At 40.4% G+C, this 121,406-nt stretch overlaps 5 protein-coding genes across 6 annotated transcripts; 2 read left to right on the top strand and 3 right to left on the bottom strand.

Annotated features, from left to right (window-relative positions):
• Positions 1–29,058: 29,058 nt before the first annotated feature.
• Positions 29,059–34,712, bottom strand: avpi1 (arginine vasopressin induced 1). 2 transcript variants are annotated; one of them, XM_061690180.1, is made up of 3 exons: positions 34,583–34,712; positions 32,380–32,740; positions 29,059–31,674 (listed from the first exon to the last, which is right to left on the bottom strand). In XM_061690180.1, exons 2-3 carry the CDS (start codon positions 32,700–32,702, stop codon positions 31,416–31,418), a joined length of 582 nt encoding a protein of 193 aa, XP_061546164.1. In that variant the 5' UTR covers positions 32,703–32,740; positions 34,583–34,712; the 3' UTR covers positions 29,059–31,415. The 2 variants fall into 2 exon arrangements, with proteins under 2 accessions (XP_061546164.1, XP_061546163.1); XM_061690179.1 differs by having other exon boundaries at positions 29,060–31,674; positions 32,380–32,743.
• Positions 34,713–37,177: 2,465 nt separating this feature from the next.
• On the top strand, positions 37,178–43,685 carry plek (pleckstrin). The gene is made up of 9 exons (XM_061690252.1): positions 37,178–37,349; positions 38,358–38,513; positions 38,582–38,763; positions 39,361–39,452; positions 39,549–39,733; positions 41,217–41,321; positions 41,421–41,504; positions 42,811–42,880; positions 42,960–43,685. Exons 1-9 carry the CDS (start codon positions 37,308–37,310, stop codon positions 43,097–43,099), a joined length of 1,056 nt encoding a protein of 351 aa, XP_061546236.1. The 5' UTR covers positions 37,178–37,307; the 3' UTR covers positions 43,100–43,685.
• Positions 43,686–54,367: 10,682 nt separating this feature from the next.
• On the bottom strand, positions 54,368–62,174 carry prokr1b (prokineticin receptor 1b). The gene is made up of 3 exons (XM_061690832.1): positions 62,150–62,174; positions 58,049–58,526; positions 54,368–55,073 (listed from the first exon to the last, which is right to left on the bottom strand). The coding sequence occupies exons 1-3, from the start codon at positions 62,172–62,174 to the stop codon at positions 54,368–54,370; spliced, it is 1,209 nt and encodes a 402-aa protein (XP_061546816.1).
• A 7,150-nt stretch (positions 62,175–69,324) lies between these two features.
• Positions 69,325–78,518, top strand: LOC133409849 (filensin). The gene is made up of 8 exons (XM_061690377.1): positions 69,325–69,776; positions 71,464–71,524; positions 72,235–72,330; positions 72,987–73,079; positions 74,073–74,186; positions 75,642–75,862; positions 77,055–77,146; positions 77,248–78,518. The coding sequence occupies exons 1-8, from the start codon at positions 69,409–69,411 to the stop codon at positions 78,219–78,221; spliced, it is 2,019 nt and encodes a 672-aa protein (XP_061546361.1). The 5' UTR covers positions 69,325–69,408; the 3' UTR covers positions 78,222–78,518.
• A 4,340-nt stretch (positions 78,519–82,858) lies between these two features.
• Positions 82,859–118,347, bottom strand: pcsk2 (proprotein convertase subtilisin/kexin type 2). Its single transcript, XM_061689869.1, has 12 exons — positions 117,950–118,347; positions 116,029–116,136; positions 106,563–106,676; positions 106,103–106,211; positions 104,294–104,331; positions 98,835–98,911; positions 96,471–96,559; positions 94,996–95,171; positions 93,450–93,665; positions 91,157–91,257; positions 87,859–88,086; positions 82,859–83,810 (listed from the first exon to the last, which is right to left on the bottom strand). The coding sequence occupies exons 1-12, from the start codon at positions 118,148–118,150 to the stop codon at positions 83,321–83,323; spliced, it is 1,947 nt and encodes a 648-aa protein (XP_061545853.1). The 5' UTR covers positions 118,151–118,347; the 3' UTR covers positions 82,859–83,320.
• Positions 118,348–121,406: the final 3,059 nt, after the last annotated feature.

Here is a 121,406-nt window from a genome sequence, read left to right as displayed (position 1 = left end):
TATTTCAATAAAACCTTGTTTGTTTGCACATATTTGTGGTTCTCTGCTTTGGAGGCCAATATTCAGCGTGCCCGTTCACAAAACTGCATTTGAAGAGACAGTTCAGGTCATCCATCTATCGATTTTCTATACCATTTACGCTGTTCAGAATTGTCAAGCGCCAGAACTAGCCCAGCTGACTTTGGACGAAAGGCGAACTAGACCCTGGACTGGTTGCCAGCCAATTACAGGCCACATACAGAGAGAGACAACCGTTCGCACTCACATTCACACCATCACTGAGTTAGAATTGAGTCAGGTGATAAGCCCCTATACCACCAGTGACTCATAATCAAGGCCAAATAAACAATATTTTATTAATTCCTCATGTCTGATGTTGATGCGGTTGTTTACCTGTATTTTGGGAGTGTTGCGGCTGTTTCATCTGTTCAATAAATGTAGTAAACATGTTGGTATGGGGGTCAAAAATCGAAATTGGCAATACATCCAAATTATTCATTTAGCTACATGATGGAGCCATTTGGATCTCATGAGAAGCAGGTTTATGTACAGTACACAGATAAAAGGATTTACCAAGGACTATAATGTACACCCATCCATAACCCTCCTCTAATGAGTGTGCTTTGACAACACATTTACACCATCCAGTCTCTCCATCCTTGCCCAGTTTTAGGAGCCTTTGGGGGGCTCAGAGAGGGGATGGTATTCAGCTGCAGAGGATTAATGCAACTCTCATTGCTCATCTAATCCTCATGTCAAGCGCCTGTCAAAACAAGAGCTTTCACATGAACTTGCGAAAAGCGCCACTTCAATCCTACACGCGTGCACATGTACACAGGAGGCACATGAAGGTCGTGGCATACTTATTGAAGCGAGGCCCCGTGCTGACTCCTCCCGTAAGATGCTGGCCCTCGATTGAAGGCTTTGTAGTACAGCGAGAGAGAACATGGCTTGCCAGATGAGAGCAACAGTTCAAATCCACATTCCAAATTCACCCTTTTCTCCACTGACTCTTCCAGCCAATCACATTTACTTTCCCTTCCCTTTAGCAAGTAATGCCTCCTCTCTATTGACAGTTTTTTCCCCAGTTGCCAGTCTTTAGCAATCATGTCAAGAAACCATATTTTCTCACTCGTGTGGTGAAAAAACAACAATGCTCGCACCACTTTAATGAAATACGGTATAATCTGATGTACCTTTTGAATATAATTAAATTATGATTATTTAAAGTCAAAACAGTAAAAATATTTTCTATCCCAATAATTGTCCAGAACAAAAAAATTGTATTGAAGTGATTCATTGAAAAACATTTTTCCACGCCATTTGGCTGTATGTGTGACATCACAATAAACACTGTTTTCCTGAGTTGTTTGTGTTAATTGTATCCTCAAGTTAATAAACAGTTTGCCAAGTGGTTCACATGTAACATACCCTTGTTTACATGTGGTCTGCTATTGCTGCTTTTTCCAGAAATACAATTTCTGATTACCTCACAGTGACGGCCTTAAAGACCTGTTAAGAAAAGCATTTTTTTTTTTTTTTTGTCTCAAACCTTATTAACAAAAAAATGCGGTCTGGACCAACCAGAAAATAAAATCCATTTGGCAACAGAAATTGCTTGGAAAATGGCATTCACATTCAAATAGAATTAGATGCATTTTTTTCCTTCGTCACATCACTCAGCTGTTAGGGTGTGTCACTCAGCTAGGAGTCGCAAAAAAAAAGGTGCATATTTTTATGAATGTCCTTCTTTGGCAAGGGGGAGGCGTGACCGACAAAGAAGTAACGATTATTGGCTAAAGGTATGAAGAAATTTGTGGTAAGCCAATCAGTGTTCAGTGTTAATGTCACAAACCTCAACGTGCGACAGACAGCCACACGAGAACACACAAGAGAACGATGACGAATCTGAGAAAGAGTGAAATGAATGCCGTGATAGGCAGGAATGCTTTTGAAGACTTGTCTATGTTGTTCTATGCTTTTGTGATCTATGCAACCGGCCTGTGAAACCCGTTCAAAAATTCTAATTCTTTTACGTATTTTAAGTAATAATAATTACAACAATAACAATAATTACATTCCCTGGTAACCACGAAACACATCTATGAAGGTGTACTTCAGTAACTAATTCAACTACTTTTGGGGAAAAGTAATTAAGTATATCTTATTGCTTTCATAATTTGCCCAACACTGGACATAATTGACATGCAATTGGCTGGCGACCAGTCCAGGGGGTACCTGCATACCTGATGCCCAAGGTCATCTGGTATAGGCTCCAGCTCAAAAGTAGCCTTAATGAGGACAAGGGCGAAAGAAACTGGATGAATGGGATAAGAGACAATTATGAGTGAAATTATCCACAAATTAGATTCATTGAAAAATTGTGACATTTCAACTCCAAGTGTTTTGTTTGTCAATAGATTTGGAGCTTCCAGGATGAATGCCTAAAGCCAGTGATGTGTTTTTAGGACGTGGGGGTGAGAGAAGGAAAAGGGGGCTGATTTCATGACTAAAACAAGCCCTCTGGGCTCCTCCAGATGTCTCATTTGAATAAATGAGTCCTTTTAATCAATAAGTCATCTGCCCCCTGTGCAGAATTAACGAGAGGCTACGCGAGCATCCGTGATACCGACAGTGCTAAATACAAGCTCATACACGCATGCTAACAATAGAAGCTAGCACTTAAAAAATATTTTAAAATGTAATGAACTTTATATAATGGAAACTCAAACATTCATAAAAATATTATGTTGGAAAACATAATATACAGTTATTTTTTAACCAGATTTTCCACATAGTCTACTTTTAGATTAACTCAAGTCGGTCTGTTCAAACAACCTAAAAAGTATTAGTTGCATTTTAATAAATATTTGCATAGGTAAAGCAACTTCCCATGTTCACTAAATTGACACCAACATGCTGTTGAAGTAATAGCAAGACTCGCATACACAAAAAGCAAATAAAATTTTCATGACAGTAGACAGGATGATGAGAACAAAAACCTACAGAAGTCAAGTAGAATATTCAGCGTGGCACTAATCAAATGTGCATCGACATGCCTTGGCTCCCTTACAATACTTGCAGGGGGAAGGTGCAGGCGAAATCCAGATAAATCGACAGGAGCATAAATCACTCAGAAATGTGGAAAACAAAGAGCATGAAAGCAGGAGTAAGATAAATGAGACACAGAAGTTGAGCATCGCACCATCACGATAACAAAATGAGACGTGTGAATGCAAGAAATTCTTGGTTTAGTGTTTGTGCGCACCCGTGTTTTTGTGATTTAAACATTGCTCGAAGCGTGCATTGCATTTAAATAGCTCAATCATGTGTGAGAGAGAATGGATGGATGGATAGGTCAATTAGGACACGGGTTTGGATTTAAAAAAATAATTTAAAAAATGTTTAAAAACATTTTTTAAAAAATCATGAAACATGTTATTGATTAATATTTAACAATCATTAATATTTAGTGATTGTTTCTTACTGTATGCTGTTTTTCATTGTTTTTTGTTTTGTTTTTAACCTGCTCAAGGAAAGGACCTGACTATTCAATAGCACAGGAGTGGAATCGCTTAACCTATATGAAAATGTTTGCACCAAACATTTTCATAGCAGTGGCAATAGCAAACAGCAACACACAGGACATCATCTCACCAATAAATGCAAATCTTGCCCAAACTTAATGTCTGTCATATTACGGTATATAATATGAGCGGTATTTTCCGTACCGCTTATTCTCACGAGGGTCACGGGTGTGTTGGCGCCTATCTCAGCTGACTCTGGGCGAGAGGCAGGGTACACTCTGAGCCGGTCGCTAGCCAATCGCAGTCAAAGTACCAATATATGAGATTTTGACGTTCTGTAATCAAAAATATCTGTGTCTGTGGAGACATCCAATAATAGGACAATTGCTGACTTTGATCAGAACGAGTGAAAAAGTTTCAAATCTAGACCAATTATCTGTATGTGTATAAGCAAGAGAGAGTGACAAAGAGGCCTGTCATGATAAAAAAAAAAAAAACATTTAAGATATATTTTACCAAAAACTATCACAATAGACGATAATATTGTTTTGTAAATGCCAATGAAATCATGAAAAAATAATGCCCACCCTTATTACTTGTTATTATTTATTTTTATTTATTTTTTGCTTTTAAATCAGTATTGTTCTTATTATAATTTCTCTCTTGTTTCTCAATTACATAGTTATTCTTTATTGTGTGATACGGATCAATTTATTTTCGGGCATGCTAATAAAGACTAAGAAGACTAAGGGACCTCAAACCGCTGTGTTCAGGCCTGAAGAATAATTATTGTTTTCCATAATTTTCCCAATTATTGATCAAGGAAACATTTCATTACATTTCAGTTACATTACATACATACATACAGTTACATTTCATCCCTAAATATTTATATATGTTGTTACTTAAATAAAGCCAATGTATGCAGACAGGAAATGTTCAATTCGCATTCTTTTGCCATCAGGTTGCAGTGACTCAGTGAAGACTTGCATAAAATCAACTGAGCAAATGTGAGACAAAAGGTGAAACAGTTTTTCCCACATAGCAGTTGTCAACCTCGACACTAATGCTCTGGTTAAAGTGCTTAAAGATCTTTGAAAGGTAACCTTGTAGCTTTCGCTGATACATAGCCACCATGCATTTTATTCACCTTCACTTTGTCAGCAGGGATACTTCCAAATCCTTTTTACGTTTTTAAATTTTTTATTTTGCGCGTCACCGTGAAGAAAGCGCCTGTGGGGTTTTCGTGGCGGCTGCCAGAGGAACAAAGTTGAGGAAAGAAACAACGCAAGACAGTTTGACGATTCAGTGAACCTCCCTTCATCGCGAGGATACATTCCAGAACTGCCTGCAATAGGTGCAAGACCGAGATATTATTTAAAAAAAACATGATTTTATAGTTTAACTCCTCACACTTTAAACACACTTGAACTTATTAAAGCACACAAACTGTAAACAAATTTGAAAACAAGAAAAAATAGCAGGCATAAAATACCTAGAAAATACTTTAAATACTGGAGTATCCTTAGATCTGTGCCTCCAGGCATCTTTTATCAGGGACAGAAAGTTGGTCAAAGAAAAAGTAACACACAAAGAAAAAAGAACTAAATGATACGCGGTACTCAGAAAGTAGCTGTAATTTCATTTTAAATGAGGCAACACAAATGATGCTAGATGTGAAGCCACCCAGGAAAAATGTCAGAATTTGATACAGTTGACCAAAAAAACTGTAGAGAAAACAATTCAGCAGCTGAAACCATCAATGAGCTGTTTTGACGCAATACCATTGGGTTTTTTCAAAACAATTGCAAAGTCTGTCCTTGCTGATTTGCAGCAAATAATCAATTGCTCACTTCAGTCAATCAAAGTTTCCTAAAGCTCTTAAAGTAGCTGCCATGAAGCCTCTTCTAAAAAATAGAACGCTGGACGCTTCCATTTTAGCAGGCTCTAGACCCATCTCAAATCTCCCTTTCATAGCCAAGGTTGAGAAAGTTATTTTTAATCAACTCAGCAATTTCTTTAACTTAAATGGACTTTTTGACACATTTCAATCAGGTTTCAGAACTCATCACAGTACAGAATCTGCTCTTATCAACGTGCTAAATGATACAATACTGACTCAGGAAAGGTATCAATTGTTGCATCTCAGTGCGACTTTTGATACAGTAGATCATAATATACTGCTGAACAGGTTGGAAACGTGGATATGACTAAATGGAACAGTCCTTAAATGGTTCAGGTCCTACCTGGAGGAAAGGAGTTATTTTGTTGGGTTAAAAACGCTTCTTTTTTCACATGCTTTTTAGAGCTGTGGCTGACAGCAGCTCCTGCGTAAGTGTGCTTCTCCGGGGTTCAATAAGTAGCTACACAAAGTGTATCAGTTCCTGTGGTAAATATACTGTAAAAACCCATACAAAAAGATTGCTATAACTGCGCCTTTCTGAGTAGATAAGATTCACTGCGATGTAGCACTACTGTACTCTGTGTTTAAGTTAGAAAAGCCAGCAGGTGCAAAAAGCGTAGGGTGGGGGTCGTTCCCAGACGAGGGTGGAAATGGGTAGAAAAAGTGGCCCCTGTTCCCTACCATCCTCATTTCCCAAACTCACAGCCTCCCTCTCAAAACGATTGCTCTCTCATGTCATGAATATTTAATTTTCATATTACTGAAGAGAAGTATGCAGTTTGTACTTGCGCTCCTTTGCATACTAATGACGCTGCCTTTTCTCAGGCTGGGGAGATGGATGTGATGTGGAATAAAGACGTTGGGGATGAAGGCTGGGGTAGCCTATTCGGCAAAATCTCACTCAGTAGCCTAACACGTCTGACAGTTTCATAGTAAAGAAAGCTTAGAGTAAGGTTTTCACCGAAAGAAGCATGTTTCATTCATGTCACATGCTAGGAGCTGACACAAGAACAAGCACAAATGCAAATGTCACTTCACTGCTATTCACTAATCTTGACATTTAGTACGATTTGTCAACTTGAAAAAATGACCAACCTTGTAACTCAGCAAGTAGTCTGCTAACGAACAAATCAACATTCTACTTTTTTTATGCTTTAGAGAAGTGTCTTTTCACAATTGAAGTCAACATGGAAGTGTAGTCCTGCCTCAGGGTTAAAATTCATACGAGTCAGCCTCCTAACCCAGAAAGTAGTCACAAACAAATACGGGATTGTAGGTTTTTTTTTTTTTTTTTTTTACTTTTTTTGAGAGACTTCATATCTCAATTCACCATTTCAGTCACGTTGAAAGTGTCGCCCTGCCCCAGAATAAAAAATGTCACAATCCTGTCATCTTTGTGACCCAGGAAATAGCCTGCCAGCAAACAAACTTCACATTTCAACCACTGCAAGTGTTTACACTCTACTTATTGTCAATGCAGTTGTTTAATGTTGAGCAACATAGAATAATGCTTGAATTAAATTATTGTGTGCGTGTGCGTGCGTGCGCGTGTGTGTGTGTGTGTGTGTGCGTGCGCGTGCCCTGTAAAGGCCGAGTGTGGTGTGCTGCCAAGGCCTAAATCTGTCTTGAACACTTAATTAAACCCAGGGCTCCAGTGGCCCGAACTTATTAAAGACCCACAACACATTAAGTAACATACACACACGCACAGACACGCACACACACACACACACACACACACACACTTCTATTATGCACGCAACACCTTACCTTTAAGCTACCAATGATTAAATGCATCTCAATTGTTGACCTTGTGCTGCTGCCGCTAAGTGACCCACTTGTGGAGGGGAATTATTTCCAAGGTGCTTTAGCAAGGTTGCTACTGATTGGGGTTTAAAATAGTACAGCTGAAATGAATGTTGTTTTTTTTTTTTTTTCAACCAAAAGAGAAAGAAAGTATCAAACAAAGTGAAAGCTAATTTTAACTACAAACTTTTGAGCCTTTCGTGGATCACTACGTTTAGTTCAGACGAGGGTCAACTGTCAAGATAATACCATCAGCAACTCTCATTGTATAAACAGCTTACTCGTCATACTTCAATATTGTGGATTTCTTTTCACTTTTTGACCCTTTTGATGCATTTAATTGATTTTTTCTTTTACACGGCAGCCGTTGGAGAAGGGCTAATATCTTTGGCATTTTCCATCCAAACTCTGCCTCATTTTATTTAATAATTTTCAGCAAATGTTGGAAATGAATTAGTTGTTTGCTATAAATGTAATACAAAAGTGTCTTAAACAGGAGAAAGTATTTACAGAAAGACCATGATGTGGTTATCAATTGTTGGCTATCTTAACAATGCTAATCAACTACATGTACTACTCACTCGTTTGCTATTTTTTTATTTATTTATTTATTTAATTTTTTAAAAAAGGTTTTTGTAGTTTCACTTTTTAAACTTGTGTTTCCATGAGTACCAAGTAAAGAAGGGGGGATTGGTTTACAAAGGTACTGACGTACGATGTTTTAACGTCACAAACGGCATGCAATGAATAGCTTTCACAGTGGTGTAAGAATACATTGTCACATGGCACAGGAAGTCACGCTCAGACAGCACGTTACCAACTAATTTTCATTAGATTGTGTGAGGCATAGTGACAGACAGAACAAATGGTCACTGGTTTAGAGACCACGATGGGTTTCATGTCTGTCGCGGGGTGTTTTTTTTTTTTTTCGTCAAATGGGTGGTCGTACAGCACCCTCTGTTTTTTTACCACACCATTCAGAAATTAAGGCGCATATGCGGCCAAATTACACGCACTCTCGAGCCCTGTCTCGTCAAAATAAATAAATAAATACATTTAAAAAATTAATACGCCAGATTTCCAGCAACAGGCCGGAGAACCTAAAGCCATTGCGCTGCGTCCTAAAATGCAGATAATTTTACTTTATGCGTGCGTCCCTGCTAAATTTTGTGCGTCTCAGACGCGGGACGTACATCAAATGAGATCCTTGCTGTTGTTGTTTTTCTCTGTGGAACCTATCCCCAGCTATTTGCTGAAAAACTTACCCTCTTTGTGTTTTTTGTGGTCTCTGAAACATTGTGTCTAGTAAGATCATCAAAGCGAGAGAAGAGAATCTTTGTGAAATAACAAATTAAGGCAAATTCAGCTCCAAGAAATTGTCTTATGCTATATTGTTTCCACTTGTTAAACAGCACAACACCACAGGCTCACCAGGCAGATTACAAAAAACAGGAACACGTTTGCAGTGGATATAAAAAGTATACATAACCCTGTTCAAATGTTTTTGGGGGGGATGTAAAATAATTTTGCCCAAGATAAAACATTTTAAAACTTTTTCCACCATTAATGTGACCTAGAATTTGTACAAGTCAACTGAATTATTTTTGTATTTCTTTTGGGAGGGGAGGTGAAAATAAAAAAACTGAAATAAACTTGAATGTGATTGACTTGGACTTGACATTTAACTTGCTGCCTTCTTGGCCAGGTCGCCATTGCAAAATAGATGTTTTGTTTTAAATGGTCTTTTACCTGGTTAAATAAATGAAATAAAAATAAATGTTGTTGCACAAGAATGCACTCCCACTTAGAACAGGCATGTGGCTGTGCTCAGAAGTACCAGATCACATTCAAACTCATGTTCAATGGATGTCCACACACACCTGCCACCATTTCAGTTTTGAAGTGGAAAAAAAAAAAATACTTGCATGGGGACTTCAGAAACGTCATTTGCTTCAGCCGCTAAAATGACTCAATGAAGAAACTGTTTGCTCACCAGACTTATGGATAGTGTGTGTGTGTGTGTGTGTGTGTGTGTGTGAGAGAGAGAGAGAGAGAGAGAGAGAGAGAGAGAGAAAGAGAGAGAGAACAAAGCATACCCCAGAAGATCCATGTTTTACAGTTAATTGTGACCATAAAATAGGGCTAATGTTGCCATATGCGCAGCCAAAACAACAGCAAAAACATCAGTAACTTGCCGCAAGGTGTTTTCTCAAATTAGACGTGGGTTAAAATATCCAAGTTTGGTCAGTGACAAAACTACGCTGCATCTTAAAGCTGTTGTTTTTCGTAGTCTGTAATGTAAACACCAGTTTTGCACGGCTGTCACGATACGCTTTGACTGTCTCGCAAAAGCCCAATAGAAGACAGGTGTGGACATGTGACTTTCTTGTGTCATTTGATTGGTGAACTTTAGTCAACCATCACTGTGGATTGAAGGAACTGCGCCTGATGCAGAAGTCGAAAATGAAAGTCTAAAAATAGATCGCACACACAATTATTGATAAATGAAAGTAGCGAGCGGCATGCAGATTATTGTAACGGAGTAAAAGTCGGATTTCTTCTTAACATAAGTAATCAAATAAAAGTAAAATGTATGATGCAGTAAAACTACTTTGTAGTAGTTTTACTGCATTTTGTAGTAGTTTTACTGCATAGTACATTTATCCAAAAATGTTACTTGAGTAAATGTAACGCATTCCTACCCACCTCGGGGTATTATGTACAGTTTAACCTATTAATATAGCTAAAACATTTTTAGGGGGGAGTCAGTTACTTGCGGTTCTTCGCTATTCGCAGCAGGTAACGATCCCTGTTACTGTTCTCAAATTATGGCCCATACTCCAACAGTCGCTGTCTCAATTAGTCGCCGCGTGCCTTGTTGACTTGAACAAATAAACGCCTCTACAACACCTCGCTTTTCCCCTCCAGGAAGAAAAACAGGAAGTAACTGTATTTGTCAGTTCAAATATGTTACGTTTACCACAGGAGTTAACTGCTGAGCCCATTTGAACGCTGTTGCTAACCACAACAACAGCAATGAGGCTTTAGCAACGATTAGCTTTCCAGCTCCATCAATAATAGCTTCAGTTCATTCTGCAAACAAAAGTTCCTTTCTGAAATACCACAAACATATTGCAAGTGCATCAGTCAGCTCCCTGTTGAATTTGACTTCCTCAATTAAAGCTGGAATAAATCTGAGTGCCAAGGAAACTATGAATGGATAAGCTCCATGTGTGTAGTTAATGTGTCATTGCTGCAGGAGACATTTGCCCCGCGAGGAGGTCACGCAGATTGGTGTGAAACGAGGAGCCAGTTCAGATCTGCTTAGCATCGCCGCGCGTGTCATATCGCGTCGGATGGCGACACAGTTACATGTGGGAAAGCAACATGGCCGTCACGTTGCACAACAACCCCGTGACAAATGCAGACGCTCCCCTTCTGTCAGCCAGGCCTGATGAGCCACCTCTGCTGTTGCATGCTGACACAGACACTGTAAAATATTGCACTGTTTGCACCGACACATTTTCTCAAACAACTTTAATTTTAGGATACACTAGGCACTTTTAGACTATAAATATGTTTTAAATCGATCAAATAAAGGATGGATTGATAAATGCACAGGCGTGCATGACATTTTGGATAAACTTGACAATTGTAATTTTTTTTTTTGACCTGACTCCAGTAATTACTTTCTCTCTGTCTTTTAGTTGTTGTGTTTGATGACAAAATAACCAACTTGAAGTCAGGCTAGTTGGTTTTTTAGATTCTTTATTACCACATTTTATTTATTTTGAACAGCATCAATTCTGCACTGACACGTTATAGTACATGAACCAACATTAATTTGTGTGACAGATTATTAAACCGGCTTCAAGGTTTGCGATGACTGCTGTTATTTATACACGTACTGACTGCAGTTTAGCAGTCGCTCCCCCCCCCCCCCCCCCCCCCCACTCATAAAAAAATGAATTCAAGCTTGAGAAATTATCACCCAATGATGTGAAGTCAGGGGCCGTCGATGTCAGCTGGAACATTTTGGAGAGAAGGCTGTTGTGGCGACAGAGGTGACTGTAGAATGGTGTAAAAGAAATAATATTGGAGGAAAAGAGAAGGCGGGCAGGCTGTCATTCTGTCTCACAAGTCAAACAATTTGGAGTCGTTACAAACCATCAGCTCAGTGAGCATCAAAGGATAAAATACTGTACATTAAATTTTTTCTTTTTCTTTGAATTTGTTGTGTTATTTTCATGTCACTACAAAAGATGGCAAAGATGAAATGTTTGATGATAGCCAAGAACTATAAATGGAAATTATCTTGGCATAGGAAAGGGCCAGGCTGTTCAGTCCAATACGAGTAATACAATTAAATATCAATAATGGCTAACAACTAGCATGAAAATGACCAGAAAAGCTTGCCAACAAACTGTTCTTTTAATCCCTCTGCATTACATATCAGGCTTTTCCAAAGGGCAAGTTTTTTTAGTGTAGCTTTATTTAGATATGAACTCACAACTTATACCTATGGTAAGGAATGTTAAAATGTTATTCAAAGGCTTTGCCAGTACAGTTAACAAAGGTTTTATGATGGTGATAGTTCAAGTTTGGAACAAAACTAATTCACTTTATTTGTAATCAGATTTTTTTATTAAATCATACCAACTTGGAAGTCAACCAGTGTCACCGAACAGATTGTGTTCTACTTCTGAATTTAGGGTAAAGGTCATTTCAATTCAATTCTTCCACACCAAACTCGTCCAACGATGCTTTTATGGACTTTGCGTTGTGGACTGTGTGACTGTCATGCCTTCCTCAAGTCGTTCCTACATTTGGAAGCATAAACTTGTACATAACACCTAATATTCAGAGGAACTAAGGGGTCTAGTAAAAACCCTAATTGGGTAATTAATTAAATGATTAGAGGAGTGACAAGACAAGACATTTTAGATTTTAGATTTCCTAGGGAGATGCCTTTTTTCCGTGTCTGCTATTTTCCATCTCAGGACGTAGTAACAGAGCCTAAAAAAAGCCCCCACAAATAGCAAAGGTTTACTGCACACAGAGACGTGTTTATGAAGCTTAATTATTTGCACATGCACTTTGATCTGCAAAGTCCCTCGTTGCTTTTCTGTGAATTCAGCCATGTATGTTGTCTCATGGTTATTTCTGATGCCCTATACAATTTTCTCTCCAATTTAAAAATGGTACAGAAAGAGCATTGGCACTAATGAGGGGAAAGGAAAAAGGTGGCGTGAAGACCTGTGCTTGCTTCCATTTACCAACATCAGAGCCACAGCACAGATGAAGGGAGAGTATGTTTTCACTAAACTCCCAAGAAACCCTGGAGATTTAATTAATCTTCATTCCCCTCCCGCTGATTTGGGCTGCAGTGCACCTCCAGACAGCTTCAGTTTCACTAAAATGCTAAATCCCCGGCAGTCAGGTGCATGCCAATGGATTGTCACCACTGTCATGGCTACCTACAACCGCGTTAACACCAATGAGAGAAATCAGGACATGATATTAATCGCCACCAGAGAGATAAAAACCCATGTGGTGTGATTAATCCGAAACCAGGATCTTCTTCCTCTGCATCTGCTTCCACCAGTGAAAGCCAGGTTGAATAATTGAACAGCGAACAGAAGATTCATGAAAAGCTCAGCTTGCCAGAGCACTCGAGGGGGGCTTGGGTGAGGGGGGGGGGGGAGCCAAAATGCTCTATGATGTTATTCTCCAGAAGCTGCAAGAGGGAGCAACAGACTCATCCATATTTTCAATTTTACCATATTTGCTTCTTAGTGTGCACAGCAGAGCAGCATTGGAAGGTGGGGTGGAATGGAGACGTTGAAGGGAGCCTAGGCCTCCAAGTTCTCCATTTTTAATAGGCAAAATCTATAGAAACCAATTTGAAAACTGTTTGTTGCATCTGAATGACATTGTGTAATGTGTCATATTGACTCTTTAATAATGATTTTAGTGGGAATATAGGCGAAAAGTACCAAAAAAGCACTTTAAAATTATTTTGTAGATTTATTTGGTAGCACTTTCCTTCTTAATAAACATGACTATTAATGTCAAGATGGATGGTGATCAAAGTGTCTCATCTCTTCCCCAATCACACACAACACAAATCATTTTTCTAAAGAGTCAATAATTTATGAGCTGCAGTCAGAGTATGAGCAAATACTCATATTCACATCCACTATTTTATACATCGGTATATGTCACCGCAATTTGAGCAGATGTGGTGGCCAGTGAAATGGGAGTGGTGCTAAAAGCAGATAACTCTGCTTTGAAGTCACTTCCAATTTCCATCAAGCTTTTCTTGTCAATATTTGAAACACACAGCACGTGAACACATTTGATCCAGCCTACCAAGCAATTTTAAAAACAAATAAAAACTCAGACAAACCATTATAAAAAGCCCAAAACATTTAGCCCACAAATGGTCAGAAAGATCACACACAGGTAGTTGCTAGACATTTAAAGGTCCTGTATTTTTCCATACTAACTTTTTCTAGTATTTGGGATGCAATATTGTGTCTAAGGTGCCTCAGTCAACGTGAAATAAGAATTTAAATCATCCACACATTCCTGAGTTCCAGACACTTTTCTGCCGAGGCATGGAATCAGGTCATTCGAATTTCTCAATCTTATCTACGTCACGGGTGAATATCTCCGCCTACCTCTCCGCTCCCAAGCCATAGCTGTAAACATAACAAACCCGTGTACGCTCAGAAGTGGGTCTTCTACACAGAGGTAACCAATCAGAGCAAAGGGGGCAGTCTTAGCCAAATATGGACAAAGCGGGTATAAAACTGGGTCAAACAGAAGCTGTCAGATGGGGCCTTTTCTGGACACTCGTATGACAAAACCAATGTGTTTTTTAAAATGAAATTGACACTTTTATACTAAGTCCATGTTAGAGAGTCACTCTATGGAGATCTAAATAGCCAAAATAGCCATGGGTGGCAACAAGTAGATAAAAATGGAATTAGATAGCGACAAACATGATACAAGGCCAAATTGGAACCTGTGCAACGGAACAGAATGGCATCTATTTTTTTTAGCATTTGATACATGACCACTTGTGTTCTTTTGAGTGTGTGGTTTTTGTCCACTGTGGCTTTCATTGAAGGACACTCAAATGCAATTATAGTAAACAGTGACTGGCATTGAGCTTTTTGATATTTGAGTCATCCAAATCCTTTTTTAATCACAATTATTTTATATTACAATTATAATGTCAAATCTCAAGGTTGTTATATGTAGTTAGGTGGGCAAATGTGAAAAAAGTAGTACAGATTCAATAAGGCCCAAATGAAAAATGAAAATGGATTTAGAACCAAATCTTGGGGATACCTGGGGTGACGGGACAGTTGGTGATTTGTATTTATTGATGATGATGACAAAGTGTATTGATGATGACATTTACGCAAGTCTGCATTACATGTAAAGAACTATATCAGAACCATATAGTGGAAAAACTTCAAGTGGGGTGGTTGGGAAAGGCAAAAAACAATTATGTTCATTCATTGCTTATTCCGTTTCATAGCACATCCCCTTCATACATACCATTCTCTATCGACCTCCTTTACACTTGTATTACAAGAAGTGAAATACGCTCGCTATTACTTGATCAATGCACCGTGTCATTTCAGTAATTGTATTGTGCTCATCAGGTGCCCTCTTGTTACTGCATGAAAGCGACAGTTTGCCACAAAGCGCAGACAATTGAGACAGAGTGTTTTGTTGCTAAAACATCAGTATTTTCCTGCGGAATATTTTCCTCGTTTGGATGCTAGGCGGGGTAAAAATCTGTTTTTGATTGAAATGGTCTCAACACAATACAGCCCCCCTTTTCCTGCACAAAAAATGAATAGAAACAATAGTAGCTGGTAATCAGCGTTGCAAAATACTCGCAATTCGGCACCTGCGGATTCACCTATTCGTAGATTTTTTTTTCTTCCACTTTTCGTTTTTCTTGTTTGGGGGGAACCAAGCCCAAAAAACACTTATTCAAGAATTATTTTTTTTGGGGGGTTTAAAAAAAATTTTTTTTTCTCCAATGCAATTAACGTTGCAATTATCCGCTGATTTTTGCTATTCTTGTTCCGGCTCGGTGCCTATCCCCCGCAAATAGCGATGGTCCACTGTAGTCTAATTTTTTGCAGGAAAAAAAAGTCAGTCAAAGTCACAGAATAGTCGTAATATTACAAAAAAAAAATGTTTTTTAATTCAATAGGTGTAATCTACTGGGGGGCGGGGGGGAATAATAATTTTAAGAATATTCGTAATATGAGAATAATCTTATTCTTATGATTATTTTCAATTCAATTCGGCCCTAATACAGTACTCCTTCATACTCACTATTGTAAAAAAAAAAAAAATTGCAAATAATCCAAAGAATTCTCATATACAGTATTCCCATCACATGCTCCCTGGAATGTTGTAACCTTTAATGGTGACTATACTGTAAATAAACATATACTGTATCCCATGAGAGCCCCCTCTCACATTATATACAGTATACTGTACATGCTCCTGCTAATTTAGCCATGGCTGAGTCTAAATATTGATGCATGTCTCTAAGAGCTATACGCTGATAAAGTGAGTCATAATTGATGCACATGCCATTAAGGTCATCTTGAAGTGTCCAAACACACCAACATGGAGATGTGACGGACTCAGTCTATCTGGTCCAATCAAAGGTGACCTTTGTTGTCACTTCCTGTGATCGTCTTTCATTCCTTTAACAACAAATACACATACACTATACATGACTTGGTCTTTTTTACTGTTTCGAGATTCCCCCATGACTTTTCAAAGAACAACAGGAGCATATTTCCGCGCACACCTATGTAAATGTGCTGGAGACAGTTCTCTGGACTGTTCCAAACTCCCTCTTGAACCCTGTCACCACCATTCTTGATTTAACACATACTGGTGAATCTAAAATCCGTTGTAGTCGACGAGAGTACAATTGTACTTGAAACAGCTACATTGTATGCAAACTTTGTAGCATCTGCACAAAATAATGACATTTTTAAATATTTTCATTTTGTGCATTTTGGGTTACTTTTGGAAAAGTAATCACATTTCATGGCGAAAGAACGACATTTAGGCTATTTTCATTGCCGTCAAATGTCAAAATAGGTCATGCCGTGGGCTTGCCCATGCTTGAGTCGTGCTAAGCTAACACAGGTGCTAGGCTACAGCATGTGCTAAGCTAAAGAATGTAAGCAGTTAAAGTGGTGCTAACAGGAATTTCTAAGATTATAGTCAGCAATGTCACCATGCGGTCGAAGCAAATAATAATAATAATAATATGAAGTGGGGTTACCAGATAGTGAGGTTTGTTGGCCTCAGAAGGGCAGGAATGTTCCATGGTCAACTGGCAAACCAGCAAAGGACTAAACCAAGGTTTTTTATAGAAAAGGTCACTAGGGTCAGGGTTGTACCATGTTTGTACAAGGAAAAGGGGGGTTTGCTTAGCTTGCAATTAAATGAGTTTTTAAAGGCTACAGCCATCTAAATTTATCATGGCCAATATCATAGTGGTTTAACATAATTTCTGGAAATATATACAGCATGTGTTCCACATGAGGCCCCTCAAGGAGATTTTTCAACAGGCTGAGACTGAAGGGTAAAGTGTAGAAGCCCTTAGTCTGAACCTCCTGCATTGAATTTACCTTTTCATTTCCTGCTTGATAAACTTCGAATGTTTTTCAGTATTTCATTGGGTCCTTTTTGTGGAACATTTTTCTCTCTTTTTTTTTAACACCATATTCATCGAGCACTAAGAAAAGACTACAAATTCCAAGTCTTCTTCTTCCACTCTTGAGGTCCGGTCAGATTTGACCTGAACAGTATCTGAGGCACAGGTGTCAAACGCGAGTCCCGGGGGTCAGATCCAGTCCATCATATCATTATATGTGGCCCACGAAAGAAAATCATGTGCAGCAACTACCATGATTCTTGTTAAATCTGTACCAAAATTCAAAACTGTCATATCTTATAAATAATAAGGTTGAGATATTGGAAGCATTTTTTTGTTTCCAAACACTTTTCTTCAGTAACTTGAACAATGGTAGAACAAACTATAATCCTTGAATATCTGATTTAAAGGCGAGTTATCCATCAATTTGTTGTATATACGTAATACTATGATGAGGCAATGAAGCATTTATGTGGTTTCACATTCATAACGACTCCTCTGAGGGAAAATGTAATCACAATGTGGCCCGCAACAAAAATTAGTTTGACATCCCTAATCTAAGGGTTAAAAGTGTTTCAATGTATTTTTTGGGCCCAGTTGTCTTCCACTGTGCATCTCAAATAGGTTGTGGCTCTCAAAGTGACAATGCCTGCAGGGAAGTGTGTTGAGGCACATTTGCATTTATAGCCTTCGAATTATCCCTTTGAAGAAAGAATTTTGAGTGCGAAGTGATGAGGAGGGAAGATGTCTGCGACGAAGGGTGATTTCATTATTTTTTTCCCCCCTATCCGCAGTGGGGGGTTTAGAGGGCTTGAGGGGGGCTTTCTTCCATTAAGGATCTTCGTTTTAGCACCCTGTCACATCTTCCCTGGAAGTATAGGCTAAGTTCAAAGGTGTTGCTGAAAATGCTCTTAACAGGGTTCTGTACTTGGCCTTGCAGCCTTTGCAGTGCTGCCGTTTCTAGCTCTGTGTATACTTGAATGTTTCGCTCACGTCGTAAATTATAGATGGCAACACTGTGACTGTGGAAGAGATTATTCCAATTTTCATTATTTCTAATTGAGCTTTCTCTGTGCATTTTAGATCCCCTGTCCATTGTTTCTATTCCTACCTACCTATAAGGCCTGTGAGGTCTGGACTGTAGTAGGTTTTTTTTTTACCCATTCTTGCACTGCTATGAATGTAACGGGACAGGGTGATCACATTGCCACAGACAAACAATGTTGTTTCCTCATTTTTCAAAATCTATGCGCTCAATACAGATCTGACCAATAAAAAGAATCTAAGGTATTTTGTGGATGGTTGGTATGCCTGCTAGATAACTGAAATTGCAAATAATTTGCTTTATCTGTCTTCTATTATTGTAAATGGAAGCACATTATAGTCGGACGACTGTAGTTTTATTGGTACTGCATGTACCCTTCCTTCCCCCCCCCCCCCCCCAATAAAGAAATGTCACTCCCCTCTCAATTTATCAAGTTTCCTTCATCTTGCACCTTTGGCTGACATGCACAAAGTATTTCCAGGAGGCATAAACCATCCCAATCTCTGACAAGTAAAATGACATTCTTTTTAATAGGAGTGAATGTTTCGCCAAAAACTCAGATATACCCCAGAAAATATCTCCAGTGCAAAAAGCATTATGTTGGTAGGATTTGGTTGTGATTTTACAATGCCCCCAAAACATTTAATGCACTAATCTTAGAAATATAAGATAATAAACATTTATTTTATTCTTTCATGATGGTGGTTGACTGGTTAGAGCGTCTGCCTCACAGTTCTGAGAACCTGGGTTCAATCCCCGACCCCACCTGTGTTGAGTTTGCATGTTCTCCCCATCCCTGTGTGGGTTTTCTTCGGGTTTCCTCCCACATCCCAAAAACATGCATGGTAGGTTAATTGACGACTCTAAATTGCCCGTAGATGTGAATGTCAGTGCGAATGGTTGATTGTTTGTATGTGCTGTGCGATTGGCTGGCACCCAGTTCAGGGTGTACCCCGTCTCCTGCCCGATGATAGCTGGGATAGGCTCCAGCACGCCCGCGACCCTAGTGAGGAGAAGCGGCTCAGAAAATGGATGGATGGATGATTCATGCATCATATTTTTTCATAAATTTATAATGGCCGTCAGAAGACTTTGGAAGAAGGGTCCCCTCCATATGAAAAATGTGGTAAAAATATCAAAGGTTCATACTATTCTTGCTCTTCTTTCTGTGATCTCATATGCTATAGGGTGCTACCGCGAGCCCAAAGTCTGCATGCACAGATGTGTGCTTGTACGTGCGTGTGCCTGTGTGTGTGTGTGTGTGTGTTTCTGCATTGTGGTCAGATTTGCGTGCAAATTTGCTCATTAGCTCAAGGTTATGCTCTGCATACTGTGTCACTGGCTCAGAGGTCTATTTTGAACTGAATTATTAAGATGTGCTTTTCCTCCTTACTTCCGACTCAGTGGGAACATGTTAATGTGAATTTGTCCCACTTTAGCCTGCTGATCTTTATGTGATGCACGCTGTTATTGCGCGTCACAATAAAGCAGCACCAAATGCAACCAGATCTCTGAATAAATTATGTGAAATTGTGTGAGTCAGTGGGATAGTAAATTTACTCACAGTAAGGTTTTTTTAGAACGATTCTTCGCGCGGTGCCGCGCTGGCCACTCGCAGTGAACTTATTTAAATATTTACAGTGATGAGTTTACCACAAAACGAGGACTGATTGAGTTGGCATTTAGATAGAAACAATAAACTCCCTGTGCTGCTGTTGACACTGATATTTAACAAGGACCAATTAATTATTTATAAGGTTTAAAAACATCTAAACATTAACTTTTTATTTTTGCCGGACTCAGCATGACCTTTCCCAGGCTGAATCAGACCATACTAGCATAAGGAAAATAATTGTTATAAAAATAATAAATCTACAATAATTCCCTCTTGGACAATGTTTTTTTTATTCAATGATGTCTTCTGAATTTGAGCCACTGAGAACTAGAGTGGGCTAACTCCAGTTATGTCATTTTACTGGAGAGAGATTTAAAGCATTAATGGATTAATGGACTATGTCTAAATTGGAAGTAAAACTTAATTTAGAGTATTCATCTGAAAGATATTCATCGTATCTAGTCATTTCTGCACAGAACTTTAAAATGACAAAAATGGACTAAGCTCGCTCTCAGTGGCTCATTTGTGAAGATTTTGTACATTTTGTACGATACGAAAGCCCTCTCTGGTAGAAACTGACAGCTACCATTTACAGTAATTAGAAATGATGTAAATACTGAGTGATTTACTCTGTTACATTCTTAAAACTACACACCGGGATGTTCATGATGGAGTTCGATCCAATGTCACCTCAAGGACAAAAGAAGAAATGTGCAAGATAGTCATCGGCCATGTGACCTTCTCAATTTATGGACTGTAAAGATCCCCTCCTCGCTTGTCCTCGACTCACCTGAACGCCTTGTGAGCAGTGTAATATGATGCGATGTGAAGGTGGCCGAACATGTCTCTTCTCAGCCTAGAACAGGCCCAAAGGCAGCAGAGCGTGAAGGCGGACAGGGAAGGTCTCACATGTGGAAAGCAGTTTGACCTTCCGCGTGAAGACGACTTTTCCAGTTAGGTAGCTCAGTTTTATTTATGTGACAGCCCTAATTGGCGACTCTGCATTAGGCGCAGAAGGGGCACCAGACCCACCAGATCGAGCAAAAGACACTTTTCATCCCCTACTCATTTTCTACCATTTTTCAGTTCAAGGTCACAGACAAGGTGGGGTAGACCTCCACCATAGTACCCAGATAAATCATCCACGCATTCATTTTCCATACCGTTTGTTGTCATTAGGGTTGCCGGTGAACTGGAGGCAGTGTACACCGTGGTCACCAGCTCATCACAGGGCATATATTGAAAAACAACCTTTTACACTTGCGTTCACACCGATGGACAATTAGTCTTCAATTGTGCTGACACGCAAATTTTTGTTATGTGGTAAAACCCACTCAGAATCGGGGAAAACGGGCCAACTCCTCACAGAAAAGCTCGTTGTTTAGTCCTAGACAAGTGGGGTACAAAACTATTGGAACAATGTGTTTATATTTAATAAAGAGCAGTGATTCAGTTGAATACATTTGTATAAACTTGTTTGACGATACTAATTTTCTTAGTCTCTTTTGTGACGTCCTGTTCCCATTTGATGAACTCTGCCCAGCAACAAGTGGCTAGTCAAACGTTTTTTTTTATTATTATATACTATTTTCTTGTCTGTGTGATATATATCTAGCACAGACAAAGAGAGAGCACCCAGTGAAACCTCGAAGGTCGATGTGTGAGTTTGTTCGGAAATTGTATTTATTTTTCCCATAAGAAATATGAAGAAAAAGAAAACTTACAAACATTAAAAACGCTGTTCATGTGATGCGAAGGTAAGTCATGTTGTAAATCATGTTTTACAATGTAAAAAAAAGTTAAGCACTTAGAAATGATAAGACAACCGTAACTTTGTTACAAGCATACAAGCAGGTATGGTGAGACTACCAGTCACTTAATGTAACTTCTTGTGTACGTACAATATGTTCTTCGAAAAGCTTTTTGAGTGTGGTTTTCATTTTGGGAGTCGTGAAAAACACAAAGGGCACAAAGGTAATCCTTTGATGTTTCATGAACTGAGGTCTCCTGAAGTACTCTGGAGTATTTTACCCCAGAATTTTGTTCAAATTCTGAATTTCAAAACCTCATGGGCAATCAACTTTACTATACTTCTCCTGGTGTGTAAATTTAAAAAAAAATGTAATTTTCTTTTCCCTCTAAAAAAAACAAAAACACTTCCTGTGCTATTATAATAGCTTCAAAATTAGTTTCAAGTTCTAACAGAGCCACGATAAATGTATGTGCAGGTTCGAGAGGCTCAACATAAGAGTCTTTTGTGTGAGCTCCTTAAAATGGCGTCAAGTGAGAGAAGGTGCTCAGCTCAGCAGGACTCTCCTGTTAAATGACATCTGATGCTCACCAGAGAGGCAAGGGTGCACATACTGTATGTTTTGCCTTTTCTCTCTCTCTTTTTTTCTGGGACCTTTGAAAGTACCGAGCATCTGAGCTGGAAATATGAACAAAGGCACACTGTGACACAGAGGAAGGAATAACAATGAGTGATGTGCCGCTCCATTGCGTGACTCCATGAATAGAGACAGATGTGTGTGTGCGTGTAAGTGTGTGTTTACAACTGTGCCCCTCAGACAAAACGCCTTGGCCCAGATTGAACCCTGCAGCAAAACTGGTGTAAAACAGCCCCTGAATTCCTGCTCACTTTCTCATCAACACTTGATTGCTTAAGCCCTGCTCTCGTGCAAGACGTTTGTGGCCTGCATACACATGACACGGCCTCCCACATTCAAAGAATGACAAATGACAATGAAATTCAAAGAGAACCGCTACTTTACGGCAACTTCTCCGTGGCGACGCATTTTGCTGCAGTCGTGACCCACTTTTGGCAGTAGGCTACATCAAACTAATTAGAAGAAGCATTTTAAAATATATTTTGATGTATTTTTAAAGCTTTGAATCATGTAAAGCACTTTGAGGCACCTTGTGTATGAAAAGCGCTAAAGAAATAAATTTGCTTTGCTTTGCTATATACAGTACAGGCTGTCAGTGGCTATTTTTAAACAAAACATTTTCTTTATTTTTCCTAACTTCTAGCAAGAGGCAGCTACACCTTCTGTACCTAACATGTTCCATGTGGGAGCTTGGTACGCTTCTTTGCTGTAACAGAAAACTCTAAATAAGAATACTTGTAATTTCTTCACTTTTGGGTCTTGAACAACCAGTTGAGAATCACTGCGAATACACCACGTGACTTAGAGCCCTGAGTGGTTTAAGTTATTTTATTGTGCCTTTACATATTTACATTTGTGTGCGGTGTGTCAAGTTATTTTATTGTTCCTTTACATATTTAAATTTGTGTGCAATTATTTTTTTATTTACAAAGATAGAAAGTTTGAATTAGAAATGTCATTTCATGCTATTTTATTGTTTACATTATTCTTGTGTTTACATAAAAAAAATACGTAAGCTCACAACTACCATCTGTTTGCCTGGCAGTGACCCTGTATGTCATGAGATAGATTTGATTCATTACTTCATATACAGTATATTTTTATATTTAAATAGTGAAGATTCTATCAAATATAGTGTCCCTCCTGGCCATCTATTGAGCAGAACTCTTTATATTATACACCTGGGACTGTGCCGTGATGTCGCAGAGACGTCGTTTAGCCAATTGTTTTCCCACGCGACGACCTTGGTGAGAGCGCAAGCAAAATTTTCGTATCCCGCTCTGCCAAGTCGCTGCGGCTGATCAAGTCTCGGCAGTCACGGCGACGTCTCAGTCAGTGAGAAAGACCCTAAACACAAAGTAACACCATTATATAATTGTGTTATATACTGTAAATACCGATCCATCCATTATCTACGACTGCTTATCTTCACTAGGGTCTAGCGGCGGTTTAATTATTTTCATAACAATAAAACCATGACTTTGCAATTATGCGATAATCCATATATTGGGGGGGGGAAACAAAGTGAAGAAGAGATAGTTTGCCTATTTTCACAGTCATCACTGTAACCTGTTGTATTTTTATTGGACATTTGATTTCATACTTGTGGTATCTGATGTTGCTGTACCAAAAGTTTAATGGAAATAATAATTCAATGAATCAAAATGTATATTGCACCCCAAATATCCACAACAGTTACAGTTTCACGATAATAGTAGTAGTATCAATAGCAGTTGTATTACAGTTCTCCAAAGATTTCAGCGTATTGACATGTCTGATTTCTCCCAATAATGTTGCCATGCCTAAATAGTAGAATAAGCCATTTGCCAGGGATGCCCATAAAATCATAATGAGTCTCATCGGGAAGCAATACTGAAAAGCATGGACAAACATCATTGGTCCACCGACAGCAGCTTGCTTGATTCAAAATGTCATCATAAAAATAATATAAAACTAACACTGTATTTTAAAAATAAAACTATCCGTGTTGTATCCAAGAACAACAGTCATAACTTCCTCACGCTAAGGTTAGTGTGCTTTTAGAGTCAGGTCCGGCAGATTTGCAACAGACAACACAAATCTAATCATTTTTTTAGGTTTCAAGTTGATAGTCTGTAATTGTCAACTGACTACTGAGTGTTAAATAATCTTCTCATTTGAGTACCAAATTATGAAAAGCTGTGATAAATTCCAATCTTAACGGTGATCTGGTTCTTATCAGGCGCAAGCTGTGGACTCATGGCGTAAAACGGAGAGCTCATCATTTTGCCCTGTATCAGCAAAGGTTGAGCAAAGCAGGCCCGGTCCCAGTAAATGATTCCTTGATCCATCATCCTGCTGTGATCTGATCTCCCGTGCTGTTGATTAGATGTTTATTGGAGTGAGGAGCGAAGGTATCAATAAGATCAAGGGGGAGAAAAGAATTAAAATGATGGAAAGCAGAGAAGTTAGAGGAGGATGGGGAGGGACATGCATACCAAACTTCCTGGCTATGATGTGCTCACCATTGCTGCATCATTAATACCACTAAAATATCTTGGTGACATTGAGCAGTCATTACAGCTGCTATCAGCAGTTAATGAACAGACAGTGCACAGCATTGCCACTACATTAGTACAATATAATGATGATAATAATAATAATAATAATGGAATAATTTTGAAAAATATCCTATCACACTGCCAGGCAAAAATAGTATCACTGCCAGGCATCACTGTCAGGCAGAAACCTCCTATAGACAAATTTGGTCAAGTTCATATTTTTTTCACAAATGTATACTATTGGTCAATCCCCGCGTGGGTCTTTCATTTTCACACATTATTGACCAATCTACAGTGTTGAAAATGGCTTGCTTTCTTTGACGATGCAATGTTAATGGATCAACAACCATGCTGGTTTTATTGGGTATCCTAAAAAAATTATGGTTTCAGAGATGTGAGGATTCTGGCCAAAGCCTGCGATATACTGTACGGAAATAATGTGTATCTTGTCTCAACACAACTTCTTGTCAAAATCTTGCAACAACACGAATGCAAAGCAGTTATTGTATCATATGAAGGGCAACAGGTGGATACACAGGTTAATTGTACCTTCTGCCATCTAGTGGAAGAGCATTTAATTGTTCTGCCTGCCTGTCATTATACGTCACTGGCATAGATAGATGAACAAGGATGCAAATAATATTTGTTGTAAATAAATAATTTTTCAAAACCCACACAGGTACGGGGAGAAGATCCAAACTCCACTGGCGAAGCCGGATGTGAACCCGATTCCTCAGAACTGTGAGGCGGATGTGCTAACCAGTCGCCTACCATGCAACCCCAGTTGGAACTTATTTGGACAAATTTCCTACTAGGAGTATTTCAAACTACAACGCTGCTTCAAACCAAAATGGCTGGATTCTCATTGAATTATAGGTATGTGTTCTTGAGGCTTTTTCGTGCGTCATGTTATGATTGATATGTCTTCCAGGGGGAAACTGTCCAGGGCTTCTTTTTTTTTTTTTCTATACTTTTCAAGAGTGTGCTGCTTGAGCAATTCCAAGAGGGCCTTTACACTTCCTGGTGGTCAGGTAAAATTATTTAGCAGGGATGTAACACCTAATGGAATTCTCACAATATCCATCCATCCATCCATCCATTTTCTGAGCCTCTTATCCTCACAAGGGTCGCGGGAGTGCTGGAGCCTATCCCAGCTATCATTGGGCAGGAGTTTGCCAGCCAATCGCAGGGTACACATCAACAAACAACCATCCGCACTCACATTCACAACTACGGGTAATTTAGAGTCTTCAATTAACCTACCATGCATGTTTTGGGGGTGTGGGAGGAAACCGGAGTGCCCGGAGAAAACCCACGCAGGCACGGGGAGAACATGCAAACTCCACACAGGCGGGGTCGGGGATTGAACCCAGGTTCTCAGAACTGTGAGGTAGACGCTCTAACCAGTCACCCACCGTGCCGCCTTCTCACAATATATGGTAGCCAATATTAAATAAAATAATGTATTTTGGATATTGGAATGTTCTATGCTATGAAGAAAGTACAGAATTAAAATTGTTTTTCTCCAGCAAACACTTTAATTCAAGATTTAGTTACCACCATGCAAGATTTGATTTATTCCTTAATTTCTCTTAATTTGTGCTGTGCTGCTATCACTGAATCATTCCAAGTGTGCCTCTCACTCTTCCATAGCGCTAACAGTGAAGAATGAGCCGTGTCTTGCGTAGATTTAGATGACGCATCATCACAGTGCCACCATCAGTCAAATTGTCATGTGCAATATTTAAATCATTAATCCAGGGAGTGTGTGACTGACTAACAGACTGCATCCAAAATTAGGGAAGTTGAGAAGGATTACCTCATAGACAGGCTTTTCAGCATTAGGGCTCAAGTAACCGGCAGATGTCTGTGTGTCCCAAAACACAAGGGGCACCCATTGGGAACAGAAGGAAACTGATGAGGACATCTGGTGAATTCTTTATATTATTATTAATACACACTACTCATAAAAAACATTGTTAGTCAGCTTCTGGGTGAAGTTTCAGGATGAAACTATAATGGACTATAACATTTACAGGTGAACTTAATTTGACCTTCTCGAAACCTTTGAATGTACATGTCCTGCTGTTCAGTGTTTCAGTATTTTTTCCACTGGGCACTGAGCTGAGGGTGTCACTGTGAGAAAGACTGGAAGAGTCAAAACAAGTGTAGAAGTGGATGTCTCTGGAAATTCATTGGTTGATTCATGGATCAAATACCTGGTGTGAAATTACGCTGTTTAGCTTTTTGTTAGGCAACTATAGAAATAAACATGTATTACCTTGCTTGAACAGAATTTGGTGGGGGGCAATTACCCAACGTGCCTAACTGTGATGTACCGCTAACATTACATCATGTGGCATTAGAAGTACATTACATGTAGCCTAAATGTCAAGCGTGTCAAGACCATTCGTCATTTTTGGAAGCCCAGAGCATACAAGGTGACGGCTGCCATTTTGATTTGAAGGGTCCATTTCAAGGTCATTCTGGCCATTTCCAGGTGTCCTTCAATAGCAAACTTGTCCTCGGGAGTTTGACGGATGGTAACCACATTGTACCGTATACTAGACAGGCGGGTGCCAGTAAAATGCACAATACTGTATGTGAGTTTCGTCATTACGTGTTGGCGGAACACAGCAGCGTAAAACCCGAAACTAATAAATTGAGCTCAATAAGGTCATCGCGGTATAAATGCAATAACTCAGATGTCTTTTAAAATGTAATGCCCCCACCACCACCCCCAACCAGCGAATACAATAGAATGTTACTGAAGGGTGAGTTCTTTTTATATGTTGGCATATTATGGTTGTAGTGGCCATGCTTGGCTGTTTGCAGAACGTATCTCACAAGTCCTTTGCCACAAAACGTTTGCACCCACAATCTAGTTAGCAGATAAGCCAAGTTTCCTCTATTTCTTATCCAACTACTACTACTACTACTCTTCCTTCTTTGTACATTGGTAGCTCAACTTACAAGTGACTCATTTACAAGTTTTTCAAGTTACGAGCTGTTGCTTGGACGATTTTTTTTTTTTTGTCTGGAGCTCCGTGCAAAAATGAACTTCACGACAAAGTGAGTTTACTGTAAAACTCAAAAGAAAACAAAGAGAATTACACGTTGTGTATTTAACCAAACCACGTAAGTTTGCCTTACGAGAGTCCGCTAGCTTAATGCTAACACACAATGCAAAACACCTTAGATGAAACAAACAATCGAAACAAAACTAGCAACAAATGGTGCAGCAACACATGAAGACAGTCAGACATTATGACAATACTTACAGGCGTATATATTCGTTATCCTCTGCGAAAGACCACTAATATTACTTCAGCTGACTGAGCAGCTGTGACTGACTTCTTCGTGTATTTATTGTGTATGCATTATACTGCTCCCTGGAGGCCAGGGTGCACACATCAGAAGAATTCATTGAATGAGCATGATGCAAGAACTCTTTTTTCCATTCCATTGAATGAAGTATGTTTATATAAAGTACAATACTGTAGAGATCTACTTTTCTATATTACAAACAAATCATTTTGATCGTGTTTTTATGGGGGATGGAACAGATTAATGGCATTTCGCTTCATTTCAATGTCTTAAAGGTGATATGAGATGCCAGCATTTTGAGTTGCAAGTGTGCTCACGGAACAAATTTAACTTGTAAATTAAGACACCACTGTACCAGGTCAGTTTTGGTACCACCCAGATTGGTTTGTCAGTGAAGGTATCACTGTTTCACCACATACTATAAGAGCAATAAGCATGCTCGTCAGTATGTGTGGGGTATCCTCAATAAATAAATAACGGGGTTAAGATGTTAAGTATTGGTACGCGTAAGACATTTTCTGAAATATAATATTAATACATGTCTCTTTAAGGTCAGTTTTTAAGTACAGTATATTATTCAGACTGTCTGAATCTGAGATCAAAACTTTGCAACTCATTATCCATCTCCATATATTCGTCTGTTTGGTTGGCCTGGCAGAAAATAACACACATGGGGGGGGGTTAAAAATAAATAAATAAATAAAAGTCTTTTCTGCTGTTAAATACGCTCGACTTAAAGGTTTATAGCCAACAAGTATGAACTTCATTTGACTGTCTGCCCTTTTAAATGCAAAAAAAAAAAAAAAAACACTATCGCCATCTTGCGAGTTGTATGAGCATTGCAGATGGACGTCAGACCAAGCATTGGCCGCTTCGGGTCGACGAGGATGTCTTCAACCTTCCAGCAAGAAACAAGCAACTAGTTTCGATTGACATTGTCAGAAATATCATTGAACAATGTATTTATTGTGGGTGTACTTGGCAGGAAAACTGTACTGCATCATACCGTTATAATGTGACGCTCTCATGTAATAAAATGTACAGTAACAGTAAAGCGATTAGGAACAGCTCTGAGGATGATGCGATTGCATGCTACTGAAAAATACACCCTCAGTAACACTAAAGTACATGAGATGCACCTCTTGAGGAGCCCAGTGAGTGTTTACAGAACTCCCACTTGTACTTGTTACCTGTGAACGTTGCACGTGTAAACAAGACTGTAGTGGCACAATAAAGGTTGCTGTGCAGAACATCTACACAAAACAAATGGTTTGTTATCAGAGATACTTCTTCTGCTTCAGCATAAATGTAGCTGACATTAACATGATCATGAACCTGCAACCAATTTGAATGCTGGAATTTTTCTTCAGTACCTTTATGTCGATCAACCCTGGCATTTGAAACAAATTCATACTTTTCCTCCTTAAAATTAATGGAAATGCAAACGTTAAGACAAAACAATATAGTAAATACAAACACTTTATTATGAAAGGCTTAAACATTACACTTAGTATTTGATAAGGTTGGTGACATAAAACCCCTATTCAAATGAAGTTGGGACATTGTGTTAAACATAAATAAAAACAGAATACAATGATTTGAAAATCATGTTCAACCTATATTTCATTGAATACACTACAAAGACAAGATATTTAATGTTCAAACTGATAAACTTTATTCTTTTTAGCAAATAATCATTAACTTAGAATTTTATGGCTGCAACATGATCCAAAAAAGCTGGGACCGGATCATGTTTACCACTGGGTTACGTCACCTTTTCTTTTAATATGTTTGTATAGCTTCAGCTGTTCAACAGTCCGGGGTCTCCGTTGTCGTATTTTACGCTTCATAATGCGCCACACATTTTCAATGGGAGACAGGTCTGGACTGCAGGCAGGCCAGTCTAGAACCGGCACTTTTTACTACGAAGCTACGCTGTTGTAACACGTGCAGAACGTGGTTTGGCATTGTCTTGCTGAAATAAGCAGGGGCGTCCATGAAAAAGACATTGCTTGGATGGCAGCATAGGTTTCTTCAAAACCTGTATGCACATTAATGGTGCCTTCACAGATGCCATTGGCACTAACACAGCCCCATACCATCACAGATGCTGGCTTTTGAACTTTGCGTCCATAACAGTCCGGGTGGTTCTTTTCCGCTTAGTTTCCTCTTAGTTTGCGACGTCCACAATTTCCAAAAACAACTTGAAACGTGGACTCGTCGGACCACAGAACACTTTTCCACTTTGCATCAGTCCATCTTAGATGAGCTCGGGCCAAGAGAAGCCGGCGGCGTTTCTGGGCGTTGTTGATAAATGGCTTTCGCTTCGCCTAGTATTAAGTTGCACCGTAGCGCCAAAATGTATTTACTGACATTGGTTTTCTGAAGTGTTCCTGAGCCCATGTAGTGATATCCTTTACACATTGATGTCGGTTTTTGATGCAGTGCCGCCTGAGGGATCGAAGGTCACAGGCATTCAATGTTGGTTTTCGGCCTTGCCGCTTACATGCAGTGATTTCTCCAGATTCTCTGAACCTTTTGATTATATTATGGACCGTAGATGATAAAATCCCTAAATTCCTTGCAATTGTACGTTGAGGAACATTGTCCTTAAACTGTTTTGACTATTTTCCTCACACACTTGTTCACAAAGAGGTGAACCTTGCCCCATCCTTGCTTGAGAATGACTGGGCAATTCAGGGAAGCATCTTTTATACCCAATCATGGTACCCACCTGTTCCCAATTAGCCTGTTCACCTGTGCGATGTTCCAAACAGCTGTTTGATGAGCATTCCTCAACTTTCTCAGTCTTTTTTGCCACCTGTCCCAGCCTTTTTGAACGTGTTGCAGCCATAAAATTCTAGGTTAATGATTATTAGCTAAAAATAGTAGTTTATCAGTTTGAACATTAAATAGCTTGTCTTTCTAGTGTATTCGATTAAATATAGGTTGAACATGATTTGCAATAAAAATAGTAGTTTATCAGTTTGAACATTAAATAGCTGGTCTTTCTAGTGTATTCAATTAAATATAGGTTGAACATGATTTGCAAATCATTGTATTGTTTTTATTTATGTTTAACACAACGTCCCAACTTCATTGGAAATGGGGTTGTACATGTAAAAGGGTTCTTTCCATCCCAATAATACATTTATTTATGTTTTGTATGCTGTATAAAAGGGATGTTCGACGTACGACGGAGTTCCACAAGTCGAAACACACCATAGTCTATCACTAATGTCGTACTCAAGTCATAATTACAGTAAATATTTTGTATAAAAAAAACACAGTTGTAGGGCATAAATCTAAAACAAATAAAAAAAACAGTAAGTATGACAGTGTTTGAATGTGCCTTCTTTAGCCCCATGACGACGTAGTCTTCTTACGCCACTGCACAAACTGATTCACTGCGCAGTTTTCATAAACCGAGGACCCCTGTATGGACAAACTGTGGTGCTGCTATAATGCCACCTATTAGTGTACACATTGCACCTACTATAAGTTAATCAAACATGTTCTGGATCTAAGTTTCTTTGATTTCTTCACATAGTCAGTGTTGTATTCTGTGGAGGTATCTCTCAGGGTCGCTCTCGCCACCGCCTCTAGGGCCTGAACCAGTTCGAGGCGGTCTCTCGGATGACCTTCTGAGGCCTCGACTCTCATTTAGTACCACTGAGGCCGCTGTAGTTCCTCCCGTTAGCTCAGTTGTAGCGTGCTGATGAGGATCTTCGCTGCTGTGAGCTGCAGCCTCTGAATCTGTCTCGTCACCAGAGTACTTCTCCTGACTGCTTGGGAAGCCCTCTCCAATCCTAAATGAAAGGAAACCATTTTTGTGTGAATAACATGCCAATCATGTGAATGTAAATATGAACAGAACTTTAAAAAAATAAAAATAATCTTCATGGTATGGTGAACGCCTGCACACTGTATTTACAGATCATTATTCACCTTTTCATGTTTTTTTCTGAGGAACCTATCACCACATATTTGCTGAAAACTTTCAGCTCTTTCAATAATACTCCAAAATGCCACAAAGTGGTGCAAAGCCCTTGCTAATAGGGAAGTAGTAGTTGGTGTCAAAGAAGTATTTTGAGGTGATCCATCTTGACTGAGAGACTAACATTTTTGTATACCAGGGAGGAGCCGAGTTTAGTCTGGGTTGTTAGTGTTTGTTACAGACAGTCTTTGTCGCATAGACATGTACTTCCGGTACAGTTTTGATTTTTAAGGGTAATGTAAGATGAGTTTGAAATGAGTGTTTCATGGATCATTGTTTGTGGTATTTTGGAGGTTTAAACTATGGGAAACTATAGGACCAAATCATTGGTCGTGGATTATGTCAAGATACAAGAAGTTTTGTCATTCCCGGCAAAATATGTCAGGCCTGGGAAATCGCCCGCAATAGCCAATCGGGCCAACATCGGGCTAAAATCCTGTAGTCTGATCTAGGCATTAGCCCGTATCCTCTACAAATAGCATGGGTTTACTGTGCCACTATATCAGACTAATTGTACCTAAGATGATTGAAGGCCCGCAGCCAGTGTGTGCCCAGTACGTCCCTCCTGTTAGTCCTCAGGCCTCTGCGGTGACTCCGGGTCCTGAGTCCCACCAAGGCCTGGGCCAGCTCAGTCTCATCCCTGTGTGCCCAAACCAGCTGGGCCCTCTGCTCCGCATCCTGGTCACCGGCTGCCCTGAAAAGTCTCTGGAGCTGCCAAACGTTCACGTTGCTGAAGATGTTCCCAGAGCCCGCCTTGCGCGCTCGCCTCTCGGCCAGGCGCCACAGGGTGGAGGGGCCGGCCACCGCGGAGGAGGGAGGAGACGTGGACCCGCTATCCATCCGGGGAAAAATGCGGGGCAAAGTGGCATAAAATGGCTCTGCTGTAAGAGGATGCAAATAAGAGTTTAAAGTCACATGAATGCATGGAGGAACAGATGAGACTTCAGCTTCTTCTAAAAGAGTAACTCCACATTTTGCTTTTTCTTGACCATTGTGCATTTCCTATCGCCACCACAGAAGTGTACAACAAACAGCAAACTAAAATATTAAAAGAAAACAACATTCTGAATTTCCCCTTGGTGCAAAAAAATAAAATAAAAACCTTAGTCAATAAATACATTTCACACAGTGCTACCTACATTGGAGAATAAAAACGAGAACGCTTAACTCCACTTCAAACAATGAAACCTGAAGTGTCTGTAACCATCGTTTGGGTAATGTAGTTCTTATACTGCGAGTTGCCGAGAAGCGACGTCATCGGGGAGCACTTTTTATAGGGTGGCACTTGATGAGAACACTTGCTAAACTAACTGATGCATAGCTGCTCTTTTGTTTCGTCAATCAGCTCACCTAGTAATGTTTGGTAATGTGTGGTCTCCTTTTGTGGTTCGTGTATAAACAAAAAGTGCTGTACAGACAAAACGGTCTGAAAAAGTTGCAGCTTGAATAAATGACAAGCATTTTTGTTCAATCCCAACCCTCGTATGGATGTGGCTTTCTGCCTCGTATTTTTCACACCACCACATGAACTTGCAAGGTTATACTGTTTAATATCCATTTGGCAATATCTTTTGACCTCAGGATTATTTTCTCACTTTATGACCTTTAAAAATGACGGAAATAAGTCATCATCTCGCCATACCGATAAGATGAAAATTACACGATCGGCCTCCGGGCCCTAATTTCCCATCATGTGATCTGATCGAGTCAACTCTAGTAATAATTAAAATAGTCACTGGCACATGTCCCCACAAATAAAGGACCAAAGCACTAAGTCGGTCCGTCGAGGCTGCTCAGTACAATATGGCTAACGTTGATAAGAGGACCGAATGGACACCAACAGCAAAAAGCTGCATCTAATTTTTGTGAAGTGACCTTCCTTCCTCTGCAAGTTGTTCAAAGGTTGAGTACACATTTGATTAGTTGTTCCCATTAATTCACGTGATCGGCCGCTGGTTGGTAGTGCCTGAAAAAGATGGGCTTTTTTTTTTCCCCCCCCAGATGAATTCAAATCCCATTACTTATGATAAAACTGCAGGGAGACTAATGACCTGCAACGGATTGTTGTCTACTTTGGAAAAGGTCCAAACGTTAGCTTGATTTGGAGTGAGCTGTACCATTGTCACATGTGCTGCTTTGATTCTTAAGCCCTACTTAATGGAGGCAAGTTGTTTGTTCCACTTTAAAAGCATGTTCCATTGCAGCTTGTCAGTGGGACACGAGCTGATCACTCACTAGCTTATGACAAAAGGCTGGACTCAATATGAGGTCAGATATGATCAGGTCAATTTGTTAGTTATGTCCTGCATTCACAGTAACAGTACAGTACACATCAACATTTACTCATAGCCTAGTTTGGTATTTATCCATCCATTAATGTGCATCATAATTCCCTGTGTTAACTTACTGGGGAGCTTGTTGTTTTTTTTTTGTTTTAGTTTTTTGTATATAGGACTTACTATGAAAGGCCACCATTCTTCTCTCACGTGCCTTGTTTATCTGCAGTCTGCTGATGGCAAAACAACAGCTGCTGCAAAACACAGCTTAAACTACAAACTACATATAGAATTCTGAGGGCTGTGGCCTGTCCAGATAGAACTTTTATCATACGCAAACAATTGTTAGCATGATATAATTGTTTGATTCGACACGAATAGGCAATATGTAAAAATATGAGTTGACAGAGTGACATAAATCACGTGAAAATTGCATGTACGTACCAGAAAAAAAACGTAATATCCACAGTATTCGCTTGTGTAGCTATTTCATCGATGCAGCAGCTTTGAGCTACGTTGTGTTTCAATGAAAGCTGGCCCGGTGTGTGACGTGCAGCCTCTTCTTTGTTTTTGTTCCTCAGTGATCCCTTTGTGCCCGGCCGGCTTCGTTAAATCCCTGTCGCCTCAAACGCCAATGAGAGAAGAGCTCCCACAATAGTAGGCGGGGATTAATTCCACCAGGACCAATCAGGAGCTTCAAGAGGCGGGATATAAGAATGGCTCGCCACTCTAAGCACGTCAGGCAAGTCCATTGACGTCAATGGGGAAGACTGGCACAAGTCTTGCGTTGAGTATACATAAAATGAGCATCCTGCTCGCCTGCAGTGACGTCTTATCCCCAAGCCCCAAGGGCTGTACTGTACAGTAATTAAGTTTTAATCGCAATTTCGCACGCCCTGGTGAGGCTTTCAATGTAGGCCAAATGCCCTCTTTTATGAATGCCTTGAAAATGTGACGTAACTGGACACGTCACCAAAGACGGTTTTTGGGTTTCACCTCCCACAGCTAACACTTAATAAGAGTATGCATCACGCTCAAATGTGCGCCAAGAGCAATATTTAATGGCGACCTCTAGAGGAGCACCAACGGCGTTACAATAACTACGATTCGGTTTTGGGGGATCATTACTGTGCAATTATTTCACGTGTAAATAGTTATAGTACAATGCATTATGAACCTGAAATTACATTTATTATCATTTGTCAACTATCAAAGCACCAGTAAAACCGCAAAAACACTAAAATACAGGATGAACATTTTCTTATAGGTGACATTTTTAATGTAACTCATTATAATACAATTAACATTTTAACGTTTTTTTTAAATATATTTCTTATGTACTAAAGAACCACTTACGTTTCAAGACAAAGGAAAATACATGAACAATATTTTTTGAGTAAAAATCATTTTAATACTAATGTACTAATGACTGAGATTTTAATGCAAATTTTAGTCAGCATTTTTTTTATTTTAACTTTTATTTCTCTTTTATTTTGTGCTTTTTACACTATTAAATCACCAGAAATAACAGGTTTGAGGAAATTCAAAGAAATACAGTAGGATATCATTTTAATCCAAATGATTATAATGTTCATGTGCTTATGACTAACACTTTATAAAGGTCCTGTATTTTAGATCTCCATAGAGTGACTCTCTAACATGGACTTAATATAAAAGTGTCAATTTTATTGAAAAAAAAACTTCTTGGTTTTGTCATACAAGTGTCTAGAAAAGGCCCCTCTGACTGGTACTTGTGTTTGATCCAGTTTAGTATCCGCTTTATCCATATTTGGCTAGGTTCCGCCCCCTTTCCTCTGATGGTTGCCTCCATGTAGAAGACCCACTTGTTATTGCACATGTGTTTGTTATGTTGACAGCGCTGGCACGGAGCAGAGAGGGAAGGCGGAGATCTTCGCAAGCGACGTAGATAAGCTCAAGAAATTCAAAAGACCTGATTTCAGGCCTCTCGGCAGAAAAGTATCTGCAACTCAGGAGTGTGTGGATGATTTTATTTCATATTTCACGTTTACTGAGGCACCATAGAGACAATATCACATATTATTTCTTTATTAGTACATAGTTTTTTTGTTTTGTCTTGTCTTGTCTTGATTTGTTTGTTAGACGTTTGAAGCAAAAGTAAAATTTATTTAATACTTTTTTTCACAAATTTCTAATACTATTTTATTGTTCATGTGATAATGACTAACATTTTAATGCTTCTTACTTTATTAGTTGCCTTTTCTTTTACCATGCTTATGAAGTTTTTACTGTGAAGCACCAGTGAATGATAACATTTGAAGCGATAGGAAACTACAGGATGAATGTTTTTTTTATTTTTTAAATCCATCCATCAATGTTCTATATCACTTATCCTCACTAGGGTTCTGGGAATGCTTTTTTTAAGTTACCATTTTAATACATATGATTTCTAAGGTACTTGTGCATATGACTAACATGTCAATACTTTTTTAAATTTGTTTTTATTTTAATTTTAGTATTGCAGTATTAAAGCACCAGAAAAAATATTAATTTATATTCCTACTTTTTGACTTGGAGCACACATTTTTTCAGTCATTTTACTTTTGTTCTCGTTAGTTTACGCACTCGTACAAAGATGTCTCATGAGCAATCAATTAAACAGGAACCTTTGACCCAGACTTAAGTCAGCAGATGCCTGCATCGCTAAATTTAGTCTTTTGTCACCCATAAAGGAATAATCTACTATTTTTTCCAAACACATTAGTCATGACCCTCAAAACTAAAAAAAAAAGAACCTTTTCATCATAGGAGGAAGAGACTATTGACACAAAAGAGTCAAAGAGTTCAAAAGTTGGACTATACAGTAATAAAGCATAAATGCACGTGATATGAAGGGGGGAATGTAGAACATTGATAAGCAACATTTGTAAAATGAGTCATGTTCCAAAAAATGTCAAAAGCCAAGTAATTTATAGAAATGTCAGCTGATGACGCCGCACAAAAAGAGGAAGTAGATGGCCGGCTCATGTGTCACATACACAACCTGCCACTTCCTTCTCACTTGGCTGTCTGTGGTTTGGATAAGAAGCGGCCAGCTGCATTTGAAAAAAAACAAAAAAATGTGAGAGAAACGTCAGCGCATCAGCTCTGCAAAGAAGCACAGAGGTTGCAGAGAAGCAACAGACTAGTGATGGAGCCACAACAGATCAGAGAGGGATACTTGGTGAAAAAGGTAAGAACAGTGACTTCCTCATATTGACGCTTACAGCTTGGCACATACAGAAACGGTGTCCATTTAATTCAATGTAGCACAGTGAAGGCAACTGTCAAAGAATTACTCTAGACCAGAGTAGGCTACCACATATGAGCAGTCTTCGTGAAGCAGAATGTGACTCAAGGCAATTTGTGTACCTTCTGTTCCAAAGTAACCGTTAACAATTACACATTTATAATCACGAGGCAGCTTGTGTTTAGTTTTACGTGTGACAACCTTTAGTTAAAAGACCTTCTATATTGCACTGGTGCATTGGCTCCGTACAATCGCTTCTTCTTGCAGGAATAAAATGACAGAAAGAGAACTCTTAGATTTCAAGGGAATCTTGCCGTAACAAGTTGAAATAGCCTATCCCAGCTATCATCGGGCAGGAGGCGGGGTTACACCCTGAACTGGCTGCCAGCCAATCGCAGGGCACATACAAAGAAACAACCATTCGCACTCACAGTCACACCTACGGGCAATTTAGAGTTTTTCAATTAACCTACCATGCATGTTTTTGGGATGTGGGAGGAAACCGGAGTGCCCGGAGAAAACCCACATGCAAACTCCACACAGGCGGGGCCGGGGATTGAACCCTGGTCCTCAGAACTGTGAGGCTGACGCTCTAACCAGTTGTCCACCATGCCGCAGTAGTTAAATATTTCAGGAAAATGTTAAAATTGTATATAGTAGAAAGTGGAAACTGCTAAATGTATCTTTTAAATTTGGATCAAATTTACTCCAGCCATCGTGTGGTAGCTCATCAAAATCAAAAGGATTCTTGCAATAACACAAAACAATGTTATTTTGGAAAGTTTGAGAGAGAGATGTTGAAAATGGGGAAGTGGTCGGGAAATGATAGAACTGCGAAATGTGGTCTTTAGCGATAGTGATGTCATCACCATACGGACAGTTATGCACAAAAGATTATACCACGTACAAATATTAATAGAATAATGTGATACATGTCTTGGCGACTCAAAGCGCACGCTGTTGAACTACTGGACTACTGTGTGGGTGGTGCTGTCTGAAGACGGGCTGGAATTCTACAAGAAGAAAACAGACCAGTCTCCCAAAGGGATGATCCCCCTGAAGGGGGCCACACTCATCAGCCCTTGTCAGGACTGTGGCAACAGAACAGTACGTCCATGTCGAATACACACCCTTGCGGCAGAAATACAAATTAGAGGGTTCATTTTATTCTTCAGTTGGTGTTAAAGATCACTACGCACAAGAAGCAGGAGCATTTCTTCCAAGCGTCGCACGTGGAGGAGAGGGAATTGTGGGTGAAGGACATCAAGAGGGCCATTCAGTGCCTGCAAGGGGGCAAGAGGTTCGCCAGGAGGTCCACCAGACGCTCCATTCGCCTGCCCGACACGGTCAACTTGACGTACGGTCTCTACAGTACACACAGACCAAACCACAGAGTAACTACAGTGGTGCCTTGAGATACAAGTTTAATTCTTTACATAAACATGCTCGTAAGTCAAATCATCTTTCCCCAGTCATTGTTATATTATCTGTCTACATGTATTGCACCACCACTTGTGTTCAAATATCCATTGCTAACCGTTAGCATGCCAATAGCATTTTGCATTGTTTGTTAGTACTAAGCTAAGCAGAACGCTATGTGGTTGTTTGAAATAATAGTAATAAAAGTAATTGTCTGTTTTATGTTTAGTTTGACAGCAAACCTCAACTGGGAGTGGCATTATATTGCTTGAACCCTCTTTTTTCATTAATTTTTGATGATTTGCCAAAAGATTTGCTTATTGTGATGTGAGTTGAATTGAGTTCACAAGAATCAGAATCAGATCGAGTTCACAACCACTATAAAGTTTGCGCTCGCAAGTTAAAGCAAAAAGGTATTCAATTAATTGCTCATATCTTGAAAAACCCATACTTTGTGTGACTCGTATCTCAAGGCACCACTGTAGAGGGACAGTTTCACATTATATCCTACTAAATTCCATTTGTGGTCTGTTAGTGAGCTGTACACTAAGCTGAGAGACCAAGATGAAGGCGTGAAGGAGTTGAAACTGGAGCGAGAGAACAGAATCTTCAACCACTGCTTCACTGGTAACATTGCTTTTTCTCATGGTTCCTTTTTTTGTCTATGCAAAGTTTCACTTTGAAGTTTCATGCTTTCTAAAAAAATAAAAAAAAATAAAAAAGGTTCCACAGTGGTGGAGTGGCTCATTTCCAAAGAGAAAGCCAGGAACAGGCCCGAGGCGCTCATGTTAGCCACGGGGCTCCTGAACGAGGGGTTCTTGCAGCCCGCCGGCGATCTTTCCAAGGAGGGAGCGGTGAGCGGGGAGAAGTCCATCTTCCTGGATCAGACCGATGCTTTTTACTACTTTGTAAGTTGATGGCATCAAATAATTTATTTGGGCTTTGCTGAGGGCGTGGAAAAAAATCCAACCTTGAGAAATTATCGATAGCAGTATTCCATATTTTCCAATAGTGGAGAGTTCCAGGCAGTAAAAGTCTTCTCTTTTCCAATGTGATCCAGTACAAGAGGCGTGTCAAAATTTCTGCCTTCATAAATGTAGTAATTCTCAATTGTAGTAATTCTCAGTCAGTGTGGTCAGCAGTGATTCTCAAAGTGTGCTACTTATAGTACGCAGGCTCCCCTCTAGTAGAAAGTGAAAGAATAACTGCCAAAGTACAGTTCAGTTGTATTTCACTTTTAGGTTCAATACATTTGCATTTAATTTTAAAGAATAGTTTTTTTAAAGGTTAATTTTGTCACAATTTATTTCACTTGTATGTGCTGTACACTTTAATAGAATCATCAAGTACAGTTTATGTATTTATTTATTTATTTTCCTATACTGGAACGCAGCTGTTAATGTTCAAACTGAGCTGTTACAGTGGATTCCAGTACAACTAAATATACTTTTCGGGGGGAAAAAACACTGACTTGTTACTGATGAAAGCTTATGCATTATTTGTAACTATATTTTAATGCTTGTCAGAATGGTGGTACTTTGGGAGTAAAGTACTGTATTTTAAGGTAGTATTTTGTGTAAAGAGTTTGAGAAACACAGGTCTAAGCAGTAAGCGGAGTATCTCAACCTTTGGAGGTGGAGATTGAGCCGTGAGAGTAAGGTGATCTTTTAGAGTCCAAAAGACAAAACGCTCCATTATAAAATTTAACTTATCACGTTTTCAGTAATAAGCAGTCACATTACGCTGAGAAAAGTCAGCAAAGCAATAATGACTACCCCAGAAGGAGACTTTGCCTAAGATTTTGTCATTCTGAATTACAGAATTACACTCATATAGTCAGTCTGATTAATTGCACTAGGTTGGTTTGTTTGGAAAGACACAGCGTAATGTATAATTCATTTAAGGTTTTCAGAGGTGACGGTTATACATGCTTGCAAGAATGATTCCAATATTATATGGTTCTAAACGTAACATAATGTTTTGTTATTTTTAAACTGTGATTGAAATTTTATTTTAAATGACAAAACTAATTCATCATTTCATTATTACGCGTGATTTAGATTTTTTGCAAGGTAATGCCTGTAAGTGGAGGCTGGCGTAGCACTAATGTTCACATCCATCCTAGCTAAATTGACCAACAAGATTGGAAACGCCTCTGTATAATTCTCAGGACATTGAATCGATAGCAACTAGACTATTGTGGTTGTCCAGAACAGTCCAGTTACCTCAGCATGAGGACAGTGTTATGATATACCACTGCAAACTACAACCACAATTATGAACATAGTTCACGGTGGAATCCTGTAATTTGTTTGGTGCAGCTCTTAGATTGTGTAATTGTATCTAATGTTGTGGCAGGTGATAACTTATGCATGCGTGACGTTGTGACAGGCTGACAGCGGTTTCTTCTGCGAAGGCTACTCCAGTGATGAGGACACTCTTGTCAAGGAAGAGTTCAGAGGAAATATCATTAAACAAGGCTGTTTGCTGAAACAGGTACGTGAAATGAAATTATTTTATAGAGCGTTTATTTGAGTCTAAAAACAACTTGATTGGATGAAGATTCAGATGTTAATTGCTCTAACATCTTCACAGGGCCACAAGAGAAAAAACTGGAAAGTCCGTAAATTCATTTTGAGGAATGACCCTGCCTTTATGCATTATTACGATCCCACCAAGGTAATTATTGCATTTGGCCTTAAATTGTCGCCTTCCCCTAATAGCTGCCGGGTGTGTTTCCAAACTTTTATTGAGCTAAAGCACGTACAATAGTGCCTTGAGTTCTGAGTTTGATTTGTTCTGTGACCACGCTCATAAGTCCAAACACTTGTATCTCAAATCATCTTTCCCCATTAAAATTCACTGAAGTGCCATTAATCTTTTCCGGCCTCCCCAAAAAACTCAACAAATTTGTTTGTAATGTGTTTTTTTTTTTTTTTGATAAGGAAAATAGCACTCTATAATATTGTACTTTGTAAAATCAGGGAGTGACAACATAACTAATAGCAAGATTAAATAGAATATAAAGAATTCATCAGATTGTGCGCCATGATTTAATGCATCAATTCAATTCATTGTGTTGCTCCTTTTGTGTGCCCACCTTGGCCACCTTGGGCAGTATAACACAGTCATACAGGAAAAAAAATTAAGAGTCACCACTACTCTCAGTGACCCACTAAGGTGCAACAATATTGGGTGCTTTTTGCGGAGGATTAAGAAGATATACAGTATGACTGAGTATTGTTATATTGTCTGTCCACATGTGTTGCTCCACTGTTTGTGTCCAAATATGTTGCTTAAAGGCTTGTAACACTATGTAAATCGATGTTAATTGTTAGCCTATCTGTTGCTTTTTCCATTATGTGTTAGCATTAAGCTAGCATTCCTAAAACAGAGTCGTTTGATTGTATTCGATACGCAATGTGTAATTGTCTTAGTTTTATGTTTAGTTCGACAAAGAATTTCAATTGTGAGTTGTTTTTAACAGCTCGAAGCCCCTTTTTGAAAAAATTGTTCACTGTCTGCCAAACGGCTGCTTAGTTAAGTGAGTTGCGTTTGCTGCTACCGTGCAGGGCTCGTATCGCAACTGCACTGAAGAAATGACTCATGTTGGTCATGTCACTCGTAACTCAATGCACCACTGCATTTTACATTAGAAAAAAATACAACACACTAAATAAATATGGTACAGTATAAAGTATACTGTATATCATGAAATAGTGATGATCTCATCATTACTCACAACTTTAGAAGAGCATTTCATTGTTCTGCCTATCACTATAGGTTGCTGGCATAGATAGATGAAATTGGATCATTCCCCAATGTTCCCAATATTACTCCTAAAATGCTTTGTACACATAAAGGTCTCCTTATCTTCTGCAGTTGATTAAATGAACACCCCGGCCACTATTTGCTGCAATAAGCGACACCAACTTTTAAATGCTGTAATTAACAAGCGTGACTAAAAGAAAAACTCCCAATTTAGGGTGATGATCCCCTGGGGTCCATCTATCTGCGAGGTTCCGTGGTCACAGCTGTGGATTTCGTGCCTGACGGTGGGTGAGAAGCACGTGTTCTCTTTCTTCTTCCTCTTTCTCTTTTCAACTCTCAATCGCTTGCTTCCTGCGACTACAGCTAAAAGATACGACGTGGATGGCAACCTCTTTGAGATCATCACATCTGATGAAACGCACTACTTCCTGCAGGCGGCCACTGCCGAGGAGAGAAAGGAGTGGATCGAAGCCGTGCAGGAGGTGTCCAAAAGTGGGAAGTAAAATTGATCTGCAGTCACGAGTTAATGGATGGACTTGCTCAACAGCAAAGAGAAAAAGTATCAGTATTTTCACACTTTGTCACAAAAAAATCATACGCAAATTAAAAGTTGTATTCTATTCATATGAAAATTTTTGTCATCGGAGCAATGAGTCTAAGTAGACTTCCAAACACATGTTTCGTTTCTCATTTCAACTTTCATCAAGTTAAAGATTGTGTTTCTTATCATATAAACACATGCATTTTCACAGTACCTGGTTGGGGACGTGGGAGTGTATTAACACGTCAGTGTCTGCTGCTTAGTCTATATTAGTGATTAAATGGCGCTTGAGCTGCTCTGTATTAAATATATTTAATATTTCCATGGAATAAATGTATTCTTTTGTTTGTTTGTTTTTTTCTTCTTCATTTTTTTGGCAATGTATATTTCAGTAATAACTAAATTCACCACATATTTTGATGGTCTGTGGTCATATGTCCACTTTGTACTTGCAATGCCACATTTATTAAAAATGAAAATGTGTAACCTAAAATCGAGTGGGCTACTTTAATCCAATGCAAATAACTTCTAAGTTAATAGTTTTTAATAATTGAGAATTATGCAGACAAGAAGGACAATTGTGGACAGTTTAATAAATGTGGAATAATATACATTTTATTGTCGTTATTTTCTGCCCTCAAAGCCTTGTACGTTTCCCCTTTTTAACACAAGTGGGCGCCACTGCTCTTCTCAATAATGTTGCCACGTGTTACAGCCTGGTGAAACCATGCTGGTCATATTGACTATGACCTACCACATGTAGTAGTGTTTCCCAACCTTTATTGAGCCATGTCACATATTTTAAAATGAGAAAAAACCCAAACACAAATGGCACACTAAACACAAATGCCTCAAAATGTATATACAGTATACCGTACTGAAATAATGATGATCATCGCAATTCACGCACAAAAAAAAATGTGCTTACTCATTATAAAATCTGGGCCTGTTAAGTTGAACACAAAGCCACTGGTCTGTTGTATGAATGGCAACAGGTGGATACACGGGTTAATTGTACCCTCTGGCATCTGTGGAAGAGCATTTCATTGTTCTCTGACTATGTGTCGCTGACATACTGTAGATAGATGAACAAAGATACATTATTCGTAGTAAAGTTTTCGCACCGATTAAGTGGAATTTGATAATTTACTGTAGCTCACCTGATGGTCTCTCGATGGGAATCACTGATGTACAGTTTTGTTTTGTTTTTTTAGGGGGGCTTGGGGCTAATAGGTTGTGATTACTGCATTAATGAACCCGGGAAGTGTCAAAACCTGGGGTCTTTATATGTTATGAATTTAAATGTACAACACGTTGGGTGACAAATGCATGCGTGACTATTGATTCCTGCATCAGTTTCATAGTTACACAAGTATACTACACAAGCTCAGTGAACACCCAATAGAGTTACGTTAGTGCAACACAAAGGTGTCAAGGTCCATCAATAATGTAGACCACTTAAAGAGGCGAGCCAGGGGTTGCCATGGCAACGAGAACAGTATTGTTTTCCTTACAGTCCAGCATGGTGCCCTTTTTAATTGAAAATTTTATTTTTTTGAGGGCTCAAAATGCATACATTCACAGTCTGTGCCAGTTAAACGGAAGAGTATGGAGGAGGCAGACGGCGCACCAGTGAATAATTGGGGCAATGATGTCTATTCGATGGACAAACACTATGACTGACATTTTTCATCCAGTGATTTCCAAAGATCATTTGGGGGCTCTGTCTATCGATTCAGCCTTGGACACTGGATTGAATGACTATATGAAGAAAGGTATCAAAAACAGTACTGTGATACAAAATGACACTTAATAAAGAGTCAAATGTAACATAGGAACTATAGAATAAACTAGCACTGTCATTTTCTTAGACATTCAGTATGAGAAATGAGCAGCCTACACATTCTGTCATCTTAATCTATGTTGTGTTTGCAGACATTTATTTCAAGTGGAAAGGGTTAATTATATTCTTTCAGCACCTGGACGGAAAAAAAACAAGGCCAGCTTCGTAAAACTGTCAATAATAAGGGCAAATGCAGATCTTTTTACTGACCATACCTTATATTCACCTTTTCACAAGTTTTGATTTTATAATTTCCTCTTGTTTGAGATGGGCATTTACTACGTACTTGATTTACTGTGGGGAGAATTAATCATGTTTTTTTTTTTTATGCATTCATTAGTCCCAAAAGCAGTCAGTTTAAAAGTGACACGGGGTAAAGGAGTAAGAGGTGAATGTTTGGACTGTATTCGCTGGAGGACTTTAGCTGTCAAACCTGTCAAGACAGCTAGCAGCAAGCTAGCTGGCTAGCCTGCCTGCCGCACAGCTGGCTGGTTATTCACGAAGTAAGTGTTTCACGTCACTAATCCCCCACAGCTTTGCAATGTAAACGCCATATTACCTATTTAGGCTTTTAATCTTGTCACAGGGTATAAAAAAGGTTGGGTTTTTTTTTCATAGTTGACATAATTTTTTCGTCATGTACAAATTTAGTGAGTTTATAAAGGACTGATCCTGTGCTACCACGTATAGTAGAACATGGATAAATGAATTTCCCATAATCATTCATTTCATTCATTCATTCATTCATTCATCTACCGTTGCGCTTATCCTCACTTGGTGCGCGGGTGTGCTGGAGGCTATCCCAGCTATCTTCGGGCGAGAGGCGGGGTACACCCTGAACTGGTCGCCAGCCAATCGCAGAATTTTCCATAATCCTCCATCAAAATGTCTCCTAAGAACATGGGAGCCTCTTCAAAGGGTCTCCGAGTGGCACACGCATCCCAAACAAATCGAAATGAAAATTAATACACACAAACGCTAATAAAATTAAACTTCTGTGACCTTCATGTCCCTCCATGATGCCTGGTGGATGGTCCATGGAGTCTGGAGGGTTGCTGAGCAGCAGAAAAAAGTTACTAAATTAATCCATTCCAGTCTTTCAATTTGTAGTGGAGAAGAAGGCATCTTAAAATAATTCCCTAACTCTCATTTGAAAAAGGTCACACAGGGAGCTACAGAGAAAACCGTGCAGACCTGCTCTCATACAAAAGTTGCCCTGCGGCCTGCCTCAGGATAAAAATTGATTTAACTCTGCTGAATGTTCTCCACGAGAATTCAGTTAATACAAGCATAGACGGAGAGATGAATGAAGATGGGAATATCTTCCCAGAAGGAAGAGAAACAAAAACAAGATCCTCCAACAGTACCAATATATGAGATTTAGAAGAAATGAACTTCATCTTACCTCAGTGCAGTCCTAACTTGGATCATAAAATTTTATAAAATTTTCCTTTTTCTGCCCGCATTGATCTGTCTTAACTAATCCCATAAACTCGGAAGTGACTGACAAAAAGAGTACATTACCTAACCTAAAATGCAAGTGAGCGAACTTGGATCGCAGTAGAAAAGAGCCTTTTACATTTGCTACGTCAATCATCTTGGAACCGATATACTTTAAAAACAAAATGTTTCTTGCTTGGTGGAACAGGAAAAGAGATATGAAAAAAAACAGGTTGACTGGTAGAGTGCTAATTACAGCATAATAATAGCATTTGAAATGTACAGTGGATTTTTTTGTGGTACAAAAGAATAAGAGATAAATCATTTAAAAACATTTTCCACCATTTATGTGGCCTATAACTCACTATATTAAAAAAAATCTTTGATAGTGGGAAAAAAAACAGCTGGAATATTGTGGTTGCACAAGTGTGCACACCCCACTTGTAACCGGGGATTCAGAATCAAACAATCCCGTTAAACTCATGTTATATGGGAGTCAGTATGCACCTGGGTACTATTTCATGTGCCCCTGATGTACGCCAAATGAAGTTCTGATGATCTATTAGGATTTTTATGACTTTTATTTTTATTTATTTATTTATTTGTTTTCCAGTAGAATCATTAAAGTTTTGAGCACATACTGACTGCTATTTTGAACCTTTCATAATAACATCCATCTTGTCTAATAACCCAATTCAATTTTAAGAAAAACAGTCCAGAGCTACAGCAATCATATGGTGTTGAATGTAGTTGGAAAAAAATCAATAGGCTTATGGGTCTGACAGTAAGCAGCATTTCAAGTTTGACGACTGATCAATGAAAAATGGTGAAACTGGAAGAGGCTTAAAAACATCCTCATGGTCATGTTATATTTTCCTTAATCTACCTTAATACTATTTAAAATGTAATGAGTCATGTCCATCTTCCTTCATCTTGTCTGCAATGACTTCTCATCAGTACAGTGCATTGGTGCCCGTCGCAAACAATGCATGAAAACTCTCTTCTGTATTTCTGCAACTGCTGGACATCCGGTTCAGTCGTGTTTTGTTCTCACATTTTCTGTGTTTGCAGGTTATGCAGACAGCAAATGTTATTACTTTGATCCGTAAAGGTTGAATCAAGGCAACTAGACTGTTCTTTTTTGTTGAAGACGTTTCACTTTTAATCCAAAAGGCTTCTTCAGCTCTAACATTTTTGGGGTGGCGTCTCCTTATTCATCCTTCAGTGGGTGTGTTCCTTGGGGCTGGTCAACAATACGTTGTTTTTGTTGTCCGGTATGGTTGGTGAAACGGCCGTCCTGCATACTAATCCATCGTTTACACGTCTTGTTGCAAAACAGCTCGTTAGGGCCACTCTTCCTGTTGAATGAGATGTCAAGGCGTTGTTATGTGCAGATGATAGGTAATGTCTTAATCCTCCTCCTCTGTTTAGAGATGGCTTTTCTAGTTTCAAAACCAGCGGCCTCCCTATCCAAAATTTGAACGCCATTGTCCTCGAAGGAATGTCTGTCCCTCTTGAGATGCAAATGAACCACTCTAAATTTCTAGAGGACTCCGAATCATTTTCACAATTGTCCAAAAAAACATTCCTTACATTGCAACTATTTTTTCTCTCTAGAACACACAGATTTATTGTAAAATTGTATCTTTTTTTCTTGAAAAAAAGAAACTTTTGAATTCCTGTGGCATTTCGGCGTAAACCTTGTAGTTATAGCTCTAATTCATCTGAGAAACTGTTTACGTGGTGATGTTTTGGTTCGCAACAGACTTCAAAAGGGCACAGCAGTTAAGCCTTTGGCATACTAATGTGTTGAACAATTAAAATATGAGTTGATATTACAGATAATTCCTGTTTTTTTTTTTTATCGTTGAAGAAGGAGTCTATCTGATGGAGACATTAGTCTTAAATGGATGTTGCAGCTGGTGACTAATTAGTTAATGTTTAGAGGGAGGGCCTATATTTGAGGCAAGACACTACGTCATACTTTATGAACTGAGCCTATACAATCCCTTTTAGGCATTGATATAACAGGGATTCAAACGTATGCGTTCGACGCTATATCCACAGAGTGTAAAAATAGCTCTTTGGGGAACGACATCACTGAGGTCGTTCCCCAAAGAGATCCAAGTTCGCTCACAGTTTGAATGACCAACCGACCATGCGTAAGTAACGCATGGTCGGTTGGTCATTCAAGCTGTTAAAAGGCACATTGATTAAATTGCTCTAACGTGAGCGCAGGAATCCAATGGAGATCATTGATTTGCTGGGAAGCTGGTGGTGGCCAATGAGAGTGCGAGGATACAAACAGTTATTCAAGTAGAGGGGAGCCCTCTAATCATCTAATAACTTGTTGGCTGGACTTCACAAGACCACACCTGATGATGTGAGGAGGAGGAGTGCTTGCTTGTGTGCATCTTGAGTAGATTCTCAGTGAGCTACGAGACACCCCAACACACTACAAGTTGGAGGGTGCACTCTGTCGGTTGTTTTTTTTTTTTTTTTTTTTTTACATCATGCGTACCCAAACCTTATACTATACAAGCACATTTCAGCTGCATTCTATTGCAGTTTCTGCTTGGTAAAATTAGTTGCAGCACGTTATCGATATTTAATTTAATATTGTGCTGAGCAACCGAGACCCTTTCCTATGGCACGGTAAGTTGAATTTCCAGGCCAATGGCTATCACAAACATTTTTCTCATAGCTGACCTTTTATGGTGACATCACACTCACACACACACACTCTCTCACACACACACACACACACACACACACACACGCTAAAAGCCAAAGAAATTTAAAAAAAAAACAGATTATGTTAATCTTTTAGATGTTCACCAGGTTGAAATCTGACTAGATTTGCTGACGTCATAAAGTCTGTCTTAAGACTTGGCAAAGCAGCATGTGGCTCTTCTTGCATTGCTTGTTAGCCAGAAGGTCTTGTCTTCTCCATTCAATGCTTTTGCACTATGCAACATATCCTCTTCCTGCTCGAATAAAGCATCAACAATTTTCACAGCTTCAAACCTTTGCGGACAAATGTATTTTGCCACCTTTTTAGGAAAAAGAATGTTAACATTTTAGGAACTATTAGCAGGGGAATGAGTCAATGAAGACGACAAGTCCTCGTTAATGTCAAATGCGCTTTCCCTGGGTAAAATCACTATGGAGTTTATGCACCAAAAAAAACAAAAAAAAGCATGAAGTCTTTTGAGAGGAATGAATAAACAAAGTTTAAACAAGTTGGAGCCAAGAAAGCATGTGAGAGCATAGGTTTCTCAGGAACTTTTAATTGTTGTCCACTGTGCTTTTGATGGAGTCATTGTGTTTGATCTGCTACTGATTGCAAGTGAACCAAGACAGACAAATACACACAAACAAGAAAAGACACAAACTCTGGTCTCTGACTATTTAATGTACATAAATGAAAGTTGTACTTTATCTGGTGCTTGTGGAGTAGTAATCACAACACAACATTTTTTAAGGGTACTTTAAAATTCTAGTCATTAAAACGCTGATGGAAGAAAAATGAGTTGCCACAAAGTATTACTTGTCCACACACATACACACACGCAAATATAATTTTGACTCAATAACTCCAATTTATGGATGGAACGAGCAAACAAGATGAAAATTTCACGGTCTAGTGAGTTTAGGCGCCTGCTTGTACTCTGTGTGAAAAAAGTTAAAGAAAAAATCAAGTGCAAATATTTCCACTCTGGTTATGACGTCCATATTAAAAGTCACTTTCTTCAGGATTTAGTTGTCTATTTTTTTGTCACAATCTACATTGTTCAGCTTTTAAACGAAGGCAAACTACAGAGAGGTGCATATCTGTCCAACAGGAGCTTTACATCCAAAGGAAGTTGTACAACGTCAAAATGTTAAGTAAGATAAATAAAATGTAAAAAAAAAAAAAAAATGATGAGAAAAAAAAAACATTAAGCTTGGGACATTAAGTTAGACAAGATCACTAAACTATCATGTGGTTAGAAGGTTTAGGCAAGACATGTCAAGTCAGTATGACACTGACCCGCACAAAGTCAACAGCTAAACATGTGCATGTAATTCCATGAGCGGCGTCTTCTTATTTGTATCAACTATACAGTAACCTGCTCAGTGTTGGGGGAGTCGGGATACGACAGTCAGCCAATCAGGTACCGGTTTCCGAGGAGCCGCATGTCTACTTAAGCATCCCCTCGTGCATTTTAAGTACCGTATTTTTACGACCATAAGGCGCACTGAAAAGTCTTACATTTTCTCCAAAATGGACGGGGCACCTTATAATGCGGCGCGCCTTATGTGTGCACCGAACTCCACAATCTATAAATGTTGTTGTGTAATGAGCGCGCCGCTTGACTGACTGGGAGCCTTTCCTGCCGACACGCTGCTTATATAGAGGAAAGGCGGAGGTGACTGAGTATAGCATGCGGACGTAAAGGGGGAAGCGTGCGCGTGAAGGAGGAGGCTAAAGGCACGCCCCCAGTAGGTATATAGCGCCGGGGTGTGCATTGTGCTAATGACCCCCGAAAATGGCACCTACGAAGAGACACGCTTACGAAGCACAGTTTAAACTGCAAGCTATCAGTTACGCGGAGGAACATGGGAATCGAGCAGCCGTGAGAGACCTCAAGATCAACGAATCCACGGTTCGCAAGTGGAGGAAGCAGGAAAATGAGCTTCGCCAAGTCAAGAAGACGAAGCTGAGTTTCTGCGGAAACAAGGCTAGGTGTCCGGAGTTGGATGACCAACTCGAGCAATGGATTAATGAGCAAAGAACAGCCGGGAGAAGCGTCTCAACAGTCACCATTCGACTGAGGCCAATAACGCTTGCAGAAGAAATTAAAATCTAACATTTTCAAGGAGGTCCGTCTTAGTGCTTTTAATAAGGTGTGCCCTATGGTCGTGAAAATACGGTAGTAGTAACTGTTAATGCTAAATTTGGAAGCTCTGTTTGTTGTCGATTGAATGAAGACGAATTGCCGAAGAAGTTGTGTCAGCGCAAATCTGCCGGAAAAAATGAAAGTGAAAGTGACTGGTGAACGACAACGACGAAAAGAACGCAACTGACGTCTGATTGATCGGAGGCAATGACGTCTACAGGAATACTTTTCAAATTCTTATGGAGTGAGTTTTCATTAAAGTTATCTACATTACGTCATTGTTTTGACAACAATGAAAATGTTCCTCATGGTTGTTTCAGTGTCCAAAATCACACGTTTAAAGGATTCGTGCACAATAGAAAACTATATGGACGTGATTCAATGTTATTATTCTTATTTTCTGTGACGTTTGAAGTAAATCTGACAATGCGCTTGCTCTCTGTGTGTCTCAGAAAATGAGACGGCTCAAGTGCATCCGCCAATGTTTGTTTTTTTTAAAGATAGTTTGGCTAGCTCGGCAGCAACCGTCATAGTTACAAACTCCAAATCACTGGATGATCGCAATTTAAGCAAGTGCTGGCGATCATATACTAAATTACTTTGGATATTGACTATTTTTGGTGTGGTAGGCAAAGTATTTTTGTGAAAGTAGCGATGACTGTCTCGAGAAGCAGCCGCTGTCGACATCCCCATTAGCTTGTGCCGTAGCAGTTTGCTAATCTTCCTGGGGTCCACAAATACAGTAATCAACAGTACAAATAATAGATAGATCAATAGATCAATACAGTAGTTACACGATTTATTGATACAGTAGTTACTCATAATACATGCTACAGATTCAAACAAGTAAACAACATTAACAAAGAAGATAATTAATAAATTGATATGCTATGGAAACAAATACCGTTGAAACAAAAATGTATTTTAACTCTCAAGCAAGGGATGAAACATTTATACGGTTTCACAGTCATAAAGGCCCTCTGAGGGAACCCGTATCAACAATGTGGCCCGCGACAAAAAAAGTTTGACACCCCTGGTCGAGGCTAAATGAACTGATTGACAACTGGTGTGGAGCAAGCTGCCTGGCTAACAGATGATTGGTTGATTGGAAGTTCATGGAGGGAAAACTGGCAGTTCCTGATTGGTTGAGATCAAAGTGGCTGTATCCGTGGTTAGCAGGAACGTTGAAAAATGAAAAAAATGAAAAACATTTGACAGCTAAATGATCTACATCTTTTTATTTGAACCTACTCTAGGGATTATTTAATTATCCTGTATTTTTGTGTTTTTATTAAGGGTTAGAGTTAGAGATTAACCCAAATCACAACTACTTATTTTTTAAATTATTTTTATTCATTCTAGAAAATGTGTTTAACATGCTGTTTTATTCATAAAATGGAGACGGTCAAGTATACATGCATGTTTTCCTGCTGTGTTTAAATGCGGAAAATTTCTAAAGGCACATTGCTATTGCTTTTGTCATGTTTACAGCAGTACATATGTTGTACTTTGCTTAAATTGACCTCATTAAAAATCTGGGGCAGCAGTATATCTAAATGGATGACAAATAAATGCACGAGCAGCCAGCAGGCAAGAAAACCAATGTCATATTGGATAACACTCAACATGAACAATATTGAAAAGGCCACACAAAATGAATTATGAATTTGACCAACACAATAAATACAGTATGTACTATAATTTTTTTGTCACAGTTAAACCTGGCAACCTGTTGTCCTTCCTCACTGACGCTAAGGTAAGGGTTCTTGGAAATAGCAGTGGGTCACTTGGTAACAATGGTCAGCGGTGCAGCAAAGCTACATGGAGATTCCATCCTGTGGAAGGCAATGCAGTCCTCAGGTGGAAGTGAAGTTTATAAGCTTTGTTATATCAACACTCCACAACACGCCTTTATTTATATTACAATTGGAGCTAGATGCTGATATCCAGTTGGAATTATTACTCCTGTGTTACAATGGGACTGTTTTGCACAAGTTAGCAGCTACTGTGTGGCCGCTAGACCATGCTAATGTATGTTTCGTTTGTCAAATATTTTATGAGCTCAGTGCTTTTGTTTCTTTTTCTAACAAGTTTTCATCGGATTTACAATCCCAGTAGGAACATGCTGCTCTTTCCCATTGTTTATTGGAGTCATGTGAACACAATGAAAGGTTGTGTTTAATGTCATCTAAAGGGTAAGCAACAACGGACACATTGTCTTTATTGTCACAAGCGTTATAGAAAACCAATTTAACAGCAAACACTTCACAAAATGGTACTGCGCAATAATCATACTATAAGGGTAGGACTTTGCAACATGACAATTCAGAGAACAACATCACATACTAAACCTCTATTAAGAAGCAATACTGTGCGGATTATCTCTTATATGCAAGTCATCCATGTAATACAGCTTCATTTCACAACGACATCAATATTAGTCTCACAGCCTGAATAGGGATTACTTTGTCTGTGAAATCAAGTCAACAGAACCGCCAAAAACACTTTGAACTATGTCTTCATTTTTTTTTTTTTTACATTTACAAATAATTATTGAATGGTTCCCAACCACTGTGCCGCAGCACATTAGGGTGCTGTGACAGATCATCAGATCTGCCTGATTATTTACGACAAATAATAAAACTTTGTTCATCTATATAATATGTCAGCAACATACAGTATAGTGGCAGGTGGGAAAAAATAAATGCTCTTCCACTAGATGGCACAAGGTGCAATTCACCTGTGTATCCACCTGTTACCACTCATACAAAACAATAATAGTTTTTCTATACAGGCCCAGACTTCACGCGGAGTAAAGTAAAATTTAAACTGTGACGAGATCATCATTATTTCAATATACTGTATGTACTTTTGTCACATTTTTTTGGTGGCTCAATAATGGTTGGGAGACACTGCCCCACTGTAAAGGTCTCTGAAATTCATAAACAACAAACAAACATTTAAGATGCTCTTCATATACTATAGGTAGGTCGTATTATATTATACAATAAAAAGAATTAAAGTCCATTCGACACATTAGCAATCCAGATTTGAGTGACCGTGTTTACCTCAGATGAATGCATTCAATCTCCTCTGTGACAGGCAAGGATGAGGTCCTTAAATCCATTTCATCCACAGTCCTACTGGGGGCGTATGTTGACCTCCATCGCACCAGCACAATCTTCTTCAGATACTTGACAGTGTTGTTCTTGACACTGACAAAGCAGAAGGTATTGATCATGCTGTTACTCATTGCAAGGCATTCGATGATGTAGAAGACCACCAGGGAATTCTTCTGCCGGGAGATTAGCGTCGGGTGGAAGTCCCGAAGGATCGTGAAGCCGTAGTAAGGAGCCCAGCACAGGATGTATGCCATTAAGATTCCGATGAGGACCATCACGGTTTTACGGCGGCAGCGCAGCCGCTTCCTTATCTGCTCTGTCTGGAAACCAGGCACATTCTTGAACCAGAGCTCGCGAGAAATTTGCGTATAACACATCGCCATGACGATCACGGGTCCGACGAACTCCACGACGAATACTAACAAAAAGTAGGAGCGGTAGTAGGCCTGTTGGTCCACGGGCCAGATCTGAGCGCAGAAGACTTTGTGAGTGGTTGACGTGGTGCCTCCGTGAGGGTACATAGTCTCTGAGGCAAAGTAAGCCGAGGGAATTGAGATGAGAATGGGAATAATCCAGACTCCGGTGATCAGGCAGTAGGCTGTTTCGTACTTCATTCGAGGCTTCAAAGGATGTACAATGGCCGTGTACCTGAGAAAAGGGACAATATTAAGTTGATGAGACATTGGATCGGGTAAACCCATAAAAAAACAGTTTGCATTCTTTGAGGGGACTACGGTGTTGGTGCCAACAGTGGGAATCAACTGCAACATACACCCTTGGGTGCTGTCATAGAAGCAGTTTTATCAGAGCTGCACAACCTGCCGTTATTAAATAGCAATGACTTTCTTGACAGAAAGAAAGTCAACCAATTGGCTAGTTGGAGGGAATATGACAGAACCTTTTGTAGCTATTATCATTTAACCGTCCTTTTGTTTCTTTCCAAGATCAATTTGTGGGAGTAAAAAAAACTAACCATCTGCTGCGTCAATTCTTGCTGGTGAAACACTTTGTACCACTTATCCACTACTGGTTGACAGACGTCTGGGGGGGCTTATTTCAGCTGAGTTTGTGGAAAAGGCAGGTTACCCTCTGGATTGGTCGCCAGTCAGTAGGACACATAGTGTCGACAGACCACGGTTCATACCTATGGTCATTGAGCGGCTGCGTGAAAGTCAGCCATGTAAACTATCAAGGAAACTGGTTACTGCTCTTATATTACAGTCCACTTTATAAGGGCTTAGGGACATGTCCTCGACATTAAACTGGTCCTTTCAGAGTAAAAGTATTTGAAATGGAGCAGTCCATTCACTAATTTAAGGAGGCTGTCACGAGACTACGACTAAAAGGATACAAACACACGTAACACACAAATTCTAAATGGTACAGACACTTGCTTAACAGTTTTGCTCTCCACAGTCAGCCAGCATGCACCATTGAATCAACGCAGCTGGATTGCACTTTATCCTTGAAATATGTATTATTTATGACTGTTTGTTCAAAAATGACATCAACATAATTTTCTGTGTAACAGACCACAGAGAATGTGGGTCTGCTCGTGTACTGTTCAAATGAATAATACATTTGTTCAGGATAATTCAGTGCTCACAAATATGAAACATACATTACTGACTTGGTTGGAAGGCAAAATACTTGTCTTGACTTCAAATAGTCTAAAATAACTGTGGAGGAAACCCCAGTGCTTTACAGAATCCACGAATTTACATGACAAGTTTAAATTAGTTTTTAACGAATCATCCGTCATCTTATTTTGCAAAGCAGCAAGAGTGATTACAGTGTGTCCTGCTTATTATGTTTTAATGTATACACAACTTACTGTGTGCTTCATTAAAAGACAATTGCGACTGTGTCTGTCCAAATGAAGATACAGCATAAGAGTGAGCCCTTTTTTAACGACATTTCGAGTTTTCAGCATAAATCTTTCTTGAACTGCTGGAGAAAGGCATTATCTTATGGGAAGACGAGGAGAGAACACGGACACAACGCAGCTAGTAATGCGAGATCGAAGACAAGCCCAACAAAAATCACTGGACGTCCTCCTCGTGGTAAAGTTGGTGAATTACAGTTGCATCAAGGGTTGCGACAAAATATTTAGTTTTACAGTACACTGACTCTTTAAAAAATAATAATAATGAGAAGCTTTGTAATTGATTAATCACAATTGATCTTATTTAATTGAATATAATATTTGACATAATTAAACATGTTCAATACAAATATGTTAACTCAAACAACACAATTCAATGACAATGTTGTTGCACAAACTGATTAGTGCAATTTATTTTAACAAAGTGTAATCAGAGGAATATGATTTCATACTGCATTTTTGGTAGACAATGTTCACAACGCTCTGACTCATAAATCCATTAATTCGGTCATAATAAGTTCCTTACATTGAAGCTTTTGAAGCACTTTATCCTGAGCAGTGTGACAAATATTGTTTTGTGATTTAGTAAGAACAACCCCATTGACCTCCCAATAACTCTAAGTAATTATTTTCCTTTTTTTGCCAGTTACTGACACACTTGCTTGTACTAGAATGTCTGACGCTAACATTACCTGTGTCCGTGCTCTCTACATCATATTTTTCATGAAAGTAATAGCCTAGGCATGAAGTCTTTGTTGGATAATTTGCACAAAACTGTGCTTTTGGGGGCAGTTTGTTGTTAGTGGGGTATTTTTTTTCTAAATAAACTACATCCATTATGTCGTTGAACCTAACGTTCTGGTGAGCTGATGTGCGTTTTGGGCATCAGTGGTCCAGGAATAACGGCACTAAAAAGTACCGTGTCGCTGAGAGTGCAGAAATAGACATGATTAAATGGTAAAAAGGTAAATGGACTGCACTTATATAGCATTGTATCTACACCATCACAGTGCCCAAAGCCTCACATTCACCCATTCATACACATATTCATACACTAATGGGCGGGTGCTGACATGCAAGGCGCTGCCAGGCCCACTGGGAGAAAATTAGGGTTCAGTGTCTTGCCCAAGGACACTTCGACATACAGACAGTCAGAGCCAGAATTCGAACCAGCGACCCTTCAGTCACTGGATGAGCCGCTCTATCAACTGAGCCACAGCCGTGTTCCTTTTTTAAAACATGCCATTCTTTAGTTGATTAATTAATCAAAATTAACTCCAATATTGATACTCTCGCTGTCTTACAGTTGACGTGATGATGAGTGGCCAAGCAACCTCTGACAACAAGTATTATTATGTCATAGTTTTATTCATTGGCAGCGCCATGATTATTATGTAATTTTGTGAATTTGTTGTATGCTTAATGTGTAACGAGGTAAGTGACAGTTATATAGATGTTGTACTAAATTGTTGATGCATTTCTGCCCTAAAAGTATCATTGAAAGGACAAGGCAATAATTTCACACTCCTAGTTGCAACACAAATTCAAGAAAATCAAAGTTTTTTTGAAAACGGAAAGAGAGACACCATTTTTGGCTCATTATTAGATTTCATGTACTGCTCCTAACACACAATATTTAAAAACACAATTGTAACCTGTGTTCTGCATACAAAAAATATCAGAAGAGACGATAAATCCATTAGCTTTGATTGACATGGACATTTCCCAAAGTCCTTACCTGTCCACCGCAATAGCGAGCAAGGCGTTTGTGGACACGTAGAGCGATACGGTGCGGAGATAGTTGACCGACGCACACAGCACCAACCCATGATCCCACGACAGCTGTTTGACCACATAGTAGTCTACCAGAAAGGGACAGCACACCACCGCCACCAGGAAGTCCGAGATGGCCAAGTTGGCGATGAGCAGGTTGGTGAGGTTGCGCAGCTTCTTGTAGCGCATCAACATGGCAATGAAGATGAAGTTTCCCAAGCCGCACACCAGCATGATGCAGACGAGGACCACCCCAATGATGATGGTGGCGACGAAGAAAGCCAGGCCCTGTGTGGTATCTGGGATTTCGTCGGGGGGAGTGCCATAGTCCACGTCGTAGTTGTCCGTGTAATGATCCAACTTGCCAACAGAAGGAACCGTCAACAGGTGGCTGACGTTTGACTCAGGCATTTTGTCTGGGAACAGTTTGGGAAAAGCTTGAACTGACAAAATCAGGATATAATTAATGAGTCGCTATGGTGCAACATGGCAGCGACTCCTTGGAAACACCTTAACTATTACACTTTTTGTATGAGGACAGCATTTGGGAGAGGGTGAATCATCTTTGGAGATTCATGTTCACCTAGAAGAGAAAGTCAGACGCATTATTCAACACCAGGTCATGATTCATATCCACACCAAAAATATTACACCAATGGAGTCCTTCAGCAGGTTGTTGAGAATGTCAGGTGGTGACGCACCTATGAATACGTCTGGAAACTGAAGTTAAGTTCACTACAGTAAGAAATGGCCTTCAAGCAATTTATTTTAACCTTGTCACTTTACTGCAAGCAACATCACTAGACTAAGCTTAGCATGGTGGAAAGGCATTTTAATTGAGTCTACATCATAACAAGAAGGAACACTAGTAGCCATGTACTTTACAGAATGCAAAGACCATAAGTCTGAGAGAGGGAGGGGAAAATACAGTAAAGATTGGTTTTATGAGCGCATAAAATTTTGGATTTCACTGTTACATTTTAGTTCACTTAAGCAGGGTACATACATACTTACAATTGGACAGAATTTCAGCATTTTTTTCCCATCTCGTCCTATCTATGTCGTCAAAAGCTTGGGTTTGCTCGATGCCTGTAAAGCCAGTTGCACTCTTTCCAGAAAGAATAGGAGCACGGTGGATGCCGAGCAAGGACAGACACAACAACACTGTCATTCCATATGTATCAGGTCTATCTGAGAAACTCAAAGGGTTTTAACCATCACAACAAAACCTGATAACACCCTGAGACAAAGGCTGGTACACCCCAAAAGACCAGACACCCCATACCCAAAGAAACAATCTTGTGTATGCTATCCAGTGCAGTGAGGAATGCACTGATGTATATATTGGGGAAACCAAGCAACCACTGAACAGGCACATTTAGTCACAACACAGACAGGCTAACTCTTCAGGTCAATACTCAGCTGTCTACCGGCACGTCTTATGAGGACAAAAATTTTCATATTCTGATAAGATAACACAGAAGGTTTGAAAGAGGAGTGAGAGAGGCCATCTACGTTAAGGCTGAGATAGTATCTCTAAACAGAGGAGGGGGCTAATGACACAATTTATTTCCCACATACAATGTCGTCTTTTCATCCCTTCCAAAGAGACTCAATAGGTTGCCCCTGGCCACATCTGGCTTGACTGCCCCCTATTTGTGGCTGCGGAACTGTTATTCCTTCACAATATGTTTTGGTGGGGTCAGCAAGTGAAAACCGGGACCTGTCTTTATGCCAAATAAACTACACAGCCACTTTTGGTCTTCAGGTGCCTCCACAACCATTCTTACAACTGACTGGATTATTAACATGGGTGATTCCACCCGAACAACTGTTGTTAGCAGGCAAAGGCCTCTCTTCAATGCATCTTAACAAGTGTCAGTATGCATCCTAAAAGAGTGATATCATCCATGGTTGGGGTGTGCCTTGAGCGTAGGGAATAAATAGTTGGGTTTCCACACAAACACTCAAAGCTGTCCTATTCAGCCTATATGTACAAACTGAAGAAGCCTGCACGGATGAGAGGCAAAATGTCTTCTAGGACTACCGGAAGTCTAGTTGCAATTGATTCAATGCCCTAACAATGAAATGACCTGGATCAATAAGGCTATTCACAGACATGTAAATGTTAAAATGGCCAGTAGAGTGAAATAAGCATAAAGGTGACACGCTCCATGACATGAAGGAGGTTAAGGTGTTAGAAATCATCAAACACATGGGAGCCTTAAGATTAAAACAAAACGAGAAAGTCACGCTATTGGTAAATTTGAAAAAACAAAACAAAAAAAACACCATCTTATTAAGAAATGTAATGTCTAACTTTGCCCTGCGATTGGCTGGCAACCAGTTCAGGGTGTACCCCGCCTCCTGCCCGATGTTAGCTGGGATAGGCTCCAGCACGCCCGCGACCCAAGTGAGGAGAAGCGGCTCAGAAAATGGATGGATGGATGGATGGATGTCTAACTTACCTGTAAATAAGGTAGAAAGTCCAGTGAATGTTTTGTTTAATTAATAGAGCAATTAGAGGCCTCTCTTATTGCTCAGTGCTAAAGGAGAGTTCTCGAGCACCCTTTATTAAGACCCTCGGCGGCTCAGCTCCTCCTCACTCGACTCCTTTTGTTAGCGGCAACAAAAAGTTGTTCCTCCACCGCCTTAAATGATCACCACGATGATGACGCTGTGGAGAGGAGGAGATGGGAGGGGGTGAGTGCATGAGGAGGGAGGGAGGGGTGGGGAGCCAGGATTGAGGATGCGTGGGTGGGAACGTGCCAAAAGGTTGGAGCAGCAAAGTCATCAGTGTCAGCCGAGGTGGTGATGTATGCACATTAAAGGCTATCACTGCCTACACATCAACTTGACAGGATAGAACACTTAATCAATATGCATTAGTTTTTTAATTTACTTTCCGATATTATTGTATGATAGTGCAAATGCCAGGGAAGCTTCAGGATTACTTTACAAGCCTCTTTGTGCACAATTACAAACCTATAAAAGGTTCTGTCTTCCAGGACATTTGGTATTGATGTTTTGGCACTTAGTTGTGTATTATCTGTTTTTGACAACATTTTTGTCAAGTTTTCTCCCAAAAAGTACAAAAGAAGGGATGCATAGCCTACTAAATGAATTCTTACAATAATGATAGAATGAGTTCCAACTTTCAATACAAGAAGCTAATGTCACAAATGTTTCCAATGCTCAATCAACCTACCGTGCATGTTTTTGGGATGTGGGAGAAAACCGGAGTGCCTGGAGAAAACCCACGCAGGCACGGGGAGAACATGCAAACTCCACACAGGCGGGGCGGGGATTGAACTGTGAGGCAGATGCTCTAACCAGTCGGCCACCGTGCCACCCCACCGTGCCGCGTTAGGATGATTGTTTTTACATTCACTTTTAAAATTAAACTTACAAATAAATACTTTTTTTCCTAATATTGCAATTTTATTCTTTTAACATTAGATCATTTTTGTAACTTGCCAACGTTTTTTGATGAAATTTTGCCTTTCTTCCATTTCAGGTCCTCCTTGGTATGGAGCTTTTTTTGCTCTTTAATAATATTCAAATGTTAAAATGTGCATATTTTAAAGTGCATCACTATATGTGAGGCACAATTCAACTGACTACCCAGTGAATCAGTGTCACTTGGGATCTCAGATGGCATAGCTTATATATTGGAATGGCTCACCACCACTAGCTTTGGTGACAATAATCAGAGCCTCAAGTATCCAGCTATTTACACTTAATCAGCATCAAATTATGTGTCACTTATCCTGTGAGAGGGGCTATTTTATTCAGAGTGCTCCAAAGTCTCATGAAGTTGATTGTATGGGGGGTGAGTATTAGGATTGGAAAGCCAACATCTTTGTGGTCATCCATCCCGAACAGCAGATAATCAAGGGACAGACAGCAGCTCTGATGACTTCTCGCAATCATTCTTTATTTTGATGGAAACTCTTTCTTTTATCCGCACTTTGACAATCATGTCTCAATTGCCTTGAGGTGCCTTTTTGCAGCTGATATCAGGCAGACTGATTACATCATGGAATACACAGTATATACTATTTACTGGATATGTTGACAATTCCCGGCATGGTGACCGACTGGTTAGCACATCTGCCTCACAGTTCTGGGGACCGGGGTTCAAATCCCGGCCCTGCCTGTGTGGAGTTTGCATGTTCTCCCCTCACACATCCCAAAAACATGCGTGGTAGGTTGATTGAAGACTGTAAATTGCCCATAGGTGTGAATGTAAGTACGAATGGTTGTTTGTTTATATGTGCCCTGCGATTGGCTGGTGACCGGTTCAGGGTGTAAAAAAAATAAATAAATAATAAATGCCTCATAGATGGCAGAGGAAAGTGCCCTGAGAGGTAAGAAACAGATAGAAACATAACTGAAATAACCACTTTCAACAAATTAAGTGGAAGTGAAAGTCAAAGTGCATTTTTAAACATCAGACCTTGAGGAAGAAGTAAGACCATACTGGGTGTCTCTCCTGGTACTTAAGAAAAGGAAACTGAGAATTGCACAGGCTTACAAAAATTGGGGAAAAAAACATTTATTCTGTGCATTCAATGATGAATTCCATATCAATGCATTTTTCAAAATCTTCACGAGTCCAAGATTGTTTGGGATTGATGATTTGTCTTCTTTTCCTTTGGGTTTGTCCCTTAAGGGGTCGCCACAGCGCGTCATCCTTTTCCATGTAAGCCTATCTCCTGCATCCTCCTCTCGAACACCAACTGCCCTCATCCTTCTACCAATATACTGATTCTCTCTCCTCTGGACGTGTCCAAACCATCGAAGTCTGCTCTCTCTAACTTTGTCTCCAAAACATTGAACCCTGGCTGTCCGTCTGATGAGCTCATTTCTAATTTTATCCAACCTGGTCATTCCGAGAGTGAACCTCAACATCTTCATTTCCGCCACCTCCAGGTCTGCTTCCTGTTGTAGCTTCAGTGCCACTGTCTCTAATCCGTACATCATGGCTGGCCTCACCACTGTTTTATAAACGTTGCCCTTCATCCTAGCAGAGACTCTTCTGTCACATAACACACCTGACACCTTCCTCCACTCGTTCCAACCTGCTTGGATCAGTTTCGTCAATTCCTGACCACACTCACCATTGCTCTGGACTGTTGACCCCAAGGATTTAAAATCCTAAACCCTTGCTATCTCTTCTCCCTGTAGCCCCACTCTTCCCCCTCCACCACTCTCATTCATGCACATATATTATGTCTTACTTCGGCTAATCTTCATTCCTCTGCTTTCCAGTGTATGCCTCCATCTTTCTAACTGTGCCTCCACCTGCTCCCTGCTTTCACTGCAGATCACAATGTCATCTGCAAACATCATGGTCCACGGGGATTCCAATCTACCCTCATCCGTCAGCACACCTCACCACTGTCGTGTATTATTCTAACATACTTCTCTGCCACTCCAGACTTCCGCATGTAGTACCATAGTTATTCTGTCATAGGCTTTCTCTAGAGCTACAAAGACACAATGTAGCTCCTTCTGACCTTCTCTGTACCATCAACATCCTCAAGGCAAATCCTTCCCATCTCTATCCTTCTGTCTGGCCAACCAGTATAGATCCCTTTCTCCTTCTTTAGTGTCCAATCTGGCATACATGTCATCATATGCCTCTTGTTTGGCCTTTGCCACCTCTACCTTCGCCCTATGTCGCATCTCAATGTATTCCTTTCGCCTCTCCTCGGTCCTCTCAGTGTCCCACTTCTTCTTAGCTAACCTTTTTCCTGGTATGATTTCCTGAACTGTGAGGTTCCACCACCAAGTCTCCTTCTCTCCTTTCCTGCCAGAAGATACACCAAGTACTCTCCTGCCTGCCTCTCTGATCACCTTGAATGTAGTGTTCCAGTCTTCTGGAAGCTCCTCCTGCCCAGCGAGAGGCTGTCTCACCTCTTCATGAAAAGCTGCACAACACTCGTCCTGTCTCAGCTTCCGCCACATGGTTCTCTGCTCTGCCTTTGTCTTCCTAATCTTCCTCCCCACCACCAGTCATCTTACACACCACCATCCTATGCTGTCTAGCCACCCTCTCCCCTACCACTACCTTACAGTCAGTAACCTCCTTCAGATTACATCATCTGCACAAGATGTAATCCACCTGCGTGCTTGTAGGTCACCCTATGTTCCTGCCTCTTCTGAAAAAAAGTGTTCACTACAGCCATTTCCATCCTTTTTGCAAAGTCTACCACCATCTGTCCCTCCAAGTTCCTTTCCTGGATGCCGTACTTCCCCATCACTTCTTCATCACTCCTGTTTCCTTCACCAACATGTCCATTACAATCTGCACCAATCACAACTCTCTCTCAATCTGGGATGCTCAGAACTACTTCGTCTAGCTCCTTCCAGAATTTCTCTTTCACCTCTCGGTCACATCCTACCTGTGGGGCATAGCCACTAATCACATTATACATAACACCCTCAAGTTCTCATCACTCAATCTGATACTCTTTTCACCTCCAAGACATTCTTAGCCAACTCTTTTTTTTAAAATAACCCCTACTCCATTTCTCTTCCCATCTACACCATGGTGTAATATTTTAAAGCCTGCCCCTAAACGTCTAGCCTTACTGCCTTTCCACCTAATCTCCTGGACACACAATATATCTTTCTCCTAATCATCATGTCATCATGAGTTGGTTAACTCCTGAGATTTTCCTGTCATAGTCTCAACATTCAAAGTCCCCACATTCAGTTCTAGGCTCTGTGCTTTCCTCTTCTTTTTCTGATGAAGAACCTGCTTTCCACCTCTTCTTCGACTTCGACCCACAGAAGCTGAATTTCCCCCGGCGCCCTGCAGGTTTACGGCGTGGGTGGCGGATGTTGTTAACCCGGGCCACGACTGATCCGGTATGGAATTCTTTGGATGAACACTCATATTTGTTTGGCAAAGTTTTAAGCCTGATGCCCTTCCTGACGCAGCCCTCTGCATTTATCCGGGTTTGGCCTACAGTTTGCAATGGCTTGTGCCCCCCATAGGGCTGCAAAGAGTATGATACATCCAAGGGCCAAAACACTAGAGATGCGACAACTGCCTCCACATGTTCCAATTTAATTTTATTAGCTGCTAAACATCCGGGGCTACTTGCTCAACCTCGCTAGCCTTTGTCATGACCACCCCGAAGGCCTCAGCAACATGATAAACAACAGGCTTTCATTTCCATCCACAGGAGCAGCTCGCTAATCCAACCTGTATGCGAGATATACGGCCCCTCGTAACTAAAGAATATAGATGGATTCAAAGGCGCAGCCGGATAGTATGGAAAATATGCACAAGACAAATATTGTATGGCTTCTGCGGGAGGATGGAAGTAGTTTATTGGTTCCAATTTTAGAGGCTAATAAAGAGCATCGAAAGAGGATTAATGAAATATATATCTGGGTTTAAAGCGGAATAGATTGTTTGGTAGCTTGTCAAAAGTAATAAATGGGATGGGATTGGAAATTTCCACATTTCTTCTATCATCGCTTCCATTGATTGATATAAGCCTCTAAGGTTTGGATTTGTCATATTATTGATTAAGGACAAACCCATCCCAAGTTGGTATGTATTTTCTAATTGTCACAAGTTCACAATATTGTGGCGCAAGACTTATTGTTACATAATACAGAAATAATTAATAATAATAATATATATATTTTTTAATTCTATAACTCTGGTATTCTGATTGTTGTCGGGAATGGGCTTTTGAAATTTTCTTCTTTCTTTCAATTTCAACCACAGCCCTATTAGGTAGCTAACTTAATTGGCCGAAATTATTTGTGCACCAGATGTGTTTCTCCCCTTAGTGAAATCCACTAGGCCTTCACACTGACAAGACTTGCATAAAGATAATGCTAAGAAGAAGCGTACTATGCAACATAAACTTGTTGGTATGATTGATAAACATCTAAATAGTCAACAAATTCTGAATAATAAATTATTTGACAAATCAAGCACGTCATTTGCATCCACCTAAAGATTAAATTGTGACTAATGTGGATTTCTCTGATTCCCGTGCACTTTCTGTACGTGGGGGTAGCATATGTTCTAAAGTGTGGTAGCTGCAAAAAGGTATAAGAAAATGGGTAAGTGCCACACTTTGCAGACATGAGTAATCGACCCACAGGCAACATAACGTGGGTCAAGGTTAGTTCATTTAGTCACAGAACCACAGAAAAGCGCTGCAAACCTTTTCTTATCAATAAATACTCCCACGACAAGCGTTATTTTCTTGTGTTTCTTTAATGGCACAGTAAGTGTGTTCAAAAGCATTCTCAATAGAATTCACTGGTGTTACCTTTTCGAGTTGCTCGACTGTCGTGTGTCCAACCGGCATTTTATCAGGATATGAAAACAGGACAGGCTTGGTCATATTGCTTTTGTGTTTCCTTTTAAATACAGTATATTAAGAGCGGGTCACTGATGGTGTAGTGGTACATTCGCCTGACTTTGGTGCGTGCAGCGTGGGTTCAGTTCCCACTCAGTGATGGTGTGAATGTGAGTGCGAATGGTTGTCCGTGTCTACATGTGCCCTGCGACTGACTGGCGACCAGTTCAGAGTGTCGTCCGCCTTTCGCCCGAAGTCAGCTGGGATAGGCTCCAGCGCCCCGCGACCCTAACCAGGATAAGCGGTGTTGAAAATGGATGGATGGATGGATGGATGGATGGATGGATGGATGGATGTTAAGAGCGTATTGTCCAATGCAAAGCATACTGAATGTCTCATTCCCTGGGTGCTGGTTCATTGGCCATGGTTATTCTGTATTCTGTAAGTATTGCTGTAAACAATTATGTGTTTGTGATCACGAAGCAGTTTATATGTAGAATAGCAGGTGCCGTGTCAGAAGACAGTGTAGGAATAAATTAGAAACAGAACTTTAGATATTTACTAGTGTTTACTACAGTTATTAGATTTGTGATATGAAGGAAACACACCTGGTATCCTTGGTGTTTAGTTTTTAGTTTAGTTTAGTTTAGTTTAGTTTAGATTATTTGGTCATGGAGTATTCCTTGGATTTGAAGCTAACGTCTTGCCCAATTCCATAGGACGTCTACATGGGTGTTGGTGAGATGCTGTTGGAGCTTTTTTGGACCAGAAAAATAATAGGCTTCTGGTTTGGCTGGTAGAAAACTCAATCAGATTGTCTGGATCATCCTGTCATTCTCAATTCCAGGAAAAAAAAAAGTCATTGACATACCAGATGGATGTTGGCGTTACCCTTGAATGTCACTGCACACTTGATATGGTTGTGTCAAAGCAATTTCACAGCGGAATGACATAAAAGAAGATCAACACTTGCACTGCGGTACTGACTTACAAAAGTCATTTATCCTCTTAAGGCTTTGGGAAGGGACTAGTAAAGTATTGGCACGCTTACTGAACATGCATTCAGAAACCCATATAGGTGAGTAATCTGATATATTTTTGGGGAAATTGTTCAGCGACTGCATGGATCATCACGACCAATGTGGGAGACATTGGTTTGATCTGAATGCCAAACAACTGTAACGCTTTGTGAACTCAAACACTGTGGTGTGCTAACATCTCACTTGTAATAGTTTTCCATCAGCTTAAGCTTGGCTTTAGATATAGTCTCTCTTACTCCACAAATGATGCACTTAGAAAATATGGCAATGATGAAAATGGTGAAACTCACTCCGTATGTCTCCGTGGAAATTGGTTTGTTAGCATGTGGTAAGGCAACTGCATGTCTATAGTTTAATGATTAGAATCTGGATTTAAGGGTGCCTTTATGATAACAACCTTGTAAAATGATTTTCCTTAAGTGTTTTAAGTGCCTGATTTTCGCAGTCATGCTGGAACAGGTAAGGACAGTTGCCAAACCGTTACCTTGAAGTTAGGAGCATGGAATTGCCCAAAGTATCAGCTCCTTAGTTCCAATGAAAGGATGAGATTTTGGACTATTTCATACAATTTGAGGATGGGCCCTTCCTGCCCCAACATGACTGTTTACTAGTGCACAAAACAAGGTCTATAAAGTCATGGATGAGATAGTTTGTAGTTAATGAACCTGTCTGGCCTGCACAGTACTGACCTCAATGGGCTGGAACAATTTTGGGATTAATTAGAGCAGAGACCGAGAGAAAGACACTTTTTGTCCAACATCAGTATGTGACCTCACAAATGCTCTTCTGGAAGAATGGTCAAAGATTCCCATAAATGCACCTCTAAACCTTGTGGAATGTATTAAGAATGGGATGTTACCCTTTAAATTCATATGCGAGTCAAGTAAGATGAGCGAACACAATACAGTATAGTGTATCTCTGGGACTACTTACTGTTTTTACAGAAGTATCTGGATGAAATGTTAGCTCTCGACAGTGATTTACATTCTCGGTGCTAACTTTTCATTTCCTGATTTTGCCGGTGACAAATGTTTAACTCTTGACAGAAGTCTGTGATCTCTCGGTGCTTATGCATTTACTGGGCATTCAGTGTCTATAATTCAAACCATAATACTAATAGTGTAATGGTTCATGTTTTTGGTTTCAGATTTTTCATTGCGGTACACCGTAATAACAGGTTCCCACATTAGGTTAGGCACAAGAAGTGTACCTGCCTTGTAAATATAGTGCAGTTTAGCCTCTGGCTACACGGATTTTGTGCTTTTGGCGGTATGTCAAACTTGTAAACTCATTGGAAATGGCATCATCCAAACGTGAATCTCAGTAAGGTACATACCAAACTGTGATTTTTCTGACATACCGTCACTATGCTAGTAACTAAACTTTTAAATAAATTCAAGGTCATTCATTCCATTTTGTCAACACAACTGTAATACAAAGAAACATTCCATCATAAAAAGTTACCATAATAGCTTTTACTGTATATGTGGTTGTGTGGCACAAACTGCCGTCCAAATAAACTGTCATGCACGAAACTTCCCTTCTGTCCTGCAATGGGGCTTCAGTTCAAACTCCTGTATCATCCATGGATCTACAAAGCAGCTGACTAAGAAGCATAATAATTGTGTGCCACCACCCAGTGCTTTCGCGCAGCGGCTAATTGTGTGTGTTTTTGCGGTTCTGCTTCGTCATCACCAGCGTGGCTTTTCGAATCTCTGCAACAAAGACAACAATCAACTCTGGAAGGCCCCAGGCCCACAACAAGTTGTGCTCACCGTCAGGGGGGAGGTGCCGGCAGCTATTTCGCCGCCGACAAGTGCTGTGCGTTGTTTAGTCTAGCATGAGACAGCCAAGGGTGAGCACCCCAGTTTTCACACAATAAAGGAGCTGAAGAGCACAAGTACTCTGAGGGATACCACCTGCCCAAGGGAGAGAAAGCTACCAGCATGTTCAAGACCAGCTACCTGCGCAAGGAGGTGCGCAAGGAAAAGTACGAGCGATCTGATGTCTTTCACGAAGAACCCGAGGACTCGGCGGGCATCTCGGCCATCCTGGGCTGGGAGAACCTCCAGGAGCTCAACAGCCGCTTCGCCCGCTACATCAACCGGGCTCGGGTCCTGGAGCAGCGAAACGCCGTGTTCCGCAAGCAGCTGGAGACACTGCAGCGCATGGAGGAGGCCAGCGGCCTGGAGGAGACGTTCAAGGAGCAGATTGAAGTCAACAAGCAGCGAATCCGAGAGCTTACAGCTGACCACGGCAAGCTGGAGAGAGAGCTGAGGGACGCCTGCCGCATGTTGGATGAGTTCACCAGCAAGTAAGAGAACAGCCCGCGGCTGTGGTCTCTGTTAGTATCCCCTTTAGAGATAAAGCGAACTGAAATGTGCTTAGGATTGAAAGTAAGCGATAAAAAACACAAAGCCTCAAGGGAAAGGTGTTTGTTCCCAATAATCTAACAGCAGGCAATTGTGTTTCCATTTCCACAAGCGATATCAGGTCAATTGAAAGAGCACAGACTTCTCCCAAGGCTACCGACAATCCTAATTTAGATCACCACCAAATTGTGAACTGTTATACACACTCACCTAACTCCAGCATATCTCTGAATATCTCATTAGGCTTCATGCATCATTCACGCTCAAATTAAATGACATGGTATATTAAAATGCTTTTTCTCCTAATATAAATACAAAAGCGGCATTTGTTAACGCTGCATGGTGCAAGCAATCATATTTGTCACCTGAAGTGTTGGTTTTAAATGGAACACATTTAATGATTAGGCATTACCACATGAGTAAAAATAAGCACATAAATAGGCTCCACCAGTACCTTCCTATCCATGGAAATTTTACCTGTGATCTATTTTCTTGTTACATACTTCAAGAGAAATACTTAAGTCAGGAATTGGAGGTAAGTATTGAAGTTGGCACTTATCAATATGAAGTTGAAGGAGATCCCAATGCAAGTAAAGGAGCAAAATATTACCATAACACAGAATCTCGCAGAAAACTAGCACCAGCATCTGGTGGGATGCATGAAATACTGAGAAGTGAATGTCAGGATTACACATCTGGTTCCACCATTCCACTCAGTCATCCACCCATAGCTTTTTGATAAATTTCAGACAGAACAGCGACATGGAAAAAAGATGGCTTTGAAAGGCAGTGTAAAGGGGTGAATAAGAGTAAAAAGGGTTGTTGTGTGAAGTTACAATCATAAAATACTGTCATTTTCCATTTCCTTTTGGACGCTATTCACCACACAGTATCAAAGAAGTAATTTTTGTGAAACCCTGAAACCTAACAAAGCAGTTTGTGCCTTTGAGGAGGCACAAACAGCGCACTTAATGTCACGTGAGAAGAAAAACTATCAGTAATCTGCGAGGGACACGCTGGAGCTGAGTTAAAAGTTGCAGTGTTGCAAAATAGCCATGTTTCATTGAGCCACAATGAATTGTTCCACTTGGTTCCACAGAACAAATGCCATTGCCACATTATCAAAGCCTTGAGAAGAATACTGAGCACTTTTTACTCAGCTGGTGAAGAGAGATGGACTTCATTGCATGTACTCCTCCTCCCCAGTGTTGTTCCTAACTCACAGTTGTAAAAGAAGATCATTCTTATTCTGCTCCAAGTCATTGATAGATCAAGTATTCATGAAAGAACTCCAAAGTGACGCAGGATTCTTTTTGATTCACCGGAAATTCATTCTGTAGAATAACAGCGAATTATATTACACAAGGAAATAAAGGAATTATGGGGCTGCACACTTTTACAACTGACTGAGTCTGAAAGTGACGCTTAAAAGTCATTGGAAGACTTATTAGCTCACTTGGCAGAAAAACAAAAAAAATTACCCATGGGAAAGACGTGAAGCCCTGCTTTCACAAAAATAATCAGTTATCAATACTGGTACCTTTTCTAAAACTAGCTGTTGAATCATCACTCATTATACTCGATATTTTTTTCAAAACTATAATATCATATTGTATTGTTATTTTCCAGATACAGAAATGAATGTGATTATCAAGAGCAACTACGGGGCACACTGGAACAGCTAAACAAGGTACTTGCCTGTTGTAACAAATATATACTGTATGAACATATTTTAAATATTTAAAGTATATTATAGTATAGTATATATTTACAGTATATATATATATATATATATATATAAAATGCTTCAACTATATAAATAGAACTACAGGTTTACCAGTTATCCAAAATAATGTTTTTCAAACTTCAAAAACTTTGTTGAATTACGCATTTAAATATAACTAAATCATTGAAAAAAAAATTAGTATTCTTGACCAAATTGTGTTTTTAAGTTATACTTGAATTATACATTAAATTAATTAAACTATCAATTTAATTAGACAGAATTAGGAAAAAAAGCATGCTTCTTGACCATAAAATATTACAACAATGTAAAGCATTTTGTTATTTGAAATTAGGAAATAAAATCCTTAAAACTTAATCAAGTTTATATTAATGGTTACATTATTAATTACATTATAACATATTATCCAACATACAAAAAGTGTTTCAAACTTAGATAGATAGATAGATAGATAGATAGATAGATAGATAGATAGATAGATAGATAGATAGATAGATAGATAGATGGAAAAAAATTATCTCAAAATTCTCTCAACGGCCCACAAGACAGAAACCTACAAGGGCCATGTTAATCCAGCTCTGGTGATGCTGCTTCCCATGAGTTTTCCTCTCAACTCTGTTGCCTTCCTCTGGTGTGATGTCCTATTACCTTCACAGGAAGCCGACACTGCCCTGTTGAAAAATTTGGAGTATCAGATCCAGTCACAGTTCCTGCAGGACGACATAAATTCTACCAGAGAGAGACACAGGAAGGTCAGTGATACTAACATAGGCTACACAGTACAGTATGATATAAAATAGATATACAGTAAAGCCCACATTCATTCAGATACCATCCAAATTAGGTCATAACGTGCATGTCTAGCCCTTCATGAACCATGAGCATGGCTTTAGTGTTCTTTCCTTCATGGTGACTTGCTACAACCCAAAACATGTTAGCCAAGTGCTAGTGTGATGTAAAATACAACAATAAATGCTCATAGTGGGTGGCAATAAAAGTTAACAAAACAGAACAAAACAGGAAATACTGTGCGTCCAAATGCCATTTTCATATTGTCATTTATCAGAACGGCTTAAATTGTATGGGCCATATTCTTGCTTCATACTGTCGCCTGGCAGTACCTTTGATGGCGAGGTAATCTTTGATATTGTCTTTACAGCGTACGAAAGCGCTGTGCTGTCAGCATATTATGTCGAGGAAATAATGGAACGTCACCTTAACTCATTATTGGGCTTTGAAGTATTGAAACACATCTGCTCTAATATTGAAGCCTTGGAATACATTTGTGTTTAGATTTAACCAGGTGTTGACAGCCTATAGCCAGTGAGAAGTCTGAAAACAAATAATACCTCAGAGGAACTGATATAAACTCAACCATTTGTCTTTGTGTGTGGTGTGTTCTTCACAGAACCTTGCAGAGATCCAGACCTACGTAAACATTTTGCAGCAAATCAATCAGACGCTTCCACTTGCTCCCACCGTGTCCGTTGGCATCTCCGAGGTGAGGTCACTGACAAAATCTTTCTATCTGGCAAATTAGGTAGCTATTTGACTGTGCAAGCTAGTAGCTAGCTGTCCGTTTGGTTTCCTATTGAAACTATCTCCTCCTTTGTTTTCTTTTTTTTTTAATAAAACATAGTGTCTTTCTGTCTGTCTGACTCTGTCTGGCTGGCTAGTTAGGTAGTTAGCTAGTTCTAGCTACTAGCTATCTGTAACTGGCTGTATTCTTATTGAAAGTATCACCAACTTTTCATCTTTTCTTTAAAATATTTGGTTATCTATCTATCTATCTATCTATCTATCTATCTATCTATCTATCTATCTATCTATCTATCTATCTATCTATCTATCTATCTATCTATCTACCTAGCTAGCTAGCTAGCTAGCTAGCTAGCTAGCTATCAATCAATTAGGCCAGCTACCTAGCTAGCAAGCTAGTTAGGAATCAAGCTAGGAAGCTATCGATGATAGGTGAACTTTAATGTTTCCGCTAGAAAGAGAAAACCTTTATAGTTTACGAAATTTATATGATACATTTACAACATCACCAGCTATCATAAAATATTGACATGCTAAATGTGCTTACTGCTATCCATTTATATATGTATCAAAATAGTTACCCATCAATTGAGCTAGCTAGCAACCAAGAATGTACGTTATTATTTCAGTAAGGGAAAGCATTCAAAATTCACATATTTCATTGAGTCCAACTTGTCTACCTAGCTACCTCCCACTACCTAGCAGCTAGCCAGTTGATGGCTAGCTAGCTACAAGCTGATGTTAGCAGGTCATTTGTGTGATTTATTTCTTTTTATTATTTCAAATTGTATGAAAATGAGGGTCTTCAAATTGTTCAGTACTTGATGGGACAGGCCAAAAGTCACAACAACTTCAAAGGTACTAACAGCAACAAGTAAATGCCTCTAGACAACAACAACCGTGCAACGTTGTAGTATATTACTGTTTTAAAAGTGATGTTTTTGTCGTTGTATAGGAGCAGGAGAAGCTGCTTGTACAGACCAGGTTGCCCGCCCTGCAGAATCAACTAGAGGAGTACAAGGGCGCCCTCTGCCAGCTGCAGGCCCAAAAACAACGTCTGCAGGCCGAGGTCGGTGGCACGTGGTTACCATGGCAACTACATTGAACTACACCCCCCGCCAAACATTACTCAGTCACAAAAAACACCACCAAAACACAAAAACACCAATTTAGTGTTTATTTTTAGATTTTGAAAATCCAAAAGGGACAACATACTATCACAGCAACTAAGTCACTATATACATTCATATTTGTTCTTACTACAATTTAGACACTAATCATCTATGGCAAAAATGTTTATCTCGAATGTATTACTTAACTAAATAATGTTGACGTTTTTATTAAATTTATTGATTTCAAATTAAATTATGTATGTCAAATATAAATTGATAATTTTGTTCCCAAAATGTTCGGTTTTTTTTAAAATGTCAATGTCAAAGTATATTCACTATTAATTATTTAAAATGTATTTTTAAAAAAATCCTTATTTAATGGCATCATTGTTGATTCAAAAGGCATTCATTTTTAGATTGATTTTTTCTTATACGAAGTGCTTATAAATAACCAATTGTATTTTTCTCCATTCAAAGTGTCATTATGGAATATCTAATTGCAAATAATGTAAAATAAAATAAATAAGGCGGCACGGTGACCGTCTGCCTCACAGTTCTGAGGACCGGGGGTTCAATCCCCGTCCCCGCCTATGTGGAGTTTGCATGTTCTCTCCGTGCCTGCGTGGGTTTTCTCCGGGCACTCCGGTTTCCACCCACATCCCAAAAACATGCGTGGTAGGTTAATTGACAACTCTAAATTGTCCGTAGGTGTGAATGTGAGTGGGAATGGTTGTTTGTTTTGTATGTACCCTGCGATTGGCTGGCAACCAGTTCAGGGTGTACCCCGCCTCCTGCCCGATGATAGCTGGGATAGGCTCCAGCAGTCCGCGACCCTAGTGAGGAGAAGCAGTAAAGAACATGGATGGATGGATGGTAAAATAAATACCTCCAAATCAGCAGCCGCTTTGGTTTGCCCAATGACACAGATACACCACTAGATGTCAGCCTTAGCCCATTCTATTACAGTTATTGCAGCGTGCAATACCTCACAAACACATTAAATAATTTAATTTCATCTTAAATAGTGGGGTCCTAATAATAAGCAACCAGAAATAGAAAAAGTAATGTTCTTCACTCTTTTTTTTTTTTTTTTTGATCGGCATCACGCTTTTGTAATTTTGTTGAAATACTGTAGAAGCCAGATGAAAAATGAGATGCAACAAAAGTTGTACTGTACAAGTATTTACTAATCTATCATATTAGTTTAAAACGTATACAGCGTCTGCCTTGGTCATGCTTTTACTTTATTATGTGCTCAAATTTCTAATAGTTATTCTTGAGCAACACAATGCAAGTGTGCAATATTGACAACTTGCACAGAGCACTGTTAGGTCTCCTCAAGGGCGTTTGTAATTCGGGAGAATAATTTCATCAGAGCATCTTGATTAAAAAGGCGTCTGTGTCTCTCGCAGGCGGCGATGTTGGAGCAAGCCATTAGGGGCACCCAGGAGAATTTCGACGACGAGATCCAGCTGTACAACGAGCAAATCGAATCGCTACGCAAGGAGATTGAGGAAGCCGAGAGGGCCCTGGAGAGGTTCACCAGCGAGTGTCGCCACCTTGCCATGTACCAGACGTCTCTGGAGAATGAGCTGGACAGGTATAAGAGGATCATCGAGAATGAGGACAACAGGTAAGACCCACACTGACTGACTGACCTTAAAGACTAAGGGATTTATAACCAAACCCCTGATTGGTTGATTGAGTCATTAAAACAAACGCTGTGCATACATTTTTACAGTTTATAGAAATTTTTCACTTCCACCGCACATTGGACGAGTGAATGGTCTGCGACAAAAACTTGCCGCTAACGACTAAAGTATATTTAAAACTTGCCAATTGTCAAGAAAAAAAATAAAAATAAAGAGTACGTATCAACAGATTCTGATTCTTAAAACAACAACACCAGCAGAACAGCACGATTCTCTTAATTTGATACCAGGTATCCCTGGTAGCCCCTCTCAATTCAGTCTGGTGCTGTCTAATGCAGATGAGCCACTGGTCAACCCACCTCCTCCCTATTGCAATGTCAACATTGAGTACGGCCTTTGTTAACACAACAAGCGGGGGAATAGCTAGGGATTTGCAACGGGGAGGCTCCTTGTGGAAGCCGCAGGCCAAAGTCTGAAGAAGGAAGTGGAAGGCCAGAAAGACAGTAAAAGCATGGATTGTAGTTTCACTCATGGAGGCATCACTTCGTTACCAAGCTATTGAGTTACACTTATCAATTTGTGTAACGGACGCATCGCCAAACACTGTCAAGGTGTTTTTACATAGTATCTTCATTCACCTCTTGATGACCCAGCATCAGGAAAAATTGGGGCTTCAGTATCTTGCCAAGGATACTTTATAATGGTCTGGGGGTGGGGACTGAAGATTAAACCCGCAACCAACTACTCTAACACCTGGCTGCAGGCCAACCCATCATCAGTATTGAAAACATAAAGAAATAGACACAGGCACATACAGTTTTAGCTGGCAGATTGTCCACTTTACGCAGGCAGAATGATGGAAAAGGCCTGGAAAATCTGTTTGTACCTAATTAGTGTCAAGGTTACTTTTGTAGCTGTCCAAATTTAGGACACGGCAGAGACTCGTCCGCTCGTCATACGACCGATCAGGACCTGACAGTCACTCCTTCTCAACAAACAACTCCTGATGAGATTCTCTGTATTCTCGGAATTAGGCTTGAAACCGTCTGAATTTGCAAAGTCTGTGTCCAATTTAAGATTTGATTTACTGCTTAGCTACATTGTCCAATTGATGTCAATGATTGTGGCTTGAATGACCACACGTGAAAATTTTACGGCTGTCTTCTGTCACAGGTTGAGTTCGGCAATAATCGGCACACCAGTCACCCTGTTTACTACCAGTTTCCACTACACCCACCCCACCCCTGCCTCAAACAGGGGCAGAGGTAAGTACATCATCAGTAAATCCATAACTATACTCCAAATACAGCAGAATGAAAAACGTGTTCCTAACCAAAAAAGTTTGTTTGTTGTCTTGTGTTCCCAGATATCACTCTTGCCATCCAAGATATCACCAACATAAAACCTCGTCAGAAGATGGCAAAGAAAGTCCAGAAGAAGAAGGAGCTCACCCCTAGAGACGTGATTGACAACGGTCAGGAGGATCAAAACGGAGGGGCCGCCGGGGGAGTGGCTCCAGACGACGACCCGAAGGGCCCGTCCTCGGTAGACATGCAGGAGGAAAACGTGAGGAGGACTGAGGAGAGGCCCGTATTCTCCGGGGTGTCTCCACAAGACGTCCCGGACGGAGCGCAGATCAGTAAGGCATTCGACACACTTTGTAACATTGTCAGAGATCGAATGAAGAAGTACAAGAAGCCGGAGCCCATCGCTGACTTCTACACGAAAGGTCGTTACATCCTCGTCACCGGCGAAGGAAGCTACCCAGATCCATGCTTCTGCACTTCCACACCATCCACCGGACACATTGTCGTCACGATCGAAGATCAACTTCTTGAACGCATCGTACCTTCGCCTCAACCACCTCAGCCCATGCCAGAGCCCAGACCTGGAATTCCCACCCCTCCTTTTAATGTTGCTGGAGGTGAGGAAGATAATAAGGGTGGAAAAGGAAAGGATAACAATGGTAAGGTTAAGAAGGAAGAGCCCGAACCTCAACCCAAAGATCCAGGCCCAGTCCAGCCTTTCTCTGGTCCCAAAGATCCAACCCCAGCAGAGGATTCTGCCAGTCCAAAGAAAAACAAGGATGACAATGGGCCAAGCGGGACAACTCCCAAATCCATGCCCCGCACCGCCAGCACCAGTTCCAGTTCTAGCAGCAGCACCAGCATCAGCACTAGCTCCAGCTCCAGTAGCTTCACCCCAGACGCCATGAGCTATGAAAAGGTGGTGCTGGAATCTGTGGAGAAGTTTTCCAATGGGCGCAAACTTAAAGGTTACGAAGAGACTTCAATGGTGGTGGAAACCACGATCGAAAAGTCCAGCAAGAAGAAACATTAGAACAAACCTCAACAACCAACCACACATTGCTGCTCTCATATTCCAGGCTCCTCCTTCTACTTGCAGTCTTGGGTTCTGTGTCCAGTGTTGTGACCAGACAGCCATGCTCATGCTTTAGTCCTTTACTGTCTGAAAACTTGGGACGCAAAAACGAACAAATAAAATAAAGCTCTGTGCCACCTTTAAAAATGAATAAATCAATGAGAAGAAGTATTCAACGATGAAGTTGTGCTACCCTTCTGTCTTCCAACCACAATTTCCCCCTCTTGAACGCATTTGTACAATTGGATGCCAACGCCTGCCCTCAGCACCATTTTGCTGTGTACTAATTTGCTTTGATATCTTTAATAAAGACGACTCAAACATATTAAATTCCTTGTTGTCTTTGAGTCTACTTTTCATGAACCCAAATGTGAGGCTGGTGTATCCCAGCACATTCAGACGGTGTGTTGTTCTTAGTAAACTGTCACTGATTGCATAGTGCTTCACTAGCCTGACTTTGATGCAGCCAGCGTGGTTCAATTGCCACTCAGTGACGGTATGTGAATGGTTGTCGTCCTCTTTATGTGTCCTACGAATGACTGACAACCAGTCCAGGATGTAGTCCGCCTTCACCCAAAGACAGCTGGGATAGACTCCAGCTCGCCATGACCCTGAACAGGATAAGCAGTACAGAAGATAGTTGGTTCTTAATTATGCAGAGCCTTAAAGACTAGCATTTTTCATTTACATATATATACATATTTACATTGTCTAGTGATGATTTACCCTTTCAACTCAACAAATGACCGTTAGAAAATATGAGGAGGAAGTAGAATCAACATAAATATATATCAAATTAAAATGGATTTATATAGCACTTTTCATACATTAAAATGCAACACAAAGTTCTTTGGAGAGATTTTAAAAACAGGCAATTAAAACAGCAAGAAATAAAAATTAACGTCCCTACATATAACAGCAAAATACACACACACGAACACGCACACAGCACACAGTGATTAATGGTGTAGCGATATGTGCCAATTAGAACACTAAGATCTATATGGAATAATTAATGAATGCCATTTGGAGTAACAACATCAATGCTTCATGTTGACATTTTGTTTAATGTAACATTTAGCCTGTAACAGAAAATTCAAGGAGAAATAAAATATATTTCTATTCCCCCCCAAAAAAGTAATACAGTAGCTTGCGCTTTGGTTATTATCAGCATTTGACAAATTGACACCCGAAGCATTATTTACTACTAGGGAAATGATCACTGGCACCACAGGAGTAACTTCTTGCAACATGGCTAATAATGACATATAGGCAACCTGTTCTTTGTAAACAAATTCAAACGGATACATAGTAAATATTGGTTTTGTTTTGTCTTATCTTGTTTATAAGTGAGTCTGCTCTTCACCTAATGTTAGTTTATAATGTGCTGTAAAATCATTGAGGTCTAAATGTCCAGAGCGCCACAAGTCAGAACTGGCTTTAGTTGGACTGTAAACTGTGGCTATTGAGGCTAATCTAACATTGGACATGATGGAGTTTCCTCCCACTAATGTGCACTGTTAACTCTGTTTCCTTTAGCGAAGGAGGCACAGTTGGTCAACAGGATTACAGAGTGGTGCTGAGATGAAAATGGTTTTGCAGCCTGCGGGAAGGTGGAGGGGTTGAAAGCTGACCATACACAACTCACAGCTACATTCTGCGGCATTTGCAGAATCAAGGGAAAAGCCTGCAACCAAGCATGTGATTAGAAGAATTTCGGCTGCTGTGTCCTTGTTCATGGGAAACAAAGACATAAGCATATTAGCGTGTATACTGTTGCTATGATAAAAACAAAAGCAAAAGGGGTAAGCTGTGAGAAGATCCACAAATGCAAGAATTTAGTAGGAAATTACACTGAAGCAGTATAGTTGAACAATTTCTATGATATTTTTGTTGCAACATGTAAAATAAATCAGAGATTCAGAACGAATCACAAGGTGTGCCACAGGTTCCGAAAGCCACATACATGGGAGAAAAAAAGGCGACATGATTTAAATTTTGTGATACAAACACATCCATCCATCCATTTTCTGAGCCACTTCTCCTCACTAGGGTCGCGGGCGTGCTGGAGCCTATCTCAGCTGTCATTGGGCAGGAGACGGGGTACACCCTGAACTGGTTGCCAGCCAATCGCAGGGCACATAGACACAAACAACCATTCGCACTCACAGTCATGCCTACGGGCAATTTAGAGTCTCCAATTAATGCATGTTTTTGGGATATGGGAGGAAACCGGAGTGCCCGGAGAAAACCCACGCAGGCACGAGGAGAACATGCAAACTCCACACAGGCGGGGACGGGGATTGAACCCCGCATCTCAGAACTGTGAGGCTGACGCTCTAACCAGTCGGCCACCAAGCCGTCTGATACAAACACATCATACATTTTTGAAGAATGACACATTTTGCCATAGTTTCAAAGGGGTCCAAAATATGTAATTTTTTTCACAAAATTGCTTTACTTTTTGTAGAAAATATTTTTTTTCTTTTTTGCAAGCGCAGGCTCTCTTAAAAAATATACAGATACCCACAAGCTTCAAAATCAAAACCGATTATGGACTTAAAGACAAAAGCTATCAAATGAGTTGTTTGTATGCCAGATAATCAAGAGCGCTGGTGATATGACGCTAAAATTAAACCGTTAATGCAATGACGCCTCCTCTGAACAGAGAGTGCTTCACCCTGCCTGGCTTGTTCTTGCTGAGAGGCAACATTTGTCTCCTCTTGTGCTTTTTCAGATGCAACAGAGCAGCAGCAGAGTGTCTTGTCCATCTGATGCTGCTTAGATTCCCATGAACAAAACAGGACTTCAAGGACGGTCCAGTGGCTTCAGAATAATTGAGATTTTTTTATTTTATTTTTTTTCTAAAATTACTTCTAAATATATTGTTGCCACTTTTACCAGGAATTAGCACCCATGCCCGCCCTCGTATTTTACCAACCTGTGTCTTGCCATGTGGTTAGTTTTGAATCTCTTTAATTGTTTTACGTCCGTGTTTGGGTGAAAATTTTGTTGGAAAATGTACAAAATGGTTATCACTATTTTACAAACACAAACCTAAAATAGACAAAGCCCTACACATTTTTGATAACATTTAAAAGTAATTAAAATGGTAATATTGAGTGAAGCCTTGCCATGAAATGCAAAAAAAAAAAAAAAAAAAAAAAAAAAAAAAAAAAAAAAAAAAAGAGTAATTGATACCCACCTAAAAAGGTTTGAAATTGCTACAGATGCCACAAGATAGTCGCAATGCATTTCTTTTTTTAACAGACAAAGCTATGACCGAGACGCGGCGAGATTGTAGTTTTCAAATAATATGGACTAGTCACCAGTACATCGCGTTATTATATAAGTGTATCTGTAAATGTAAACGTTAGCTAATGTTAGCTAGCTACGTTAGCTGAATGAATAACAATACCAAGTCACAGTTAAGTGTTTAGCTAATGTTAGCTAGCAACGTTAGCTGAATAAATAACAATATCAAGTCATAGGTAAGTGTTTTAGCTAATGTTAGCCAGCCACGTTAGCTGAATGAATAACAATACCAAGTCACAGTTAAGCGTTTAGCTAACGTTAGCTGCATAAATGAGAATATAAAGTCACGGGTAAGTGTTTTCATGTGCGTGAGCAGGGAGGAGCGCATGAGCAGAGGTTAGGAGGTGACCACAAACTGCATGTATACATTCTTGCTATGAGCTGACTAAGTGACGCTCCTACCCTCTGTTAAACATAGTTGCTTGGCACCAGGATGCCACTAGATGGCACCAAAGCAGTATTTCTTTATTATTATTATTATTATTATTTTTAATAGTAGACATGGCTTTGGCCTGAGCACCAAACAGGTAAATAGGTGAGTTTTTCAATGAAGAACGAATTGAGGCAAACCCACCCCCCCCCCAAAAAATATCCCAAATGCTAAATTAATTTATTGTTATATTATATTAGCACAATTATAAACAACGCATCAACGTATCAGCCATGGCATGGCTATTTAACATTAGCTTGTTTCCAGTGCTAATGGTAGCTGTATTGCTAGGGCTGCTATTTTGTTGAAGCTGGACTCGTGTGACAATGTTAAAAAGTATCACATTTTCATTCGCCATTTGTCATTCTTCATTAAGACCGCTTTATTGTACAGTGCAGTGGTTAGCATTTTTTTATGCTAAAATGTTGCTTTAAATAGTCTGTTAAATCAAGATTAAGAATGTTAAAAAAAAAGGACAAAGTGCGCAAAGTTCATCGCCAAAGTCAATTTCCTTAGCATTATGTTGTTGTTTTTGTGTTTTTTTTTTTATACTTGTATGCCCGTTAATAAAGTTTAAATGTTTCTTCAAAAATGCCTGCACATTTGACGGAGTTCTTATGATGGCAAGTTTGAAATATTTTTTTAAAATTTTAATGTTTATTCTTTTCCATGATTGTTTTAAAAAAATCTGAAGAAATCAGAGACCAATGTCCTGGAATGAGCTGTGTTCAACTTTGGAATGTAGAAAGTCTTCTTCCTACCTGTTATTTTTGGCTTTCCTGGTCCAACCCCCCACACACAGACAAAATTGCATGTTACTTCTACGGAGAATGTTATGCTTCAAATCACTCGAGTGCTTTAATAAACAGCTGGATAAATTTATTATAGTATACATCAAAGGTTATGAAATACAAACGGAGGAGCACAGGCTGCAAATGAATTCCTCTCTTTGTCGTTTGTACAAACGGCGCATGTCACAAAATTATAAACAGAAACGTGAAGGAGGATGACACTGAATCATTTACAGTCACAACCTGTACAACAATTGGCAGAAGAGACAGAAAAAGCGCGAGAGAGGTGCGGGACAATTAAAGCGCAAGAGTGGACCCTTTGGTTTATGTACTGTTGTGTTCAAGTGTAAAAATGATAATATAGTTTCTCTGTGTTAATTACTGAAAGATATACTGTACTTTTATTGATAAACATTCATTGAAGGTCGAAACTGAAAGTGCAAAAAGCAGAGTGAGGAGGGGGTTCGAAAGAAATACTCGAGACAGGATGCGATGAGAGCAACACATGCAGGTGGGTTTTTTCAGTCGGCTTTCCTCAGCAAGCTCTTCAAGCTTCTCTCCACGGCCTCGTCCAGCTCCTCCTCCAGCTCCTCCTTCTTGGACATGGCCAGCTTAGACTGGTAGTCACGTACTTTCTGGTCTATGTAAGGGGCACTTTGTGTTCCGTGCAGCATGAGCGTCCACTCCTTCAGGACGCCGCGTTGAAGCTCCTCGCCCCGGAAGCCCACCTCCAGGACCCAGGTCCCGCGCGGGTCCTCGCCCCAGGTGTGCGTGGTCATGAAGGGCCACTTGTCGAAGCCCACCTTGGAGTCGTTGTCGCGGGGCCGTCGGCTCAGCAGGATGGACTTGGTGCCCATGGGCGAGGTCATGTTGACATTGAGGTCGCCGCGGCGGCTGGTGTTGACAGTGATCACCGCCTGTACGTGCTCCAGGTAGCGGACGAAGTTGTCCTTGCCCTGGCAGGCTTCGGTGGAAATGCCGAGCACCAATTTGTTGCCGGATTGGATTTTACTGGAGGAAAATGACAAATTGGACACATCAACACTGTGTCAAAAATGTATGATTTGTGATGGTTCAAAGCAAGTAGGACAGAGGAGGAAGAGGAAAGGGTCACAGTCAAATGGTTCTGAATTGGAACCGTAATTTCCCACTAAATGAAGTACGAGCCCTATATTTCCTTCGGAATCATGTGTAGTTTAGCACTGATGTCGACATGGCCAAATTACAACCCAATTCAAATGTATTGTTCAAATCTGACTACAGTGGTAACTTCATTTACGAAATTAATTCATATTGTGACCAAGCTGGTAACACAATTTAGTCGCATATCAAATAAATTTTGCCCGTTGAAATGAATCAAAATGCCAGTAATCTATTCAGCCCCCCCCAAAAAAAGCAGCGTGTTTTTGTTCAATTAAATGGAACGAGTCCAAATAAAGCATTTTGTGATGCTGGTTTCCTCCAACATTCTGAAATCATGCATGCACTCGGCTCATTGCAGACTTTCTGAATATGTTTACATGTGCCCTGTGATTGTCTGGCGACATGTGCCCCTTGGGATTGGCACCACCTCAACCATGACCCTAATAAGGATAAGTGCTACAGAAAATGGATGGATGATGCTGGATGGTCTCTTCTCATTTTTATGACAGTTGGTTTAATACATTTGGTAAGCACTGTATCTTTTCAAAAGTTCATTTAATGAAAATATTATACTCATTTCATCCTTGAAAGAAAATTCAGAAATACAAAAACAATATTTACCCACAGTACTCACACCCCCCACCCACCATCCACCCCCCCTCCGCCCCGCCTCACCCAAAAATCATCTGCCACCTGTTTTTTGGGGGGCTACTTGAAGGCAAAACACACTAAAAAGCTGAAAAAAACATTTTCACTTTTTGATCCACCACGAACCCATCATAGGTCCCCTTCCACACTGTACGGCCTTCGTGTATGGTACAGGTCCATGGCGCTTTTGATACCAGACTACTTAAAAAAGAAAGTGTTTTTAAAATGTTATTATATAAAAAATTAATCTGCAGGTTGTTTTATTTTTATTTATTTATTTTATTTTATTTTATTTTATTTTTTTCATGCACCAGTTAGTCCACATGGAGCAAAGCTATCCTAACATGTTCAAATCTGCATTCGGGTGTCACTATTGTCTTCCATCAACCCATATAGTACGTCATCAGTCATCAGCATCATCATTGTACAATAATAAAAAAAAATTTTAAATACAATTTGAAAAGTGTGCAACTGGTTTAACTGGGTTTATCACATTAGCACTGGAACCATTGTCAGTACCATCTCCATGTAACATAAGATCATCTTTAATACTGCAGAGTGAACTAGTATATTTTAATTCACCTGAGTGACACTTTACATGCTGTGGTGCTGCTGTTTAGGTTAGCAATTGAGTTGAAATGGGCCCAGAAGTTAACGCTAGGATGTCCGTGTGTGAATGATAGTGTCTATGAACTGAGATGATTGCATTTTTTACCTGGGAGGGGTTTATTTGTCTTAAGTGGATGACACACCAGGTATGGTATCTTGGATTTTTGCTTCCTTCTGTATGTCTCTCTGTCTGTCTGGAAATGTATATATCTGTCTGTCTGAAATTAAATGTAAATGATCTTTCGACCGATAATGTGATGCTGTGTTTATAACCAAACGTCTTTTGGCGGTACTTTCAGCTGTGAATTTCATATGCTAGGCTGAATCATGACTTCACTGTGAACAAGGAGATTAGTGCCCCCCAATAATGGGTTTATTCAGAAAAGAGGGGGAAATCCAGGTTGTTTTTGTTGTTGTTGTTTTTGAAGACGTCGCTGCTGACGTCCATCTCCTGAGGAGCGAGAACACAGAAGGATTGCAGTGGAGGTTTATTAACATTGAAGGCTTAGGCCCGCAATGCTGACAGCTTCAAGCAGGAGCGGTTCAAAGATGGCTGAGCTCACGAACCGACCGCAGTAGCATAATAACATACAGTCCTGGGACACTTCATTAGGGACCACTGTCTGCACATAGATGTACTATGAATTCTATTGGAAATGTACCAGCACAGGCTGCTGTATATGGTGCAATGTCTTGGTGAAGCAGCATGAGGTTCATTCAACCTATTTTGTATGTTTGTGATTATTTAATACATCAGCTGCCATGTTAGACAGAAGACCTTGTACACTGTATTCTGTTTTCTGCTTTATACCAATTCTCCTCTTAGAAAATTGGAGGCACATGTCCATCCATCCACCCATTTTCTGAGCCGCTTATCCTCACAAGGGAAAACCCACGCAGGCACGGGGAGAACATGCAAACTCCACACAGGCTGGGGATTGAACCCCGGTCCTCAGAACTGTGCGGCAGATGCTCTAACCAGTCACTACCGTGCCACCCGGTTAGAAGATGGTGTTAGTAATTTTGTAGACCAGTGCATCCCGGCGGACCCGAGAGTAGGTGGGCTGTGCCACTGTGGGAGTCTCTACAGTCCATTTCATTCACCACCAATCAAATTGGCTCCTCTCATTCCCTTTAAATGTGGCGGAAGAGGACGATGCAAAATCACAGCGAATTATGTGTGAGTGGATTATTGTCACTGCTCTGGCCATTGTGTGGCAACAAACAATGGGTGCATTCAAGAATTCAATCTGATGCCTTAACTCTACTCTTAGAGTGGGAGTGAGTGAGAGTGGTAGTCTGCCTGTGCCCCGACCAAATTCACCAAAATCACATTAGACCAACGGTCTACCTTGCACCAAGATTTAGACGTGGTCAGACCAGGCATAAGTGTAGATGTAGTTTCTGCCACCAAATTGTCATTCCACCAGACACATCTCCAAGGACACTCCTTCTGCAGCACGAAACATCCACCTTAACATGGACCGGTCTGACAAAATGGAAAACATGCGGAGTGAGCCTTGTGCTTGCATGAAAATTAGAATCCACCATCATTTGGGCACCGCTGCAGATGCGCTGTCTACGAAAATAGAGCCCTATATCTCAAGTAACGATAAACAATTGTATATTTATGATCATATGAATGTAGTTCAATAGCATAGTATAATAGTATACAGTAGAAAGTAAGTGGGAGAGTTTATACACTGTAGTACATTTCGTGTGTCTACTATAGGCAATTTCTTCTCTTCGAATGAGAACACCTCACCATTGGAGATTGAAAACAACAAAGTTGCGCAATGGGGCCCAGCATCCTAGCTCCTCTGATAATGGGAACTTCTCCTCCAGCTAAGTAAGTCACAGTCAGCCAGCGGCACTATCAGATCAGCGTTCAGAGCCATGGCATAGTGCACAGGGGCCCATGCTTTGTTGATGTTTATTGCTTTTCCCCACAGAGACGGTCTCATCAGAGGTGGCCTTATTGTAATTATTTCTCCGGCACAATAGCGGCGACAAAGTGGCCCCTATGGTGGTGGTGCTGTTTAGAACGGCGAGCTGACGAAGAATGTAACACGTGATGTAGCCACCATTTGCGAGGCGTAAAATTAGCTTGCAAAAGACCTAACATTATCATTAGCGTCTGTGCCTTATAAACACTGTTTCATTGGTTTTATGGCTTAACTTTATTTCCCTTTGCCACTTTTCTCTGATCCTTATTCTGGAGAAATTTTATTAATATATGGTTTAGAAAAAAAGTACAGGCCAGATCCAGAGACCAAAAAGCCTTATGATATGGATAATGATTTGAAAAAACTAACAAAAGACAGAAAATACTTCATTTTTTGATCATATATAAAAAAATAACTATGTTTAAAGAGTATATGCATTTTCATATTATAATTATTCATAACTCAGTCATGATGCACACAGAAAATGAGTGGCAAGCTATATGTTTGGAGTTATGAAGTGGATATTAATGTTTTTATTTTAAATTAGGCCATTGTAATTACCCTTTAATTAATTAGGCAAACATGTCTATTGTGCTTGTCAACACATTCATGTTGTCTTGCAACACTGTAGTAGTTCTCTTTTAATTAACTGCCGATCGTTCATTTGAGAGGAGGCATCCATATATTGACATCTTTTAAGAAAGGGGACCCACTGGTTCTCCTGGAGAGATCCGGCCACGCAGTGGAAGCGTTCGGGCACTGTCTTCCACTCTTTGGCCATTTTCACCATGCCCCCGGCATCCAGCACGCCATAGCCAAACAGGTGGTTGAACTCCAGGCCCACGCCGTTCCTCCTCCACTGGTGGACCTCGTCGTGGAGCTGGTTCCGCTTAGAGGTCAGCACTGAAAGGTGCTGCATGTCTCTCCAGGTCAGGTCGGGGCTGGGGATGGGGAGGGAACCAAAGAGGTAGAGGAAATGAATGGGAGTACTGCACACAACCACAATGTGTCCCACCAGGCATGTTGTTGGCAACAAATATTAGAGGATTAAAAAAGGGTGCGTGGCCCACCTCTGGTTCAGAGGTGGGCCACATACGGCCCTCCGCTAAAACTGTGTCGTGCATTCCAACATCATCTTCCGTATCACTTATCCTCACTAGGGTCGCGGGCGTGCTGGAGCTTATCCCAGCTATCTTCGGGCGAAAGGCGGGGTACACCCTGAACTGGTCACCAGCCAATCGCAGGCATTCCAACATGTACTGGGTATTCGATGAAACCACAATCAGAATGTATAGTGGTAGTGGCTCTAATTTCTTTTATTTTTAAAGACTATTTTTACATTTACCTAATATACTGAAAATAAATACAAATATTTAACAATATTACTTTTATAATACGCAGCACGGTGACCGTCTGGTTAGAGCGTCAGCCCAACAGTTCTGAGGACCGGGGTTCAATGCCCGGCCCTGCCTGTGTGGAGTTTGCATGTTCTCCCTGTGCCTGCATGGGTTTTCTCCGGGCACTGCGCTTTCCTCCCACATTCCAAAAACATGCACGGTAGGTTAATTGAAGACTCTAAATTGCCCCTCGGTGTGAGTGTGTGTTTGAGTGTGAGTGTGAATGGTTGTTTGTTTATATGTGTCCTGCCATTGGCTGGCAACCAGTTCAGGGTGTATCCCGCCCCCTGCCCGATAATAACTGGGATAGGCTCCAGCGCTCCCGTGACCCTTGTGAGAATAAGCGGCTCAGATAATGGATGGATGGACTTTTATAATACAATTTATTTTAAGTTAAATTGGAGTTTAAAACAAATTTTAAAAAATAACCCTTTTGGAGACACATCAGAGTTGTTCATGATGTGAGACCATCTTAGTAACTTTAATTAACATACTTTAATTCATCATTGTGCTTTGTTAGGTGCTGGTGTTTTGGTTAGCAATTGACTTAATAACATAGCTCAAATGTGCTCAGCAGTTTTGTGTGAATAGTAGCCTTTATAAACTGAGATAATTACAGTTATTACCCATTTTTTAAAATAAGTTTTATTCACGGTAGGCATTGCTTTGGTTTAAGTAGATGACGCACCCAGCAACTAATTGCTTTGCTTTCCTACCGTCACATTATTCAAGTGTTCGGCCCGTAAAAACACTTTGACAGGGCGAGAGCAGCCACTCACCCCCGACAGCGACATCATCATCATGTGTGCAGAGCAAACAGTGGTTTCTTTGCACAACTACGCTAAGCTGGTGTCTGTTAATGGCGGGCTAGATTCTTGTCAGCGCTTTCACGTGACAAAGTAAGCATCGGAGAGGAAGGAAAGGCTCTCCTCCGGAGGTTAAATTTGCAGCAAATCACCTTTTGCAGTTTGTACTTTTTTATTAGTTATGCTTAGTAACAACAGCACATACTGTAAGTCCCAGTTACTTTCATTTGTGCATGTGCAGAAATACATACTTTAAAATACACAAGCACTGACGATCTTAACAGTATTTATGTGTATTTTTCAACATTTTATTGGTATCTATGAGTCCAAATCAATTATTTCTGACCTTAGCACTAGCACACACAGAAACACTCTCTGGCAGTGGTACAAGTGGTGTAAATAAATGGGAAATAAATACTAGCAAAAGTCTCTTTGGAAAGTAAACAACTGACTCATGTTTTTAAGGAGGTCACATAGAGGGAAATCTTGAATAAAGGACGCAGAGATTGGACGACTTTGCGTCATGAAAGACTTAAATTAGCTTTTAAATTAGATAAAGCAAGCAGATAAATTCTGTGACTGAAAAGATTATTGTGTGCAATAAATGTTTGTCCCTGATCTGCTTTAGTCAACTGGGAAGGACGTAAATAACGTGAACTAGTTCCATGGAAACTTATCTGAACCCAGTGGTCACAGTAAAAGGACAAAACTACATGACCACAGTTGACTAATACGGAAATAAGATTATATGAGGATAGTTGACTAGACAAGGACAGAAGATTACTCTACATGGGTTCAACACCCACACTTTTCCTGTTTATTGGACAAAGGCCCTACTACAATTAGAAATAAACAGAACAACTAGGAATAAACCTTTCAAAAATAAAAAGGCTAAGGTATGCTTGGTCATACAAAGATACATTTGTGCTCTATGCACAGTATGTGCCTGTCCAACAATTATTGTGATGGCTCCTCTTGCCATTTATTGATGATTACTGCCACCATGCACAATAGAAATAAACAGAACTGCCAGACAAACTACCAGAACGTAGGAAAAAAAAACATAACAACGAAGAATAAACTTTAGAGTCGAAAAAAATCTTACGGCTGCTCAGTCATACACAGGCGCTAGAAATAATACACAAAAATAAAAAATTATCTATGACGCACTCGGTCACCCAAAATCACATGTGAATGCTCTATAATTACAGTATATGTACTGTCAGGTTATTACTGCATAAACAGAATGATTTGAATTCATCCATAAAGTTGAAAAAAATAAACGGGAACAAGTACACACAATGTTTGGGTCATGATCACTCCTGTTGCCACTTATTCATGATTAGTGCCAACATGCACAATAGAAATGAACAGAATGACTAGGAATAAACCTTTGGGTCAGGGAGGGAAGGGCACGAGACATACATGAATGTGCGTCATTTATACTGTCATATACTGTACTTCATGTATCACTCCTCTCGCCAGTTATTCAAGATAACTGCCACCTTGCACAATAGAAAGAAACAGAACTAGTAGAAAAAAATACACCATGTCTAATACTGTAAGACTTGCTCATGAGCAATGGTGTACTGTCATATAATCAGTGTGACCTCTCCTCTCGCCACCATGCACAATAGAAATAAACAGACAAACTAGAAATAACCCACAGTCAGGAAATGGCAAAGTGGCTGTATGCCCTTCGACCTCAAGAACTGTAAGACGTAAGATACACAAGGGCATGTTGACTACATGAGGACAGTGAACAACATAAAGACAGAACATGAGAGGGGTTAAAAGATAGTCCATACTTTGCCTCGAGAGCCAGAGCGAACACTCCAGCGGCCTCTGGAGCTGCTGCTGATGTTCCTGAGTGGCGTAGCGTGCAGTTCCCATAGAGGTCGGTGGTGGCCTAAATTGGGAGCAAAAGAAACACTCATGCTTCATTTGTTACCTGCCTTTGTAGAAAAACTGGAAAAAAATTATTTGGGGTTCTTTTGTGAGATATAAAAGGATCAACATGTAAGTTGTTCGCTGTTCCATTAACCTGCCAGTACACAAGTTACGTTAATATTCATTGACTCAACCTTTATTTGCGGCATTCGGTGCTTAATTAGATGCAATAACAGCCTGACTGCAATTAGAGCGAAAACCCGGGGGAAGACCTTGACTCTGTCAACAGCCCGCGGTCATTTGCATAATCACAAATACAAACACTGCTGCCTTTGTGCACGGGGAAAATAATTTGACATATGAGAAAAATGGAAAATCAGTCAATACTTCTAACGCCATATATATATCCATCCATCCATCCATTTTCTGAGCCGCTTCTCCTCACTAGGGTCGCGGGCGTGCCGGAGCCTATCCCAGCTATCATCGGGCAGGAGGCGGGGTATACCCTTAACTGGTTGGCAGCCAATCGCAGGGCACATACAAACAAAGAACCATTCCCACTCACATCTACGGGCAATTTAGAGTTGTCAATTAACCTACCATGCATCCATTTTTGGGATGTGGGAGGAAACCGGAGTGGCCGGAGAAAACCCACGCAGGCACGGGGAGATTGGGGATTGAACCCAGGTCCTCAGAACTGTGAGGTAGACGCTCCAACCAGTCGGACACGCCGCCCCATATATATATATATATATATATATATATATATATATATATATATATATATATATATATATATATATATATATATATATATATATATATATATATATATATATATATATATATATATGTTCTGCTTGAATATTCATACTCATAAATATAGTACGAGCTTTAAATCAGTTATTAAATCAGTCAGTTATTAAATCAGTTATTTAAATGGGTTGTTGCTCACAATTATAGCATAAACAAAAATGAGTAGTCGCTAGTAGCTTACAGTGATGCAACAAATGACTCAAAACTGATCTTTTTTATATATTAAGAACAAGTACAAGCAATATTTGAAATATTTTTTTGTGGAATTATCACTTTTGATTAATGTTGAGAAGTAGTCCTTCCCAAATTGTATTGAGAGGTGAGTGTAGCCAGCTAGCATGCTAACATTAGCAAATTAAAATTAAAACACTCGCATGTATACAATTAAGCCTCGCGGTAAATAGGTAGCTTTTTATAAGCATAACTTTTTCAGTTATGAGTAAAACATTTATTTTTATAATGTGTTATTTTTTTAGATGGCGGCACGGTGGACGACTGGTTAGAGCGTCAGCCTCACAGTTCTGAGGACCCGGGTTCAATCCCCGTCCCCGCCTGTGTGGAGTTTGCATGTTCTCCCCATGCCTATGTGGGTTTTCTCCGGGCACTCCGGTTTCCTCCCACATCCCAAAAACATGCATAAATTGGAGACTCTAAATTGCCCGTAGGTGTGCATGTGAGTGCGAATGGTTGTCTGTTTGTATGTGCCCTGCGATTGGCTGGCAACCAGTTCAGGGTGTACCCCGCCTCCTGCCCGATGACAGCTGGGATAGGCTCCAGCATGCCCGTGACCCTAGTGAGGATAAGCGGCTCAGAAAATGGATGGATGGATGGATTATTTTAGATTCCATTTTAAAATCTATATCAAAATGGTAGCACAAAGGTTACCAACCCCAAAAAATTAACATGGTCACTGGCATACTAGTCGTGCTAGTTGGTACATACTTTAACGAGAAAATTATTGTTTGTATTGTTGTTTCTAAATCTTATCAGAATCAGAATCATCTTTATTTGCCAAGTATGTCCAAAAAACACACAAGGAATTTGTCTCCGGTAGTAGGAGCCGCTCTAGTACGACAACAGACAGTCAATTTACAGAAGACTTGGAGACAGAAAGACATTGACAAAAAAAAAACAGTCACTGAGCATTAAAGGGTTGCTAGTTATCTGGTAATGCCGGTACATTTTTTTTTTTTTTTTGACAATTGTGCAAAAAGATGCAGAGTCCTCTAGCACTTAGAGCAGTTTGAATGACTAATATAGCGTGAATCCCCAGCAATTCAACATTAGTAAACTCACTGACACTACTCACAAATAAATATTCACTGTTGCATGTGGGCACAATATGTGTTCATGTTTGCGGTCACTGTATGTGTATACTTCATCATAAACACTCACGACGCCAGCCTCTGGGTTCCTCTTGCGTCCGTTGCTGAAGGTGGACGCCAGCGTGGAGGAGCAGCTCTCGTCGTAGAGGGCTGTGCGTCCGTCGTTGATGGCCGAGTTGATGGAAATGGTCCACATACTCGAGGCGTAACCATCGCAATTGCAGTCGTCATAGCTACCGCCGTCTCCCGATGCCCACACGTAGATGCTGCCTTTGCCTCCTCGCCCCTGGATCGACACCAGTGAATTGAGGAGTTCTGAGTTTGATTAGTGGGGCGTCTTGTGTGGAATGTAGAATGGGAATTATGTAGAGCCACTAATTACATATGCAAGAAGCTCAAGCTGATTTATATGATAAATCTATGACACATTCTGCCTCATGGGTGACAACTATTTAAAATGCTCTATGCATTTTTACATAATCTTAACATTGATTGTAATTTTGAACGCCAATCCAATATCTCCACCCTCATCACAATACTCAACAAACCACTGGGAAATGTCTTCTTCTTTTTTTTTTTTACACATTGTGTTCTTGCAGTGATTCTTTGAATTGAGGTGGCAGAGTGGCTGCTTGATTAGTCGCGTATAAACAATCAGAGTATGCATCAAGCTTGGTCCATACTGAGCTCCAGAGAGGCTGGGTCGTTTTAGAGCGGGCTACACCTGCCTGCGAATGGTCCGGGATGATTAATGAGTCTAGTAATAGGCAGTGGCACTGTTAGCATGGCAACAGTCTGTGCGCGTGTGTATCATGTCTTTCTCAGAGGGAGGTGGAGGTCTTTGCCTGGCTACAGTCACGTGGATGAGATCTGCCTCCCATTTACAGGGGGGAAAAAAGAACACCCAATGCCTTTTTAGGTAAGGAAGATTCAGCATAGGTTCAAATAAATTTATATGAATGTAATGTGTGATGGAAACAGGCCGACATAGACAGACCCTTAGAGTTTTAACCTTTATGAAGTATGCTTGAGCTAATCAACTCCAGACACTTTGGGAGGCTAAAACAAGTGGTACACTAGCCTCTTTCGCACAGTTTTTGAAAAACTGGCCCATCAAAGCCATACAAGGAGATCCGGCATTTAACAGCCTCTGCCTTTCACACAGAATCCAATGCAACGGTATATATTATTGTTACCGCGCTTTCACACATGGAAATGTGTCAATCAATTCAAGACTCAATGAGTCCTTTCCAACTGTCTCCAATTAGGAAATATTTGGTTGAGGGTACCTAAAGCATGTAAGTGAAACGTATGGAACGGGGGGTAAAAAAAGTATAGTAATCCACAGTATGTATTATATACGAGCGCAGCAATGGCTCAGTCTGTAAGCACTTTCTCACAGAAACTGGAAGAATGCACTACAGACCACGGAAGACCCAGAAAAACATCCAGTGCATATTAAAACAATATTCCTGGGAGTATTCCAGATTGAAGCATCAAAAAAGAGAGGAACTCAATTCACTCCTGTAATACAATTAAAAGATCCTTCCTCTGTGTAGGGAAGTAATATACGTATAAAACACTCTTACAGTTCAACAGAAGGGATGCCGGCTTACTTTGTTGACACCGTCAGCCATAGCCTGAAGGGTTAACTCTCTGGGTCCATCCACAGTCTTGCCGTCATCAGTGGGCCCCCAGCTGGCACTGTAGATGTCAATGACTTGAGGCATGTGGCTGATGGATGAGGCCTCAATTATGTCCGTCATGAATGGCTGGTCCAACATCCTGATACCTGGCAGGTGAACAAGAAATTAAACGTAGGCTGCAGGAGATCTGTGGTGCCAAGGCACTTAATACTGCTTGGATGCTTGGCTAGATTTGTCTTCAGTATTGTTTAAATATGTCAAATAAGTAGAGGAGCCAATACACATTTCCTACACTGATCATTCTGTTCAGGATCACAGCTGACTGAAGACTAACACACGTCTACAGAACTATACCCTGGACTGGCCACCAGTCAATCAAAGGGTGTTCGTGAATAGGGCATTGAGAGAGAAATGATTCTCACACCAGCTGAATGAAAATAAGCTTCGTGGAACATCACAATATCAATGGCGCCCAAATCCAAATGCCTAATCATTGGACTTTTCCCAAGCTAAAGGATTCAGGCACGTTCCCAAGCGGTGAAAGTTATGTTTCAAGAGTATACAAGCAGTATTTTTTAGGAGTAGCACGCCAGTAACAAACCATTGCACCCCAACACGTACAATGTATTTTTCTGTCTGAGATGGTACCGTGTCACCTAAAGACCATGTTTCACATATTTCATGACAAATGACTAATGAATATGCATATCGTTTGTGTATCCCCTCACTTAATGTCCTGTAGATTTTTATACTTTAGATATTTAATCCCACCACACTTCAGTTGTACAGTCGGGTTCACGACCCTTGTCCTGCATGCTTCTTTTCCTGTCCTTGTCCTGTTCTATCTTGTCCTGTCCTTCCCTCACAGGGTGTAGAACTGTAGCCCCATGCAACACTCATATCTAATGTTTCATTGTTGTAGATAATGTAATGACTTACTTCTCTCATCCTGTTTAAAATTAGTGCTTTGTCTTTTGTCTTTGTTTCTGTTCGACTGATCGACTCTGATTCTCAATAAAGTGCAATTATATTACTAAGAAACTACAGCGGAAGCTTAGAAACTCCACTGTGACACAGTAAAACTGTTGCGGCATAAAATAGATACAGATCTTCCATTCTGCTGTACCTAACAGCCGAACAGGACAAAAGGAAAAAAAAAAAAAAGTTTCAAGAAAACAGAAAGAAAACAGAAGAAAACCTGATTAGCAATTAAAACATGGAGCTTAGCTAACTGGATTCTTCATCCATCTGTTCCAAAAGTTCAGTATATGCTTGAATTTCTTTAATATTTTTCCATGACAAATAGATCGTTTTTCAGCATCAGTTACCCTCTTCGTGCCATTGAACTGTCGCACTATCATACCATTATCGCAATTGCTGTTTGCTTACATCGCAGCCTGTTCGTTGTTATTCCTCTCACCGTCCACATCATGAATGACACATACCTGCCACCTTGGAGTTGTAGGCGACTCCCACGCCGCAGATGTTGTTATTGGCTGCTGCCGACACTTCCCCGGCACACCGTGTGCCGTGACTGGTGATAGGAAGGACAAACACATTGAGTTAGGATAGAAGAAGACAGGTTTGCTAGTTTATAATCTATTTTAAATAAAGTGCGTTCAACTGGATGTACATTGCAATTCTAAGCATCCAATTACAATTTAGTGTCTATAATCGATATTTTGACTATTTACATGACCCATATCTGATATCCCTGTTTTGATATATGCATTCAACATAGACAACTATAAATTAGCCTTTTTATTTGGCCTGGAATAACCCTCCTGGCACTGGTTTAAAGGGACACATTACAGAAAATATACTATTTAATCCATGTTTTCAAATAGTTAATCATTTGTCTACCTCGATGTGGCCGCTGCAAGCGTCAAATACACAGATTCTACTCTACAGTAATTGACAAGTGTAACTCTGCGACTTGGTGATGAAGTGCTGCTTCCATGAGTGAAAATACAATTGGTGCTTGAACTGCCTTTCTAGGGTCTCGCATGTGCATTGCAGTTCACACTCACTTGTTTCATGGTAACGTTATGATTACAAAAATCAGATGCTAGAAAAAGACTGTAAGCTGTAATTCTGAAACCTTGTGGTATTTATGACAAAAGCATGTCTCGCGATGATATTAAGGCTGAAGAACGGTTTTATACGGTGAAAAAAAATGTAGAACATGTAACATGGGCATTACTTTGCTGGCTGTCGTCTGCAATTATTTTTCTTATTTAATGGTCCATCCATCTTGAATGTAGCATATCTTCACCATATTTAATGGTCCTTGCGTTGGGTGTAATTTTGATTTAGCACAGACGTGTAAACTGTATATCTTTGATAAGCATATTATTTTATAGTCCTATCAGAATCAGAATCATCTTTATTTGCCAAGTATGTCCAAAAAACACACAAGGAATTTGTCTCCGGTAGTTGGAGCCGCTCTAGTACGACAACAGACAGTCAATTGACAGAGAACACTTTTGAGACATAAAGACATTGACAAAAAACAGTCACTAATCAAAAAAAGGTTGCTAGTTATCTGGTAATGCCGGTACATTTATTTATTTATTTATTTATTTTTGACAATTGTGCAAAAAGATGCAGAGTCCTCTAGCACTTAGAGCAGTTCGAAAGACGAATATTGGAATAGTCCGGTGCAATGACCATTGTGCAAGGGCCGCCGAGACTTCAAGCGAGTAGTGCGATAATCTGGGACAATGTTGATTGTGCAAATGTTGCAGATACTCCTCAATCAGTGTGCAAATGGGGCAGATGCTACTCTGGCATGAGTGGCCAGTATTGGTCAACAACAGATATGCAATAAACAATTTTCACACTCACAGTGTATATCTGATCAGTTGTTTTGGAAGATATCCGAAGTATATTGGATTGTTATCGACATGAAAAGATGCTTGATTCCTATATGAGGTTATCCAATTCCATGAGTTCGCTTTACGCTGGCAAGATGAAAATGCAAATTCTGCCACATGGGTGCAAAAACAATCGAATTGTCAATTTAACCTTGTAGGCATGATTGTTTTAAAATTGTGTTGCTACTCTTTGCTGTTGCAAAACTGTAATTTCCCCAACGTGGGACTAAAGTAGCACCTTTCCTGAAGGGCATTGCAGATGTGCAATTAAATATTTAAATCAGAGAACATGCGACTGGTTTCGTTCAGTGTCTTTTTTTTTTCCGCTTAAGCAGCCTGACATCCCTTACTCTTGTCTCGCTCCATATCGGTGTACACTGTGTGATGCGTTGCTCTCGCCTGCATCCCTCAAGTTCCCACAGGGACCTTGCAAGAGATGACCCCGTTTCTCCCAGCATGCTTTGCCACCGACAGGAAGCTATTTATAACAGCTGCCTGATTAGCCTGCCAGTCTCAGAGCTGCTGCATTGACAAAACCGGCACACACGTTTCTACATCCCTGAATATATTTCTTTGTATTCTTGCTGTTGTCACGCGTCATAGTGGATCACTGGGACACGGCAAGCAGGATAAAGCACTACAAGGTCGCCTGTAAGCGAACATGTCTGCTTTATCAGCCTTAACTCGGGACCAAAAACAAGTATTGTGCTTTCTAGTGTGTTGTGTTCAGACAATAGCTCTGTTTATACTGCACTATTATGTCCTAATGGAACAAGGTGGAGAGAAAATCAATAGAGAGCTGGTGGACTCTAGGGAAAGCATACAAAAACATATAGTGTGTGTGTGTGTGTGTTTGTGTGTGTGTGTGCGTGCACATGCGTGCGTGTGTGTGTGTGTGTGTGTGTATAAACAGAGGGCGGTTGAGTGAGCTACCTGTTGAACCAGTCATCAGTGTAGCGTGGAAATGGATACGGGTCATTGCTGCTGAAGTCATAACTGGCATCTGCATTCTGAAAGGATGTGTTTACAAAGCGAACAATATGGTGACAGAAAGCAAGGAGCATTTTTCTATATCTAATTGCAGCCTATGTGGCCACGATGACTGTTATTTTGCTGGTTTGAAATATTTCAGCATCGTGGTAATCATTCATGAAAAACCATGATTCAACCACCATCATCCCAATCGTGACATTAAAGTCTTACAAACCACACATATAGACCAGGGATACATTTTTACTAGCTCGCTGTTGAAAATGAAGATATTTTTCATTGGCTTCATGCTATCAAAACCAACACATTTCTGATACTGTAAATAGGTATCCTCTGGAAAAGAGGCGACCCCCCCCCCAAAAAAAAAAAAAACAATAATAACAACATAATAATGTGATAATAATTTATTTGGGGGAGGTGGGGGGCTTAACAAAAAATACTGCATGTACAATGAAAATGACACAAAAAAAAGTTACCTAAGTAAAATAAGTCGTGTAATGTACTACAGTACAATGATTTATTTATTTTTTGACAGCCCTATAGAGCAGGTGTGTCAAACTCATTTTTGTCATTGGGCACATCGTAGTTATGACTTCCCTCGGAGGGCCGCTACAACTGTGAACCCATAGAAACGAAAGATTACCTCCTATACTGTAATTACATACAGTATACACAACACATTGATGAATAGCCAGTTTTGAAATTAGAAACCTTTTAAAAACAAAATGTTCAACTATTACATTTCTTTTCAAAGGGGGATTGGTAATAAAAAAAAATTCTTGCAAATATCTCAATGGTATTACACCAGAACACAATGAGCAATTTTGAATTGCTTTTGCGGGCCACATAAAAAGATGTGGCAGGCCGGATCTGGCCCCCGGGCTACCAGTTTGACACTTGTGCTATAGAGTCTTACATTGTCTTCAGTAAAAGCCATAGTACAGATTCTCATTTACTGTTGAGTGTCGTTATGGGGGTACTGCATTACCAGTTATTTCAAAACCCCACTTTATAACTCCAAAACCATCCCCCAATGTCTACACATATTCAAAATCAATAAGCCTTGAAGACTTATTGACGCCAGTGACGCCAATGCTCTAATCATAACAAACAAACAGGAAGTATGGGGGTTACACACATTCCGATCAATCGCAGATGCAGCCGAACCGTATGAGCCCAAAGAGGAAGAAAATAGGACAAATGTATTGGAACATTTCATGCTGTCATTCAGGGCTGTGCTGCCTGCTGAGAACTCCCGTTTAACATGTACATCATGTGTTCTCCAGTTTGGAGAAGCATTCATTATCCCCATAGTGGAAAAACGCATCAGATCAATTAACGGCCACGTTGACGGGATTGTACCTCTGTCTTTATCTCAATGTAAACTGGTATTATCTTCCCCCATGCAACCTTTGTTTTCTCAGCATGAGATATGTACTGTTAGTGTCAGATCTGCCATCACTGAGAAACACATCTGATTCATAAAAAAGTTGAAAGCGAGAACATGGAGGTCCCAAACACATTTTGTGCTCCTGTTAAACCTTGTTGACTTTATTCCACTGGAAATTGTTGCATCCCATCACTAAGTGTCACTCACAAAGTCGTTGATTTTTAAACTCTACAGAACCTTTTATACAGTCCAGCTACATTGCTCCTTAGAGGCACCTCACAGATATATAAAGTGTATATTATGCCGTTGTTATTAACGATTTTCACATGACCTGTTTTTCCAGCCAGTTATAATATTTAGCCTCAGTGGGACATAATCGGCTCCAAAGTAGATGACGAATGAAGTAAAAATGTTTTCAATTTAGAGGGAAATGACGAGCAACAGGAGACGTATTGACTGAAGTTGTATTACTCACATCCGTCCACTGCACTAAAGCAAACTCAAATTGATTGAATTCTGGTGCTATTGCTCATAAATCAACATCTAATACAGAGAGAACATACGTACAGGTACATTTACCAGAACTGATAACAGATGATAATATTATTATAATGATATAATATAACAAACTGATACTTATTAAAGCCGTTCACAAAATGCTTTTAAATTCTGACTTACTGCTCTATGAAGAAGGATAATTATTCAAAAGAAAAAAGTAAGTGATAGAACAGTAAAAAAAAACAACAACATTTGATTGGCCATAGGTATTAATTTTATGAGAATAAAATTGTAAAGTTAAAAAAAAGTGAGAAGAATAGAATAGAATAGAATAGAATAGAATAAAGTTGTAATGTTATCAGAATGGTCTATAAATGATTTAGGTCCTGAATACATGAAATAAATGCTAATGGCATATAAACCCAGTAGGGCTCTGAGATCGACAGACTCAGGTCAAATCATGGAGCACAGAGTCCAAAGCAAACATGTTGAAGCAGCATTTAGCTATTATGCTGCACACAAATGGAATAAGTTGCCAACAGAAGTGACGTCAGCCCAAACTGTGAATGTTTTTAAGTCCAGGTTTTAAACTCTTCTTTTTTCTCATGCTTTTTAGAGCATTTCCACTTTTAAATGATATTTAATTTTTAAAAAAAATAAAATTTCTTGACCTGTATGTTGTTTAATTGTTTCTCTCTTTGTTTTAAATGTTTATAAGCTGTTTTCTTTATTATTATTTTAATCATGTAAAGCACATTGAGTTACCTTGTGTATGAAATGCGCTATATAAATACATTTACTTTGCTTTAGACTCAAGGTGTAATGCTACAAGAATTAAGTTGTAACATTGTGAGAGTAAAATACTAATGGTTATGAGAATAAAGTTGTGATGTAACATAGTCAAGAATAAAGTCATACTATTACATACTATTATACAGTAATTATACAAAAATAAAGTTGTATTGTAGCAAGAACAACATTACATCATAAGAGGACAAAGAAGTTCAAGAAAAAAAAATTGTGACAAGAATACATTTTGCTATTAAGTTATTATTATTATTATTATTACTATTACTATTAATTAATAAATTTTTAGCCGTTGTCGTGAAGCAATGATACTGAGTAACTTGAAAATCTCAACATTTAGCTAGTCTATGCTTGTGACTATTGCTCATAAAATTATGACTATTTTGTAAGAATATGACTTTTTGTAACATTACCACTTTAATCTTGCAATATTGTGATTATTACTCTTTTAAAATCCATTTATTTGAACATTATTTCTGTAACTATATGCCTTTATTCTCGCAGTAGAATTTATTTTTATTTGGCCCTAATTCCTCTTCGTGTGTTTGTAAACCATGTACATACAGTCCTATTTTGACAGCGTGTTTATGTTAGTTCGGCAGAGTAAAGCAGCTGCAATGAGATATTGAACTTTACTGTCCCTGTTGTGTATCTTCTGAGTCAAGGCACCCTGAATGAAGCTGAAGCTGCTTCATTCAGGCTTCTTTAATCTTTTCAACCAGCAAAGCAATCCGGAACATCGCAGGAATGTGATAGCACAAGGTGTCGCCATGGCAACATCAGCATCACCGGCAACAATGTAACCCGAATAAGAGACTTTGAATTTGTAATCACGCACCCCTGTGTCCTGTGCACTATCTCTGAAAACAAAGGGGGAAGATCTATACATCAGCACTGCGCGATGTATAACCCAATGGTTAAAAGTCATCGTAAATTATCTCAATGTCTCCATCCTACTAAAAGGAAAACTCTCATTTACTCCTCTAATACGAGAGCTTGTTTGTTTATGGTTCTTTTCAGCCCAATGAGTGAGATACCCTTTTTAAATAAATGTGCCATGAAATTGCACCATCTTAGTGTGCTGTGTGCTCACAATCAAAACATTACAGTAATTCACCGTATTAATGTCGCTCTAGAGACCTGATGCTAATACTGTATTTGCTTCTATACAATCACATAAGATAAGCACATGATGATATCTTGGGCTGTTAAATCCATCAGATATCACAGTTGCTAATGATATTGCGTCTGAGGCAGCGTTGAAGAAACTAAAGCAGGATTACTCACAGAACACAATTACACACACTTACTTGAACGCACTCTGGCTCGAACAAATACGGTTGAAGGCGAAGCGCGCACCGTCAAGGCTGCGGAGCGTGCTCCTGCATCACCCCTGCTAAGGCCCACTATTATTTTTGGCTCATGGCTGGTCTCTGTTCACAGGCAAGAAACGAGAAGCGGCGCAAAGGCAAAAGCTGGAGTAAGGCTCACGGGAGGAAGTAATACGAGCTGGATGAAGCGATCTGACTTTTATGGTCCGATGGGGAGTCGTTGGTTGGCTTTTTATTACTGGGAGCAGGTTGGCATCTGTGCATTCGGGGGATTCCAGATAGCAGATGGCACATTCACGCTGATCAGTGTCGCTTTTATCAATTAAAAAAAATGGTATTGCACCAATCATTTCGGTAGGAAAACTACAGTACTTCTCTTACCCTCTGATGTACTTTTAAATTCCAATTTATCTAACAGCAACAATTGTTCTATGCAAGCTAGTGAGTACAACATTGCTCTAAATTGTTGTGCCGGTTACTTGGGCACAAAAAAACGGCTTGTAGTACCGTTTTTCTCTATTGCAACTTAGGGCAGAAGTCTCCGTTGCCCCAAACAGCAGAGAAAGGACAGGGAGAAATGGAAGGAAGATAAAATAAGACAGTACAAATTAATATTCGGGCCAGGAGATGAAAAAAACAACAACAATGGTAGAACGAAATCAGTTATGAGACTAAGGTTGAAAAATGACAAGCAAGAACTCATCCATACAGTATATGACAAAATCATGATTTATGATGAAAAGGTAGTAATTTTACAGTAAAAATATTTTTGTAACTTTTGTTGTTTTGTTGTTGCAAGTTTACTGCTGTATTTACAGTATTTTCTTTTCAGTGTGGCCCTAATGTTTACACCCATTTTGGAAATGTTTCCACAAATATATTTACAGTAAATCACTGCTACCACAAAAAAAAAGAAAGAAAAAACAACCTTTTTTCTCCCCAGCACCATCTGCTGGATCAGGTGGGCACTTGGCCCGAACACAAAATTGATGATGCAGTTTTATGCTACAAATATCATGGTCAAATCATTCAGTATTTCCTTGTTATGTCATCTTCCCGCTTGTCCTTTAAGCTTTTATCAGTATGCTGGAGGTACAGCATCACATTATGCAGCTCCAACTACCTTGGCATTATCTGCGCTGGTGACAGATCGGCCTGCCACAGCGCGGCGTGCATTAACATTCAACAGCTCGGCCGTCCCCGTTACCACCTCCCACCCCGCTTCTGCGTCCTTCGCCAAGCATGACAAGGAGACTCAGCAGCCATGACGATGCCTTGGAAAGCACCTGGCATCGGCCAACTGACGCCACACGCCCGCTTTGCTCAATAACAGGATGAGAAAGGGAACTTTTGCAATTCAATAATGAGGTACTCACATAATTAGATGCCAGGTCTGGATGCAGATAGTCGATGCCTGAAATGCAATTTTGACATTCATATTACGGACAGCTAAGCATGTGACACGGTCCTTTAAGAGAATAATGTCATCTGTATTTTTCACCACAATTTGTATTTGAAATTATAGAAAGCTGACTTAATTTTCACACATAGTCTATTGAGATCCAACACAAGGGGAGTAAAAATTCTGCCCTCACAAAGATAATATTGCTCTGTTTTGATTGACACTCGTAATCACAGATATATTCATCTAACAACAAGGATACTCTTATTATGGCTTTTTATCTTGCATTGCAACATTGTTTATGAATTAGTTTATTTTTTCAGACTAAATAAACAGCTCAAATTAATTCAATAAAGATAGTGAGAGTTTACCTCGCCAAATTGTGAGACCACTTTTAGTGTGAATGCGTTCGCAGACTGTCGTGGTTCGCCAAATATTGAGATAGAAATAGAGCGCCAACACTGTTAAGCCATTAATTACTTATTTAGAAAGAGCTTTCAATTTATAAACCATTTACAAGAATACCCTTGTTGTAATGTGGTGCCAATTTGATGTTTATGATATGGTTTTCAGTGGTGTAAAACTGTCCTCTAACATACCGGGAGGCATTATTTATAATATTATGGGTATTTTATTTGCTTGTCCTTATTAGGATCGCAAATGACTTTGGGCAAGAGGCGCCACAGTCACAGGGCACATAAAGGCAAACAACCATTCATGCTCACATTCACATCTATGGACAATTTTAAGACTTCAATTACCATAAAATGCATTTATGGGGGGTTTGGCGGGAAGCAGAGTACCCGAAGAATACCCAGGGATAGCACGGGTAGAACATGTAAACTCCACACAGGAAGGCTGGAGCCAAGACTGAAACCCCAAAACTCAGAACTGTGAGGCAGACCTAATAACCACTACCTCACCATGGTGCCTAATTGTTGTTTTATTCAATTTCCTTTTTACGGTGGCCGAAATGCACTGAAAACGGCCATATTTTGCATAGCGGGAATGACGCAAGGCAAAAACCACACAAGCAAATAAAACAACTGCAAAAGAAAAATCCTGCAAGATAAAAATGCTGCAATCACAGAAAACAACTGCAAAAGAAAAATGCTTGCAAACACAACAACAACAACTGCAAGAGAGAGGTTGCACCCCCCACTGGCCTGGCAGACTTCTGTTGTTTAACATGAATGTGCAGCATTTCTCTCTTGCAGTTGTTTTGGGATTTGTGTTTGTGTGTTTGTGTGTGTGTGTGTGTGTGTGTCTGCAGCATTTTGCAGTTGTTTTCTGTCATTCCAGGGTTTTTATCTTGCAGCATTTTTCTTTTGCAGTTGTTTTCTGTGATTGCAGCATGTTTTTCTTGCTGCATTTTTCATTTGCAGCTGTTTTCTATAATTTCAGCGTTGTTAAATTGCAGCATTTTTCGTTTGCAGTTGTTAAATTGCAGCATTTTTCGTTCGCAGTTGTTTTATGTGCTTGTGTGTATTTTGTTTTGTGTCATTCTTGCATTGGCAGCATAAGCCCGTTTGCAACACATTTCCTCCTGTCAACCACCGTACATTTTAAAATTGTGTTAACATATATATAAAAAATTATATTTTAACTTTATATTTGTGAATTTTGACTTTTTTGGTTCAAAATTATTCAGAGAACTTTGGACATACGTTCTCATTTAATGATACTGTATATACAACAAATGGACTTTGTGTGTTAATGAAAATGTGGAAAGTAACACGGGCAGGCCCTCAAGTGTTGTGAAATAAAAATTGTTAATACTCACCATCATCCATGATCGCAATGGTGACTCCTTGGCCCGTGTAGCCCAGTTGCCAGGCTTCAGCCACATTAAGATCCAGCCCGGGAGTCCCGTCTGCCTGGCCTGTGTTGATCTAATCACGCAAAATATGAAACCATGACTCACAGTATGCAGGTGGGGGAGAGAAAAAAAAACAGTAACACAGAGGATGTGTGTGCGTGGGTTTGTGTGGAACGCTTTGGTGAAGGCATCGTCAGAGATAACAGTGTATCTCGCTTAAGACGGCCTGGGCTGTGTTCTTCCGATGAAGAGCGGCGGGCTTGCAGCAGCCGTAAATGTCACGCTTGCCACTCAGGCTTAAACGAGAGGGGCGCTGCGCATGCGGCGGTGTATTGGCATGGCTAATTAAAGCGTGACTGCACTGATTGTGGAAGACGTGGGGAATATGTATGCTTATGAAGGTTGGGTCAGGACGGTGACTCACCAGGTACCACTGTTTGGTGAACAGCGGGTCGCTTATATTCACTTCCATGTCGTCTAAACTTCGGTAGCCACGTTTCTGACGATTAAACCCATCTTGGTCCAGAATGTTCTTCACCTAGGAAAGAATTCATAGCTTTGTTTCTACAACCCAATTCCAAAGAAGTAAGTGAAGACTCTAAATTGCCCATAGGTGAGAATATGAGTGTGAATGGTTGTTTGTTTACATGTGCCCTGTGACTGGCTGGCAAGCAGTTCAGGGTGTACCGCGCCTCCTGCCCGCAGTTAGCTGGGATAGGCTCCAGCATACCCGCGACCCGAGTGAGGATAAGCAGTATGGAAAATGGATGGAGGGATGGACGTGATGATGATCAGCTTGTTGACCGTGACTTGAACCAGAGAGCAATGAGCCACATGCTGCATTACCAAATTTAAAGCCCTAGACATTATCAGATCATGGAGCACCATGCGCTGGTCATTTTAACTAACATTATCACAGTTAAGGAAAATATTATATGAATATATATATATATATATATATATTTTTTTTTTTTTATTATATAGTGTTAAAGTTCTTTTTAAACTTGCATGATGTTAAAGAGGTCAGTGTTGGACAATTAAAAAATAATAGCTTTTTTTTAAAATGGTTAAATTCTTTTTAGACTTCTATGATCATTAACAGTGTTAAAATGTTCCTTAAAGCTTTGCCTGTGCAGCTGAAGGTTTTACGATGGCCACAGGTTGACTCTAAAACGCATTATTTACATTTGAAAAAGACAAAAGATGCTTTTTTTGTGTGTGACTGTCTGTACCTCAAGTCCTAAAACCCAAACACACATAATTCTTGTCAGTAGTTCAAAATGTCCGCCAGCACATACATTCGGGTGACTAAGTCCCCTCCGGTGTGACCGAGGTACAAAAACAAGCATTGTGGGTGTTTTTAACTGCCGCTGATAGATAAGGCAGTATAGAGCATCACTCAAGATGACCTTTTAAAACCTATTCATCTTTTTACGGAATACTCTGGGCAATCGGGAAGGGCACAGCACGCACCGTCAATCAACTGAATCAGACGATCCTTCAAATGACAGCCCTCAAATTCCACATATTTGAAAGTATACACCGTCGATACATTTTTTTAAAATAGTATTTCATTTCACAATACCCGTTTAACAACAATTGCACATGTTGCTCAAACATAAAGGGAAGTTGGAAAAAAATGCAATACAAGACTGAAAAAAAAAACAATGCTGCATTCCATACTAAAACAATGAGAAATGGGAAAATTCTAACAGTTGGTATGCTCATATATTGTGAGCTTGGAACGCGTGTACAAAAGGTATGAAGGCGGATTGTTCAGGTTTTCACATGTTGCCCTGTATTCAGGTACTAATGATTAATAATTCCAATGAGAATTGGTGCAATGCTAACATGCTAGCAGCTCGTATGCTACGAGATGGCAAAGTAACGCCAGGGTTCCTGAATGAGCTGAACAGTTTGTCGCTGGAATGGTTTGTCCAGTGTAGAGGAATTAGGAAAATGGTTACAAGGTTGTAATTCATTTCAGAATTGTGTCATTTAAAATGTGGACTTTTGGAAAAGAAAAAAAGCAGAACTTGAAATAGTTCCAAAGATGTCCTGAATGAGGTTAACATTTTACAGTTGGGATGGTTTCAATCTGTTGAATGAGTTGATATATGGAACGTTATTGGTAAGTTATTATAGAAAGTCTGAATGCATTTCAATGTTTTTTTTTTTTTGTTTTTTTTTGTGGAAATGTTGAGTTGTGGGAAACGTGGAAGTTTTCTCTGTATAAAAGAAATTGTCCCCAAGATGCCCTGTATAAACTGAACATTTAGAGGCACCAATGGTTTGAATCGGTGATAAATGTGGACAGTAGTCGGGAGAATAATAATACAGTACATATTAAAAATGTGTTCTTTAACATTCACACAGTAACTATTATCCATCCATCCATTTTCTACCGCTTATCCGGGTCGGGTCGCGGGGGCAGTAGCTTTAGCAGGGACGCCCAGACTTCCCTCTCCCCAGCCACTTCATCCAGCTCTTCCGGAGGGATCCCGAGGCGTTCCCAGGCCAGCCGAAGGACGTAGTCTCTCCAGCGTGTCCTGGGTCGTCCCCGGGGTCTCCTCCCGGTGGGACTCCCGGTGGGACGTGGAAGCATCCGAATCAGATGCCCCAGCCACCTCATATGGCTCCTCTCAATGCGGAGGAGCAGCGGCTCTACTCTGAGATCCTCCCGGATGACCGAGCTTCTCATCCTATCTCTAAGGGAGAGCCCAGACACCCTGCGGAGGAAACTCATTTCGGCCGCTTGTATCCGGGATCTCGTTCTTTCGGTCACGACCCACAGCTCATGACCATAGGTGAGGGTAGGAACGAAGATCGACCGGTAAATTGAGAGCTTCGCCTTTCGGCTTAGCTCCTTCTTTACCACAACGGACCGATACAAAGTCCGCATCACTGCAGACGCTGCACCGATCCGTCTGTCGATCTCCCGTTCCATTCTTCCCTCACTCGTGAACAAGACCCCAAGATACTTGAACTCCTCCACTTGGGGCAGGATCTCATCCCCGACCTGGAGAGGGCATGCCACCCTTTTCCGACTGAGGACCATGGTCTCAGATTTGGAGGTGCTGATTCTCATCCCAGCCGCTTCACACTCGGCTGCGAACTGCTCCAGTGAGAGTTGGAGCTCACGGTTTGATGAAGCCAACAGAACCACATCATCAGCAAAAAGCAGAGATGCAATACTGAGGCCACCAAACCGGACCCCCTCTACGCCTTGGCTGCGCCTAGAAATTCTGTCCATAAAAGTTATGAACAGAATCGGCGACAAAGGGCAGCCTTGGCGGAGTCCAACCCTCACCGGGAACGAGTCCGACTTACTGCCGGATATGCGGACCAAACTCTGACTCCGGTCGTACAGGGACCAAACAGCCCGTATCAGGGGGTTCGGTACCCCATACTCCTGAAGCACCCTCCACAGGACTCCCCGAGGGACACGGTCGAACGCCTTCTCCAAGTCCACAAAACACATGTAGACTGGTTGGGCGAACTCCCATGCACCCTCGAGGACCCTGCCGAGGGTGTAGAGCTGGTCCACTGTTCCACGGCCAGGACGAAAACCACACTGCTCCTCCTGAATCTGAGATTCGACTTCCCGACGGACCCTCCTCTCCAGCACCCCTGAATAGACCTTACCAGGGAGGCTGAGCAGTGTGATCCCCCTGTAGTTGGAACACACCACCTCCGGTCCCCCTTCTTAAAAAGGGGGACCACCACCCCAGTCTGCCAATCCAGAGGCACTGTCCCCGATGTCCACGTGATATTGCAGTGGGGCTGTCCTGTCAACCAGGACAGCCCCACAACATCCAGAGCCTTGAGGAACTCCGGGCGAATATCATCCACCCCCGGGGCCCTGCCACCGAGGAGCTTTTTAACTACCTCTGTGACCTCAAACCCAGAGATAGGAGAGCCCGCCTCAGAGAACCCACACTCTGCTTCCTCATGGGAAGGCGTGTCGGTGGAATTGAGGAGGTCTTCGAAGTATTCTCCCCACCGACTCACAACGTCCCGAGTCGAGGTCAGCAGCGCCCCATCCCCACTATACACGGTGTTGGTGGTGCACTGCTTTCCTCTCCTGAGACGTCGGATGGTGGACCAGAATTTCCTCGAAGCCGTCCAGAAGTCTTTCTCCATGGCCTCACCGAACTCCTCCCATACCCGAGTTTTTGCTTCAGCGACCACCAGAGCTGCATTCCGCTTGGCCAGCCGGTATCCATCAGCTGCCTCAGGAGTCCCACAGGCCAAAAAGGCCCAATAGGACTCCTTCTTCAGCTTGACGGCATCCCTCACCGTTGGTGTCCACCAACGGGTTCGGGGATTGCCGCCACGACAGGCACCGACCACCTTACGGCCACAGCTCCGGTCGGCCGCCTCAGCAATGGAGGCATGGAACATGGTCCACTCGGACTCAATGTCCCCAGCCTCCCCCGGAACATGAGCAAAGTTCTGTCGGAGGTGGGAGTTGAAACTCCTTCTGACAGGGGATTCTGCCAGACGTTCCCAGCAGACCCTCCCAATACGTTTGGGCCTGCCACGTCGGACCGGCATCTTCCCCCACCATCGGAGCCAACTCACCACCAGGTGGTGATCAGTTGACAGCTCCGCCCCTCTCTTCACCCTAGTGTCCAAGACATGTGGCCGCAAGTCCGATGACACGACCACAAAGTCGATCATCGAACTGCGACCTAGGGTGTCCTGGTGCCAAGTGCACGTGTGGACACCCTTATGCTTGAACATGGTGTTCGTTATGGACAATCCATGACGAGCACAGAAGTCCAATAACAGAACACCGCTGGGGTTCTGATCGGGGGGGCCGTTACTCCCAATCACGCCCTTCCAGGTCTCACTGTCATTGCCCACGTGAGCATTGAAGTCCCCCAACAGAACAATGGAATCCCCAGCGGGAGCGCTCTCCAGCACCCCCTCCAAGGACTCCAAAAAGGGTGGGTACTCTGAACTGTTGTTTGGTGCATAGGCACAAACAACAGTCAGGACCCGTCCCCCCACCCGAAGGCGGAGGGAGGCTACCCTCTCGTCCACCGGGGTGAACCCCAACGTACAGGCGCCGAGCCGGGGGGCAATAAGTATACCCACACCTGCTCGGCGCCTCGCACCGTGGGCAACTCCAGAGTGGAAGAGAGTCCAACCCCTCTCGAGAGGACTGGTACCAGAGCCCAAGCTGTGTGTGGAGGCGAGTCCGACTGTATCTAGTCGGAACTTCTCGACCTCACACACCAGCTCGGGCTCCTTCCCTGCCAGAGAGGTGACATTCCACGTCCCTAGAGCCAGCTTCTGTAGCCGGGGATCGGATCGCCAAGGTCCCCGCCTTCGGCCACCGCCCAGCTCACACTGCACCCGACCCCTATGGCCCCTCCCACAGGTGGTGAGCCCATGGGAAGGGGGACCCACGTTACCCTTTCGGGCTGTGCCCGGCCGGGCCCCATGGGTGCAGGCCCGGCCACCAGGTGCTCGCCTTCGAGCCCCACCACCAGGGCTGGCTCCAGTGGGGGGCCCCGGTGACCCGCGTCCGGGCAAGGGAAAACGAAGTCCATTGTTTGTCGTCATCATTAGGGGTCTTTGAACCGTGCTTAGTCTGGTCCCTTACCTAGGACCTGTTTGTCATGGGCGACCCTGCCAGGGGCATAAAGCCCCAGACAACTTAGCTCCTAGGATCACTGGGACACACAAACCCCTCCACCACGACAAGGTGACTGCTCAAGGAGCACTATTATCCTCAACAGAAATAGCCTTCGGGCTGCTTTTGTAATTGTTCCAAGAGGGCAAGTACTGAACATTTTAGGAATCATACAGACTGGAAAGGAAAAGGAGTCATGAAAGAAGTGGGTCATTGTGCTCCACTAACAGATTCCTACCAAGACTCCTGGGAAAATAGAAAAATCAATGTAACCCTCCCCTTCAGTACATTTTGTGCTTCCAGGAATGCACACAATTGTATAAGCCGTTGTGACATTTTACAGATAATTAAAATCTCCTCCGCTAATGGTTTGGTTACTGGTTTTGTTGTGCGTCGTCCCATTAATGCACTCTAACGGCGATTTAACATTAGTGCTATTCTACAGGCCTAGTTTACTTTAAAACAGATGCTACATGGTCGACGGCAGGAAGACACTCGACAGCATGATAAACAGGTGATATTAAATCAGTCATGCACTGGAGCCAATACCTGAAGCGGTGCATAGGATGGATATAAAATGTAATAACACAACCCTGTTAAAACGGCAGGATCATCTCATGCGTAAAAATGAGAACACTGTAAATGTTTATATTTTGAGATATTGTTTTTTTTTTTTTTTTTGCTAACCTGAGCTCACAACAGCCAACTACCCACTCTCATTCACTGACTCCTATGTCACTCAACAAGCCTGACACCACCTATTAAAACCACACACACTCAAAGTCACGGATATTATAGTGTAGAATGTGATGATGGCGACCACCAAGTGGACAGCAATAATATCTACACCTCACATGGACATTTTGTTGTTATCCCATTACTGAATTAATCGATGGGCTAATCGGTAGAATAATCTATTCTAAAAATATTCGATAAATGTAGCCCTAATGTAAATTATAATGCATTTACAAAACTCTAACATTGGTAACAAAAGTTTAAAAAATAAATTCAAATATTTGACTCTTCGCCTTCCATTTTCTTTTTGTTTTTTTTGTAATGCTGTCAAAAAAAAAGATACCAGTAAAAAAATTGACTTCAAGTTTCTATGTCTGGCCAAAGCAACAACAAGTCAATAAAAGTTAATAAAAGTTAGTTTGATGGAAAAGTACAGAGAAGGTCAGAAGGAGCTACATTGTGTCTTTGTGGATCTAGAGAAATCCTATGACAGAGTACCCAGAGAGGAACTGTGGTACTGCATGCGGAAGTCTGGAATGGCAGAGAAGTATGTTAGCATAATACAGGACATGTACGAGGGCCGCAGAACAGTGGTGAGGTGTGCTGTAGGTGTGACAGATGAATTTAAGGTGGAGGTGGGACTGCATCAGAGATCAGCCCTGAGCCCCTTCCTGTTTGCAGTGGTGATGGATAGGCTGACAGATGAGGTTAGACTGGAATCCCCGTGGACCATGATGTTTGCAGATGACTTTCTGCAATGAAAGCAGGGAGCAGGTGGAGGAACAGTTAGAAAGATGGAGGCATGCACTGGAAAGCAGAGGAAGGAAGATTAGCCGAAGTAAAACAGAATATATGTGCATGAATGAGAGTGGTGGTGGGGGAAGAATGAGGCTACAGGGAGAAGAGATAGCAAGGGTGGAGGACTTTAAATATTTGGGGTCAACAGTCCAGAGCAATGGTGAGTGTGGTCAGGAAGTGAAGAACTGAATCCAAGCAGGTTGGAATGGGTGGAGGAAGGTATCAGGTGTGCTATGTGACAGAAGAGTCTCTGCTAGGATGAAGGGCAAAGTTTATAAAACAGTGGTGAGAACAGCCATGATGTACGGATTAGAGACAGTGGCACTGAAGAGACAACAGGAAGCAGAGCTGGAGGTGGCAGAAATGAAGATGTTGAGGTTCTCTGTCGGACTGACCAGGTTGCATAGGATTAGAAATGAGCTCATCAGAGGGACAGCCAAGGTTCGATGTTTTGGAGACAAAGTTAGAGAGAGCAGACTTCGATGGTTTAGGCACATCCAGAGGAGAGAGAGTCAGTATATTGGTAGAAGGGTCATGAGGATGGAGCTGCCAGGCAAGAGAGCTAGAGGAAGACCAAAAGAGAAGGTTGATGGATGTCGTGAGGGAAGACATGAGGGCAGTTGGTGTTAGAGAGGAGGATGCAGGAGATAGGCTTACATGGAAAAGGATGAGTCGCTGTGGCGACTCCTAACGAGACAAGCCGAAAGGAAAAGCTCACCTCCCTGGCACATGCAGTAATCGTTCCTCTGCACGTCATAATTTATCATTTTAAGAGGTTTGTTTGTAGTTTAAAATTAAGGCTGTATGTTGTGCATACTGTACATGCTGTACATTGTTTTTCTTTGTTCAACGAGAGCATGTTAGACAACTGTCATTTACTCCACATACACAGTGTCACCGCTGCACCCACTGTTAACTAAGTACCACTTATCTCCTCATAAAATTCCACAGGAAGACGTTTGAAAACATGAATTTAAAGGGGGGGGGGGGGGGGGGGGGGAATACATAAATACAACGTTTCTAGAACTCTCTTCTTAAAAGGCACCTCATAAAAAGACAGTGGATTCATAAAAAGACAGTGGATGATTCAGCGTTTTTGAGTGACTAAGTGGCGCTCAACAGAGAAAAACTGTTCATATGAGTCAGACAGTAACTTATGTTTTGACAATAAAAGGATCATAACATCAATAAAACAATCTCAATGACAACAAATATAGGACTTTCCTACATAAAGCAGTGGAAACCAACTTTTTTTTTCTTTCAAAAGTGAAAACCAAAGATTTTATTCCAATGTTTGTTTTTACAGTAGCAATTAGAGCAGTTATATCCTGCGAATCCATGCTCATGTGATTGATATCAGTTAGTGTTACATTACTAATGAAATCCATTTGTGACATCATTGCTGTGCACTGGAAAATGCTCGCCTCGTTTCCTCCCTTCAACGTATTGTACACTATAACACAGAGCTGGTTTTCCACAAAATAAATAAATAATACAGAATTTAGGATTGCTTCAACAAGATTAATGTTTTTTTCCATGTATGTTAAAAGTCCCATGTTTCGGCTATTTAGACCTCCATAGAGTGAGTCTCTAGCATGGAGTTAATATAAAAGTGTCAATTTCATTTAAAAAAAAAAAAAAAAAAACACCTTGGTTTTGTCTTACAGGTGTCCAGAAAAGGCCACTCTGACAGCGACTTCTGTTTGACCCAGTTTGGTATCCACTTTGTCCATATTTGGCTAAGTTCCGCCCCCTTTCCTCTGATTGGGTGCCCCTGTGTAGAAGACCCACTTGCGAGACCACACGTGTTTGTTATGTTGGCAGCACTGGCTCGGAGCGGAGAGATAGGCAGAGATCTTCGCTAGTGACGTAGATAAGCTCGAGAAATTCTAATGAATTTCGGCAGAAAAACGTCTGGAGTTTAGGAATGAGTGGACAATTTTAATTCATATTTCACGTTTATTGAGCCACCGTAGAGACAACATTACATCCCAAATGCTAGAAAAAGCTGGTTTGGCAAAATACGGGACCTTTAATAATATGTCCCAACGACACAAACACTGAATTTGTAGCAAGGTGGAATGTTTCATCTAGCAAAATAGAACCTTTTCAATGCAATATTGTTTTCTGGTACCGTTTTCTACTACTGTATATTCCAAATGACTAAATTCTGTAAAAAGAAAACACTTTAAATTGTGTAATCCTTACAGTTAGGATAAATCAATAAGTAACAATAAGTCCTAATAGCACACATTTTTAGCACGTACATAACTACAACTGTAATCTGTCACTGTACTGTCACTGTTGAATTGGGAAAACCGATTTCCTATTGGTGGGTTTTCCATTGGCAACACCAATTATTAGGTAGTAAAAATAGTTCCTGATCAGCCAAGCGAATTCAAGTGTGCCGAGCTGAAACAGAATGGCTAGAAATTACCAAAAATAAATAAATAAATAAATGAGAAATAAACACACAAGCTAACATTGCATTAAAACACTCCACAGTCTCCAACTTGGCTGCAGCAGCCCTCAGTTTCCTGTTGGATAAAATACATCTCCCTGACAACAGCTAGATGCAAAGAAGTAATGACAGGAGAGCCACTGTATCACAGTGTTGTGTCAATGTGGTCTCGTTGATCGATGTTATCATATTTCTATGTATTTTGTGCATTTTATTTTAATGTTACGGTCGTAAAACATGTCTTATAGTTACCCTGTTGTCTTTCTGGAGCCGCTGTCTCCCATGAGCGCTGCGTTTGCTCCTCCTCTTGGAGGAGGTATCCTGAGGATAGAAGTGGTAAAGCCCCTTTCCAAAGGCCACCTAAAAATAAAAATAACAAAAATAACAAGGTGCACAAAGGAGACGTATAAGAATAGGTAGAAAACTAGCCCCAATCGGCATGCAATTGCCACACGACAATTCTCGGACAATGGAGGAAGGTTGAAGAAAGGGGACTGATTTCCAGGCTTTCGTGAAAGGGGCACGGGGGTCTATTTTAAGGCACGAGTGCTAGAATCTAACCTAATGCATGGTGAGAGGCAGTAAAATGAGATGCATGGCTTTTTTTCTTTGGGCACTGTGCCCGGATTAAAGACCCCCTTATGCTTGAAAACCGCCTGGGTTGGCGCAGGTCAATCCACAGTATAAACGCTCTCAGATGAGCCTGCTTGATGGGATGTGAAAATAACATGGATGACTATTGTTGTCTTTCACTGCTCTCAACAATAAAAACAAGGATTCAATAGAACCTGCACACAAGTCCATTTCCGGTGCCCTCATCTTGTTAATTAAGCAACATTTGAAGATAGTTCAAACAACGCAGCCTTTGTTTAATGATGCATATCCCATCAAGACAAATATAGATGCCGATTACATAACCTGTGAGGGGAGGAGGGAGGTAAGATGGGAGGGGGGTTTTCTACTGTACAAGAACGGGAATTACCGATCACACAAATGCCGCACAGAGAATATTACAATAACGAAGTACAGTTTGACACATTCATTACTAAACAGAAGATCCTTCTTCAGAGTCAGAGCCATGCTATACGGCTCATTGCCTGCAACAATCCCCCCATGTCCATTTTGACAGGCCCTCACACTGTCAAAGGCACAGATGGGGGGGGGGGGGTGATCATTTCTACTTCTCCATCATAGAGGCCTTGTTAGTGTTTCGTTCATGTACAGTACATGTTATCCAGTCATTTCACGCCATGTCTTCAGAGTGAGCAAAATGTCACACATAGTGATGGACGTGTGTGTGTGCGTGTTTGTGTGTGTGTGTGTGTCACGACTCTTTAAAATGTGTGTACGGAGAGGCGGGAGAATATTTTTAAGGTTGGGCAATACAAAAAAAAAAAATGCTAATATTTTATGTTTTATCCAATGTTTAAAATATATTAAAATCCATAAAATGGTATTTTGAGCAATTTATCACAAAAAATAAATGAATTCTTCCTTGTAATTTCAGTGTTTTTTTCAATAAATTAATGTTTAGATTAGGCAGGTGCTAAATATAAAATTGAATACATTTTTGGTTTTAATCTGAGATATATATATATCTATATATACTGAAATTGAAGTGAAATTCAAGTTTTTTTTAATTAAAACTAGTATTTAATTATCAAATTATTTAATTTTTTAAATCGATTTACAGTTATTTTATGTGATTTACGATATTTTTATGATCGATTAATTTAGATGCATTTTCATGTATCTATTTAAATTCATTTTTATGCATTGTATTATCTATTCATTTATTTAATTTGTGAGATTTATATTCATCTACTTTCATGTGTATTTATTTTCAATATATGAGCATTTTGTTTGGGTGTATTTTCACACATGATCTATTTATTAATTAGATTATTGTCTATTTATCTATAATCCGTGTATTATATGTTCAATATCTATTTACTTATTTGACTTATTGTACGTCTAAAAATGAAATGAAATATTTTGGGTCACATTGAGGTCATGCCCCTCCAGTCTGCCTTGTAGTGGGATGTGATGTCACCGATTAAACAGAAGTCCAATTAAAACAAAAGAAAACAAACACTTGCGAAGGCTCAGAAGACGAAAATCATGTTTTAAAATCCATGTTTATACTGAGGTTTTGTTTCTCCGAGCATCCTACCTTGCGAGCACTCTGGTACCCATGTTGCGCTGCAAGTTGATGCACCTCCTCCTCCGGCGCCTCCTCGCGCAACTGGACCACAACATGCTCCGTGGAGTGCCTCTCCGCAGCCTGCGTCGCCGTCCCCAACAGCAGCAGCAGCGCGTTCAGCACCACCATAAATCCCACGCGTGTCCCTGCACGGCGGGGAAATCCGCGCATCGTGACCGGTTTGTGTCAATAACCTCCGTGCGTGTGTGTGTGCACGCGCCTTCTTGCCTGGGTTACCCGTCGGCTTGTGTTTGAATGTTTGGAGGGAGGGATGCTCCTGGTGGGAGATGAGAGGAGGAGGAGGGGGAGGAGGAGGAATCAGAGGTTTTGCGCGCGCATCTCCTCTGCAAGTTGATGTTTCCTCTCCTGCTGCGGGTCGAGTGGGGCGCTCGTGTGTGCTACGTGTGGCAAACGTGCATTCTCAGCTTTGTGTACCTCCTCCTCCTCCTCACAACCCGTGACATTGGCCAATTGGGCCCATGCCTTGTGTGTCCTGTTGTTCTTTCACTTTCAGCACCTTGGAGAGATCCTGCTCTGCTTGCATGAAAACCAATAGTAAATAGCATTCTCTTTTATATGTTTTTATTATTTTTTTGTAATTGTATTTATTGAACATATTTAAAAACAAATCAACATGCTGGTCGATTCTGGTCTATCCATTCACTTATCTATACAAGGGGTGTGAAACACATTTTTGTCGATATACAGTTTCCCTCAAAGAGCCGTTATGACTGTGAAGCTAAATAAATCGCCTCATCGTATTATTACATATTCACACCAAAATTATGGATAGCTAGTCAGAAGTCAAAGATAATAGTTTGTTCAACTATTGCTCAAGTTACTGTCAAAAGGGGTTTGGTAACAAAAAATGATTGCAATATCTCATCATAAGTATTTATTACATATGATGATTTGAAATTTTGGAACAGATTTTTAGCAAGAATAACTGAAGTTGACACACATGATTTGCTTTCGCGGGACACATAAAATGATGCGGTGGGCCGGATTTGGCCCCCGGGCCTTGAGTTTGACACCTGTGATCTATACCTTGATCCCACATGAACCACACTACAGGTACACCTGCACAATGTAATCCAGTGCTTCTTCAACTGGCATCCGATTGCAATTGATTGTCATACAATTATTTTTTAAATACCACTGTATTGGAATATATAAATATTCTTATCCTAATTAATAATAATAATAATCCTTATTATTATTAAAGTCATTTTCAACTTACTGTCACAATAATAAATAAAAAATACCAATGTGCATGCTAAAAATTTTGTTTTTTCTTAATTTTGTGTTGATTCTCCATTATCCAGGTTTTGGTAATCCCCAAAAGTTAAAACGAGGCAACTGGACTCTTTTTGTTTGTTGAATTTAGTGTGTTCCTGGTTTCCTAAAACCCTTTTCCTAAAATGATAGGAAGTTATCGGGGTTATGCGCAACCAAACTCCAGTTTTGCCAAAAAAGGACGAAGCGCTTCCTTCTAGTTCAGGTCACTGGCGGAGCCCTATGGCAGGATGCCGGGACAAAGCACTTGTAAAAATATCTACAATGTTTTTGTTTCACACAAGATGTCTTCAAGAGATAGTAAAGATGACCATATCGAATGGTTTTGTTCATGTTTGCATCTGACATATATATGTATAAATAAATAAAAATAAACTGGCTTTATGAAGTGTAATTAAGCAGAAAGTCACTCACACACATGTATTCGTGTGTTGACCTGTGCCTTTAAGAGGCGTGGCCTACTGAGTGACACCAGGAGCTCTGACTCCAGCTTGGCCCTTTATCATACGGTTAGTTTAGTGCGAGTGTCTTCTCCATGCTCCTTACATGTGTTTTTCATTTGTATTTGTGTGTTTGAATGCTTGTCCGTTCAATAAACGTCTAAAAGTGCATCGGTGACTATTTCACCCCTTTTTTTCACTTCCCTCAAGTGGTGGCACTTGGTTCGCAACACAAAGCAGAAAATCGACCAAACTACTGGTTAGTAACTAGAAAAACTTTGGTAAGTCAAAGTACCACGGGACCTACATATGGGGACCAAAGTGTCAAGAAAACAAACACTTACTCCTCCCTTCCTTAGCTTTGGGTCAAATAAAAGCTCCAATATAATTGTTGCAAGAGCCATCGAAAATGTCTCTAAATATAATGACCAATTTGCGAACTTCAACACTGAGCGTGCTTTTGAAAAGTAGCTCCTCTTTGTAAATCTTAAATGGAAATGTTTGCACATATTTTCTGCATGTTTCTACAATACAGTATAAACTATTTTTGCACATTGTGTATGTTCTGGTGCATCTTTTATTAGTCATAATTGACATTATCGCTTATCACGTGTCTGAATATGCTGACAAAGAGCAAAGACAGGAATACATACATTTTCTGATATGAGCTAAATATTTAGAATAATAATTATCTTTACCTGACAAGTCAAGTTAGATTGACTTGACAAGTATGTTTAAAAAAAAAAAAACGCTCACACAAGGGATTTGCCGTTGACATTGAAGCAGTGTTCCAAATTTTTTGTGTCCCTGACTGCAGTTCAACGCCACTTTGAGAAGCTTTATTGCCATCACACTGTTCCAACCCGTACTATAATTTATGCAATCCATGGTACGAAACCGGGTCTGCTCTTGACAAACCGCACAGTGGAAGGCCTGCTTATGAAAGCACCAAGCTCCTATAGGGCAGGCGTTCGGGGAAAGCCAGGGAAAGTCTAGCCGGAGGGTTTAACTACTCAGGTTGTTAAGCATAATCTTCCGCTTGTAGCCTTTGAACAACCTGAAGTCAGTGGGGGTAAAGCCTTAGCACTCTACAAAGATACCACTGAATTGAGCTTTTGTTGATGCTGCATTCCAGCGCAGCCTTCCAGATAGACTTTCCTTTGTTTTGCGCAAATGCCTGCTCTAAAAGTTCTCTGTTTTCATCAGCGGAAGAAGAGATTTTGTTTTAAGAAACATGCCTTTAATAGTGTAAATTGTACTATGCGTTGGAGCAGTGTTACAGCCATAAAGTTGGAATGCTGCTCCTATGTCAATTGGCGAGCCATGGGCAAGGGAATGAAATGCTTCCAGAATTTGCCTCACGTCTGTCCGGATGATGGCTGAAACGAAATTGAAAATAGGTGGCGTATCTTAACTTTTGGGACACCCTAATTTATGAGAAACTTAAAGAGATTTAAGCATGTTAGTTTTTTGGAAAGACACAAAACAATGTGACAGCGTGTGTGAATGCCTGTTTTTCTGTACGTGTCCTGCGATTGGTTGGAGATCAGTAGAGGGTGGACCCCACCTCTCACTGAAAGTCAGCAGGAATAGAACAGCTCAGGTAATGATGACAAGCACTATAGAAAATGCATCGATGGACATTTAGGCATAGGTTCCCTAGCCTAGCCTTGTACTTCCTACTGAATTTC

This window comes from Phycodurus eques, chromosome 11 (genome assembly GCF_024500275.1).
Source record: "Phycodurus eques isolate BA_2022a chromosome 11, UOR_Pequ_1.1, whole genome shotgun sequence".
Classification (NCBI taxonomy): Eukaryota; Metazoa; Chordata; class Actinopteri; order Syngnathiformes; family Syngnathidae; genus Phycodurus; species Phycodurus eques.
This window is presented reverse-complemented; position numbering and strand designations above follow the sequence as displayed.

Bases quoted from the DNA above. Each gene is read 5' to 3' on its own strand.
- avpi1 (XM_061690180.1), bottom strand. From the start codon at position 32,702: ATGGATAGCGGGTCCACGTCTCCTCCCTCCTCCGCGGTGGCCGGCCCC. The intron at 31,675-32,379 runs GTACAATTAGTC...CCTTTCATTTAG, and splicing joins CGGGCCTTCAATCATCTTAG to GATTGGAGAGGGCTTCCCAA.
- plek (XM_061690252.1), top strand. From the start codon at position 37,308: ATGGAGCCACAACAGATCAGAGAGGGATACTTGGTGAAAAAG. The intron at 38,514-38,581 runs GTACGTCCATGT...TTTATTCTTCAG, and splicing joins AGGACTGTGGCAACAGAACA to TTGGTGTTAAAGATCACTAC. The intron at 42,881-42,959 runs GTGGGTGAGAAG...CTGCGACTACAG, and splicing joins TGTGGATTTCGTGCCTGACG to CTAAAAGATACGACGTGGAT.
- prokr1b (XM_061690832.1), bottom strand. From the start codon at position 62,174: ATGCCGGGAATTGTCAACATATCCA. The intron at 58,527-62,149 runs GTAAATAGTATA...TGATTTTGTCAG, and splicing joins GGGAATTGTCAACATATCCA to TTCAAGCTTTTCCCAAACTG. The intron at 55,074-58,048 runs GTAAGGACTTTG...CCCTTTTCTCAG, and splicing joins CTCGCTATTGCGGTGGACAG to GTACACGGCCATTGTACATC.
- LOC133409849 (XM_061690377.1), top strand. From the start codon at position 69,409: ATGTTCAAGACCAGCTACCTGCGCAAGGAGGTGCGCAAGGAAAAGTAC. The intron at 74,187-75,641 runs GTCGGTGGCACG...TGTCTCTCGCAG, and splicing joins AACAACGTCTGCAGGCCGAG to GCGGCGATGTTGGAGCAAGC. The intron at 77,147-77,247 runs GTAAGTACATCA...TTGTGTTCCCAG, and splicing joins TGCCTCAAACAGGGGCAGAG to ATATCACTCTTGCCATCCAA.
- pcsk2 (XM_061689869.1), bottom strand. From the start codon at position 118,150: ATGCGCGGATTTCCCCGCCGTGCAGGGACACGCGTGGGATTTATGGTG. The intron at 104,332-106,102 runs GTGAGTATTAAC...ATTGCATTTCAG, and splicing joins CATTGCGATCATGGATGATG to GCATCGACTATCTGCATCCA. The intron at 93,666-94,995 runs GTAAGCCGGCAT...GTGTCGATCCAG, and splicing joins TGGCTGACGGTGTCAACAAA to GGGCGAGGAGGCAAAGGCAG.